Source organism: Rosa rugosa, chromosome 7 (genome assembly GCF_958449725.1).
Source record: "Rosa rugosa chromosome 7, drRosRugo1.1, whole genome shotgun sequence".
Lineage (NCBI taxonomy): Eukaryota > Viridiplantae > Streptophyta > Magnoliopsida > Rosales > Rosaceae > Rosa > Rosa rugosa.
Genome location: NC_084826.1, coordinates 25,975,346 through 26,118,004, shown reverse-complemented (window position 1 = coordinate 26,118,004; position 142,659 = coordinate 25,975,346). Strand labels below are relative to the sequence as shown.

General features: G+C 38.3%; 11 protein-coding genes and 1 long non-coding RNA gene across 39 annotated transcripts in view; 6 read left to right on the top strand and 6 right to left on the bottom strand.

Moving 5' to 3' along the window:
- LOC133719858 (pentatricopeptide repeat-containing protein At2g20540-like) overlaps positions 1-2,728 on the top strand; it is a 4,610-nt gene extending 1,882 nt beyond the window's left edge. For both annotated transcript variants that reach the window (XM_062146047.1, XM_062146048.1), the window contains exons 3-5: positions 1-1,317; positions 1,444-1,905; positions 1,997-2,728. The exon at positions 1-1,317 is cut by the window's left edge and continues 701 nt beyond it. In XM_062146047.1, the coding sequence (XP_062002031.1) occupies positions 1-1,223 (1,223 nt within the window). In that variant the 3' untranslated portion in view covers positions 1,224-1,317; positions 1,444-1,905; positions 1,997-2,728. The remainder of the gene's footprint in view (positions 1,318-1,443; positions 1,906-1,996) is intronic.
- Positions 2,729-9,618: 6,890 nt separating this feature from the next.
- Positions 9,619-18,494, top strand: LOC133721289 (probable LRR receptor-like serine/threonine-protein kinase At5g63710). Of its 3 annotated transcripts, none has more exons than XM_062147861.1 (12): positions 9,619-9,762; positions 11,096-11,272; positions 11,538-11,670; positions 11,803-11,874; positions 13,302-13,445; positions 13,695-13,766; positions 13,890-13,955; positions 15,215-15,282; positions 15,373-15,516; positions 15,840-16,181; positions 16,849-17,243; positions 17,967-18,494. In XM_062147861.1, the coding sequence occupies exons 2-12, from the start codon at positions 11,164-11,166 to the stop codon at positions 18,276-18,278; spliced, it is 1,857 nt and encodes a 618-aa protein (XP_062003845.1). In that variant the 5' UTR covers positions 9,619-9,762; positions 11,096-11,163; the 3' UTR covers positions 18,279-18,494. The 3 variants fall into 3 exon arrangements, with proteins under 3 accessions (XP_062003845.1, XP_062003844.1, XP_062003846.1); XM_062147860.1 differs by having other exon boundaries at positions 15,215-15,285; XM_062147862.1 differs by lacking the exon at positions 17,967-18,494 and adding an exon at positions 17,658-17,897 and having other exon boundaries at positions 15,215-15,285.
- An 8,957-nt stretch (positions 18,495-27,451) lies between these two features.
- On the bottom strand, positions 27,452-31,406 carry LOC133723764 (ammonium transporter 3 member 1-like). The gene is made up of 3 exons (XM_062150631.1): positions 30,355-31,406; positions 28,919-29,204; positions 27,452-28,083 (listed from the first exon to the last, which is right to left on the bottom strand). The coding sequence occupies exons 1-3, from the start codon at positions 30,985-30,987 to the stop codon at positions 27,575-27,577; spliced, it is 1,428 nt and encodes a 475-aa protein (XP_062006615.1). The 5' UTR covers positions 30,988-31,406; the 3' UTR covers positions 27,452-27,574.
- Positions 31,407-49,154: 17,748 nt separating this feature from the next.
- On the bottom strand, positions 49,155-53,613 carry LOC133723549 (ammonium transporter 3 member 1-like). The gene is made up of 3 exons (XM_062150396.1): positions 52,829-53,613; positions 51,386-51,671; positions 49,155-49,930 (listed from the first exon to the last, which is right to left on the bottom strand). The coding sequence occupies exons 1-3, from the start codon at positions 53,459-53,461 to the stop codon at positions 49,440-49,442; spliced, it is 1,410 nt and encodes a 469-aa protein (XP_062006380.1). The 5' UTR covers positions 53,462-53,613; the 3' UTR covers positions 49,155-49,439.
- A 3,221-nt stretch (positions 53,614-56,834) lies between these two features.
- LOC133719829 (ammonium transporter 3 member 1-like) lies at positions 56,835-65,370 on the bottom strand. The gene is made up of 3 exons (XM_062146010.1): positions 64,451-65,370; positions 62,805-63,090; positions 56,835-57,590 (listed from the first exon to the last, which is right to left on the bottom strand). Exons 1-3 carry the CDS (start codon positions 65,087-65,089, stop codon positions 57,073-57,075), a joined length of 1,443 nt encoding a protein of 480 aa, XP_062001994.1. The 5' UTR covers positions 65,090-65,370; the 3' UTR covers positions 56,835-57,072.
- Positions 65,371-73,523: 8,153 nt separating this feature from the next.
- LOC133723116 (uncharacterized) lies at positions 73,524-74,480 on the top strand. The gene has a single exon (XM_062149945.1). The coding sequence runs from the start codon at positions 73,524-73,526 to the stop codon at positions 74,478-74,480; it is 957 nt and encodes a 318-aa protein (XP_062005929.1).
- Positions 74,481-74,699: 219 nt separating this feature from the next.
- Positions 74,700-80,072, bottom strand: LOC133721559 (GTP-binding protein BRASSINAZOLE INSENSITIVE PALE GREEN 2, chloroplastic). The gene is made up of 4 exons (XM_062148207.1): positions 79,902-80,072; positions 78,513-79,820; positions 77,666-77,829; positions 74,700-75,596 (listed from the first exon to the last, which is right to left on the bottom strand). Exons 1-4 carry the CDS (start codon positions 80,002-80,004, stop codon positions 75,246-75,248), a joined length of 1,926 nt encoding a protein of 641 aa, XP_062004191.1. The 5' UTR covers positions 80,005-80,072; the 3' UTR covers positions 74,700-75,245.
- A 6,093-nt stretch (positions 80,073-86,165) lies between these two features.
- On the bottom strand, positions 86,166-89,856 carry LOC133723965 (uncharacterized). Of its 10 annotated transcripts, none has more exons than XR_009853381.1 (7): positions 89,340-89,856; positions 89,138-89,205; positions 88,129-88,273; positions 87,628-87,897; positions 87,199-87,374; positions 86,980-87,068; positions 86,166-86,401 (listed from the first exon to the last, which is right to left on the bottom strand). It is a non-coding gene; the product is annotated as an uncharacterized LOC133723965 (long non-coding RNA). The 10 variants fall into 10 exon arrangements; XR_009853380.1 differs by having other exon boundaries at positions 88,129-88,263; XR_009853379.1 differs by having other exon boundaries at positions 87,628-87,905; positions 88,129-88,220.
- Positions 89,857-93,828: 3,972 nt separating this feature from the next.
- On the top strand, positions 93,829-94,685 carry LOC133721749 (probable F-box protein At5g04010). Its single transcript, XM_062148454.1, has one exon. It carries the CDS (start codon positions 93,829-93,831, stop codon positions 94,543-94,545), a length of 717 nt encoding a protein of 238 aa, XP_062004438.1. The 3' UTR covers positions 94,546-94,685.
- A 49-nt stretch (positions 94,686-94,734) lies between these two features.
- On the bottom strand, positions 94,735-100,299 carry LOC133721748 (pentatricopeptide repeat-containing protein At5g41170, mitochondrial-like). Of its 12 annotated transcripts, none has more exons than XM_062148451.1 (7): positions 100,089-100,299; positions 97,356-99,514; positions 96,243-96,364; positions 95,599-96,136; positions 95,408-95,507; positions 95,237-95,354; positions 94,735-95,120 (listed from the first exon to the last, which is right to left on the bottom strand). In XM_062148451.1, exon 2 carries the CDS (start codon positions 99,413-99,415, stop codon positions 97,385-97,387), a length of 2,031 nt encoding a protein of 676 aa, XP_062004435.1. In that variant the 5' UTR covers positions 99,416-99,514; positions 100,089-100,299; the 3' UTR covers positions 94,735-95,120; positions 95,237-95,354; positions 95,408-95,507; positions 95,599-96,136; positions 96,243-96,364; positions 97,356-97,384. The 12 variants fall into 12 exon arrangements, with proteins under 12 accessions (XP_062004435.1, XP_062004428.1, XP_062004429.1 ...); XM_062148444.1 differs by having other exon boundaries at positions 94,735-95,102; positions 95,237-95,330; XM_062148445.1 differs by having other exon boundaries at positions 94,735-95,102; positions 95,237-95,330; positions 95,408-95,754; positions 95,983-96,136.
- A 10,876-nt stretch (positions 100,300-111,175) lies between these two features.
- On the top strand, positions 111,176-118,090 carry LOC133722161 (uncharacterized). Its single transcript, XM_062148983.1, has 13 exons — positions 111,176-111,346; positions 111,429-111,530; positions 111,634-111,684; positions 111,755-111,822; positions 111,931-112,028; positions 112,178-112,229; positions 112,413-112,505; positions 112,926-113,036; positions 113,395-114,033; positions 115,227-115,336; positions 115,464-115,522; positions 116,534-116,721; positions 117,710-118,090. The coding sequence occupies exons 1-13, from the start codon at positions 111,304-111,306 to the stop codon at positions 117,893-117,895; spliced, it is 1,800 nt and encodes a 599-aa protein (XP_062004967.1). The 5' UTR covers positions 111,176-111,303; the 3' UTR covers positions 117,896-118,090.
- Positions 118,091-120,474: 2,384 nt separating this feature from the next.
- LOC133722066 (folylpolyglutamate synthase) lies at positions 120,475-130,337 on the top strand. 5 transcript variants are annotated; one of them, XM_062148875.1, is made up of 17 exons: positions 120,478-120,680; positions 120,955-121,003; positions 121,121-121,286; positions 121,613-121,824; positions 121,927-121,992; positions 122,416-122,525; positions 123,037-123,097; positions 123,957-124,040; positions 126,303-126,359; positions 126,551-126,611; positions 126,826-126,872; positions 127,021-127,098; positions 127,712-128,206; positions 128,378-128,456; positions 128,861-129,016; positions 129,453-129,649; positions 130,112-130,337. In XM_062148875.1, exons 3-17 carry the CDS (start codon positions 121,136-121,138, stop codon positions 130,169-130,171), a joined length of 1,914 nt encoding a protein of 637 aa, XP_062004859.1. In that variant the 5' UTR covers positions 120,478-120,680; positions 120,955-121,003; positions 121,121-121,135; the 3' UTR covers positions 130,172-130,337. The 5 variants fall into 5 exon arrangements, 4 of the variants coding, with proteins under 4 accessions (XP_062004862.1, XP_062004861.1, XP_062004859.1 ...); XR_009852451.1 differs by lacking the exon at positions 120,955-121,003 and having other exon boundaries at positions 120,477-120,680; positions 129,433-129,649; XM_062148876.1 differs by lacking the exon at positions 120,955-121,003 and having other exon boundaries at positions 120,478-120,678.
- Positions 130,338-142,659: the final 12,322 nt, after the last annotated feature.

Sequence of the window (142,659 nt, the reverse complement as noted above, 5' to 3'; positions counted from 1 at the left end):
TGCCTTTGCTTGATCAGATATATGGTCAGATAATGAAGTTTGGACATGAGTGTGATGTTTATGTTACTAGCTCAGTTATTAGTGTTTACTGTAAATTGAGAGCTGTGGAATTTGCTCGGAGAGTGTTTGATGAAAGTTTGGATAGGAATGTGGTGTGTTGGACTAGTCTTGTTAGTGGGTATTGTGGCAATGGGTTGGTTGATGATGCCCGTGACCTGTTCGATAAAATGCCTGAGAGAAATGATGTGTCTTACAGTGCAATGGTTTCGGGTTATGTTCAGAATGCTTGTTTCAACAAAGCTATTGATTTGTTTCGTGATTTCAAGCGTCGTCGTGCGAATGTGAGGTTGAAAGAGTCTCTTTTGGTTAGTGTTCTTAATGCCTGTGCTTCTGTGGGTGCATTCGAGGAAGGGAAGTGGATTCAGATGTATTTGGACGACCATGGTTTTGAGTATGGACTTGAGCTCGGTACGGCAGGAATAGATTTTTATGCAAAATGTGGATTCATTAAAGATGCTAAAGAGATATTTGATAAGATGCTGCGTAAAGATGTAACTACTTGGAGTGCTATGATCATGGGATATGCTACTAATGGTGAGAATGATACAGGGCTTGAACTTTTTGCTGAAATGGAAAAGAAGGGACCTAAACCAAATGCTGTGACATTTGTTGGAGTTCTCACTGCATGTAATCACAAAACTCTGGTAAATGAAGCATGGCGAGCATTGGGACGTATGAGTAAAATTTATAGCATTGCTCCAGAGATTGAACACTATGGGTGCATGGTTGATCTCTTGGCCCGTGCTGGGCGAGTGAAAGAGGCAGAGATATTGATAAGAAGTATGGCAATGGAACCAGACGGAGCTATATGGGGGTCTTTACTTAACGGGTGTCTGATTCATGGCCATTTTGAGTTAGCCGGTAAGGTTGGGAAGCTTCTCATTCAATTAGAGCCTCAACATAGTGGAAGGTATGTTCTTTTAGCGAACATGTATGCCAAAATGGAAAACTGGGAGGATGTGTTGAGGCTAAGGAAAATGATGAAGGATAGAGAGGTAGTTTCAATTTCTGCTTGGAGTTTCATCGAGATTGATGGTGTTGTGCATAAATTCTTAGCCAATGATAAGTCTCATTCTTATTCAAGAAGTATATACCAAACATTAAGTCAACTGAGGAAGGAACTCGAAAGTTTTTCCAATGCCAATGATTCTTTGCTATTGTAAACCAAGTGGAATCGGAAAGGTCAATCCAAAGCAAGCATGTCATTGCGGATTGCTTGTTATTCAATCACTATGTCCGTGGATTCTTCTGCTGATGGTAAACCTTTGTGTTTCTTTCTCTTCTATTTTCTTTTGTAATATCTGTACCTAGCACTAACATAGACGTTACTTTTTCCTCCTGTATAACAATCTGATTGGGGTTTGTATTCTTACATGTATCTAGATCCTGGCGGAAGTTAGTTATTGCAAAGGAAACAGACAAGTGGACATCCTGTGCTATTGTGTGTCCTCGAGTCATAAGCTTCTCCAAGGGACTGAGAATTATATAAAGCTTCATCAGATTGTGGATGAAACCGTCAAGAAGCTTCAAGCTGAAGTATTTGGCTTACCTGTTAATATGCGCAGGGTTATATTTTGGCACTGTGAGGCTCAAAAAATGAATTATCCTCCTGCACACCAACTTGCATAGTCCTACCAGTGAAGATAAAAGTTTCTTGTCAAAATATCCACCAATTTTATATGATTTTCCAATATCCATGATTTCATGAAAAGCCAATTGTATAGGTGAGTCATGTGTTCTCATATTTAATTCAAATGGTTTCTCTGATGTCTGCAAAAATGGCTAGCAGAAGTTGCTGCCTAATGGCACCATGAATTGGTGGGTAGGTGAGTGGGCGAGTACTGGGTAAGTAACAATGTACTGTTTCTTTTCACTGTCCTCTACCATGTTTTCTTTTCATGTTTGGGTTTCTTAGGCTACCATTCCTTTTATGTAGTTCTGAGACAAACCGTAAACCAGCTCCACAGACTGAGGTGATTCGGATTGAGACATTCCATCATGCAAATAGGGAAAAAACAGAAGCCTGTGTACTCAAACTAGTATTGTGGCTTCATTATTTGGTCTCTCAAAGTAAGCCTGCATCCACTAGTGTGGGTATGCGGTCACCTGTTAAGTCCATAGCTACCAAAACCCTCCCAAAGACAAATGAGCAGCTCAAGGACATTCCCCCCTCAACCATGCTAACAACTGACGACCAGGAGATGCTGCAGGATGTCAGTAAGAGAAGACGGGTTCCCGGAATTAGTAAAAGTCAGGACTATGACAACGCAAACTCTAGTTTGGGAAACCGGAGCAGATTGAACAAGAGTAACAGCTATACATCTGGGGAAGAAACCAAGAAATTGTTACCTTTCAGTAGGCTCTCTTCTGGGGTTCCTGTCATTGATTTTGGTATAGATAAGGAAAAAGCCTTGGATGTTATAGATAGAGTGGACACACAGAGAGATCATCATCATCCAAGGGAGTAAAGTATCTAGGGATGCTTTGACATTGACTGGTGTGATGTATGAGTGTAATTACTACTCCCACGAGAAATTTACTGTGCATATTTTCACTATGGGTAGAGCCACTTTTAGTTGCAACTGTCCTGAACGGGTATATTCAGAGGGGGTAAGTTTGCGGACAGTACAACTCATTTGTTTATTGCAAGTTTTTGTGTTTTGGTTTATTATTTTCTCATGAACCTCATTTTAAGTTCCACTAATTCCACGTAACTGATGAACATGAATGGCCTTCTCAATGCCAAAGAGCTTTATGTTATGCTTCCTTTTTCTTTTTTTATTTGGTCTGAGAGCATTTTGTTATGCTGATAGGTTCAATGTTAAAGTAGCTTTGTTTGGGAAAAGTGTAGAATTATTGAATGGCTTTTGTGGATTATATTTTCTTGTATGACATAATACGCCACTTTGAAAATCACAACACATAATTATGGGAAGACGACTATGTATATATATTGGGGTCCTCCATTGAGGGACTTACTTATTTTTAGCCATTTTTAGAAATCGCTTGTCAAACAAATTTTTTAATCATATATTGACATCTCGACCGTTTAGTTTTGAAGACCATATAAGTATCTCACTTCTGTAAATTTTCAGCTAAATTGATAATCGTTAAGAGCATGTTTAGCAGACTCTTTATCTTGACTTCTTATCTATTTTGGAGAGTATTGTTTAGCTTTTTATCAATTTTAGCAGCTGCACCAAATTCTTAAGTGACTTTCCATTTTGACTTTTAGCTATCTCGTTCCTAAATATAGAGAGCGAGATGAGACTCTCTATTATTTTTCTTAATTTAAAACATTCATTTTAAGTCATTCTATGTAATTTACAAATACATTTAATCTATTTATTCTTCATTTAATAAATAATATAAATTCAAGTCTAGCCAAAATAGAGAGAACTTGTGCAGACGTATTTCTAAAAAAAGTGGCTAGCCAAAATGACGTTTTAGCCACTTTGGTTAAAATTTAACTGAAAAATGGCTAGCATTGCTAAAGATGCTCTAAGACATCCATAACTGTGATTTATAATTATAAATAGGGGCTGTGACCACTTACCCAATTTTAGCCCAAAAATTGCCCATTTACTCCACCAAGAGTTTTTTAACCCCATTTAACAGTGTTTGATAGTATTACCCTCATTTTAATTAACAAATTACACTCATATCTCTCTCTCTCCTCCCCCTCATCGATTTCTCTCTCTCTCTCTCTCTCTCTCTCTCTCTCTCTCTCTCTCTCACTCATATCTCTCTCTCTCTCCTCCCCCTCATCGATTTCTCTCTCTCTCTCTCTCTAAGCCACCACGCCCACCACTCCACTGTCGATGTCGGCCTCCACCGCCGCCGCTCTGTCCCACCGTCGAACCACCAGAGGATGACACCATCCAACTCCACGATCCCAAACCCATGCAGCCTGGATCCAGATCGTGAATCCAGACCCGAGAGGAAGACTGCGGTGGCTCCGCCGCCTTGACCCAACGCAGAACCATGGGTCTGCCCAACGACCAACATGGTGGTTCCCAGCAACCGAGGTAGGAATACGAAGCTCAACGAGCAACTCCCTCTCTTCCTCGGCGTACAAATCTCCGAGCCAAATCGAAGACGAGCCATTCACCGTGGGCCGTCCGTTGCAGGAATAAATGGCGTCCTCAGCCTGCTCCTGGCAGTAGCCGGCGTTCTGCCCGAACCCGAAAGCATGAACCGGAATCTCAATGTGGGCGAACGGGTGGACGACACGTCGTTTGAGCCTGATGTTGATTGGTTGAACCGGAGTTGTTGACCCTCTCGTCCGGAGTTGTTGATTGGCTTGGTGTTGGGCTGATGTCATGAAGCCGCCATTACTGACTCCTAAAAATCACATTACTGGGGGGCAATAATATGTCTATTACCCCCCAATAGACCAACATAGTACACTACATTTCCACTCTATAAACACAAATAAACGTATCAGCTATCAAAAACATAATTCCCACAAATAATAACATAGAGTCAACAGATTATTGGGGGGGCAATAATCTGTCTATTGCCCCCCAGTATACCAACCAACAGCCCTCAATTTTACCTCTATTCACACACTACTACTATTTAATAAACAGAAATTTTTTTAGGAGGCAATAATATGATTATTGGGAGGCAATAATATGATTACTGGGGGAAATAATATGGTTACTGAGTATTATTGGGGGGCAATAAATTCAGACGCCGGAATCCCGACACCAGTCCGGTAGCCGGATTCCGGTCACCGGTCGGCGGCCGGCCACTGGACACCGGAGTCGGGCAAGGTGGAGGATGACTTCTCCCTCTAAGTGAGAAAGAAGGAGAGGGCAAAAAAGTCCCAAAAATAAATAAAAAGACTAAAAAAAGAATTAATTGGGTAAAAGGGTAATAATCCCTTAGAGTGTTTTGGGTAAATGAGGTTAAAAAACTGTTAGTGGAGCAAGTGGGCAAATTTTAAGCTAAAATTGGGTAAATGAGCATTTCCCCTTATAAATATGAACAGTTCAAGTTGGATAAATTTAGTTTGTCCATTGATTTAATTTAGTTTGAGACTTTAACGGTCATCAATTTAGTTGAAAATTTGCAAAGTGATCTAGTCATAGAGCTCTAAGAACTGAACAGTCGAGATGTTGATAGATGATCAAAAAGTGGGTTCCACAAAGAATCCATTAAAATGACAAAAAATATATCCCTTATTTTAATATATATATATATATATATATATACACGGAGGCGTTCCAAAGAGGACGTCCACACTTTCGTTAAAGTGCGGACGGCGCTGCTGTAGCTCGGCTCGGGGCGCGACGGAGCGGCGGAGGTTGCCGGAAGGACGCCAGGGGTCGGGCGGAGAGGTCTGCAGTCGGTGGAGTCGCCGGCGACGTCGTTGCAGTGCCGCCCAGAAAACCTGCAGTTGCAGGTCGGGTTGCTGCCCAGAACCTGCAACTCGGACCTCCTCCGACCTCGAACGCTGCCCAGACCCGTCCGCCAAGCCTCCGGCCTCCGTCCGCCAAGCCCCGAGCCGCCATCGCCTCCTGGAACGCCGCTGCTGCGTCGCCGTCCGCACTTTAGCAAAGTGCGGACGTCCGCTTCAGAACCGGCCTCTATATATATATATACACACAGATCCTATCCAGAGCGAGGTCTCGCTCTGAAATTAAATTGTGTTTTTAGAGTTTAGGGTCACTTTTTGGTCACATATTCACATCTCGACCGTTCAGTTTTTAAGTACTAATGTATAGATCATGTCTGTAAAATTTCAGCCAAATTGATGATCGTTAAGGTATTGATAACTGTCTTAAAGCTAGTACGGTTCAAGTTGGACAGATTCAGTTCGTCCATTGGTTTAAGCGACTTAGATACCTTAAAGATCATCAATTTGGCTGAAATTTTGCAGAGATGATCTATACATTAGTACCTAAAAATTAAACGGTCGAGATGTGGATATGAGACCAAAAAGTGACTTTAAACTTTAACATCGCACTTTAATTTCAGAGCGAGGCTTCGCTCTGGATAAATATTATATATATATATATACACACACACACACACACACCCCCTCATTTTGGATTGTTCGCGGTATCTCAAAGACTCTTAAGCTCAGAGATTAGTCCACTATATATATATATATATATACACACACACACACACACACCCCCTCATTTTGGATTGTTCGCGGTATCTCAAAGACTCTTAAGCTCAGAGATTAGTCCACTTAGCTGTTAGCCAAATAGCCACCCTCAAGTATAAGGGCCAAGTTATAGTGTAGGGATTTTGAGTAGGGGATATCGTACCCAAGGGATTGGAAAATCCACTCTAGCTAAGGAAAACCTAGAGGATGCTAGATAAATATGCAAATGTACAAGTCATAAACAAGAGCTCACAAGTGAACCAAAGTTCATGGTGAATATATGCAATATGGTGTAGTGGTTTGATTTTTGGCTTTGAAAATGGTTTCGAATCAAATTAACACAAAATGAAACTTGAAATGTAAACTAGGCTATGTTAAACTAGATGTGATAAAATGGATGGAAGTTAGAGCTTTAGGTTGTTCACCATAGCCTCCCTTGACATGCATTGATGTTCAAACTATAAGTAATGCAATCCCAAATATCCAATTACCCTCTTAGCATCCGGATAAGACTACTAAGGCCTAAACTTCTTTTATTTTATCAATTTCCACCGGATAAGTGCGAAACTAACTACCCAAGAACAAGTTATATTACCGGATAAGTATCAATTCCTTGCTCCTAGATGCATAAAGATTTGAGTTTAGATAATCAAGCAAGCAAACCAATCCTAGATCTAGGTGATTTTAACTCACTACCCTCACATGCACACCTAGTGTGCTATCATGCTTTCAATGTCTAAAGCTAGCTATTCTCTAAACATTGTTCATGTAATGACAAATGCAAAGTATTCAAATTAGCTAGATTCAAATACAAGCATTCACTTCTTGAATTAGCATGTGAAGATGATCATGGTAAATGCATCAAATAAGACTCAAACATCAATTCATTACAAGTTTGGCTAGGGCTTTCAACCCTAGCCCCAACAAACTAACTACTCACTCATAATCAAATACATAAGCTTCAACATGTTTATGAACATCAAACTAAAAAGTATGGATAGAGAAAAGACTAGTGATAATCAAGTTGAGGATGGTGTAGATGAACTCATGAAGGCATTGACATGGTGAAAATGGTGATGGTGATGATGATTCCTCAAGTGATGCTAGACTCCTCTTCTTCTTCTTCAAAGGTTGATGATGGAATATGAGATGTAGAGATGATCAAGTGGTGAAATGGTGGAGTAGTGAAGCTTTTTGTCTATGAAATGGAATGAGTAGATGAAAAAGATGATGAAGGTTGTGGTGGTGGAAATGGAGATTTTATGAAGGAGATGAAGAGAGAAAGAAGATGTTATGGGGTGGAATGGTTGATGTTGAGAGTGAGAAGAGAAGGTGTTTATATAGGGAAGAAAAAGAAGAGTGAAATAAAAAATAATGAAAGTGGTTTGTAAAATATGGAAAAGATGGAGTAATGATGAAATGAAAGCAAGGCATGAAGGTGCAGAAATATGGAAGTGATGATGATATATTAAAGATGATGGAGTAGAAAAATATATCCAAGGAAAAAGAGAAAAGCATCTAGCTTTCTTCATGTGGGTAGGAATATGTTGAACTGTTTTTTTTTAGGTCACTTTCTGCCCCTTTATTCCTTCAATTATTTCTCCATCAAGACTTCAGAATGGGCCTCCGATTTCTTCATATCAAATGTTCCTCTATGAGTGTAGATCATTGTGTCAAATTTTCAGAATTTATTTCCATGCCATTGGGCTGAAATCGCTGCTGGACTCCCTACAGGTCCAGTTTTCCAGTTTTGCTTCTGCATAAAATTGGGCTGACTGTTTGAAGGCCTTCCACTTCTATTTGGCTCTTGCACTCTTCATAAGAAATGTTTCTTAGGATGTCTAGAATGTATCTGGAAGGTTTCAGCTCATTTGAAGTTCAGTTGGTCAGGTGGTCGCTCCTTCTTCCTTGCTTGGCTTGGTTTCTCCTAGCCGAAGTAGGAAAATGTGTAAAGTTGACATTTTTAGTGCATTTCCATTTTTCTCCATCATTTTCTAGCATGATAAGGAAAACATAATAAATATATATAAATAAACACAAAGGTTAAGCAAAAGTACAAGATTAGGGAAGTCAACATTAAATTTGGACTTTAGAACAAGTAATTTCCATGTTTTAGGGGACAAATATGTATATGAATTATGATCCAACATTAGCCAACAGGGTATTGCATCCCCTCCCCTCACCACATTTATAATTCAGTAAATAACACTAAATCAACCTAACATTTGAATGCAGCACATAGGGTTTCCACATCTTGAACGTTTCGGTGGAGTGATTTAGTGCATCCACTAAACCACTTGCCGTGGTTGATGACAATATATATTAAGATCAAGATGATGTCTTATTTTTTTTTTGGGTATGATAATAGGTGACAATAACTAAGTAACTTCAGCTGTTCTTTAATAAACCTAATACAGATAATACGAAACATTTAAAATTTTGCACTAAAAAAATTTAACTCAATGCCCTAATACTATTAACGAACCGAAGAGCTGCTGCTATCATTCTTCAGAAAAATTATTATCATTCTCTTGAAAAAAAAATAATTATCATATTTCGAAAATCTACTATCCTAAACTGAAAAACTATTGTCGATGTGAAAATGTTAGTGTCAGTCTTCAAAAAAGTTAATGTCATTCACAAGAACAATTAATTAGTGTAATATTTTGAAAAGTTATTGGCATATTTTGAAAAGCTATTGTCGAAAGTTACCATTTAAGTACCAAAGAGCTATAATTGGAGAACCGAAAAACTATTGTCGATGAACCTAAAAGTTACTATCGATGAACTAAAAAGTTATTGTTGAGTAACAGAAAAGCCATTGTCTCGACTCAGAAACTCATACCTATTTTTACGCAAAACTCAAACCGGCCAGATATTTGCCGTCGACGACCCTTCGAAGGTGGACAGCTACATATGTGTTTCTCTCGCCGACACGAACTCATGCCCATGAATCGGTCATATCTTTGATTTCATCTTTAATCTATACATGGAGAAAACATCTCTCTCTCACTCCTATGCGTCTTTGTATCTCTACCGTTTATATATTAATTTTTTTACGTAGGTGGCTTAATTGATAATATAACTCTTAATAATGCACCTATTACTAATTTTCTTAAGAAAAGAAATAGAAATTGGATTTTCCAATACGACCAAATTCCACCCTCACTGATCCATAAAAACAGTTGACATTCCCATATATGTTCTCATGGTGCACATCCATGATCCATGAACAAGAACTTAAAAAGATAAATGTAAAATAATTATACTATTTAGAATAATGATTGTGTCATCAACCTAGTGTCCCAACAATTAGTGGGATTCTCATTCTTTATTCCACACACTCAACACAAGTATCTCATCTCATATTCCCTCCCATTGGCCTTCCAAAAATTGCTTTTTCTTCCTCTTTTTTGTTTCCCTTTCTAATTTTCAGTGCTCTGTGGACCCTTGCACTAACCCATCACTCAATTCAAATATCTTCACCACTCATGATGCAAATCACATTATTTAACTTCTCTTCCTTCTTCAGCTGTTGTATCTTGTTTCCTGATGGGTTGCAACATCCATGGCTGAAAATAGTGAGCTCTTGTCCTCTTCCAACTTTCTATATATATGTTCCATTTCTTTTTATATTGTAATAATTTCTTTTTCATTTTTCTTCTTGTTATTCTGTTTTCTTTTTGTTCTTTCAATGATCTGGGTTATATGTTGGCACTATATCTCCAATATATGTTGTATTAGATGAAATAGATATCTTCTGTGTCTAGAGTTACTCTGTTGAGTTGCTGTAAAAGGTTTTCTCAGGCAAGACAATTTTCATTCATCCCAGTAGGAGCTAATCCCAGGGTTTAAAGAGTTATAGCTACTGTCAAGTGTCTCCAGTGCAACTCTTTTGTGTACTGATAATTTGACTATATCTTGCAGAAGTATTTGAGTTTCTAATTGATTATTACTTACTGTCATGGGTAGTGAATGGTTAATTTCTGTTTAATCAACTCTGTGATAAGATATTTTCATGTGAACACTTGATAGTACTTGTAACTCTTCTGACTTGAATACACACCAATGGTTTGCTTAGCTATGGCTACTGAACTGATTGGCCTAGTAGGAACCAAATTTAATCACTCGGCTAAATGAAATTGAATAGTTAAACATTGATGGGATTCAATGAAGAAACTAGTAGGAACCAAATTTAATCACTCGGCTAAATGAAATTGAATAGTTAAACATTGATGGGATTCAATGAAGAAACTATTCTGACGAGATTCTATAGTATGTAGCATGATCAGTTGTGGTAAAGTGCTATAAATAGGTTAAATAGGCAAGCGAAGTTGTTGATACCTTGGTAACCCCAATAACTTGTGGAACAGCTAGCCGACTTGGCTAACTACTAATACAGGATTCAACAGAGCAAGACAACCTGCTAAAGAGGACTCTATGTAAAATACATGGTATATAATACAAAGCCTAAGTATACCATTGGGTGTTTTGCAGTGGCAGTGTTTGATTAATATTGAGCCAAGTGCATAAAGCATTCAATTCAATAGTTTGTCTATGTTGACCTCATTGAGAAACATAAGTGTTGGAGATCATTTTGATGTGATAGGTAACACAATATACTGAACCACTATGAGACCATTGCCATGGATTATGCTGTATACTAGTTGCTACTATGTATGTTGACAGCACAAGCAAAGCAAGATGCACAGGAAGATGTATTACATGAATGAACCCTTTTATTATATCTAGTTCTTCCGAAGTGGATGGTGTAACTTTACCCTGAAACATAACCATGCTCTTTTTATTTTCTATCCATTCTGTAGCTGAGTAACCTAAAGAAATGTGTATTTTCTTTCTCTATGCTGGGATCTCTTCTGCTACTAAATGTGTGATTTTCTTTTTCAAATGTAGTCTTGCCAAAAAGAGGCTAGAGGTGCCTGGGTTTTATATATTTATTCCTCGGTATAGAAGAGCCTGACATGTCTGAAGCATCTTCTAGATGGCATCCTTTAAAGCCAATCATAAGTTGGCTGATGGCACTCATTTTGCTCAAAATCAGTTTTGCATCTACAGAGCCTGATGTTGAAGGTACGGGAACATATTAACTATTACATTTGTTAAGCAATAATTATTGCTGGTTCGCAAGATGAGGTTGGTCATGACATTATCACTGTATTAATATATATACATGAAGAAGTGCTAAGCATATATAAAAAAATTAGTGATTATACAGATGGCATCTAAGTTGATAAATGCCATGAAAGCCCACTCATAATATAGAATGCATTTCAAATCTTATGAATGTTGTAGCATATGCTTAACAGTTGCGTTCTTCACTTACGGTACTGTTCAGGTGAAGCATTAATCGATTTGCTTAATGCACTGAATGATTCCAATGGCCGAATAACTGATTGGAATAATCATCTTGTGAGCCCATGTTTTAGCTGGTCTCATGTCACTTGTAGAAATGGAAATGTCATATCCCTGTAAGTGATTAAGTGAATCTAATTGCTATGATCATATACAAATGTTATCTCTATCCCCTTCCATTACTACTGCTTTCTTTTAAATCCGTCATCTCTCCACTGCATTTAGTTTGTGAATATACTAATTTGCAGGAGCCTGGCATCAAATGGATTTTCTGGAACACTTTCTCCTTCCATTATCAAACTCAAATTTTTGTCCAGCCTGTAAGTCATATTCTTAATGCATTAGTGTGCACATTTTGTGTGTTTGGATCAACTTGAAGTAATATTGATCAAATAAAGCAAGAGTAGGATTTTTTGTCTTTTAATTCTGGAAATGAAATAATCTGACTTGAATAGTGGAGCCTTAAATATTTTATATGCTGAATTTAGCTTGTGCTTAGATTCTTAGGAACATGTAATATCTGGGAATTGTTTTTCATATATTATATACATAGCCTTCAGTTTTTGAAAGTTTGAGATATCTGCACTACAATCGGTATCAAATTCTAATAGTAACCAGTCCTTTCCAAATAGGCTGTTGTATAATATAGTGTCTAGTATGATGCTATGAGTAATCACATTGCATTGTTGCACGAGTTCATTTTCTTCAGCTCATGCATCTGAGCCACGTTTCTCAACAGAGAATATATCTGTGCAGCGACTTCCTAGATTTCCTTTTGTTGCTCCTAAATAGAAACACCTATTAACAATTTCTGCTTGCATTGATTCTAAGACAATAACACAGTCATTGAATTTTCAGCACCTAGTTCACAAAGAATCATAATCATTAGGGAGGTTCCTTGATTTTTCAATAGAAACCAATCTTTACTTCAAATTTGGTTTATAGAAAGGTAGACTTAGACCATACTAGATACATGCTACACTAATTTTAATGTGGTGCATTGGTTCCATTTGAGCCAGAATCTACCCTACATCGCTACCGTTGACTTCTGATGTCTGATTCTTTTGTAAGGTTCTTTGGTATGATATTATTGAATTCACTCAGAAGCTCTGCTGAACAATCAAGCTTTTGGAATAACTATCAGAAATACACTGAGAGAGTGAAATCAGTTCAACCTTTAATAAATTTACCTTAAGAATAATTAAGAGAACACCTATGAATGGCTTCCTTCAATAGTAACTGACAGTTGAGACAGCAACCTAGAAATAATCACCAGAAACAGGATTGTTTTTTTGTTCTCCTGGTTTGAACACTAATGGAAAGGCACAGAGATGCACCTTACAACCTCTGGTGAACGCATTCTGGAACCTTTGCACAGGCTAGATGGTACCATAGCCCAAACAGTCAGTCCCTTTTAAGGCAACAAAGATTGCCTAACTATCCTCCAAAACAAACTCTATTTGTTGAAGTCTAACCACCAAATGGCCAAGGAGGAGTTGGCCCTGATTTGGTTCACTCATATTATACCCTTATTGGTCTATCTCTTGATTTATACTTGTAACTTTTTATATATTAAACCAAGTTATAGTCATGTATAAAGTAGAATAATACCTTAACTATAAAACTCCTTGTACTAACACCATCATTGATGAATAATAACATCATTCCTGTAATTTTTATTTTCCAAGAAAATTTTTTGCACCCATAGCCATGAAGTTTGATAAACAATTTTTTTTTGTTTTGGCAGGGACTTCCAGGATAATAGTCTAATGGGTCTGTTACCCGTTTATCTTGCCAACTTGACACATCTCCAGAATCTAAACCTTGCAAATAATAACTTCAGAGGTCCTATACCCAATACATGGGGTCAACTTTCCAATCTAAAGCACTTGTAAGATTGCATTTTCCATTCTTAAAAGAATTAATTTATTCTTCTGTTATGTAAAACATATTTGTATTACTACTTCTTTTAAATAATTGTGGTGTTCAACAGTAATCAATTATGCTATTTTCTTATGTGTCTGAGAGATCCACCCATTTGAGTATCCACAACTGTTTTTAATAGAAATTCTTAAAAACAAAATTTGTTCACTGTCCTTGTTCTACAGAAATGACAAATTGATTATCTCCTGTGGTTCAGGGTTTTGAGGGGTAATGACATCTCTGGTGATATTCCGGATTCACTTTCTAATATCACAGGGTTGACTGAATTGTGAGCAATTCTTATTCATGCTGTTCTTTGTTTTATTGCTTTAATTTAAGCACATGCCCATTCAGTTTGCATGCTATGCAAAATAACTCCATTTTATAAATGTATTTGTGTATCACTTGACAGGGATCTTTCATCTAATGATTTAGCGGGAAAAATTCCAATGCAACTCTTCACGGTTCCGACTTTCAAGTAAATTCCGTAACTTTGATACTCACTTCCTTTCTCTTCCCTTGTAACCATGTATTGGAAACTGTGATGATAATGGTGAATGTTCACTGTATCTACTGGGTTAAATGGAGACCAGTTACATATAACATGCGTTACATTTAGGTTCTTATAGCGGGTTGTGTACGCATGTTGAAGGTAGTGTTGTAGAAGGCTGTCTTTCTGTAATCTTCTTTGGATAAAACTATATGGAAGGTTATACAATAGGGATCTTCCCAAAAGGGGGACCTTTAGTATTCAAACTACTCATGCCAGTTTCTCCGGTATTTTTGATACTGCAGCTTTAGTATAAATGGAAGGAGTAGTTTCACCTTGAATCTCTTAGTGTGTAGTTCTCACCTGTTTCAAGCTATCAGATATTGATATGCTCTAACATTGAAGATTAAAAGTTTCCCTTTATGAAGATGTCATGTGAGGGCCAAATTGCCAAAGTGCTATGAGTAACATCAAAGTGCCAAATTGCCAAAAGTTTCCCTTTATGAAGATATTGATATGCTCTGGTATATAGAAAGCCCAGGTGCTAATTTCTCTTAGGGCCTCAATGATTTTCACCTTAGTCCCTCTTCTTAACTATAAAGAACTGAGGTTAGGTGTGACCTTGTAGGGGAGAGGTGGCTGGATCAGAGGCAACTTACCTATTACCTCAACAATGAAAGTTGATACACTAACAAACCAATAGGCGGGATGCACACACACAAACTGACTGATCCACTTGAAACTTTGTATTTCATCTGGCTAATTCGTTGTTTTGTTTATATGAGTATATTTCTGCTTCCAATAGGCATATAAAGCAGTATAGAAGCAATTTCTATTTCTAGGTGAACATATTCCCAGAGTTTCTTTCACCCTTGAAAGAGTTTATCGTGAAAGATAAGTTTTAAAGATAAAGAAGTATTTATCATAAAATGATGTTTTGGTCTTTCAAAGACAAATGTTAGTTCTTCTATAAGAGTGAGTTGGAGGTATATGATTTAACTTCATGTCTACTACTTATAACAGTTCCTCAATCATGTCGCTCATTTTTGGATGTATAAAGAGCATGTTTTGAGATACTTGTATTCCTGTTATCATAAAATAATAATTCCTATAGTTCCTATTTTGCTTGACTTGAATTTGGACTGTCTCTTATTTTAAACTGTTTTCTTGAGCATATTTCAACATTCTATAATTTGCAACTTTTCAATACGCCTAATGGCTTGTTAATAACAGTGCTGTCCTTTCAGTTTTACAGGAACTCATCTTACTTGTGGTTCTAGCTTGAACCAGCCTTGTGCTTCTGGCTCTTCACTTGGTGGTTTATTCTTTGTTCAAAAATACTGTGTCAGTTTACCGATTATGTTTATGTTAGTAAACAAAACCTGAATATTTTAAATTTTGGCAGTTTCAACCAAGAAATCAAAACTTGGAAGAGTTATAACTTTGGCAAGTTGTGGTGTGACAATACTTCTTTTTATCGGGGCTATTTTTGGATATCGATATTATCACATGCACAGTCTGAAGCATGAGGTGTTTGTTGATGTTTTGGGTAAGTTTTCCATACATTTTACTTTCAGGATCATCTCTTTATGTATTGAGAATTGTCATGAATATGTATAGTTTAAACCATCTCAACCTATTTAATTTCTTATGATCAAACTCCTCCATTTCACAAGGAAATAAATCAATTCTTATGTGCAGGATTATAAATAAAATATGCATGCAATGGTTCACAAGGATGAAATTATTATGTATTTCTATTCATAACATTAAGATGCAGCACAATTTCAAATTTTTGATGCTCTGCAACTAATTACAAATCTTGTGAATCTAACATCTGTTGTCTCTCCTTTTTTCTTTAAACAATTTTAGGTGAAGATGACTGTAAAATTTCCTTTGGTCAATTGAGAAGATTTTCTTGGCGTGAAATTCAAATTGCCACAGATAATTTCGATGAGAGTAACATAATTGGACAGGGAGGCTTTGGAAGAGTTTACAGAGGTGTTCTCTCAGACAATGTAAAAATTGCAGTGAAACGCCTTACCGACTATAACAGTCCTGGTGGAGAGGCTGCATTCCTGAGAGAAGTACAACTCATTAGTGTTGCAGTTCATAGGAATCTTTTACGGTTGATTGGCTTTTGTACAACTTCATCTGAGAGGGTCCTTGTTTATCCGTTCATGAAAAACCTGAGTGTTGCGTATCGCTTGAGAGGTATGTTCCCAAAAGCATGGATCATTTTCACTGGTGTCCAACTCAAGCTTGTTCATCAACAATGGTTTAATGTTGTAGTTTGTACTTGATTTTAACGTATTATTATTTTTTTATTTTTTTATTTTTTAGAATTAGACGTGTTGTCAGAGGTTGAACTAGCTTGCTTTCTTTAAGAAAAAGGAAGAATTGGAATGTGCTTGCACATATTTATAACTGTGCTTTTGGGAATTTTTTTAGTGCTGTCTAGTGAAGGTGCTTCACTTAAAAAATCATTCAGGTTAAGGGTTCTTGTATCTACTTAAAGTGAATTTTCAGTTTCTAGATCTATTTTGTCTTCTATTTTCAGTTTTTAATGAGGAATCACAAAATCTGCAGAAATATTTTAAACCATTTGGATAACCTTTATCAAAAACAAAATAGTTTAATTTTCATGTCGATTAAATTTGCTACTGAATATTATGACATGAACTAGCAGCTTTATTTTTTTTTGTTTATGAAATGTCCATGCAAAGGACATCATGTAATTAATATTAGATTATATCATTGGTATATTATAGTTGTTCATTCGAAGACTAATATCACATTGAATATTTGGAATGGCAGATAATGAATCTCATATTTCTCTGGTTAATATCAATTATTAACATTTTCTCCTTGCATGTGTTAGATCTGAAACCAGGAGAGAAAGGCTTGGACTGGCCAACAAGGAAGCGCATTGCTTTTGGTGCAGCCCATGGCTTGGAGTATCTACATGAGTATTGCAATCCTAAGATTATACACCGTGACTTGAAGGCTGCAAACATTCTTCTAGATGATTATTTTGAGCCTGTTCTTGGAGATTTTGGGCTAGCACAGCTGGTCGATACAAAAGCAACTCATGTTACTACTCAAGTGCGTGGTACCATGGGTCATATTGCCCCTGAATATTTGTCCACTGGAAAATCTTCAGAAAAGACTGATGTTTTTGGATATGGTATCACACTTCTCGAACTTGTCACTGGTCAGCGAGCTATAGATTTTGCTCGGCTTGAAGAAGAGGAGGATGTTCTTCTGCTTGACCATGTAAGATTTCTAAATTCCTTTATGCCTTCCTGGACCATTGAGAACTTATCTACACTTGATGCGTTAAGTGATTAAATGTTAAATGGCTTCCAAGTGTTTCAGCCAGCTTTTGTAAATCCATTTAATTATCTGATAGTTAATTACTCAAGTGCTTTCTTCTTTTGTTTCCTTGATAAATGATATACATAATTGATGAACTACCAAATAATTAATTATAGAAATACATGCTTTTGATATCATTGTTAGAAGACATGCGCTCCCTTGTATGGTGATAAATATCTGTATTACATATATATATATATATATATATATATATATATATATATATATATATATATATATATTTCACGGAGCTTTTCTTGATTTTATAACTAGTATTAGTAATCATGGGGTGAACGAAACTTTCTTCTTTAGGCCAAGGGTGAGAGGAGGGTGAAGTCACAACTCACAAGACCACTGATTGCCATGTTTGAACACAGATGTAGAATAGTGCTCCTGGACTATCCCTTTTCTATTTGGTATTTTCAGCCCCTTCATAAATTTGTCTCCTGTGATTTCAATCCAATTTGGGGTTCCAATGTTTCTCTTGATAGTTTGGACCCTGGAAAAAAATTTCACTCCCATAGAACTTTCTCATGATTTATTTTCTAATCCGCAATGTAATTTTCTGCTATCTATTCGATGTGTTAAAAACTTAAAATGATGAGATTATGATGTTGACAGATCAAGAAGCTGCTGAGAGAAAATAGACTTGATGACATTGTGGATGGAAATATGAAGACCTATGATGAAAAAGAAGTTGGTACTGTCATTCAGGTTGCATTGCTCTGCACCCAGAGCTCACCTGAGGACCGTCCAACAATGGCAGAAGTGGTTAGATTGCTGCAGGGAGTGGATCTAGCAGAGAGATGGGCTGAGTGGGAGCAACTTGAAGATGTAAGGAGTCGTGAATTCTCACTCTTGTCGCACCAGTTTGCTTGGGCTGAGGAGACTACACATGATCAAGTAGCTATACAGCTGTCCAAGGCAAGATAGTTAAGTAGCTGTACAGTGTCCAAGCAAAGATAGCTTTGTTCCTACATGCATCAATTGAAAATTAACCCAAACCTCTACTGCATGTCTCGAATAATTGTAATTATAGTATCATAAGTAGATATGTGTGTATCTATACCTATGAGAAAGATCAAAGACGATAGAGGAAGAAATTTGTAATGTTTATATAGCCGAAGATTAGTTTTACATCTTGTATTACCTTTTGGTTTGCATCTTGTCACATTTTTGTGGGTGGATATGTATGTGGTCTTCGAGATACTGTATGTTTTTCATCCAGTTTTGAGTTGGAAATTTAAGGTGCTTCATCTTCTTCTTGCGTGTCAGTCATTTTGTATTGAATGTGTAATTGTGACCTTTGAAGCCTATACTGAAACTATGTGCTTCAGTTTATATCTAGTTTTGGTCACAGAAATGGCTCTTTTATAGATTGTTCTATTCCTGCCGCTATCTAAACTCTGCCACCTCAAAAGATGACTCGGCCATTTCCTTTCCGTCGAACCTTCTTTCTCCTGAACCTGAAGGATGGAAGTCGGGAAAATGGCGACTGAGAATGTCCAGTATCCAATGCTGAGATGTGGCAAAAATATCGAATGCTGATCGAGGTGTGGCATTTTGCGACAGCAGCAAGTCAGCAACACCAATTTGCTTGCTTTCATTTGAGCTGGGTACTGTCATGGACATTGAATCCATCAGCAAATCTGTTGCATTGTCGTACTGTTGCAATGTACGACAAGAAAAATTTAAATTAGCATGGAAGCGCAAAAACAGAGCTCGTACGGATTTAAATCAGTTTTTTTTTTTTTTTTTGGTTACAACAGAGAATACAAAGGGGAAAGAAACCCAGAAAAACAGAAAAAAAAAACTGAAAGCAAAGAACATAAATTAAAAAAGCTCCGAGAAGACTCAAGGAGGAGGTCCACTTGCATCGAAAAGTAAGATGCGCATAAGGGAGGGAGGGGGATTGGTTACCCAGTCCGCCGGGCACACCCTGCGCGATGCCATCCCTGCGACAAAATCTGCAGCAGCGTTGGCATGTCTACTGGTCCAAAGCCAGTTAACTCGATCGAAACGACTAGCCGATGCTCGAATATCCGCAACAACATGCATGGCAGTCCAATCAATCGACGAAAGGGGGTTTAAAAAAGTTGAAATCGAGACCAAGGAGTCAGATTCCAACTGAAAAGAAGAAAGGGATAAAGAGGATGCAAGAGAAAGACCGAGTCTGATCGCCATGGCTTCAGCTGCAATAGCTGAGGAGGCATGAGTTGACTTGGAAGATCCTCCGAGAATGTTTCCATTGGAATCCCGTAGCAAGGTTCCCAGCCCACAAGCCAAAGAGATGGGATCCCAAGCGGCATCGGTATTTATTTTCAGTGTGCCTGGGGCGGGAGCTTTCCAATTTGCAGGTTGTGCCAGATCAAGAGTTGGCCTCATGAAGTTGGGGGAGAGAACCCTTTGAGGGATCATGAGAAATTCCGTTGAAGCAGAAAAGGCTCTTGAGGCAACAGAGATAGAGGACGGAGCTCCACAATTGAAGATACAATGGCATCTGTGTTTCCAAATGAACCAAAGTAAGAACAGAGCATGGGTTTGGAAAACCGTATCAGCAGGGGAAGAAATCCCATTCAGATTAAACACAGTAAAGATCCACCGATCAAGGGATGTGATGGATTGGGGATCTATCCTATACGAAAGAGGGTGACAAAACCATGTCTTCATTGCCCAAGGGCATAGGAACAGAACATGTTCAATAGATTCAGGGTGCGACTCACAGAGTGTGCAGATTGGAGACAAAGCCAGGTGTCTGTGATGTCTATTGTTGTTAGTTGCCAAAGCATTTGAGAGAGCTCGCCACATGAAATGTTTGATGCGTGGAGTTATCTTTACCTTCCAGAGCCACTTCCAAATATTTTTGTGAATGGTATGCGATTGGTGCGGGTGAGCTGCGAGATGGGGGACTGAGGCATTCAACCTGGTATCATATCCCGATCTCACAGAGTACATGCCTGAAGTGGTTGCCGACCAAATTAGTGAATCCAATCCATCAGGGCCACCAAAAGGGGTAGCTCTTATAGCATTGATAGCCTCGGAGGGGAGGTGAGGTGTGATTGAGTCCAAATTCCATTCATGAGTATTGAAGTCAATGAAGTCAGTGACTGGAACATCCGGAGCATTATGGGGCATAAAGGCTTGGAGGTTGAGGGAAGGGAATCTGGGGATCCAGTTATCTCGCCAAAAGTTAATGGAGGAGCCAGAGCCAACCTGCCAAATGCACCCAGAAGTGAGAATAGACCGGCCTTCCAACAGACTAGACCATGCCCATGAGGGGGAAGATCCTCTAGTTGCTTCAAAGAAAGAGCAGTAGGGAAAATAACGGTGCTTCAGGACACGGACCCAAAGCGCATTGAGATTAGACAGGATTCTCCAACCCTGTTTTGCTAGAAGGGCCAGATTGAAAGTCTCAATGCTTCTAAAACCTAAACCACCATCAGATTTTGGGAGACCAAGGGAGGACCAATTCTTCCAGTGGATGCCCGAAGAAGTATCATTACCCCACCAAAAGTTTGCAAAAGCGGAATTGATTTGGTTGCAAAGAGTAGTAGGGAATTTGAAAACTGACATTGGGTAGGCAGGGATTGCCATGGCCACTGATTTGATCATGATTTCTTTTCCAGCTTGGGAGAGAGTTGAAGCATTCCATCCAGAGATCTTCTTTTCAATGTTTTCCTTGACATAGGCAAGAGCTGACACCTTTGAGCGGCCCCAAATTGTAGGCAGCCCAAGGTATAAACCCGGATTAAGAACGGGTTTCATACCCAAAACCATACTGATGAGATTAACAATTTCAGGGGGAGTGTTGGGGCTGAAAAATAAAGAGGACTTCTGTGTATTGATGGATTGACCTGAGGCTGAACAGTAGTGATGTAAAGTATCTGATAGAACCTCACAATTATACAAAGTGGCCTTGAGGAAAAAGATCGAATCATCCGCAAAGAAAAGGTGAGTAACCAACGGTCCATCGGAATTCAATTTGACCGCATCCAGGAGATTAGCCTCACAAATCTTCCTTATCATAGTGGACAACACATCATTAATAAATAAGAACAGGAACGGGGACAGAGGGTCTCCCTGTCTTAGTCCACGAGATGGTTTGAATTTTCGACCCGGAGCACCATTAACAAGGATAGCCAATGAAACAGATGTAACACAGGACATAACTAACCTGACCCAGTTTCGATGGAAGCCCATTTTGAGGAGAACCGCTTCCAGAAAATGCCAGTCCACACGGTCATAAGCCTTGTTCATGTCAAGTAAACTTGGGAAAATTTAGCAAATGCAAACTTGGGATTTAAATCAGTTTGAAATTAGCAAATGCAAATAAACTTGGGAAAATTTCACAAACAGTACACCAAATAAATGCCACTAATAATTTTTATACATAAACTTCTAAACCGATCATTTTGGTATACGAAATATGAAACCCGACCAACTATCCATACACGACGTTAATGACGCCGTTAACTTTATGTAATTTTTCATTTATCAAGGGGTAATTTAGTATTCTCTCACTCTAACTCTTCATTTTGGTCAAAAAAAAAAAAGAAAAAAAAAGAAAAAGGATCTTCTCTCTCTGACTCTCTCTCTCTCTCTCTCTCCACACTCCCAAACCCAGAAAACTCTCCGGCGACCACCGCATCTCCTCCACCTTCCAAATCCACACCCATCAAACTCAATCCCACTTCTAATTCCACCACAACCCATTCCACTTCATTCGAACAAGACTCATCAATCTCTCTCCTTTCCCCAATCTCATCTCTTCTAATCCACTTCAAATTTGGGGGTTTAATTAGGGTTTCCACCTTTCAAATCCTGCTTCCAATTCATGGCTCCTAGAAAGAAACCCAATTCTTCTTCTTCCACCGCTTCGTCTCGAAAATCGAACTCGAAAGCTCAGCCTCAGCCTTCCAAGTTCAGTACACCCAGAACTCTCAAAACCCCTAAACCACCGCCTCTTCCGCTCCTCACAACCCTAAGCCCCCAATCCCCGACTCTTCCACCACTCTTCTTCAACTCCTCCACATATTTCCTCCCCACTCCATTCAAATGGTCTTTTTCCGCCACCAAACACCAACACCTTCTCACACCTGAACCGGCCTCCTATCTTGCAACCCTCCATTCTCCTTGTTTATGTAAAGCCACATCTCATTGTCGGTCCCTCCCGTGCTGTCGCCGCTGACGAAGACGCGGTTCAAGTCGGCATACTCGTTTAGCCATTGATCCGGCCTGGTTCCGTTCGCATGCTTGGCGACCCATTGGAGAGAGGCCCAGGAGTCCTCGTAGCAAGTGGGTATGGGCCGGGTCGGGAAGAGGCCGCACTCGACGGAGACCGCGATGACGTTGACGGTAGAGCAGATGGTGGAGATGTAGTCGTGGTAGGTGGAGGAGAAGGCGGACAGCGTAAGATATGGGTGAGTGAGAGAGCGAGAGAGAGAGAGAGAGAGAGAGAGAGAGAGAGATGGGTGGCCAGAGCAAGAGAGAGGGAGAGACCAATTTACCCCTCAAATTATGCCAGGTGGCAGAGGTTCTCACGACGTCATTAACGTCGTGTATGGATAGTGGGTCGGGTTTCAGATTTCGTGTACCAAAATGATCGGTTTAGAAGTTTATGTATAAAAATTATTAGTGGTCTTTATTTGGTGTACTGTTTGTGAAATTTTCCCAATAAACTTTGGTTCCGAGCACTTCTTTTGCTTTTTCCCCCGCATATAAGTGTGGAGCTCTTGCAATGCTAGGTTAAACAACTATATGGAATTGCTAGACCTTGCAATAAGTATCATCAATCTCTCAAGCATGGTAGAAATGTAGCATTGGAGGTGTCAACATCTTCTATCCTTACAGTTTGACATCCTCGATCATCAAGTAACATTTATAACAAGAGCAATTAAACAGTAAGGTAACACAGTGTTACATTACCAAAAATTACAGCCTAACTACCTAACTATTCTCTAGTGCAAAACCCAAAGATCCTATTCCCTAAGATCCTATTCCCTTGCGATGGAGAAAGTCTTCAATACGGAAACTGTGCCACGTGGATGGTGCGGCTGCCAATTAAAACCCACCAATTTTTGTGTTTTCAAAATTGCCCTACTTATCCTCTACAAAATACCAAAACCGCCCCCACTGACTGCTAATGTTCTTATTTGGTCTGTGCTACTATTCAAGTGACATGACAAATGTACTGAAGACTTTCTTCTTGTGATGCACTTTGACAATTCATGTGGATAAGTGAAACCTACCGAGAAATGTTTTTTTATTTTTATATTGATGAAAATGTCTCATATACAATAGAGAAAAATATATGACAACCAAATATGGAGTCAGAAAGAGGAAGAGATGTAGGGAATGAAGAGGTCCATATTCAGATTGAGATCCATATCTAGATCGAAATTAGCTAAGGTTGACGAATTTGGAATTTTCACTTAGATATGAAGTTTGGTTTATAAATTTAATTATATGAGGTATGTTTTTTGAAATTTCATTTCATTTCTATCGACTTGATAATGGATTGTGTTGCATGTTATCCGAATTTGCCTTATTTTGTTCATGGTATTATCATCAAGTGCTAGCCAATATGTTTCATAGGATCTGCTTAGTCATTGCAAAAGATTTTGTTTTGGTGTTTGGGATTTATGTGAATTTGTTTTGGTGGTGGTAATTTTTTTTTGATCTGATCAAAGATTTAGTACTAATTTGTAAATTTCCACCAGTAATTTACCAACAAGGTTGTGATTTTAGCTTACAGTAATTCAGTAATTTACCAAGATTGCCCCAGCCGAATATTCATGCGCAAAGTAAGGGGACTTAAAGACCATGCGGTCTATTTAGGTTCATGCCCACATCAAATTAATATTAAAATTTACATTTATAAGCTTGCCACTGCCACATGTTTTTTTTTTTTTTGAATAAAGGGCTGATGCGGCTGCCCTCAAGCCTTGATTAATAAAACTGTTGAATACAAGGGGGGACATTGAGCCTAAACCCTGATTACAATAAGCATCTAGAGTATTTTCCAAAATAATATCAGAAATCTCTACAGGAGACTTGTATTCTAACAAGCACCAACTAGCAAAGAGTGCACAATTAGCTACTCCATTTGCTTTAACATAGCAGTGACATAGCAGAAAGTACATGTTTGGATAACCGTAAGGAAATATGCCCTTTCAGTTTTGGGCAAAGGACTGTTATGCTAGTTTTGTAGTTTTTGGTAATTTGCTATTATAACTGTGGATTATGTTCATTTGTTAATAGACTGCAGTTGCTTAATTATCTTGATAATTTGGTTGAATCAACTGTAATATTCTATTGGGATTCAATTCTTCATGATCCCCTAGTCCCTATGATTGAGGTTGCAGCATCAGTTCATATGGGCTGTTAGATTGGAAATCAATAGTATCAATTATCGAACATAACAATCTTTTTTTCTATTTTTTATTTTATTTTTTTTAGGTAGGGCTAAAACGGCTGCCCTTAAGCCTTAACCATTCATGAAACCATAGAATTCAAGGAGGGACATAGTGCCTAAACGCCATTTGATAATAAGTTAGGAGAGAATATCTTGAAATAATATCAAGAGTCTCCACTAATCCTGTGTATTCTAATACGCACCACTGAGCAAAGAGTGCACGATTGGCTACTCCATTTGCTTTACAATTTTGGCGACATATCAGAAAGATGATGCTCACGTGGAGCCATAATACACTAATAAAATCAGCTTTCCCACTATGCTGCCACTGAAAACTAACGTCAGTGACACTTAGTTTCATCTTGCTACTAGGAGGTTGCGACCATTTGACGATGCAAGAAACTTGCTCCCATCCTAGGCCAAACACGACACTCAAGGTGCGCAGACCAGGATAAACCTCACCTCATTCTAGTGTTCTATCCAAAAAAGATAGCAACTACTTAATGGCCCACAGACACCTAAAATTAAAATACAAAAATAAAAGCAATTAAGCTTAAAACAAAAAGAGCCTAGGGTAAAGGCCCAGGCCCAATCACCAAGCCCAGGAAGAAAGCTGCAAGGAGCCTAACACCACTCTCTGTTACGATCCCCGAGATCGTAACCGGAAAATGACATCGTAAAAGAAGGAAGCTAAAGGAAACTAAAGAAAATAAGTAAATGAAAACTTCAATATTCTTCAATGATAGTCTTGCAGTACGTACATCTCAGTAGCTATATAAGATGGTCATAAAGTGTAATAAGCCCACAACACAATAATGACCCATAAAACATGTAAGAGTCTAGCCCATAAGACAAACGGATCCTAGCTAACACTCTCCCGCCTGAATCATTGCCGCTACCACACCACCTCTATCACACCTGCTGTCACACCCTTGAAGGTGCAAGGGGTGAAAGCATTGAGGTTAAGGCATGTCTTGCACCTACCTCGATTGTCGAAGGGCAGCAAGGGTTGTCCAAGGAAGACAAGGCAATGAAGTCCAGTGTTCGAGTGTGCAAGCCTCGCTAGCCAAGCATGCAGGCAGTGGGCAAAGCCAACATTGGCCTGTCAGCAGGCAAGGAGGGAGACTCGAGGGTTAACCTCGCTAAGCACTAATGGCAAGCCCATGCATTGAGAGTAGGCAATGCATGGCCTGTGTGAGGGACTGCCAAGGGCAGCGCACAGCGAGGGGCGAGGATGGCATGCTAACAAGCACACAAGCAAGCTGCAAGTGCGCGACCAAGCAAGCTGATGCAAGGGCGATGCAAGCGGCGGTTAGCATAGGTTATTAGCTCCTATCCAAAGGAAGTTTGAGGAGGTTGCCTTGAGTAACTCCCCTTTGGATAAACCTAGGTGGTTGGGGTTGTCAACCACAAGATCGACTAGTTAAGCGATCTTATCCCTAGGCGGTTGGGGGTTGTCAACCGTAAGAGAAAAACGTGGGGTGCTCGACACACGTACCTAGGGAAGTTGGGGTTGTACGTCAACTTCCGAGGGTTGGCTGCCCTCTATAAATAGCCAAGTGTGTTGAGACTCTAAACACATCCAATAGGGAGTGTATTGTGGAGATCCAACACGAGTTCCTTTTGTTAAGTGTGAGTTAATAAAGGGTTGGGGTTTCCCCGTATTTCGTGTGTCTTGTTCATTGAAACATTCATACAAACATTGGTGTCCACTTTGAGTGTTGGGTGGCAGCGAAACACTTGAGTGTTAAGCACATTTTACTTTGAGGTGTGCTAGGCTGGTCTTGTTGTCATATAGGGGGCAGCAAGGCGCCATCACGGATTTGAGGGAAGCGAAAAAAATTCCGGCCCTACTCGAGAACGTGTCCGTGACACCTGCTACTGTCCGCTGTCACCTGAACGCCATCCAACATGTGGTGCTTAGATCCAACAAGGTAAGAAGAATCTCTAATCTGTCACCTCCAAATCCCGTCTGCCAAGACCCCTCACTCCGATCAGCACACAAATCAGAGAAAGACCCCCATCTTATTCAATCCGGCGGCTAGAAAAGGAATCCGCGAATCCAACCAAGGACGCGTAGCCCCATCCACCATCCTCTGACTCTCCACCGTGACTCCCCGCAAAACCCTATGACCTCATATGAAAGAAAACTGGTGCCGACAACCTCTCGGACTCCTCCACTTTGACTTGATTTATTTCGGGAAATCCCGTCGTTGTCCATCAAGGACCCATTGCAACTAAGGTGAAGATGTCCCGTCCGGCTGCACCCACTGTGCGCCGACAAGGCCAGAGGCCCGCGCTAACTCGAAGGGCCGCCGGACAAGGAACAAATGACGACTGAAGAGAAGATTTGGCTTTCAGAACGGGTTTCTCTCTCTAGGGTTTCAGAAAGGATTTAACATAACAATCTTTTAGAACAAGCCAATATGAAATTAGAAGTAGAGTTATGTTCTGCATCATATATAATCTAAAACATCTATACATTTGAGGAAGAGCCAAGATATATCTCCAGTTTCATATGAGCATTGGCTGTATGGTAAATTAGGGGTCCTGTAAATTAGACGCGAATTTAGGATTTAAGGCTCTTGGAGTTTGGGCATGCAGTATGGTTTATATGTCAACCAATCGATCGTTCATGAAATATGCCATTGAGCATTTCCATGTGATAGGAAATAATCATTCGCATCATCGATAAGCCAAATGCAAACCCAAATAGCAATATACATACAAATGAGGACATGTAATTGTTTTGGTGACAATACACGTACAACTGTAACCGATAAAATTCACAATGATATTTTGGTAGGAGGGTAGCTTAGACAGCCTGAGTGGCGCCACTGGATGCAAACTTACCATTTTCCGAGTAATGTTTATCATGCTTAGTTTCATCATACAGCTCCCCATCACCCCACAAAGCGTAGGCCTCTTCCCCATGCACTGCGTCATCTCCAATCAACAACTGCTCCTCCGGCATGCGTAGAGGAACCACAAACCGAATTGCCACACAAATGATTGAGGTCACCACGATGTTCCATCCGATGATGAACAGGGCGGCTACGATTTGTTTGAACACTTGGATGCCCCCGTAGGCTACCCCGCGAGAGTTCGTGGCTGGCAAGAAGAGCGCACAAAGTTGGGGCTCGGCAAAGATGCCGGTCAATATGCCGCCTAGGAATCCGGCCACTGCGTGGGTATGGACGACGCCGAGGGTGTCGTCAACTGCGGTTAAGAGTCTCCACCTTTTGTCTACGATCATCATGGTGAACCATGGCACGCTACCAGCCAATACTCCCATCACGATTGCTGCCCATCCTTGTACAAGACCTAATTCATTCACGAAATTACACAATACACGTACCATCAGTCTATGCAATTACATAGTTAGATATTATAAAATGGATTGTGCGACAGGCCACTAGCTTCTTGCATTACTAGCTTTATCGTTTAAGTTTATAGTGTTTTTCACTTTACACTTTCTTTTAATTAAAATAGAATATTAGTCGATATACATTACACTTTAATATTGAAAAATGTTGATGAGTTTCATAGTCAAAGTACATCGATTCTCATATCACATGGACGAACATGTACGTTAACTCTAATAACGTACAGAAATTTTTTCTAATGGACACCCACATCCTATCAATTATATATTAAGAGCAAAAATAAGAGAAGTGTAGACAAATTAATTAATGGAAAGGGACCCAAAAATATTTTTCCTTTTCTTCTTTTCTACATAATAACAACATTTGACCCATCTAATACAGCAAAGGGACGCGTTTTTCTGACAATTAAATTATAAAATTTGTTAGTCTCAATGATTGACATTGCTCAACAGCCTCAACTTAAGGTTTGTGTTCACAACTTCACGTATCTTTCAGTGACTCAATGTCAGGGTCTAAGATTCTCAAGGAGATGAAAAAATGCAACTTGAGAAGGAGTACTTCCACATGACGTGATATATAAACCAAACAACCCAGCCGGTAAATAATAATGTAGAAATATTTAGTATATTTGATGAACTGTTATTTGATACGAACCGATTGTTTATGTTGCTCATAAACTTCGAGTTAACTCCTGAATTCACATTATAACGAGTCTCTACGCTAAAGCCAACCCTAAATTCATAATGGAGGATAAAAGTAAAAGAGCTAAGTACCTGCAGCGGGAGTAATGACGACGAGGCCGGTAATCATTCCCTGGACTGCTCCGATGACGGAGGGCTTGTTGAAGAAGAGGACATCCAGCGCCGTCCACACCACGAGACTCGTGGCGGCGCAGATGTTAGTGTTGAGGACAGCCATGGAGGCGGTTATGTTGGCCGCATACGGATCTCCGCCGTTGAAACCGGCCCATCCCATCCACAGCAACCCTGCTCCCGCCAAAGTCAGCAGCACGTTGTTTGGTGGGAATCTCTCCCTGTCCTTCTTCACCCTAGGTCCTACCTGAAACTCGATCAACGTCAGCATATCATTAAATTATATTCAGATTTCGTTTTATTTATTTGTTTAATTTTGAGTTCAAATTCATACTAAAATATATGAGTCATTTTCAGCTGATAATAAAAATTGGACTTGTAGCCATGAGACTGACTGAACGAACTAAAGACATCGAGGCTTTGTCCAACACAATATCATATTTAAAGTTTGTCAAATTTTATAGATTGATAAGTAAATATTAAGTATTATTTGTTGTAGCTGTCGTTTAAACCAACTGGGGTATATATCTTGGTTCCGTACCAGTTAGCATATGTACCAACCAATTAAAATCCAAGAGAAGAATACTCCAGATTAACTGGAAATTAAACAATTGGAAGAAGAATTCTCCTAAACCTAATATATGCATGAATATTCTCTTAGCTAAACAGTTTGGCATGTATGTGTTAAATTACCAATCATTATTATTGAGATTAATGAAAAGCTTTATACCAAGAGATTGAATCTAGAAAAACAAGAGATTAACTTTCCTAGGTTGACGATGGGGAAATGTAATTATTTTGGGTTTCGATCGTTCAGTGCATGAATGGACACGTTTCTTCTTAGAAAAATGTATAAGTCAAATTCTATATTATTGAGATAAAACGATCTCGAAAAGATAATATGGCTAAAATTCAAATATTTTGAAAGAGAGTATATGACCTAACTGGCATTATGTGTTTTAGTCTTTACAATGAAAGACACTAGAGGTAAAGACATGTCTTGTCTTACATAACAAGAAATTATAAAAGTCACCGGCCCAATGCCAAAATCAAATGCAATGGACCCATAGGTATTGTTGTAAACAGAATCTTATAAAACGATCTCGAAAAGATAATATGGCTAAAATTCAAATATTTTGAAAGAGAGTGTATGACCTAACTGGCATTATGTGTTTTAGTCTTTACAATGAAAGACGCTAGAGGTAAAAGACATGTCTGTCTTTACATAACAAGAAATTATAAAGTCACCCAATGTCAAAATCAAATTAATGCAATGGACCCATAGGTCTTGTTGTAAACAGAATCTTATAAAATCGTTTTGATGCCAAATTACTCCATTTAATATCTTCAGAGAGGAGGAAAAAAAAAAACAACAACTAGCATGAATGTTAACGTACCCAGTAAGCAGTGATGAAACCAGCGGTCCCTGAAGAAAGATGAATGACGTACCCGCCGGCGTAGTCCATAACTCCCCAATGAAATAAAAACCCTCCGCCCCACATGCTAAACGCACCGACAGTGTACGAGAAGGTCAGCCACAGAGGCACGAACATCATCCACGCCTTGAAGTTCATTCTCCCCAGCACCGACCCTGCCAACAGTATCGGTGTTATGGCCGCAAACATGCAGTGAAAGTACACCATGCTAGCCATAGGGTACCACGGCGTGGCCATGGCAGTCTCGAGATCGCCGTTGGCGTGGTAGTGTGCGGAGGCGGGGATGGCAGCCTGCTTGAGCAGAAACTTCTGCCCTAAGGCAGGCCCGGCCTTGCCCCAAAACGGCAGCAGCTTCTCCCCGAACGACATCTTGTAGGCCCACGTCACCCAGCAGATCACGACGGCGGCGAAGGCGTAGAGGGCCATGAAAGCGGAGTTTACCGCCCACTTCTTCTTCACTATGCTCCCGTAGAGGATGACGAGCCCCGGCACGCTCTGGAGACCCACCAGCGTGGCGGAGGTCATCTGCCATGCGTTGTCACCTTTGTTCAGCCAGACCGGGTTCGCTCCGCCAGTTGCGTCGTACGCCGCCATCTGATATATTCTCTAGTTTCAAATCCTGATTCTGCTACTGAACGCGAAAACTAACGGTAGAAGTAAAGGGAAGATAAGAGGTATATATGTGAAAATGGTAGGTGGAGGACTGGAGATGAGGGTCAATGGAGAAGATTGATTAGTATTTGGACTTTTGGAGCTAGGATGTGTGATCATAGGGATTAAAACGCTGGCAATTAAGACATGGAGAGCGGCTTTTGTCGACGTATTAACGGGTGTGATTGACTAAATGGAATATGACGAGGAAAAATGGAGTTTGAGTTAGCGGAGATGCAAAATGGCTATATATATTAATTAATTAATATTCCGTATTCCTGATTCCAGGCCGTGAATCTTTCCTCAGGTTTAGTTGTACTTTTGTAGAAGAAGAGGGAGAAGATTAGAAGAATGTGATCGTGGTTGAGGGATTCATAAGCTGACAGCTGAGAATATTCATTATTAATTTTCTATTACTGGTCTGAAAGAGAGATGTCGGCGGAGGTCTGACCTCCACGCGCAGAAGGAACCAAACTTGCCTGCCACGTTCTTGTGTCATGCAGAACGTATAAATCAAGCATCATGTTAGACCACTGTACAATGTTCAAGAACTTTTCATTATCAACTATCTGACGACATCTAAAACAGTTTCCTGTAATTGAGTTTTTCTTTTCTTGGTGGTCATTGTTAGAGTTGGTCCATTCAGTAATTCCTTTGCTACTGTATGTGGTAATCACTTGTTGATTATGCTGGTTTAGTTGTTAGCTATGCCACGTGTAATCATCTGCAGCTCCTTAGCTAACTATAAGTACCTGTACGAACTCATCTCTATCGATGATGAAGCCCCATTTTCTTCTTTGAATTTTCTGCATGCTTTCTTTCATTTTCTCTCTATTTCCTTCAGTTCTTTCATGGCATCAAGAGCCAGGTTTTGATTGGGACCAGAATTCATCATCGAAGCACCAGAATCTTCATCGGAATTCATCACCGGAAGCTTCGATCTGTTACTCAAGCAGTGCTTATTTCTTCGAGTGGATTCAGTTCTTGATCACCTTTTCAGAAAGTTCTCATATCAGATAACCTCAATTTTGTAGATCTTTATTTTGATTTTGTCAAGATTTATTGAAATATATCGATGATTTGTTGAAGAATTTAGCTCAAGAAGCATAGCATTAGTGATTCCACTACTACTAAAATTATGTTAATAGACATCACATAATTTAAATCGGTCAGACTTGCATGCGATGTGAAAAATCAAGCTAACATCGTTTTCGAAATAAACCAATTTAAATGTGTATCATTAACATCGATTCCTAAAATGACCGGTACGTGTTAAAAGTTTCGTTTGAAAATCTGCAGGAACCTAATTTTCGTGAAAGCGCTAAGTGTTTTAAGTGAATTGAGGAAGCAGGTACTAAAACTTAAAACTTTAATTCCCACTTAGACAAAAATAGCGCCCGACCCCAAAACTGAAACAGATCGAAACCTTATGCTCACTAGCTTAGTCTCAAGCTCCTCCTCCTCCTCCTCCTCACTCGAAGTCGCCGCCATTGTTACCCTCATTGCCTCCTTCATCTACCTCCTCGGCTTCTTCGGCATCGACTTCGTCCAGTCTTTTATCTCACGCGCCTCCCACTACGATGGCGCCGTTGCGTCTCACTTTCTTGAATTGAAGCTCGACGACTGTAAGAGAGCGGCGGAGATTCGGCACTAGTGGCTTCTCATCGCAGCTTCTCATCTCCGATCGGTGTATGAATTTCTAAACCCAGCGCCTCTTACTTGATGCGTTAAGTGATTAAATGTTAAATGGCTTCCAAGTCTTTCAGCCAGCTTTTCTCATATTTGTACAACTACAGATTGATTGAAATAATATCCATTTAATTATCTAATAGTTAATTACTCAAGTGCTTTCTTCTTTTGTTTCCTTTATAGATGATATACATAATTGATGAACTACCAAATAATTAATTATAGAAATACTTGCTTTTGATTTCATTGTTAGAAGATATGCGCTCCCTTGTATGGTGATAAATATCTGTATTATATATATATATATATATATATATATATATATATATATATATATATATATTGTTCAAGGAAAACCTAATTTGTGTTTAGCCCAAACTCTAGGTTAGTTGATCTAGTGGTAATTATAGTATTTAATTAGAAGGATCTAGAATCCTAATCAATGTAGAATTACTTTCCTTTTATGATTGAGATTCTATGCATTGTAATCCTCTATATAAAGAAGCCCTTATTATCAATGAGAATACACAGCAAATTCCTCTCAATTCTCGTTTCCCTAAAACACGGTATCAGCACGAGCCCTAACCCTAGTTTCAAGAAGCCAAAAACCCAAAAATCTTTTTTCCATTCGCTGCCATTCGCCTTGCAACTCTCCTGCGCGCCCATGCGCATGTTCCTGCTGCAAGCCTCTGCGACTACTACTCTACGTACAAGTTCAATCGCTTGCCTTTGCAGCATCGCATCCACCTAGCACCTGCTTCGCCATCTGCCTCGACCAGGATTGCAAACCAATTTCAATCCTAGCTTAAGATCGAAGTTCGACTGCAATCCTACGTCGAAAAAGCACCTGCAAAATCAAAAATCCCTCACTAGCCCGCGCTAGCCTTGCCTGCTCCTAGCTCGCATTAGCCTCGCCGTCGCTGCAGCCTTGCCTCGCGCGCGCCCCTGCGCCACGCGCCCCTTGCGTTCGTCATAGACCCTCTAGCGAGTAGCCCACAGCGCCTGCCCCGCGCGCACCTACCCATAGCAGCCCATCACGCAGTTAACCTCGCCATCGACAGAGCCCTCGCCCTCGTCTGCCAGTGCCTGCAACTAGGATTAATTGCAGTTTGTAATCCTATAACAAGGATCGAAACCACGCTGCAATCCTACAAATAAGTTCGCCTACACTAGGACTGAAGTTCGTCTGCAATCCTACAACGAGGATCGAATACGCTCTGCAATCCTAAGAGGTATGGTTTACTAAAAGTTCCCGTTTTTGAAGTTTTCCTCTTTTTCTCTTCTTTTTCTCAGGGACTTGCAACCTCTGTTCTTCTACCCCCCCCCCCCCCCCCCCCCTTTCTTCATTATAGGGGAGACCAAATTAAGCCGAACTGTGGGGGTTCGTGCTCACTCCATGCTTAGAGCTTGTTGAGATCTCCAAACTTAGAGTTTGTAGAGAATTTATGATCGACCACTTACATCATTGTTTCGATCTAATCCAATATCTCTTGGAATCGAATTTCTTCGAAGCGACTACGCTCGGAAATTCCTAATTTCTTGGAAGCGATTACGCTAAGAAATTTCATATGTTTTCGTGGTAGCCTATTTCGCTCCGAAACTAACCCTAATTTCTTGTTCTCTTTCAGGATGAGTAGTGTGATGCCCCGGAAATTAGTAATTATTTTCCGAGGAATTTCCGGAATCTAATTTATGGTTGTTGGACGGTTTCGTGGCTCGTGGACGGAGCGGAAGTGTTTCGGACGAATTAATTATTCGAAAAGTATGACTTTAGGGGGGGATTCAAGGTTGACTTTTGATACGTTGGGATTCTCCAAAAACTTCCTTCACGAAAGTTGTAGAGCGCGTCAATACGAGTTCGTGGACATGTGGAACGCGGAAATCGGAGTTTGTATGAGAAAGTTATGAGCGTTTGAAGTTTTGGGAAAGTTCTATAAATAGGAGTTTCCATTTTCGGAAACTTACCATTTTCCATTTTTGCATTTCCTTTTCCGGAAACCAGAAATGCTCCGTTCTCTCTCATCACCCGCGCTCGACCCGACCCGAACCCGGCCGGTGATCCAACCCGGCTTTTCCGGCGAGCTCCGGCCATCTCCGGCGACGAGACTTTCCAGATCAGCTCTACTCCTCCGTGCGCTCCTCCCTTTGGTGTCCTCTAGTGCCGATTCTCGGTGGTGCAGCGGTAGAAGGCGGTGCAGGTTGGTGTTTTCGGACCCGGCCGGAAAACACAACTCCGGCGACTTCGTGGCTTCATGTTTCCTTGGTTGAGTTCAGAATAGGTATGCTGATGGATCTATGGTGTTTGTTTTGATCGGTTTACGTGGAAATCGGTTCAACTCAGTTGGGATTACTGTTCACGGCTTGTGAGGTAGTTTTCGATCCCTTAAGCTTGTTTTCTGACTTCGATCCAGTTATGAAAGTTCACAAGCATGCTTAGATGAAGCTTTTTGATGTTGGGAGTTTTGTGAAATAATGAGTTTTGGCCGGCGGCGGTGCGCCTCCGCCTGTGGCGGCGTTCCGGCCATGTATGGGACTGTTTTTGGTATTATATGTCTTCTACTCGTCGATACGAGCGTTTCGATATATAATATGCAAATTTTGGATTTCGAATGGATTTGTTATGATTTTTGCCGTTTCATATCGGTGAATTTATTCGATCCGTGAGGATTTGAGCGTCTGATCGACTTGTGGATTGGTCACATTGATCGTGGACGTATTCCGGAGACATTCGGTGGTCTCGGATGTGGTTTCGCCTCGATTGGCGTCACTTTGGGGATTTTAGTTCAAAACAGGGGTTTCGGACTTAAATCATTTGTGGATTGTTGCTAAGTTGAACCGTATGTGATTAGGTACTTGACGAAGTATTTGGACGAGTTGTTGGTGATAGCTTTGGTTCGGTTCTGTATTGAAGACGCAGCAGGAGTTCGAGGTGAGTAATCTCACGAAGTTCATTCACGAACGGGTTAACCCTATTGTTTTGAGAGTTATTTAGTTAACTGCAAACTATAGTTGGTATTAGTAGGCATTCCTGAGCGAATGACTATATATATATATATATATATATATATATATATCCTTGTGGATGATTGTGATGAATAATAATATGCATGATGGTGTTCATATTATTGTTGAATGCGACTTTTCAGGAAACAATATTGTAGAAAAAGATGTTTTTCTATTGGTTGAAAGGTATTGAGCTTGATGTTACATTGTTGAGTCAAGCGTGACTCATTTTAGATGTATCGGTTTTTGTATCAAGGGTCACAGACGGTGAGCAGGGATTAGGAAAACCGAAGCTAGATGTTGTAACGTTTTTAAGTCGGATGTGACTTACTTAACGTTGACCTTAAGACCAGATAGGGTCTAAGAAGATCTTATGTCACAGATGGTGATAGATCACAGATAGTGACAGGTTGCAGACGGTAACCTTGATGTTTGATTTCGTGACCAGATGGGGTCTGAAGATCATGCGTCACAGATGGTGAGCAGAGGTAAGGAAAACCGAAATTAGATGGTTGTAACGTTTTAGGTCAGGTGTGACTTACTTAACGTTGACTTGAGACCAGATAGGGTCTGAAAAGTATGGGTCGCAGATGGTGACCAACGGTTGGTTCTAAGACCAGACGGGGTATGAAAACCAAGAGTCACAGGCGGTGATAGGTTGCAGATGGTGACCAAAGATTTATATGTGTTATGAGCCTAGTTACCATATTGTCTTTGAGTTATGGAATTAACTGTGACTATAGATGGTATTATTGACATTCTGATTGAATGATTATGTGTGTACATAGATATATTATGGGATATATATATATATATACATACATATTCATATATTGGTGGCATTTCTGATTGAATGATTATGTGTGTACATATATATTATGGGATATATATATATATATATATATATATATATATATATATATATATATTCATGTATTCATGTATTGGTGGCATTTCTGAGTGATTGGCTATGTGTGTACATATATATATTATGGGATACATACATATACATACGTATTCATGTATTACTGGCTTCGTGGTGAATCTGTGTTGATGTGTTGTGTGTCTAGGTTAGACTGATTTGTTGTTGGTACATCATGGGGGGTAGCTGGGAGCTATCTGATGCTCATGAGTACGTGTTTTAAAAGGGAGTTTCGGGGATTCTTTCTTTTAAATGTCCTGGGAGGACTTGTTAATCATATTTAATTGTCAGAGTTTCAATTATTATGATTTTGTCACGGGGTGACTTGTGTTGATTTGGAAATGTGTTTTTAAAAGGGAGTTTCGGGGATTCTTTCTTTTAATTGTCCTGGGAGGACTTGTGTATCATATTTAATTGTCAGATTTGGTCACGGTGTGACCTTTATTGTCTGTTTTGGGAAAACAGGGAGTGTGTTTCATTTACGAGTTGATGGGTTTCCTCGTTAGGCGAGTTGTACCTGTGTGGTTTTGAGTTACTCATACGGGCTTGCAAAAGCTTACCGGGTTTGTTGTGTGGCAATCCGGTACACCATTCCAACGGTGTAGGGGTTATTTCTGCAGGTCAGGTGTATCGTGGCTGATGCTGAGGTAGCGTGCTTGCAGCTTAATGGTAGTAAGTCAATTTTGTGACCTTACCGTTATAGAGACTTCCGTTTGTAGTGAGCTCTGAGGAGTACTTACGTTTTATTTTGTTGCACATAATTTAATTCGTAAACTCATGTGTTGTGTGACTCTGTTGGGCGAGTCAATATTGAATTTGTGGGTTCAGGGCATCAATATGTACTTGGGTTAAAAGGGAGTAAGTTTCTAAGTATTTTGTATTGATGGCTGAACATTTCACGCATATATAATTATGGGGTTATATATCGATTTATTGTGTATAAAATCAGGGGCGTGACAAGTAGCCTGAACACATTGGACTTTGCTCCATTGGGTACAACTAGCTCTGAATATCACAGGTGGGTTCGTGATATCTGTCAACATCTCAAGGCTGTAGGAATCTTGGATATGATTCTCGAGCCTAGCCAGGACGTGATAACTGTTGAGCAAGCTCAAGCTTTGGAAGCAAATAGAGCAGCCTTAGAAGCAAATAAGGCGAAAGCCATCATCCTAATGACTCGTCATATATATGGATGATTCACTCCAGTACGAATGTATGAATGAAGAAGACCCCAAAAGGCTGTGGGTCTCACTCGAAGAAAGATTTGGCAACGTCCGTGACTCCCTGCTTCCTGACCTAAAAGTGAGATGGCATAGCCTCCGCTTCTGTGATTTCAAGTCAGTTCTTGACTACAACTCGGAAGCACTTCGCATTAAATCCTTAATGGAATTCTGTGGTAAAGAGATCACAGATGCGATGTTGATTGAGAAGACTCTCTCTATCTTCCCCATCTCTGCATTGATGGTTGCTAAGAACTATCGAATCGATGTAAATGCAAGACGGATCACAAGGTTTCATGAGCTCATTGGAGCTATGAATGTCGCATGACAATATCCTTGTGAAGAACTATAATTCGAGATCCGTGGAAACAGAGCATATTCCGGAATCCAATTATAGTCGCACCTCTAAGAGAGGGCGCCAAGAGCAAAACCCTAATCTTAGGTATACTTCTGGACATTCTGATCCATATAATCGCTCTACTTGGGAAGGTAACTGCCAAAATAGGCGAACACGGAACCGAAGAGGTAAACGTGGAAAGAGAGAGGGAGGCAACCCCTCTGGCCATGTTGGTGGCGCCACCAACATTAAGAGCCATCTAAATGACGCTTTCAAAGCGCCTCAATCAATGGAGTTCGAGCAAAGAGATGTATGTTCTCGATGTGGAGTGTCTGAGCATTGGGCACACATTTGTAGAGCTCGTGAAGAACTTGTCACCGCCTACAAAGCATATTGTGAAGCAAGAGAAGCTCACTATGTGGAACAAGAAGATCAAGAAGATGATCTAAAGTGAAGGGTTGAAGACTACAAATCTGGCTGGGATCAATAGATCGCCAATTCTGTTTAAGTCTTTATTTTTCCAAGAGATGTAATAGGCAATTGCCATATACTTTGGATTAGATTCTTCTAATGGTTAAGAGACAATGATGTACTTTGTTGGCTTATGAATAAAATTTCGAGTTTCTTTTCATTATGACTCAATTTTGATTCTAAGCATATTACTTTGTGACTACGATGGCTAGGCCATCAATATTAATTCAAGGACATGGAATAGCCCAAGTTCCACTTGCCAAATGGCACCTTGATTACAGTTGTCACAGAAACTCTCTACGCTCTTAGGGCAAATCGTACCCTATGAATAGCCAACAAATTCCATGCGAAAATGCATGTAGAGAACGGAAATGAGTTCCTTTGCATTACCTCTAATGATTGCGAACAAAGACGCATCTTAGAGAAGTTTATGTGTCTCTGTAGTGGATTCTATGTCACTATTCGAGCTATTAATCCAATAAAGCTATGAGAGAAGATCTCTTGGATTTAGACACATATTGGCTTTGTCACGACAGGATAGATCATCCTGGTCCTGATATGATGATTCGTCTACAAAGACTTCACATGGACATCCTTTCTCTCGAGCGAAACGAAGCGTGAATCAAAAGTTGATTTCCGGACTAAGTGTGACCGACGCAGCTGCCTAGGGCACTGCCTCCGTCCACCACTAGCCTATGGCTGGCGCAGTCCCTATCCATGACGTCATGGATAGCGTCCATCATGGTGATGGCGCCCCAGGTGATATTGGAATCACCAACTTGCTTCACATAGCGTTTTAGACGCTCAGGCCTAACCAAAATACTTAACGGTTGCTTCTAAGGCCTCTCGCTCGTTTTACTAAGCCCGTTCCTTAGCGAAATTAGGATGAGACCGTCTTATGCAAAGGATATGACAATACTCATTCTGTTCTTACAAAGAATCCGTAGGGATTTTGTGGATTGATTCAACCAACTTGCGGACGCTTAAATATTTCATGATGTTGGTTGACACGTAAACACGCCGATCACATGTTGTGCCATTGTCCACCTATAAACGCTGCTTATGCTACACTCCTAGCACATATCATATGACAACGGGCTCACTCCCCAGATCATCCTATTCAGTCAATTGGATTTGACTATGCTAGAGAGTTTACATCGAAAGACTTTCAATGGATATTCCAATGGGCTTGATGTTGGACATCACATTCCCATGTACACACCCAATTGGTCTCACGGAAACGACTACGATGTTAGTCCGAACATTGGTAATGCGCACCAATCTTCTTACATCTGCTTGGGGTGATGCAATATCGCATGCAGCTATACTAATTTGTCTACGACCAACCGCCACTCAATGTACCTTTGCGTTACAGCTAGTGACTGGGTACACGTATTTTGTACTTACGCATATTTGAGTGAGCCATTTATGTGTCAATTGCGCTGCCACAGCGCTCTATGATGGGTCCTTACAGAAAAATGGGCAACTACGTTGGATTTGAGACTCCAACAATCGTCCGCCCCTTAATGCCCTTGCAAAGCGATCTCTTTACCGCTAGATTTGCGGGTTGTCACTTTGATGAGACAGTCTTCCCATCGTTCGGGGGAGATAAGAACACATATGTTCAACAAGAACGACAGGAATTGTCGTGGCCTGTTCCCACTATGTCTCATCTCGATCCCTATTAAAGTGACGAGATCACACAAATATGCTGCAAACATGCCTGCAAGGAAGGACGTCCCTACGAGAGGACGTAGCGTCACCCTACACGGAAGTAGGCATGACGCCAACGCCAAAGAAAGTGGCACTCTGGCGTTATAGTCCATGGCCCCAGCTAGGATGCGTGGGAGGCCCGTGGGTTCGAAGGATACTTTGGCACATTCCAATCCTTTGATCATCAAGACTCAAAATTCGCCTCATGAGTATCTTCCGGGTTATGGTCATCGTTGGGGGACGCCTCAACGTCAGAACCTATTCCTGAGAATATAGAGCTCTATGAAACTTACACCAGTGTACATGAGACGTGGGATAGAAACTCCATCATAATTGATGATGTTGTTGCGCATTTCGTTGTGCATGAGTTTGTTGAGTCAGATGATATCGAACCACGCTCCGTTGATGAATGAATACCAACGTAGAGAGATTTGGCCTAAATGGAAAGATGCGATCCAGGTTAAGATGGATTCTCTAACGAAGAGGAAGGTTTTCGAGCTAGAGATGCCAACACCTCCTAACATAAAACCTGTTGACTAATGGGTATTCGTTAGAAAGCGTGATGAGAAAAAGAGATGGCAATCTCGCCTTATGGCGCAAGGCTTCTCACAAAACGCCCTGGAATCGACTACGATGAGACATATTCTCTCGTAATGGATGTCATTGCACTCCACTACCTTGTCAGTTTGGTAGTTTTTGAATAACTGAACATGCAGCTTACAAATGTGGTCACTACGTATCTCTATAGGGATCGAGATACGGAATATACATGAAGATTCGTGGTGAACTTCATTTACCCAAGTCAAGTGGCTCTAGACCATGGAGCGCATTTACAATAAGGTTGAAACGCTCACTAAAGTGACTACTTGATTGGGAAGGGATATGCCCACGCGTTTCTATAACAAGTTTCGGATTCTATCGCGGTTCATGTTGGACATGATCTTCATTAGAAGTCCTTAAAGAGTTAAGGGAAACCGCTGAACACTTGAAATCCGTAGTTTGAGATGAAGGATTTTGGGAGAACACGATTAGGTCTCGGTTTGGAACTTGAGCATCGTGTCGATAGATGCTTAGGCATTTTGACGAGGTCAAGCCTTCAAGCACCCCCATGATCGTCCATAGTCTTGATCCTGAAAAGCATCCTCTTCGTTCGAAGGATGATGACGAAGATGTGCTAGGGGCAGAAATGCCTTAGTTAAGTACAATAGGCGCATTATTGTACCTAGCTCAATGCACAAGACCGGACATCTCATTTATAATGAACTTGTTAGCTAGATATAGCTCTGTGCCAACGCGACACCATTGGATTGGTGTAAAATATATTTGTCGGTACTTGAGATATACGATTGATATGGGCTTGTTCTATCACTACAGAGAGATGATGGATTCAGACCCATCACACACCAGGATCGCCGCCCACATTGGCCTGCGTCCACTATCCCCATCCCAAAATGATATAAGTGTTTTGGAAGGTTTTGCTGATATTGGGTACCTCTTTGACCCACACAAAGGTCGCTCCCAAACTAGTTAAGTGTTCATCATGGGAAAAGACCATGATATCTTGGAAGTCTACAGAACAGACCCTAGTCGCTATATCTTCGAACAATGCAGATATTATTGCTCTTCACGAAGTGGTTCATGAATGAATATGGATTGGATTCATAATTACGCATGTTCGAACAATTGTGGTTTGAAGTCTACCACAGATGAGCCTACGAGCATTTAGGATAATGCTGCTTGTTTTGAACAAATGAGGCAAGGCTACATCAAAAGCGACAACACCAAGCATAATCAGCAACAACAGACTCTCCTCTAGATCAAAGTGAACTAGGTTCGATCTGAGGACAGTGAGGCAGACTTGTTCACTAAGTCATTGCCCAAATCCACGTTCGAGAAACATGTGGCAAGAATTGGCTTGCGGAAATTATCTGAACTCCCATGATCATTGTCATCAGGGGGAGGCGCAGACATCAAGGGAAGATGTCTACATGTTCACCTCGAAACGTGAAGGGTGTGTTGTGCTCTTTTTCCCCTTCGACCGAGGTTATTTTTGTCCCACTGGGTTTTTGTTACTCGGCGGTTTTTAACGAGGCAACGAGAGAAGCACCGCGTTTGGGCAACACAAGGGGGAGTGTTCAAGGAAAACCTAATTTGTGTTTAGCCCAAACTCTAGGTTACTTGACCTAGTGGTAATATGATTTAATTAGAAGGATCTAGAATCCTAATCAATGTAGAATTACTTTCCTTGTATGATTATCCTCTATATAAAGAAGCCCCTATTATCAATGAGAATACACAACAAATCCTCTCAATTCTCGTTTCCCTAAAATATATATATATATATATATATATATTTCACGAAGCTTTTCTAGATTTTATAACTAGTATTAGTAATCACGGGGTGCAAAACTTTCTTCTTTAGGCCAAGGGTGAGAGGAGGGTGAAGTAGTCACAAGACCACAGGTTGCCATGTTTGAACACAGATGTAGAATAGTGCTCCAGGACTATCTCTTTTCTATTTGGTATTTTCAGCCCCTTACATAAATTTGTCTCCTGTGATTTCAATCCAATTTGGGGTTCCAATGTTTCTCTTGATAGTTTGGACCCTGGAAAAAAATTTCACTCCCATAGAACTTTCTCATGATTTATTTTCTAATCCGTAATGTAATTTTCTGCTATCTCTATTCGATGTGTTGAAAATTTAAAATGATGAGATTATGATGTTGACAGATCAAGAAGCTGCTTAGAGAAAATAGACTTGATGACATTGTGGATGGAAATATGAAGACCTATGATGAAAAAGAAGTTGGTACTGTCATTCAGGTTGCATTGCTCTTCACCCAGAGCTCACCTGAGGACCGTCCAACAAAGGCAGAAGTAGTTAGATTGCTGCAGGGAGTGGATCTAGCAGAGAGATGGGCTGAGTGGGAGCAACTTGAAGATGTAAGGAGTCGTGAATTCTCACTCCTGTCGCACCAGTTTGCATGGGCTGAGGAGACTACACATGATCAAGTAGCTATACAGTTGTCCAAGCAAAGATAGCTTTTTTCCTACATGCATCAATTGAAAATTAACACAAACCTCTACTGCCTATCTCGAATAATAGTAATTATAGTATTATTAGTAGATATGTGTGTATCTATACCTATGAGAAAGATCAAAGACGATAGAGGAAGAAATTTTTGATGTTTAATTGTTTATATAGCCGAAGATTAGTTTTACATCTTGTATTACCTTTTGGTTTGCATCTTGTCACATTTTTGTGGGTGGATATGTACGTGGCCTTCGAGATACTGTATGTTAATTTTTCATCCAGTTTTGAGTTGGAAATTTAAGGTGCTTCATCTTCTTCTTGCGTGTCAGTCATTTTGTATTGAATGTGTAATTGTGACCTTTGAAGCCTATACTGAAACTATGTGCTTCAGTTTATATCTAGTTTTGGTCACAGAAATGGCTCTTTTATAGATTGTTCTATTCCTGCAGCTATCTAAACTCTGCCAGCTCAAAAGATGACTCGGCCATTTTTTTTTTCCGTCGAACCATGTTTCTCCTGAAGGATGAGGTCGGGAAAATGGCAACTGAGAATGTCCAGTATCCAATGCTGAGATGTGGCAAAAATATCGAATGCTGGTCGAGGTGTGGCATTTTGCGACAGCAGCAAATCTGTTGCATTGTCGTACTGTTGCAATGTACGACAAGAATTTTTTTTAATTAGCATGGAAGCGCAAAAAACAGAGCTCGTAGGGATTTAAATCAGTTTGAAATTAGCAAATTAATGCAAATAAACTTTGGTTCCGAGCACTTCTTTTACTCTTTCCCCCACAAATAAGTGTGGAGCTCTTGCAATGCTAGGTTAAACAACTATGGAATTGCTAGACCTTGCAATAAGTGTCATCAATCTCTCAAGCATGGTAGAAATGTAGCATTGGAGGTGTCAACATCTTCTATCCTTACAGTTTGATATCCTCGATCATCAAGTAACATTTATAACAAGACTACAAGAGCAATTAAACAGTAAGGTAACACAGTGTTACATTACCAAAAATTACAGCCTAACTACCTAACTATTCTCTAGTGCAAAACCCAAAGATCCTATTCCCTTGCGATGGAGAAAGTCTTCAATACGGAAACTGTGCCATGTGGATGGTGCGGCTGCCAATTAAAACCCACCAATTTTTGTGTTTTCAAAATTGCCCTACTTATCCTCTACAAAATACCAAAACCGCCCCCACTGACTGCTAATGTTCTTATTTGGTCTGTGCTAGCATTCACGTGACACGACAGATGTACTGAAGACTTTCTTCTTGTGATGCACTCAGACAATTTATGTGGATAAGTGAAAGTGAAACCTATCGGGAAATGTTTTTTTATTTTTATATTGATGAAAATGTCTCATATACAATAGAGAAAAATATATGACAACCAAATATGGAGTCAGAAAGAGGAAGAGACGTAGGGAATGAAGAGGTCCATATTCAGATTGAGATCCATATCTAGATCGAAATTAGCCAAGGTTGATGAATTTGGAATTTTCACTTAGATATGAAGTTTGTTTGTAAATTTAATTATATGAGGTATGTTTTTTGAAATTTCATTTCATTTCTATCGACTTGACAATGGATTGTGCTGCATGTAAATTTTTTTATTTTTTTTTATCCGAATCTGTTTTATTTTGTTCATGGTATTGTCATCAAGTGCTAGCCAATATGTTTCATAGGATCTGCTTAGTCATCGCAAAAGATTTTGTTTTGGTGTTTGGGATTTATGTGAATTTGTTTTGGTGGTGGTAATTTTTTTTTATCTGATCAAAGATTTAGTAGTAATTTGTAAATTTCCACCAGTAATTTACCAACAAGGTTGTGATTTTAGCTTATAGTAATTCAGTAATTTACCAACAAGGTAGATTGCCCCAGCCGAATATTCATGCATAAAGTAAGGGGACTTAAAGACCATGCGGTCTATTTATGTTCATGCCCACATGCATCAAATTAATATTAAAATTTACATTTATAAGCTTGCCACCGCCACATGTTTTTTTTTTTTTTTTTTTTGAATAAAGGGCTGGTGCGGCTGCCCTCAAGTCTTGATTAATAAAATTGTTGAATATAAGGGAGGGGGGGGGGGACATTGAGCCTAAACCCTGATTACAATAAGCATCTAGGGTATTTTCCGAAATAATATCAGAAATCTCTACAGGAGACTTGTATTCTAACAAGCACCATGCTAGCAAAGAGTGCACAATTAGCTACTCCATTTACTTTAACATAGCAGTGGCATAGTGGAAAGATAACTCGATATGTAATGCGATTACAACATAACATAATTACTAGCTTTAGCACAGCTTTCCTCCTATATATGTTGCCGCCGAAAAGTAAATCCAACGACACTTAGTCTCACCCTGCCACCACCGCATGTTTATATTGATAAAAAAAACCCAAACACCAAACATAAGCATTTTAGCGACTAAGCAAATCAGATGCATCATACATATTAGCCAACACTTAATGACAACACTAAAAAGTAAAAAACAAAAGGCAAATTATAATAAAATAAAATAAAGCAGATGCAACACAATCTATTGTCAAGTCGATAGAAATGGAATTGAAAATTCAAAAGACAAAAAGCATAGCTTAAAATTGTTAAATTTACAAATTAAATTTCAGGTATGAGTTAGAATTTAACATTCATCAACCTTGACTAATCTAGATCTCTTTAGTGGAAAAAGAAAGAATATGTTGACCATTTTCCTCTACCGTATAGTGAGGGACATTTTCCTTAATTAGTAGAAAAATAAAGTACATGTTCGGATAACCGTAAGGAAATATGCCCTTTCAGTTTTGCGCAAAGGACTATTATGCTAGTTTTGTAGTTTTTGGTAATTTGCTATTATAACTGTGGATTATGTTCATTTGTTGATAGACTGCAGTTGCTTATCTTGATAATTTGGTTGAATCAACTGTAATATTCTACTGGGATTCAATTCTTCATGATCCCCTAGTCCCTATGATTGAGGTTGCAGCATCATTTCATATGGGCTGTTAGATTGGAAATAAATATTATCGATTATCGAACATAACAATCTTTTTTTTCTATTTTTTATTTTATTTTTTTTTCAGGTAGGGCTAAAACGGCTGCCCTTAAGCCTTAACCATTCACAAAACCATAGAATTCAAGGAGGGACATAGTGCCAAAACACCATTTGATAATAAGTTAGGAGAGAATATCTTGAAATAATATCAGGAGTCTCCACTAATCATGTGTATTCTAATACGCACCACTGAGCAAAGAGTGCACGATTGGCTACTCCATTTGCTTCACAATTTTTGCGACATATCAGAAAGATGATGCTCACGCGGAGCCATAATACACTTATAAAATCAGCTTTTCCACTATGCTACCACTGAAAACTAACGTCTGTGACACTTAGTTTCATCCTGCTACCAGGAGGCTGCGACCATTTGACGATGCAAGAAACTCGCTCCCATCCTAGGCCAAACACAACACTCAAGGTGCGCAGACCAGGATAAACCTCACCTCATTCTAGTGTTCTATCCAAAAAAGATAGCAACTAATTAATGGCCCGCAGACACCTAAAATTAAAATACAAAAATAAAAGCAATTAAGCTTAAAACAAAAAGAGCCTAGGGTAAAGGCCCAAGTCCAATCACCAAGCCCAGGAAGAAAGTTGCAAGGAGCCTAACACCAATCTCTGTTACAATCCCCGAGATCGTAACCGGAAAATGACATCGTAAAAGAAGGAAGCTAAAGGAAACTAAAGAAAATAAGTAAATGAAAACTTCAATATTCTTCAATGATAGTCTTGGAGTACGTACATCTCAGTAGCTATATAAGATAGTCATAAAGTGTAACAAGCCCACAATACAATAATGACCCATAAAACATGTAAGAGTCTAGCCCATAAGACAAACGGATCCTAACACTCTCCCGCTTGAATCACTGCCGCTACCACACCACCTTTATCACACCTGCTGTCACACCCTTGAAGGTGCAAGGGGTGAAAGCACCGAGGTTAAGGCATGTCTTGCGCCTACCTCGAGTGTCGAAGGGCAACAAGGGTTGTCCAAGGAAGACAAGGCAAGGAAGTCCAGTGTTCGAGTGTGCAAGCCTCGCTAGCCAAGCATGCAGGCAGTGGGCAAAGCCAACATTAGCCAGTCAGCAGGCAAGGAGGGAGACTCAAGGGTTAACATCACTAAGCACTAATGGCAAGCCCATGCATTGAGAGTAGGAAATGCATGGCCTATGTGAGGGACTGCCAAGGTCAGCACACAGCGAGGGGGGAGGATGGCATGCTGACAAGCACGCAAGCAAGCTGCAAGTGAGCAACCAAGCAAGCTGATGCAAGGGCGATGCAAGCGGCGGTTAGCATAGTTTATTAGCTCTTATCCCAAGGGAGTTGGAGGAGGTTGCCTTGAGTAACTCCCCTTTGGATAAACCTAGGTGGTTGGGGTTGTCAACCACAAGATCGACTAGTTAAGCGATCTTATCCCTAGGCGGTTGGGGGTTGTCAACCGTAAGAGAAAAGCATGGGGTGCTCGACACACGTACCTAGGGAAGTTGGGGTTGTCAACTTTCGAGGGTTAGCTGCCCTCTATAAATAGCCAAGTGTGTTGAGACTCTAAACACATCCAATAGGGAGTGTATTGTGGAGATCCAAAACGAGTTCCTTTTGTTAAGTGTGAGTTAATAAAGGGTTGGGGTTTCCCCATATTTCGTGTGCCTTGTTGATTGAAACATTCATCCAAACACTGGTGTCCATTTTGAGTGTTGGGTGGCAGCGAAACACTTGAGTGATAAGCACATTTTACTTTGAGGTGTGCTAGGATGGTCTTGTTGTCATATGAGGGGGCAGCAAGGCACCATCACGGACTTGAGGGAAGCAAAAAAAATTTCGGCCCTACTCGAGAACGTGTTCGTGACACCTGCCACTGTCCACTGTCACCTGAACGCCATCCAACAGGTGGTTCTCAGATCCAACAAGGTAAGAAGAATCTCTGATCTGTCACCTCTAAATCCCGTCCGCCAAGACCCCTCACTCCGATCATGCAGCACACAAATCAGAGAAAGACCCCCATCTTATTCAATCCGGCGGCTAGAAAAGGAATCCGCGAATCCAACCAAGGACGCGTAGCCCCATCCACCATCCTTTGACTCTCCACCGTGACTTCCCGCAAAACCCTATGACCTCAGATGAAAGAAAACTGGTGCCGACAACCTCTCGACCTTCTCCACTTTGACTTGATTTATTTCGGGAAATCCCATCGTTGTCCATCAAGGACCCATTGCAACTAAGGTGAAGATGTCCTGTCCGGCTGCATCCACTGTGAGCCGACAAGGCCAGAGGCCCGAGCTGACTCGAAGGGCTGCCAGACAAGGAACGAATGACAACTGAAGAGAAGATTTGGGTTTCAGAACGAGTTTCTCTCTCTAGAGTTTCAGAACAGATTTAACATAACAATCTTTTAGAACAAGCCAATATGAAATTAGAAGTAGAGTTATGTTCTGCATCATATATAATCTAAAACATCTATACATTTGAGGAAGAGCCAAGATATATCCAGTTTCATATGAGCATTGGCTGTATGGTAAATTAGGTGTCCTGTAAATTAGACACGAATTTAGGATTTAAGGCTTTTGGAGTTTGGGCATGCAGTATGGTTTATATGTCAACCAATCATTCATGAAATATGCCATTGAGCATTTCCATGTGATAGGAAATAATCATTTGCATCATCGATAAGCCAAATGCAAACCCAAATAGCAATATACATACAAATGAGGACATGTAATTGTTTCAGTGACAATACCCGTACAACTGTAACCGATATAATTCACAATATACATGCAAATGAGGACATGTAATTGTTTCAGTGACAATACACGTACAACTGTAACCGATAAAATTCACAATGATATTTTGGTAGGAGGGTAGCTTAGACAGCCTGAGTGGCGCCACTGGATGCAAACTTACCATTTTCCAAATAATGTTTTTGTTTTTTTGAAAATGAGTTTGGAACCCAGCCTAATTGGGAGGCTCAGCCACACGTCCGTTATTATTTATAATAATAGAAGGATGATCGTACAGCTCCCCATCACCCCACAAAGCGTAGGCCTCTTCCCCATGCACTGCGTTATCTCCAATCAACAACTGCTCCTCCGGCATGCGTAGAGGAACCACAAACCGAATTGCCACACAAATGATTGAGGTCACCACGATGTTCCATCCGATGATGAACAGGGCGGCTACGATTTGTTTGAACACTTGGATGCCCCCGTAGGCTACCCCGCGAGAGTTCGTGACTGGCAAGAAGAGCTTACATAGTTGGGGCTCGGCAAAGATGCCGGTCAATATGCCACCTAGGAATCCGGCCACTGCGTGGGTATGGACGACGCCGAGGGTGTCGTCAACTGCGGTTAAGAGTCTCCACCTTTTGTCTACGATCATCATGGTGAACCATGGCACGCTGCCAGCCAATACTCCCATCACTATTGCTGCCCATCCTTGTACAAGACCTAATTCATTCACGAAATTACACAATACACGTACCATCAGTCTATGCAATTACATAGTTAGATATTATAAAATGGATTGTGCTACAGGCCACTAGCTTCTTGCATTACTAGCTTTATCGTTTAATTTTATAGTGTTTTTCACTTTACACTTTCTTTTAATTAAAATAGAATATTAGTCGATATACATTACACTTTAATATTGAAAAATCTTTATGAGTTTCATAGTCAAAGTACATCCTCATATCACATGGACGAACATGTATGTTAACTCTAATAACGTACAAACATAGATTGATCAGAAATTTTTTCTAATGGACACCCAGATCCTATCAATTATATATTAAGAGCAAAAATAAGAGAAGTGTAGACAAATTGATTAATGGAAAGAGACCCAAAAATATTTTTCCTTTTCTTCTTTTGTACATAATATAATATTTGACCCATCTAATACAGCAAAGGGACGCGTTTTGCCGTCGTCGGACGGGTGTATGTCGGCCCGTGTGGGTCTGGAGTGAGTGTCGGGTTCCTCGATCGGCATCTTGTTTGAATCGGGGAGATTGCGGTGACATTTTGTGAGGCGAGGAAGGGGGAGATCGAGGTGGCGGCCGGAGTGTGGTTTGTCCTTTGCTGGCTTGGTCGGCAGTTTGGCTTGACGACGCGAGGTTGGAGACTGCTAGGTGGTACTGTGTTTGGATCAAATCAATCCGATTTGGATAGGGTCTATTCGATCGGATCTGGGGGCAGAGTTGTGGTGCAGGGGCGGCGCGTTTCCAGGGTGTGGCAGGGATGGCAACATAATGGTGGGTGGTGCTGTGGTAATGACAGCACGGTTCCGATCTGCTCGAATCTATCAGATCCGGATTGGCTCTGTTTGATCTGTCCTGGTGTTCGATCCGGGATGGCGACATGATGGTGGGTGGTGCTTGTTGGCCCAAAAGGGACGTTGGAGGGCAGGAGAAATGGCCGGTGATCGGAGTAGGGGAGACAGAGATGCAGTTGGGCAGGGTTTTGTTGTTGGGCCCTTGTTGGTGGGCCGGTGTTCCTAGAGTTTTAGAGTTTGGTTTTTTGTTTGGTTTTGTCGGTAATAAGTTCCTACCTGTTAGGACGCACTACAGGTTGTGACAGAGACAATCTTTCTTTTGGCCGTCTAGTGGGTTGTTCCTGTTCTGGAGTTGGGTCAGCAACGGTGGCAAAAATCTCTGGCTGTGGCATAGACAATCATCCTTGGCCTTCTAGTGGGTCGTTCCTGTCTGGTTTCGTGTCAGTAGGCAATGGCGATTTGGAGCAGTAGAAATATTTAGTATATTCGATGAACTGTTATTTGATACGAACCGATTGTTTATGTTGCTCATAAACTTCGAGTTAACTCCTGAATTCACATTATAACGAGTCTCTACGCTAAAGCCAACCCTAAATTCATAATGGAGGATAAAAGTAAAAGAGCTAATTAAGTACCTGCAGCGGGAGTAATGACGACGAGGCCGGTAATCATTCCCTGGACTGCTCCGATGACGGAGGGCTTGTTGAAGAGGATGACATCGAGCGCCGTCCACACCAAGAGACTCGTGGCGGCGCAGATGTTAGTGTTGAGGACAGCCATGGAGGCGGTTATGTTGGCCGCATACGGATCTCCGCCGTTGAAACCGGCCCATCCCATCCACAGCAACCCTGCTCCCGCCAAAGTCAGCAGCACGTTGTTTGGTGGGAATCTCTCCCTGTCCATCTGCACCCTAGGTCCTACCTGAAACTCGACCAACGTCAGCATATCATTAAATTATATTCAGATTTCGTTTTATTTATTTGTTTAATTTTGAGTTCAAATTGATTTTAGTATCATTTTCAGCTGATAAAAAAAAAAATAGACTTGTAGCCATGAGACTGACCTCAACGAACTACAGACAACGAGGCTTTGTCCGACATAATATCATAGTTAAAGTTTGTCCAATTTTATTAGATTGATAAATAAATATTAAGATTTATTTGTAAGCATGTCGCTGTTGTTTAAATCAACTGGGCATATATCTTGCTTCCTTAGCAGTTAGCAACTTAGCATATGTACCAACTAATTAAAATCCAAGAGAAGAATACTCCAGATTTACTGGAAATTAAACAATTGGAAGAAGAATTCTCCTAAACCTAATATATGCATGAATATTCTCTCTTAGCTAAACAGTTTGGCTTGTATGTGTTAAATTACCAATCTTTATTATTGAGATTAATGAAAAGCTTTATACCAAGAGATTGAATTTAGAAAAACAAGAGATTAATTTTCCTAGGTTGACGATGGGGAAATGTAATTATTTGGATTTGGTTCAGTGCAAGAATGGACACATTTCTTCTTAGAAAAATGTACATGTCAAATTCTATATTATTGAGATAAAACGATTTGAAAAAGATAATATGGCTAAAATTCAAATATTTTGAAAGATTATATGACCTAACTGGCATTATGTGTTTTAGTCTTTACAATAAAAGACACTAGAGGTAAAAGACATGTCATGTCTGTCTTCACATTACAAGAAATTAAATGCAATGGACCCATTGGTATTGTTGTAAACAGAATCTCATAAAACACGATCTCGATCGAAAAGATAATATAGCTAAAATTCAAATATTTTGAAAGAGAGGTCATGGCATTATGTGTTTTAGTTTTTAGAATGAAAGACGCTAGAGGTAAAAGACATGTTTTGTCTTTACATAACAAGAAATTATAAAAGTCACCCAATGTCAAAATCAAATTAATGCAATGGACCATAGGTCTTGTTGTAAACAGAATCTTATAAAATCGTTTCGATGCCAAATTACTCCTTTTTTTTTTTTTTTTGACAATGCAAATTACTCCATTTAATATCTTCAGAGAGGAGGGAAAAAAAAAAAGTAGCATGAATGTTAACGTACCCAGTAAGCAGTGATGAAACCAGCGGTCCCTGAAGAAAGATGAATGACGTACCCGCCGGCGTAGTCCATAACTCCCCAATGAAATAAAAACCCTCCGCCCCACATGCTAAACGCACCGACAGTGTACGAGAAGGTCAGCCACAGAGGCACGAACATCATCCACGCCTTGAAGTTCATTCTCCCCAGCACCGACCCTGCCAACAGTATCGGTGTTATGGCCGCAAACATGCAGTGAAAGTACACCATGCTAGCCATAGGGTACCACGGCGTGGCCATGGCAGTCTCGAGATCGCCGTTGGCGTGGTAGTGTGCGGAGGCGGGGATGGCAGCCTGCTTGAGCAGAAACTTCTGCCCTAAGGCAGGCCCGGCCTTGCCCCAAAACGGCAGCAGCTTCTCCCCGAACGACATCTTGTAGGCCCACGTCACCCAGCAGATCACGACGGCGGCGAAGGCGTAGAGGGCCATGAAAGCGGAGTTTACCGCCCACTTCTTCTTCACTATGCTCCCGTAGAGGATGACGAGCCCCGGCACGCTCTGGAGACCCACCAGCGTGGCGGAGGTCATCTGCCATGCGTTGTCACCTTTGTTCAGCCAGACCGGGTTCGCTCCGCCAGTTGCGTCGTACGCCGCCATCTGATATATTCTCGAGTTTCAAATCCTGATTCTGCTACTGAACGCAAAAACTAACGGTAGAAGTAAAGGGAAGATAAGAGGTGTTCGTTATATATGTGAAAATGGGAGGTGGAGGACGGGAAATGAGGGTCCATGGAGGATTGATTAGTATTTGGAGGATGTGTGATCATAGGGATTAAAACGTGGCAATTGGAATAAAATTAAGACATGGAGAGCGGCTTTTGTCTTCGTATTAACGGGTGTGATTGACTAAATGGAATATGACGAGGACAAATGGAGTTTGAGTTAGCGGAGATGCAAAATGGCTATATTATATTAATTAATATTCCGTACTCCTGATTCCAGGCCGTGAATCTTTCCTCAGGTTTAGTTGTACTTTTGTAGAAGAAGAGGAAGAAGAATGTGATCGTGGTTGAGGGATTCATAAGCTGACAGCTGAATATTCATTATTAATTTTCTATTACTATTGGCTGAAAGAGAGATGTCGGCGGAGGTCTGACCTACACGCGCAGAAGGAACCAAACTTGCCTGCCGCGTTCTTGTGTCATACATTACGTTTAGATCAAGCATCATGTTAGACCACTGTATAATGTTCAAGAGCTTTTCATTATCAACTATCTGATCGATGACATCTAAAACAGTTTCCTGTAATTGAGTTTTTTTTTTCTTGGTGGTCATTAATTGTTAGAGTTAGCCCATTCAGTAATTTCTTTGTTATTGTATGTGGTAATCACTTGTTGATTATGTTGGTTTAGTTGTTAGCTATCCCAAGTGGGAAAACGTCCACAAGGGTATTATCGAAATTTAGCCCTTCTGTCTCCTACCACGACATCAATTGACGGAAATTTTGGATGGAGTTTGAAGAATTGGACGCGGCTGATAAAAATTGTGTGTTCAGGGGCGTTGTTGATGAAATTGAAAGTTTAGGGACTAACACTAAGAATGACCAAAAGTTCAGGTAAACAAGAATTAATCCTTTCATTTATTACAAGTAATTATTTTCATCCACTCACGCTAACGTTTTTCAATTACTTTCCCCTAGGCCTTTCGGTTTCAAATGCCTAGCCTGCAGATTAGCTGGTTCGACATAGTAGGATTCGAGGCATAACATCAGCTGCTGTTGTAATTTATATTGTAGGTTAATTACTTAATTATTTAACCTACTTGTATCTTGATTTCACTTTCCTCTTTTAGATTGCTCTAATAACCTGTGGGACAAATATTTTAAAGCTTGGGAGTTATATTTGTGTAATTGAGAATATGATAAATTTCGGATTTCAATTGACTATTGCGGAAGTGTAGGACTTGTTTTTACTTGGTTGTGGAGTTATTGTAATTTGGGGAGCAAGGTGGCTCCAGAAGAGCAATGGTGGTTTGCTTAGAAGTGTAAATGTGTTTTCTACAGATTTTGGATAGTCAATCTTTACGGGTGGCTTTACCCTAAACCCTAGAGTTATTCTTGAGGTGCCCGCAAGGCAACCTCAGATTTCATGGTGAAATCCGAGACGGGTCTGCTCATGTGATTTTACCTCAGAGTAATTTACCAACAAGGTAAATTGTAAATTGCCCTAGCTGAATACTCGTGGGTAAATAAAGGGGACTTAAAGACCATGCATTCTATTTAGGTTCATGCCCACACCAAACTAATATTAAAATTTATATTTAAAAAATTGTCACTGCCACATCTTTAAATGGATCAGAAAACGCAAACACCAAATCATAAACTTTAGCCAACACTTGATGACAACACTAAGAACACAGTGAGGCAAATTCTAATAACATAAAATAAAGCATATGCAGCACAATCCACTGTCAATTCGATAGAATGGAATTGAAAATTCAAAAGACAAAAAACATACCTTAAATGGTTAAATTTACCAATCAAACTTCATCTCTAAGTGAGAATTTAACATTGGTCAAACTTGACTAATCTCGATCTCTTTGTTGCGGTGTTTTTGGCACTTGAGAAACAAGGAAAAATATAATGGAATTAATGTTCAACTGACCAAGGCATATCAATTGATTAATGGGCAGATCTTATATTCCAGTAAGCTTGGTTCATGTTCTATGTTTAATAATACGCAAAAGCTAATTGTTTTGAAAAGGTTTGGGGTTACATGCAGGCCATGTAGAGCTCATTCGATCAATATTGAGGTTAATTGGATCCCTCCTATAATGTGTTAGGTGAAAATTAATACAAATGGCTCTTAGAGGAGTGCCTCAGGTCAAGCCAGTTGTGGTGGTGTGTTTCAGGATTTTGAAGGTGCATTTTTTGGTGCTTTTAGTTCTAATCTTGACATTCCAAGTTCAATAGCAGCTAAGATAATGGTGGTTATTAAGGTAATTGAACTTGGGTTCGAAATTGGAAACATATGTGGTTGGAGGTTGATTCAATTCTAGTTCATCATTTCCTTAAATCATCTAATTTGGTGCCTTGGCAACTTCGAGTTGAATGCGGTACTTGTTTGTAACGCATCTATCAAATGCAATTCTGATGCTCTCACATATTTTGTGAAGGGAACCAAGTTGCAAATGCTCTTGTAAACTTTGGTCTCACTTCAACTACTATGGTTTGGTGAGACTCGCCCTACGATTTGTTGCTATTCTTTGCAATGGAAATTTTATGGGATTCCGTAACTTTCGCTTTCGGTAGATAACTTTTGCTTGGTTGTTTGGTTAGCTATTTTTTTTTCGACTTTCTTTTTGAGGAGTTAAGTTTATGTCCTCCTTTCTCTCTTTAGTTAGTCATTTTTCTTTTTTCTTTTTCCATAAATTTTGGGGGATGAATTTATTCTCTCTCATTCAAAAAACTAATCTCGATCTCTTTAGCAGAAAAAGAAAATAATATGTCTTCAATTTTCCGCTACTGTATAGTGAGGGACATTTTCCATGCATGGTAGAAAAATAAAAAAACATGTTCGCGTGGGCTTTACTTATCTACATGGACTGTTTGAGTAATTGCAAAGAAATATGCCCTTTGGCAAAGGACTGTCATGCTAGTTTTGTAGTTTTAAACAATGGATTATGTTGATTTGCTGATAGATTGCAGTTGCTTATCTTGATATATAATTTGGTTGAATCAACCCTAATATTCTACTCTACTCGAAATTCAATTTTTCTATGATCCCCTAGTGGCCTAGTCCCTATGATCAAGGTTGCAGCATCAGTTCATATGAGCTAGCTGTTAGATTGGGTATCGGACATAACAATCTTTGAGAGCAACCCAATATGAAACTAATAAGTAGAGTTATGTTCTGCATCATAATCTAAATCACCTATAGATTTGAGGAAGAGCCAAGATATATCTCCAGTCTCATCTGAGCATTGGCTGTATGGTAAATTAGAGCGCGAATTTTCGATTTAGGGCTCTAGGTAGGAGTTTGGCTACTATGGATTATATGCAACCAATCTTTCATGAAATTTACATTGTGCATTTCCATGTGATTTATCTTCTATCCTCAATAATCACTCACATAATCGATAGCGAATACAAAGCAGCCAAATAGCTAGCAATATATACATACAGATGAGGACAAGTAACTGTTTCAGTGACAGTACATGTACGACTGTAACCGATAAATTTCACAATGACATTTTGGTAGAAGGATAGCTTAGACAACCTGAGTGGCACCACTGGATGCAAACTTACCCTGTGAGCCATCATCCGAGTAATGTTTATCATGCTTAGTTTCATCATACAACTCCCCATCACCCCACAAGGCATAGGCCTCTTCCCCATGCACTGCATCATCTCCAATCAACAACTGCTCCTCTGGCATCCGTAGAGGAATCACAAACCTAATTGCCACACAAATGATCGAGGTCACCACGATGTTCCATCCGATGATGAACAGGCCGCCTACGATTTGTTTGAACACTTGCATGCCCCCGTAGACTACCCCGCGAGAGTTCGTGACAGGTAAGAAGAGTGCGCATAGTTGGGGCTCGGCAAAGATGCCGGTCAATATGCCGCCTAGGTATCCGGCCACTGCGTGGGTGTGGACAACGCCAAGGGTGTCGTCAACGACGGTTAAGAGTCTCCACCTTTTGTCTACGATCATCATGGTGAACCATGGCACGCTGCCAGACAATACTCCCATCACTACTGCTGCCCATCCTTGTACAAGACCTAATTCATTCACAAAATTACAAAATACACTTATCATCAGTCTGTGCAATTACATAAGGAAAAAAAAATAGATATTATAAAATGGATTGTGCTACAGGCCACTAGCTTCTTGCATTACTTCAATGTTTAAGTTTGTAGTGTTTTTCACATTACACTAATATTGAAAAATCTTGATGTGTTTCATTGTCAAAGTACATGCTCATCTCACATAGACTAATAAGTTTATTAGGGTTAATTACGTATAAACATAAATTGTTAAGAAAATTTTTCTACAGTAAACATAAACATAATGGTAGAGGAATGATATATAATAGTCATTCTGGCTTTACCTTTATTATTAATGAATAGTCCTAGAGACGCTTTAGTTTTAAAAAATAAAAAATAAAAAATCTACTGGAAACTAATTGATATGCTCTATGTGTGTGTGCGCACACATTAATATATATTAAAGACCGGTGAGTTGTGACCTGTTGGTAAATTATAATTTCAACATTGTAAAAAATCATGATTTTGATTCTCACCAGCAAATGTAAAGGTGGGGTGGGCTAAGGGTTCCTAATATTATACACACACACACACACACATGTATATGTATGTATGTATATATATATATATATATATATATATATATATATATATATATATATATATATTAAGAGCAAAAATAAGAGACGTAGACAAATTAATGGAAAGGGACCCAAAAATAAAACCTATATTTTTTTTCTTTTCCTTTTCTACATAAGAATAATATTTAGAAAATTACATAGTAGCACCTGACCAAATATATAAACACAGAAAACCCACCTTCAATTTGTTTTATACAAATAAGGACACAAGCCTAGGCCCAAAACCAAATGAAGCAAGCCTGGCTTCGAATTTTGATAGAAAAAGACTACAATGCTTAATTTTTATTACAATTTACACTCATGCCACTGCCATAATCCTCACCAACCAAAACAGGAAATCCTAAAATGCAAAACGCCCAAACCTAAACGCATTGTAAAATCTTCGTAGTAGCAGCATTCAGCTTGAAATATCAAAGTTTCGCAGCTGTAAATATAACCGCTGCCGCCTCCGTCTAGAAGGACGCGTGCCATGGTCGCGAGGCAGGTAGCTGAGGCTATGGTGAGGCCGAGGACGAGGTTGGCTGTGAAAGAGCTAAAGGAGGAGGAGGTGTTGTCGGAGCTGGAGAAGGAGAAGGAGAAGGACCGCGTGATTGTGATTTCGGAGAAGGAAGACTCCGATTCGGAGGGTGAAAGGGAGGAAGAAGAAGAAGAGAACAAAGCTATGATGGCTGACGATAGTAGTGGCTTGAGTGCTAACAAGGCTACTGGGCAAGAAGAAGAGGGCAGTACGGCACCGTTTCCTGAAAAGGTATACGAAAATTTGCGCCTTTGTTTCAGTTGGGTCGATGCTGGTTCTGATGAATTGTGTTCCTTATTTGTTTAATTCTTATATTGATGCATGAAGCATTTATTTTGTTTAATTTATGGATTTTCTATATTATTTATCTATGAATACAGGTTTTGATTGCAATAGTTACTTATAGAATGCTTTGGGTTACTGGAAGTGATGATCAATTTATCATAATAAAGCGAAAGAGATTGTCTTTCAGGCTTCTGATGTGATTACTTAACTGATATATGCACTAGGTGCTGGAAACCCGCATATATTTGGTGATGTGATGGGAATGCTTAACCATGTTTCCATGTATATTGATTATCTAGACATCTTCTATTGCAGTTTTGGAACTTACCCCATTTTGGGTTATGGCTTTTTGTTGTTCTGGCTTCTGGTTTTGTTATATCAATGTTCTTATCTTGCTATGTGTGAAGTACATATTATTGTTGTGTGCTACTGTGTGCAGTTTATTATTGTTATGTGCTACTGTGTGCAGTTTATTTGAAGTTTATTTGTGCAGTTTATTATTGTTATGTGCTACTGTGTGCAGTATATTTAAAGTTTATTTGTGCAGTTTATTATTATTATGTGCTACTGTGTGCAGTTTATTATTGTTATGTGCTATTGTGTGCAGTTTCTTGTATTTGTGAAGTTTATTTGAAGGTTTTGGTCTTTTGTTAATCTAAGGTTCTGTAGTTTACTTTGATATGCATGAGGAGCAGATTCATGAATTTAGTATCACTAAGTTTCTCCGGTTTCTACAGATTTCTTTTGGTCTACTTCACTTTGGATCTTTACCTTATTTTGATATAATTTGATTGGTAACAATGTGATACTGCATTATTTTCTAATTTTTTTGAATTATCATTTTCTTTTGGTTAAGGATGTTGCAGATGGTATTGGAGATGACTTTAGCTTTGACACTAGAGTGGGGGGCAGGAAAATGAAACAAACTTTGTCGATCAGGATCGGGTAGTAGGATTGGACGAGTGTAGTAGCAGAACATGAGTACAAGTGCAGTAGCAGAACTGGACGAGTATGAGTGCAGCGAGTACATTAGCAGGATTGAACGAGTGCAGTAGCAGGATTAGGCGATGACAAATGTAGTAGCAGAACTAGACACAAGTACAAGTGCAGTAGTAGAACTAGATGAGTATGAGTGCAGCAAGTGCAATAGTAGGATTAGGAGATGAGATGAGAGTAGTAGAAGAGTGAGGTCTGAGATTCTTTCTCTTAGCAAAGTGTTAAAGAAAGATATATATATATATATATATTTGAGAAGTAATATAAACATATTATTCTTAGAAAAAAAAAAAGTAACATAAAGGGATTATTCTCAGAAAAAAAAAAGTAATATAAAGGGATTAAAAGTCAAAATGAGTAGATAAGAAGAAAAAAAGTAACATAAACGGATTATTCTAAAATAATAATAATAATAATATAAAGGGACTAAAAGTCAAAAAAAGTAGTTAAAGGTAAAAAAATAAATTAACTCATGACATGTGGCAAGTGGAGATCAGATTGTACTTATTTGTAAAATTTAATCCTTATAGAGAGTTTCTATTAGGATCTCCAAATCTGCTCACTTGACCTCACTCTATTATGAATTATTAAATGACATATATAACCTACTATAAAATGACAATTAAGGACAATAATTATACAAAAAAAATAATATATTTATTTTATGTGGACTTTCCAATTCAATAATATTATATTGTATTTCTTATTAGTTTCCTTATCAATTTTCATTTTCCAATTTCACTACATACTCATTAAAGCATTCATATATATTTAACAAGAACTAAAAATATGATTAAGATCATGTGACATAAAAATATATGTTATATATGTTGAACGCATATTGGTGAGGGAAAATAAAATAAATCCTCTTATGATTTATGACCAAAATCTAAGTCAATCCATTATATTAGTAAAAAAAAAAAAACTATCAGTTTAAAAAAAAACTAAAAATATTTAAATAATTAATCATGTGGTACAAAAAAAATATTCAGACCAAAAAAATGTGGTACAAAAAATACAGCAAAAAAAAAATAAACATTAAAAAACAAATGATTTTTTTTTTAGGATAAAAAAATGATTTCTTCTTCTTCTTTTTTTGCACAGCTAAAATAGAAAAAAATAATACAGAATAGTTCATGGCATTTTTTTATTGATTAGACAGTAATTTTTGAAACTCAAGTTTGATTAAGAAATATATATTTAGTTAAGATTTATAGAGTGATTAAATCATTTAAATGTTTCATGACATGTGTCAAATGGAGAACATATTGTCCTTAAGTGTAAACTTTTGTCCTTAAATGTTCAAAACCAAATGTTGTGGAGTTTTTGTGTTTTGAAATCCTATTAAAGGGGTATATGAAGTTTGCTAAATAATATATATTTGACCCATCTGTAATGGATCTAACAATAAAACTTTAAAGTACAACAAGGGGACACGTTTTTCTGACAATTAAACTATAGAATTTGTTAATCTTAATGATTCAATGACTTTGCATAATTTGTTTATGAGTTTTTCTATTGGAACCTCCAAATTTATTCACTTGACCTATATGTTTTTTACACCTTTTATCAAATTTTCAAATACTAAATTTACTCACTAAACCTCACTAAATTTTCTCAAATAATCTCACTCATATAATTTGCAAACAAATTATTAATTATCTTTAAAATAAAAAATTTAGTAATTTCAATGATTTAATCACTCTATAAATCTTAACTAAATATACATTTCTTAATCAAACTTGAGTTTCAAAAATTAATGTCTAATCAATAAGACCATGAACTATAATGTTTTTAAATTTTTTTGTCTATTTTAGCTGTGCAAAAAAAAATGAAGAAATCATTTTGTTTATATTCCCAAAAAAAAAATCATTTGTTTTTTAATGTTTTTTTTTTCTGTATTTTTTGTACCACATGATTAATTATTTAAATATTTATTATTATTATTATTTTTTTTTTTCTAAATATAATAGATTGAGTTAGATTTAGGTCATAAATCATAAGAGGATTTATTTTGTTTTCCCTCACCAATATGCATTCAACATATATGTCATACATTTTTATGTCACATGATCTTAATCATATTTTAATTCTTATTAAATATATATGAATGCTTTAATGAGTATATAGTGAAATTGGAAAATAAAAATAGATAAGGAAAATAATAAGGAATACAATCTAATATTATTGAATTGGAAAATCTACATAAAATAAATATAAATTTTTGGGTATAATTTATAGTAGGTTATATATGTTATTTAATAATTTATAATAGAGTGAGGTCAAATGAGTAAATTTGGAGGTCCCAATAGAAACTCTCTGTTTATAAGGGTCTCCTTGAGCAATAAGTCAACTTCACGTAGCTTTCAGTGAATCAATGCTAGGGTCCAAGATTCTCAAGGAGATGAAAATTGCAACTTTTTTTTGGTCTGAATAAATGAAAATTGCAACTTGGGAATGAGTAGTTCCACATAACGTGATAAATAAATCTAGAAATCCTCCTGTAAATGATGTGTAGGACTGTCTAGTAATATATACGAAAAACTATTGTTTGATATGCGACCGGTGCTTTTATATTATTATCTTATTTTATATTTTTAACTCATAAACTCCGATTTTCTTAAAAAAGCAAAAAAAAACTCATAAACTCCGACTTAACTCCTTAATTCACGCTCTAACGAGTCTCTACGCGACTACGCTAAAACCAACCCTAAATTAATAATGGTAGGGAAAATGGATGATCAAGAGTCTTGAGTCTCATATATACGAGGATAAAAGTTAAAGAGCAACCTGCAGCAGGAGTAATACATACGAGGCCAGTAATCATTCCCTGGACAGCTCCGATGACGGAGGGCTTGTTGAAGAAGATGACATCGAGCCATGTCCACACCAAGAGACTCGTGGCGGCGCAGATGTTAGTGTTGAGGACAGCCATGGAGGAGTCTGTGTTGGCCGCGTACGGATCTCCGCCGTTGAAACCGGCCCATCCCATCCACAGCAACCCTGCTCCGGCCAACGTCAGCAGTACGTTGTTTGGTGGGAATCTCTCCCTGTCCTTCTTCACCCTAGGTCCTACCTGAAACTCGATCAACGTCAGCATATCATTAAATTATATTCATTATTTTTTCAGACTTCGCTTTATTTATTTGTTTTAATTTAGACTTGAAATTGATGCTAAAATATATGAGTCATTTTCAGCTGACAATAGGAAGGAAATTACTTGACGGTTAGCCTGGGCTGACCCACAGCCACTAAAGGACAGACATCTGTCTGTTTAAAATATTATATAAATATATCAAATAATAATAGCCCCTGTTATGTCCCCTGAGCTGCATAAGCTAACCAGACCTGGTTAGCAAAGTAATGTCCTAATAGAAATTAGACTTGTAGCCGTGAGAGTGACCTCAACGAACTAAAGACAACGACGCTTTGTCCAACATAATAATATTTAAAGTTTGTCCAATTTTATTAGATTGATAAATAAATATTTAATATTATTTGTAGGCATGTGGCTGTTGGGAAAACCAACAGGGACATCTTGCTTCCTTTAGCGGTTGGCATATGCACTATCGAATTAAAATCCAAGAAGAAGAATATTCCAGGTTAATTGGAAAGTAAACAATTGGAAGAAGAATTCTCCTAAACCTAATATATGCATGAATATTGTCTTAGCTAAACAGTTTCGCATGTATGTGTCAAATTACCAATCTAAATTATTGAGAGTAATGAATAGCATTATACCAAGAGATTGAATCTAGCTAGAAAAACTAGAGAACTATCATAGGTTGACGATGGGGAAATGTAATTATTTTAGATTTGGTTCAGTGAGAATGGATACATTTCTTCTTAAAAAAAAATTGTGTATGTCAAGTTCTAAACTATTATTTTTTAGGGGAATGAATAAAATTCATAAATGATCAAGAATCATTACAATCAAATTGAAGAGCTTCCCACAGACGGATGTGCTTTCAATAAATATAGGGACTGCCTACTCAAATTATTAGCAACCTGTGCTAACAAATGTGCAACTTGGTTTGCTGATCTTCTAAATTAATTATTGAGATAAAAAGATCTCGATTTTTTTTTTCTTCTGAAAGGAAGATCTCGAAAAATTAAAATGGGTGTAATTTTAATATTTTGGAAGAGAGTGTATGACCTAATTGGCATTATGTGTTCAAGTCTTTACAATGAAAGACACTAGGTAGAGATTGATAATAAACAGAAAAAGAAATATATAAACAACATACGTCTGTCTCTACATAACAGCCCTGTATAAAAGTCACCCAATGTCAAAATCAAATTGACATGGAACCACATACATCTTGTTATTGAGGTAAACAGAATCTTAGAAAATCGTTTCGATGCCAAATTACTCAATCATTTAATATCATGAGAAAGAAAGAAAAAAAAAAAGCCTAGCATGAACGTTAACGTACCCAGTAAGCAGTGGTGAAACCAGCAATCCCTGAAGAAAGATGAATGACGTACCCGCCGGAGTAATCCATAACACCCCAGTGGAACAAGAACCCTCCGCCCCACAAGCTAAAAGCGCCGACGGTGTACGAGAACGTCAGCCACAGAGGCACGAACATCATCCACGCCTTGAAGTTCATTCTCCCCAGCACCGACCCTGCCAACAGTATCAGTGTTATGGCCGCGAACACGCACTGGAACCACACCATGGTCGCCATCGGGTATAACGGCATGGCCATGGGTGTCTCAATACTGCCGTCGGCGTGGTGCTGTGTGGATTCGGGGAGGGCAGCGTGCTTGAGCAGAAACTTCTGCCCTAAGGCAGGCCCGGCCTTCCCCCAAAACGGCAGCAGCTTGTCCCCGAACGACATCTTGTAGGCCCACGACACCCAGCAAAGCACGACGGCGGCGAAGGCATAGAGGGCCATGAAGGCGGAGTTGACGGCCCACTTCTTCTTCACTATGCTCCCGTAGAGGATGACCAGCCCTGGCACGCTCTGGAGACCCACCAGCGTGGCGGAGATCATCTGCCATGCGTTGTCACCTTTGTTCAGCCAGTCCGGCACAGCTCCGCCAGTCGCCTCGTACGCCGACGCCGCCATGTGAAATATTCTCGAGTTTCAACTTTCAAGTCCTGGTTCAGCCACTGAACGCGAAAGAGGTGTTATATAAGTAAATTGGTAGGTGGAGGACTGGAGATGAGGGTCAATGGATCGGAGAAGATTGATTTTTTTGTTTTTTTTGAAATAGGGTTTGGGAACCCAGCTTAGCTGGAGAGGATTGATTAGTATTTGGAGGATGTGTGATCATAGGGATTAAAAGGCTGGCAATTGGAATATAATTAAGATATGAAGGGCGGCTTTTGTCGTATTAACTGGTGTGATCAACTAAATGGAATATGAGAAGGACAAATGGAGTGTGAGTTAGTAGAGATGCAAAATGGCAATATTAATATACCCTATTCCTGATTCCAGGCCGTGAATCTTTCCTCAGATTTAGTTGTAGAAGAAGAGGAAGAATAATCTGATCGTACGTGGTTGAGGGATTCATAAGCTGACAGTAGCTGAATATTCATTATTAGTTTTCTATTATTATTATCTGAGAGAGAGAGAGAGATATCGGCGGAGGTCTGACCTCCACGCGCAGCGGAAACAAAGCTTAATTGCCTGCCACGTTCTTGTGTCATGCATTATGTTATTATTAATGTTCAAGAGCTTTTCATTATCAAGTATCTGATGGCATCTGGTCCCCATGTGGGCCTGTGGCTTGGTGGCTTTGATTAGCTCTCAAAAGTCATCTGGTCACTAGTTCGACTGGCATAGAGAAAGAAAAAGAGAGAGTTCCAAGCAGAGAATCAAAGTATCTGATGACATCTAAAACAGTTTCCTGTAATAGAGTTTTCCTTTTCTTGGTGGTCATAGTGAGACTTGGTACTACCTAGCTAGTACCCACTACGTTTCATTCAGGATTTCATGGCATTAATTTGAGAAATGTAAACAAAGATTTTTACATGATGATGGGATATAGAGGGAGGTCTATAGAGAGGACCTTTTTAAACTCACTTTATTAAAAGTAACAATTCGCACATATTATTTAAAAGTCACATATATCTGTACGTAAAACAAATACTAATCACTTCAAAAAAAAAACAAATACTAATAAATAACCGTGTGAAATAAGTATAATTGGGCCCACAATAATTTATACAATAACAATATCAATGCAAATTCGTATGAATGAACAATACTAACAGATATCTGTGTAAAACCAAAATATTTTCACACGGTTATCTGTGTGGATATTCACACAGATTTTTGTATGTATTATAAATTAGTTTAATTAGTTTATGGAGGGACGGATTTCGGAGGGACGGATTTCGGTGACAATAAGTTTTTGGTACTGATTTCTGTGTGAAATGAATAAAACACAAATATCTGTATGAAATGTAAACACTGATATCCGTGTGAAAAGAAAAACTAGCTAATGAATTCCGTGTGAAAAGGGAAACTGGAGACAAAATTCCGTGTAAACAATCAAGAGACAATTGACATGATAGTCATTGGGTTACCGAGGTAAATACACATGAATATCAGTAGCAAATGTAAATGTATTTCACACGGATTTTTCTTTGGCAATTCTCCTTATAACCAGCATATTGATCAAAGTTTGCCATTGTCCTTCTGTTATTCTTTTCACAGCTTAAGCCAGCTGATGATGCTTTACGTATAATGGATGTTGATTCTCTTTTCAGGTTTGTATTTCACTTCTCTTAATCTCATCATGTATATTGCAAGTAGGTTTGATGGTTTATTCATTTTTATAATGATAATGAAATTCTATAATATTTATTGTTTAGATCCTTAATTTGAGATTTGTGTTTTGTATATAAACTAAAATGATCATATACAAACTGAAATTTTATAATAGATGATCTGATTTGTATGTGTTTCAATTTCTTTTAGTTACCATTTTAATCCCAAATGGAACCCCTCCCTGCTAGAATTGGTTTAGAACTCGAAAATCTCTTGTGAGCTTGCAGTGTTTGCTTTCTCTATTTGTTCCCGTTTTCATTTAGAGAGTGGTTTCCATTCTGTTGTGTTCTTGATCTAACAAAAGTTAAAATTATGCTTTGCTTTCTGTATGTTCTCTTTAAAGGTTGGAACTTGGAACATGTTGTTGATTAGTGAGAGACAGATTTGATGATGTTGATTTGGGATTTCATCGCAAAAAGTCAAACTTTCTCCTAATACTATTCCATTTACATCATGGATTAAAGAACCAAATAAATCTTATCTTCTTAATCGTTCTTATGGTCATGACTACTCCAGGTTTTATTAGAGATTTTGTTTATTCTAGGCTCTTCTTGGGTTCAAACTTACTAGGTTGTGAGGTGTGGTGTTGTCATTTCAGTTGTCACTCAAAAGAAAAGAAAAGAAAAAACATGTTGCTTTCATCTGAGTTAGCTATGGCTCCAGCCCCTCCCTTTAGTAATCTACAATATGGACGTATTCTTTCTTCTGTAATTTTGTGATGAATGAAATGTCCCCATGACTTTGGATTGAATTAATGGTGTGATTGCTAATCAAATTTAAGGGCCGGTTGGCAGTTTGGCATTCACCTACTTGCATTACTGCATATTGTCGATCTCCTAGGATATAATTTCTTCTTCTTCATCTGAGAGGCCACTAAGACTTGATCAAGAGTTGTCTTTTTTTTTAGGACTTTGATTAATATCCTATATTACAACAAAAGAGTTGCAGGAATTAGATAATTTGTTATAGCATAAATTCACAAAACACATATTTAATATGTTATAACATATCTAATTTGGTATAGGGATGAAAGGATTGAGGCTGAAAAGGAGAGACATGAAGCTGCATTGTTTTTGTAATCCAAGAATTTACTTTGGTATGAAATGTATTTTGCTAGGAATGTAAAGTTTAATATTTTTGATTGAGTTGTGGATTTGTTCACTTTATTGTAATTATTTGAAATATATCTCATATATTTATTGTAGAGAAATAAAAGTATTATTATATTCAGGTTTCAAATTAATTAGCTAGCAGAAATAAATTTTTTTTTTAAAGTTGTCACCGTTACACACAAAAATCAGTGATAGTTAGGGTACAGGGATCATCTGTTAGGACCATAATTACCTAGTAATTATTCTCCTAATCTTGCACTTTTGCTTAACCTTTGTGTATATTTATATATATTTATTATGTTTTCCTTATCATTCTAGGAAATGATGGAGAAGCTTGGAAATGCACTAAAAAGTCAATCTTAGGACCTTTTCCTACTCCGACTAGGAGAAACCGAGCTAGGCAAGGAAGGAGGAGCAGCAGCCAAACCAAAAGAACTCCAAATGAGCTGAAATTTTACATAAACATTATAGACATTCTGAGGATCATTTATTATGACGAGTGAAAGAGCTATTTCTGAGTGGAAGAACTTCAAAAGATCGGTGCAAGTTTCTTCACTAGAAGACGAAAACTGCAAAACTGGACCTGTACGGATTCCGGCAGAATTTACGGCCAACAGTGAACTAAGCTCTGAAATTTTACTCTAATAATCTACACTCATGGAGAAATATTTTTTATGCAGAAGTCAAAGGCTAAATCCAAAGTCTTGGTGGAGCTTCAATTGAAGGAAGAAAGGAGAAGAAAGTGCTCAAACAAACAAAAAATGGGTCAACGGAGGTCAACACCGGATTCCGACCATTTCTGACAAAGTTGGCCCTCCAAGAACATGTGTGGAGGACAAGGAAGAGCTGACTAGGGTTAGAGACTTTAGGTCTAGGTTATTTTGAAATTCAAAATTTGAAAGATGACAAGTGGTCTCATTCTTACATCTTACACCTTTGTCTCCCATTTATTGCCTTATTTTCTTACACAATGACCCTTCTACCATTACTTTAACTCCTCCATCAAAATATCTATGGGTTTTCTAAGTCATTTATATGTGGAGTCAAAGACTAGATCCACATTTTGTGCTTACACATTTGTCAATTAGATCTCACCAGTGATTCCTTTTGATGTCCACCCTTGATTTGAATTGCCTTGGCCTTTAAATAACCTCTTCTCTCTTTCAAAACCGGGCATCCCCTTTACTCCCCCATTTTGGAGCATTGAAATCTCTCTTTTCTCTAGTTTTAGGTTAGTTTTTCATACATTGTACATAGTTTCTTTGAGTTTGTGTAAGAGAGAGGTGTGTAGCCACTTGGGTTTCACCAAAACCGAAGCTTCTACACACTTTGATCAATCATTTCTCTTATTTCACACACATTCAAGCCTTGTTCTTACTTTGTTCTTGAGATTTTGTGGATTTGTATAGTGATTTGGGTTCTAGAAACTGAAATCCCTATACTTTGAAGCATTTCTCTTCTCATATAGCATCTAGGAGGCAAGGGAGACATCTTGTGTTTTTGGTTTGGCTGCAAAAAGAGCCAAACCTGTGGGTATATCACTTGTTCTCCACTCTTTGCTCTCTTTTGTTTGTTATTTATGATGTTTATGGCTTGTAGTTGTGAGTAGTTGAATTTGAGGCTATGGCTTAGCCCTAGCCGAATTTGTGCACAAAACAATGTAAATTCCTACGTTCTTTGATGTTTATGCATGTTTTGAATCTTTTGGCTACTATACTTTCATGTATCCTAAGTGTGTTTATAGATTTATCACCTAGAAGCATGCTTTAGGAAATTAATGAATCGAAAACATGAACTTGATAAACTCTTGATTCCGTGAGCATGTGTAGCTAAATATATAGGTGGTGGCTTAGCTTATTCATACGGAAAGAACTAAGTTGCTTGAATTTCTAACCTTGAAATTAAAGCACGATGTTGTGAGTTTAGATTCCAGAAGAATTTAGGCTCACGACACCATAGGCCATGTAGGATCCGGAAGATTTCAATGGTATAAAGATTGTGTAATTTAGCTTTGCTTTGGAAGAGATTGTTAAATTGCATGACTATTTGGTTTCTTGGCAGCTTCATCAAAGCACTAAGGGGAAATTTATCAAAACATATTGTTACATTAAACTTGGGTTATATTGTGTGCATGAGTAAGGCTAGGTGTGATGCCTAAGCCTCTATTTCTCTCTTATATCAAAATCTCTATTTTTATTTGCTTACTTTATTTTTGTGTACTTTAATTTGTTTGTATAAAAATTAAAATCAACCAAGCTGTTCACTACCACAATTGTTAATACCATCCTCTTGACTTTAGCTTCCAAAGGGCTATGGGTGTGAACTTGTAAAAATGTAGACTTACATGTGTTTTTTAGGTTTTATTTTCGTGGTAATCTAGCTAGGGTAGAGTTACTCAATCCCTTGGGTACGATACTCTCACTCTCACTTTCCCTTTACTAAAACTTGACCTCCTATACTTGGGAGTAGGAGATATCATATTTGCACATATTTTTCTACTCAATGATGTCCCCAACAATCTCACACAGAATTCTATGTCAATAAGGTTTTAGGTTTTGACACAGAAATCAATATGAGTTGTATTCCACACAGAAATTGGTGTGAGATAGAGTTTACGTATTTGATATAGAAATCCGTGTGAAGGAAGAAGTTGTTCACATGGACTGCATTTCATTACGGTCGATCATTTATATTTCTGGAAAAATAGTGGGGCCCGCGTATAAATATTTAACCGATAAGTTTTGGGACTTCAAGTTTTAGTGCTAGCAGCTAGCTTCACCTTAAACATTCTTCATTGAAAAATAGTGTTTTTTTTTTATTTTTTATTTTTTTATGGGTGCAACACGAGAACTTCCCAGGAGGTCACCCATCCTAGTACTGCTCTCACTCAGACAAGCTTAAATTCGGAGTTCTGATGAGATCCAGTGCCAAAATCATTTGGTGCCTAACCTTTTTTTTTTTAAATAGGATTAGGCGATATCAGCCCCTCGTTAGTGGTCATTGCGCAAGGCGCCAATCCTCCTCATAAGAGGAGAGGACCACTACACCCGGGAACCCACCGCCCGTCCCTCCACTTAATATTATTAAAAAAGAAAAGAAAAAGAAAATACAATAAAGGGAGAGGGGGACTAGACCAAAACCTCTCCTGAAAAGGAAGAAGACAAAGACCTAAGATTTGAGGTACAATCCCGTTAACCGCGTTGATAGGGATAACCCAATGAATCATAATGCAAAGGTAGCCAGATCACAGGAGGTGGGGAAGCAAACCACTGCAATGAGGAATAATTCAAACGCAAATTTGCCATAGAATCTGCAACCATGTTACCCTCATGATAAATATGAGAACATCTAATCTCCATACCACGCATTTGGGTCAAGCAATTAAGCCAACGAGTCCACAAAGACCAAGGAGGTTCAAAAACCGGAGAATAAATACATTGAAGAACACCCATTGAATCACTTTCTAGCCATAGATGATACCATCCACTTCTAAAAGATTTGGTGCCTAACCTTAATCTTAAAATAATTTTTTTTACATAAAAAAACTTGAACTTTAGACCTTGTCCATCATTGTGTCAAGAAGGAGATGATTGTTGGCCTGAAATCTTAGGTGTCATGCCATGTCACCTACACATATCACCTATTTACCAAATTTTTTTTGAAGAAAAGACTATCTTATCCTTCCAAAATCTAATGGCTCAAAATTATTTTGGTTTTCTTCTAAAAAAACAAATTATTTTACTTATTTTTTTTTTCTTTTCATTACACTCATAATTAGATTTAAACAAAAAAAATTTCTTCTTCAATCCAGAATAGAAAAAATTTCATGTAATTTGATCAATAGATTTACATAACACATGTATATGAATTCAAAGTTTTTTTTTTTTTTGGAGTAGAATTAGGTCAGCCATTTTATTCAATAAGAAAAAGCAATATTACATAGTGACCCGCCGTTGTGGGGCCATCAAAAAGAGACACCGCTAAACGCAATACCACTCCATCTATTGAGTGAAGCTCAAGGGGGAGTAAACTAAACCACCACAGGTGATCGAGTTGGTAAGAGCCTCCAAGTGTGGAACCCCCACACCCGGGTTCGAATCCTGCCGACGCTTATTGGAGTTAAATCCCAATATATTCTTGATGGCCAGGGGGGAGGAAGCGTTCTGACAAGATCCCCCGAGCACGGATTAGTCTCTGGGCCTAGGAAGTCTTTGAGGACACTGTGTGATTGACAAATCAAAAAAAAAAGGGGAGTAAACTAATAAAAGACTGACAATAAATTTTTTCCGCATAATCCATCAATAGACTCGATGACAACCTCAGACCAATGATCCCTGCAATTCCTCGCGGGTATTTGATCCCAATAAAAATAGAAATTTAGGTACCAAAACGGAAGTCGTCCTAGATCCCAAATTTGTATAGAGAAGTTTGTTGAGTTCCTGTAAATTATGAAAATATAATGTGAAAAATACACATGCATATGAATATATATATATATATAGACACACACACAGAGCCGTTCAGAAGAGGACGTCCACACAGATGCAAAAGTGCGGACGTCCCTCCTCAGGCAGCGATGGCAGCGTTGTGGTTGCCAGTGCCGAACTAGGCCTCGATGTCGAGCTTCTGCTTGCCGCTGGAGTTGTCGATGAAGAGTTCGAAGTCAACCTTGATCGGCTTCCATGGTTTCAGGTGAGCTCGCAGCGCACACCTTCGATTCCGATCAGCTGAGCCTTCGCCTTGATGGTGAAGTTGTTCGGGCTATTCAGAGTGTTCGTCCGACAACTGCAGTGCTTGAAACCGCCGCCTGATCAAGGCCTAAGGAGGGATGTGCGGACGTCCGCTTCTGATCCGGCCTGTATATATATGCTTTTTTTATATAATTCGTCCAAAATATATATACATGGCCGCTTAATGTTGTGGTATGAACTCTAAAGTAATAAAGCATCAAGGAGATTGTGACCACCAGTATATTATCAGGCAGCCATTATAGGCATTATTGATGAGATTGATTCCGAAGCTGCAACTGGATTCATCGCTTAAAATACGGAATTCAGGTAACCATTACCACCGCTAGGATAACTGAATGACTTTGTGGACTCCAAAGTCCAAACAAGTCTATCCATGTGAAATTACGCTTAAACTAATGCTCAAAATCTGATACTGAATGTCGGGTTCAAAAAGAGAAGCAATAAACAGCAACATTCCATTTGCTCCTACATGTTTACTAACCGATTATTTTGCGTCTAAAACTATAAAGTAGTTGTTTTAAAAATACCGTGAGAGAAAAGGAATCGAATTACATCTCCTTGCCAGGTCATAATTAAAGTCCTTGTTCCATAAGGAGAACGCTGATCGTCTCTTGGATTTGCAACCAGGAACCGGAAATAAAATTCCAATCCCAGCTAGGTATAACTTCCAGCTGGACAACAGCTAGCTAGCTAGACCACTCTAACGTACTTGTATAAAACACACTCCATCTTGTTTCTCAGACCTGAAAAATCGATATTGATATCAAATCTAATTTCCTTTATTGTTCTCCATCTTCTCTCCCAAACCCCGAACGGAATTCGGGTGTTTGCTGAGATTTGAGACTGTGGAGAGATACGCTGATGTGGGGGTGGGGGTGGGGGTGGGGAAAAGCTTCAAGGTGCAAGAAACTACTCAAACAAGTCCGGTCCCGGCTTGAGTGCTTGAAAGAGGAAAGGTCTACTATTTCTACAGAGTTAGGGAAAGATGTTGAGGAGCTAGACTACAAGGCACTGAACCTCAGGGTCGAACAAGAACAGCATATCAGAGACGAATCTTCGGTGTACACTTTGCTCGACCATTTCTGCAAGCTCATCCTCATGCACTTCTTTTATATACGAACGCACAGGCAATGTCGTCAAAGAGACCTAGCTGTAGCAGTTTCAAGTCTTGTCTTTGCTTCTTCAAGCTTAGGACGTGGGGTGATTCCTGAGCTTGAGGAGATCAGGGACTTACTCGGAGAGCGTTACGGGGAGAGTTTTGTTGAAACTGCTGTGAAGTTGTTGCCTGGGAATCTTGTAAACCCTAACTTCCAGAAGAATATTCTCGCTCTCTCCCCAGAAACAGTGGTGCCTAATGATATAGTAAAACATGAACTGGTTAAACCCTCTTTTACTACTTCTTCTCCTGATGAGGCACCAGAAAGATCATCAGCAGAGAAAAAGGACGACGAGAATCGGAACAATGAATTACAACTTATCAGCTTACAATCTCCTATGCATGTCCACCCCAAATTGCCTGATTGGGATGATATATTTACTAAGTTCAGTGCTCTCAAGAAGCCTAAGTATTTGCACCCTAAGTTGCCGGAATATGATGATATTACAGCGAAGTTTAATGCTCTCAAGATCCCCATGAATGAGAACCCTCCTAATAACTACCAGTTGCAATTAGAGTACCATGATGATCATGACAATATTGATGATAGAGCCATATTCGACTATTCCAGGCTCTCGATTGAGAGCAGCTGCAATTTGATAAGCCCGTCCCCAATGTTGTTATTAACGCAATCACCCCATATTGAACACCTAGCTTATTAGTTAGATTATTTTGTATATGTATCTTGCATGTGTTCAGATAATTATTCATTAAAATTTAAAAGCGGCTCAATATGTAGTTCCTGATTAACTTCACTTGTTCTCCTCCCAATCTTTGTTCTTCCACATATTGAACCAGCATCCTTCCTTGGAGATAGTCCTCCTAAAGTTAAAATATAATTTTGAAACTAATTCGACACAAATTTGTCTAGAGAAACGCAGTAACATGCAAAAGTGATCTTTCACATTGCCGTTGCAATCAAATGGAAAACCTTACACATTTAGTTTGTTTAGAGATGCCGTTCTTACAAGGATCTAACAGGTCAGATCTTTTGGCTCACAAGACGACTTTAAGCCATCACATATGGTAGCCGCGATCACTTGCTATCTGAACTTCTTTAGGTAGATAGTAGCCACGATCATTTCAGATCTCAGCCTACGAATGAGTTCAATGTACGCATTGCATATATGTAATTCAATACAGAAGTGAGTTCACATTATATCTAAGAGTAATACAACTACCCTGCACAACTTTGCACTACTTTCAATCGCCAATCATCTCGGAAGGAGCCATCATCAAAATCCTCCTCTCAACAGGGAAAGCATTGTAATCATGACAGAAAGTAAACCCACCAACATCAAAATTCTGTATTTCTAACAGAGAAGTCACATCCAATCCTTTTGCAACACAACAGCTGACTTCTCAGAACTACAAGATCTATCTTGTGCCAGTTAAAAAGAAGCAAACCAATTGTGTTCATCTTCTTTTCAATAAACTGCCTCAGAAAGGGAATCTGCATTTTCCATTTCTAGCTTTTTCCTTTGAGCTTCAAGTTTACTCTGAGCACCAAGGGCCTCAGATATTGCTTTTGGAAGCCAGAACCCAGGTCTCTCAAGCGATGGTGCCCTATCAAGAACCAATGGTTCTCTCAGAGTAATTTCAATACCATCATATGTCCATAATGCCAAAGTTGCTTCCCCTTTGAGACCTAAAGAAAACCAGCCTAAACCAGCTATAGCAATGTCGATGCTATTTACATCCCAACTGGCTCCAGACACTTTGACTTCCCTCTCTTCCCATTTGCCTATGTCAGCAGCGCGATCGATGCCAATAGGTGGCTGAAAAAGGCACAAGTACAGTACTTAAAGTTTGTAAAAGCATGAAAACAAAGGATTTCATCCTATTCCTTATATCATTCCAAGGGCAAAAGATTACAAATAATGTACATTTGAAGTAAAAAAGCATAGTAGTAAAACTGTACTTCAGTTAATAATCATCTGCCTAATGGGTGGGTTTCAAAAGATGCTACCTCAGTACCTCCCAATTGACATTCCCATGATACTAGAAAACTGAAAACTTTCTTTGCAGACATAAATCTTATAAAGCTAATCAGATATTACCAAAGTGTCTTCGAGTGCAAAGCAAGTAGGTGTTAATACTCGTGCACTCACATAACCTTTGAAGATGCATTTGCCATGGTAGATCATAGAAACAATACTATTTTCCAAGAAAATCCATTCCAATAAAAACTGACCGCAAAGACGCATCATAAGGTTTCCCTTCTCCAAATTATGCTGTGTTGTAATGGTAATCTACAACAGTCAGACTGACAACTCAAACCATCCTTTCCACATTATGTTCAATCATTAAGCACTACGCCAATACTTATAGTCCTGGACACAGTGCTCGTGGCAGTGAACTCGGTATTGGCAGACACATCAACCCGTTTCTCCTCTAATGTTGTTGAAATTATTGAAATGCATTTAATGATTGGAAGAGCTATTTTTCTTTTGTTTTTGGTCATATTTCCTTTTAAAAGTCTAAGAAAAATGATTACTAAATAAATAATTGGATTAAACGACGCCAAAAATAAAATAAAGAACACACCTCTAAAAGCAAAATGGATGCAACTGAACAACAGACATTTCTTTGGCATACATATATATAGATTGCATGCATATAACGGCATATACACTTTTCAACCTAAGTGTATTATGAGGAAAATATTTCGCAGTCCTCACTTTTCAGAAAACAAAATGAATGGAACTAGCAACCCTAACATCCTAAATATATAGATACCAAACATAGAAACTAAAGAGCCAAATTCATTTATCAACTAAAGTGAAGAATTAAGAGGTCTTCTGCCTTGATGAGACAAGAAACCAATATTATAAGAACCACAGATACAGCCTAATTACCTGTTGGAACGGCGAGAAAACAACTAACACACTCATGGTCTAATGATTTCAACAGATAAGATGGCACTCCTCTAAAACTGTACAGTTGATAAAAAGCGAACATATAATGTGCATTTAGCTCAGTTTGGCACAACACAACCACCAAGCAACCTAATCTGGGATCACTTGCCAATTCCTCATGAAAGAATTTAGGTACAAAACTCCTAAAAACAGATAAAGAACTGTTTTTGTTGCTGAACAATAATCTACGTTTAGGAGATTAACGTTCATCCATTTTCAGATTTATGTTACTTATTGATTATCATTGTTTGACACTTTGACGTCTTTTCTGCTGCTGTTTATTTTTAGATTTAATAACAACTAATAATTGATTCTTGTGGCTTCTATAAATAGGGGTAACTACATGATGATTCAGTCAGACTGTAACATTTAGTTTAATTCTCCTTTTGATTTATTTCTTCATATATTCTTCCTTTTCTGTATCACCCATATTGTATTCTCTTTGGTGTTAAATTCAGCACGTTTGAGAAGACTGCTTCCTCTTAAATTGCAAAGACCAAGTAAAATTCTAACAGAACCAGATTACTTTTCACCAATACATACTAGGAAATAGAAGAGGTTTCTCCTTGATAATTCTACTACCACACATATGAGGGCTACATAATCAGTGCTGCGAATTTTTATATCCAAAGATACCATCCAAACCTTTGCAGGGCCTTTTTTTTTTTTTGCAGTAATAATTACTTTTTAACCACTGCTTACCTAGTTTACTTGATGCATCCCACTCAATTTTGGTCATACTTAAACATAAAATATGCAATATTAACAATTTTTCCTAGACAGAATTTCGCTTGGAGGTCATTTAATTTACCTCCAGATGTCAGAGGATATCCTTATGTGTTTAAGATCCAAAGTTAAATTGCACTGAGTAGGTGTGCTATGAAAGAGTAAGATTGGTAACGATGCATTCAAACTGGATAGAGAAATACCTGCAACCTAACGCCAACATGTTTCCTCCAAGTCTCTTCAGCATTTTCTGTCTTCCCCATATGTAAAGAAATATTTGGTGAGGCCCATATTGTGAAATAAATTGTTTCAATAGAGGCTTGAATAAGGTCTACTCTCACTAAACCACCAATATGAATGGTCTGCCCTGCCTACAGATATCAAACATATGAATTATTAGATCAAACAGAACTTGGGTTTAATCACACCTTCACCATCAGAATTTAAAAGTCAATGCTCCTGCATCAACATATTGCATATACATGGAAAGACTATTGGGACTTGTTTTTTCCACTGCTTAAGAAGTTAAACTAGATACTGAAAGATTGATGAACAGATAACTTCGAGAAACAAATCATTTATTATATGACATCATGTTCTTCCCACATCAACTGGAATTAGAAGGCAGAATACTTTGCACAAGCAAACAACAGAAACCAACTTATCCAAAATTAAGAATAAAATAAAACATACACACACAGAGACAAACAAACAGATATTACATTTAAAGATAATAAAAAGTCATTCCTAATCAGCAACTTTAAATACAAAAACCAGAAGAATGATGGTTACGAGTAAGAGTTCAAGCTCTTCAAATATTGCAGGAAAGTGGCGACCAGAACTCAATAGGTTGTTTAACATTCATATGCTAATGATAATTAGACTTTCAACAAGATGTGGCAATTCATTGTTAAGACTTATCGAGTCTTAACAATTACTCCTATACTAGCTTTGGTCAAGACATATGTATGACACAAATAAGCACACGATATGTACATACACTTTTACAGTAAAATTGGTCCAGAATTACGACAAAATGGTATAAATTACTTGCCTTTATCCTATAAGTCCGAGGGCGAAGCTCCTTCCGTATTTCAACCATTTTCTGTTCATCCCTATTCAATCTCATGGAGACCAAATATGGATGTAAAAGTCCTGGAGTGTCAAACAACTTTGCCTTGGCTGACAAAATCCCTCCAACTCTCAGGATCCCTAATGTTGTGCCAGGAACTGGAGCTTCAGTTAGCTTTGTAACCTTTGCCCCTTCTTTCTTTGCCAGCGCATTTATTAGAGTAGACTTGCCTGCATTTTGAGCTCCAACAACCCACACATTCCCTCGAGGACCTGCCAATTCTTTGAGAAAGGACAACAAATTTCTGACACCCACATCCTTATGAGCACTAACCAAATACACTCCACTCAGTTTAGGTCCCCCTCCAGCCTTAGCACGATGGCGTACCCATCTATCTAATCTAGAAGGTGAAACTTGTGATGGGAGGAGATCAACCTTTGTGGCCACAAGAACAAGCTTTGGCATTTTTTTCCGAAACTTGGGATCATTCTCGGTTCCTCTCAATGCCTGAAACAATGACTTTGCTGCCCGTTTGGGGAATGAGCCATCAAAATCAACACAATCAACAACCATAACCACAACAGGATTGGCATTAGTAGCAGGTTTAATCAACCGGGTTGCAATCAACCTATCGAAATCAAAATCGGGCATCAAGTTTTCGGCTGCTTGGTTTTTCACCTGCCCATAATTTCTCAATGAATGGCATCTGGCGCACACAGTGACCTCATCTTTCTCTTTCTGAGCCTCTCTAGCCATTCTCTTCTTTTCGGCTTTTGGAATCTTCTTCCTCTTCATTTTCTCTATAGTCTCCTCCTTAATGTTACCATACCCAACCCCTGCAGGGGCAAAACCATCCAAATCCAAATCATTCTCTTCTTCCTCCCCCAACAACTTAGATTCCAAGTCATCTGAATCCCAGTCAAACTCATCATCCCCCATTTCCAATTCACTTTCTTCCCCATCACTTTCTTCATAGCTACCCTCAATGTCCTCCTCTTCCTCATCAAACTCTTCAACATCTGGCAACTCTGATACAGTTAACTTCCTTTGCTTATAATACCCAGGAAGGTCTGGGTTGTTATCTTGCATAAAGATTCCACAGCCAGGGCAAACTGGACCATAGCTCTCATCCTCATCTCTTCCCTCACTCAAAAATGGGGTTCCACTTCCACCACCTTTTCTCCTCCTAGTGATCTTCCCATCAACTTTCTGGATTGTTTCAATGCTTTGTTGCTTCTTTACAGCAAGACTTACGAATGAAACCTTTTGGGTATGTTTGTACTTGTCTAAAACCCAAAACACGAGTGTTATTTAAGTCGTGGATTTCAGTTGGAACTGGAAAATTGAAGAAAGTGGAGAGGGTTTACCTGTGGCGAGGTGGGATTTCGGAGCTGGGTTGTCATTGTTGATAAGCTTCAGGCTCAGCTTTGTTGTCGAAGAGAGAGTTGAAGTAGATAACAAAGTTGTCATTTTGTTCGCCCAAGGAGACACAAGATCGACTTGTTCTTTACACTCACTACAGACTAGAGAGAGGGGCGGCCTATTTAAATGGCGTCCTTCCTTTCGCATTTTTTTTATGTCACACTTTGTTTCCAATTTCAATTTTAAAGTTTTTCTCAAGAAAAAAAAAATCAATTTTAAAATAGGGAGAATATCACACATAGTCACTCAATTATAACTCATTCGATACTTTGATCACTGAACTATTACTCTATCACATACTTTACTTACTTTGCCAAATCAGCCATCAAAATCTCGGTTAAATAGACAATATTTTACTTTTATATATATGCATTTTTTAGGGGGTAATTTCGTCAAATTTTCATTTTAGTCTCTTCTTCCAATCAATTCAATTCAGAGTTCTCAATTTTATATAAGACTAGATTAAAAAGAGAGAAAGGGTACAACCAATTAAAAAGCCAAAAATTAATCTCCTGGCATTTTCCAACAATCTAGTGTATCCCTTGTTGTTTGGGACAAGAACGGTGGTTCCAGCGTGGATGATGGAGAGCCTCTCATATATATATATGAGTTTCCTATCCACTGAATTTCAACAACAGTTAGGCGAAGACAACAACTTCAGCTTTGTATCCAGTGATCAGTTCTTGGACTGCAACGACTTAACATGGTAGACTACTGATCGTGGGTGTTAGTATGGGCTAAATCTGCAGTGAATGAGAGATTCATGAGAGTTTAATTTGTAAATGTACTGCTTTGTGCAGGGTTGTATGTAAATTTTATGTTAACTCAATGAAAATTCAAAGGACTTTTGTTGTTATATCAATCAAATCTCAATTTCTTACCCTTCAAGTTGTAAAGGGGAGTTATAACATAGGGTTGCAGGATTGTTCTGGTATTTCATTTTCTTCTTTTTCTTGTGATAACTGACTTGTTTTGAAAAGCCTTATATTGAGTATACGGTTGCAGAGCCATACCAAAAAAGAAAAGAACATAGGGATTGGCAATCAGTTCCACTCGAATGAGATCTCCGAGTATTCGGAGTTTTACGGCCAAGAAGAACCCTGGGTTGTTCGGGACAAGAACGGTGGTTCCAGCGCGGATGATGGAGAGCCTCTCCTTTTCTTCACCAAACGCAAGAAATTGAACCCCCCCCCCCAATAGCAAGCGGTTTGATCGCAAAGTAGGCTCGGGAACGTGGAGCGGACAGTTTTTGAAAGAGGTTGTGGTCGAGGATAGAGACACCGGATGTCGTATTAATGGGATGAGGAGGGAATTTAGGTACGAGGGTGGTTGTGATCCTGATCAAAACAACTCTTGGTTGATGCAAGAGTACGAGTTGTGTGCCACTGATCTCTTGGTGTTGTGCACCTTGAAGAAGAACCCAAGAAAAGCACGACCATCAACATCAACAGCTACTACTAGTAGTGCTCAGACCAATGGTAAGAAGAGGAAGAGGATTGTTGATAATCAACCGAGAAAAACCGAGGCAGTGAGATCAGAAAAGGCTGAGACTTGTGAGGAACAACAATCCACCATCTGTGTCGATCTTACAAATCTGGAAGAGACCAATTCCGAGAGTCGAGATCATCAGCTGCTGCAAGTTGTTGATGAAGATTATCATCCTGAGCTCTATCCTGAGTTACATCCTGATCTCGTTCAAAGCAACGAGCCTCTGTTTTTTATGGAGGAACTTCTTGCACCAAGTCCTCTGGATGTTCAGGATCCTCTTCCACACTTGGAGTCGAATGAGTCTCAGTCTCATGATCAATCATACGTCAGCGCTAATGATCAATTTCAGGATCATTCGTATGAAGACAATAGCTTCATGAGTTTCCTATCCACTGAATTTCAACAACAGTTAGGCGAAGACAACAACTTCAGCTTTGTATCCAGTGATCAGTTCTTGGACTGCAACGACTTAACATGGTAGACTACTGATCGTGGGTGTTAGTATGGGCTAAATCTGCAGTGAATGAGAGATTCATGAGAGTTTAATTTGTAAATGTACTGCTTTGTGCAGGGTTGTATGTAAATTTTATGTTAACTCAATGAAAATTCAAAGGACTTTTGTTGTTATATCAATCAAATCTCAATTTCTTACCCTTCAAGTTGTAAAGGGGAGTTATAACATAGGGTTGCAGGATTGTTCTGGTATTTCATTTTCTTCTTTTTCTTGTGATAACTGACTTGTTTTGAAAAGCCTTATATTGAGTATACGGTTGCAGAGCCATACCAAAAAAGAAAAGAACATAGGGATTGGCAATCAGTTCCACTCGAATGAGATCTCCGAGTATTCGGAGTTTTACGGCCAAGAAGAACCCTGGGTTGTTCGGGACAAGAACGGTGGTTCCAGCGCGGATGATGGAGAGCGTATCTTTTTCTTCACCAAACGCAAGAAATTGAACCCCCTCCCCCAATAGCAAGCGGTTTGATCGCAAAGTAGGCTCGGGAACGTGGAGCGGACAGTTTTTGAAAGAGGTTGTGGTCGAGGATAGAGACACCGGATGTCGTATTAATGGGATGAGGAGGGAATTTAGGTACGAGGGTGGTTGTGATCCTGATCAAAACAACTCTTGGTTGATGCAAGAGTACGAGTTGTGTGCCACTGATCTCTTGGTGTTGTGCACCTTGAAGAAGAACCCAAGAAAAGCACGACCATCAACATCAACAGCTACTACTAGTAGTGCTCAGACCAATGGTAAGAAGAGGAAGAGGATTGTTGATAATCAACCGAGAAAAACCGAGGCAGTGAGATCAGAAAAGGCTGAGACTTGTGAGGAACAACAATCCACCATCTGTGTCGATCTTACAAATCTGGAAGAGACCAATTCCGAGAGTCGAGATCATCAGCTGCTGCAAGTTGTTGATGAAGATTATCATCCTGAGCTCTATCCTGAGTTACATCCTGATCTCGTTCAAAGCAACGAGCCTCTGTTTTTTATGGAGGAACTTCTTGCACCAAGTCCTCTGGATGTTCAGGATCCTCTTCCACACTTGGAGTCGAATGAGTCTCAGTCTCATGATCAATCATACGTCAGCGCTAATGATCAATTTCAGGATCATTCGTATGAAGACAATAGCTTCATGAGTTTCCTATCCACTGAATTTCAACAACAGTTAGGCGAAGACAACAACTTCAGCTTTGTATCCAGTGATCAGTTCTTGGACTGCAACGACTTAACATGGTAGACTACTGATCGTGGGTGTTAGTATGGGCTAAATCTGCAGTGAATGAGAGATTCATGAGAGTTTAATTTGTAAATGTACTGCTTTGTGCAGGGTTGTATGTAAATTTTATGTTAACTCAATGAAAATTCAAAGGACTTTTGTTGTTATATCAATCAAATCTCAATTTCTTACCCTTCAAGTTGTAAAGGGGAGTTATAACATAGGGTTGCAGGATTGTTCTGGTATTTCATTTTCTTCTTTTTCTTGTGATAACTGACTTGTTTTGAAAAGCCTTATATTGAGTATACGGTTGCAGAGCCATACCAAAAAAGAAAAGAACATAGGGATTGGCAATCAGTTCCACTCGAATGAGATCTCCGAGTATTCGGAGTTTTACGGCCAAGAAGAACCCTGGGTTGTTCGGGACAAGAACGGTGGTTCCAGCGCGGATGATGGAGAGCGTATCTTTTTCTTCACCAAACGCAAGAAATTGAACCCCCCCCCAATAGCAAGCGGTTTGATCGCAAAGTAGGCTCGGGAACGTGGAGCGGACAGTTTTTGAAAGTGGTTGTGGTCGAGGATAGAGACACCGGATGTCGTATTAATGGGATGAGGAGGGAATTTAGGTACGAGGGTGGTTGTGATCCTGATCAAAACAACTCTTGGTTGATGCAAGAGTACGAGTTGTGTGCCACTGATCTCTTGGTGTTGTGCACCTTGAAGAAGAACCCAAGAAAAGCACGACCATCAACATCAACAGCTACTACTAGTAGTGCTCAGACCAATGGTAAGAAGAGGAAGAGGATTGTTGATAATCAACCGAGAAAAACCGAGGCAGTGAGATCAGAAAAGGCTGAGACTTGTGAGGAACAACAATCCACCATCTGTGTCGATCTTACAAATCTGGAAGAGACCAATTCCGAGAGTCGAGATCATCAGCTGCTGCAAGTTGTTGATGAAGATTATCATCCTGAGCTCTATCCTGAGTTACATCCTGATCTCGTTCAAAGCAATGAGCCTCTGTTTTTTATGGAGGAACTTCTTGCACCAAGTCCTCTGGATGTTCAGGATCCTCTTCCACACTTGGAGTCGAATGAGTCTCAGTCTCATGATCAATCATACGTCAGCGCTAATGATCAATTTCAGGATCATTCGTATGAAGACAATAGCTTCATGAGTTTCCTATCCACTGAATTTCAACAACAGTTAGGCGAAGACAACAACTTCAGCTTTGTATCCAGTGATCAGTTCTTGGACTGCAACGACTTAACATGGTAGACTACTGATCGTGGGTGTTAGTATGGGCTAAATCTGCAGTGAATGAGAGATTCATGAGAGTTTAATTTGTAAATGTACTGCTTTGTGCAGGGTTGTATGTAAATTTTATGTTAACTCAATGAAAATTCAAAGGACTTTTGTTGTTATATCAATCAAATCTCAATTTCTTACCCTTCAAGTTGTAAAGGGGAGTTATAACATAGGGTTGCAGGATTGTTCTGGTATTTCATTTTCTTCTTTTTCTTGTGATAACTGACTTGTTTTGAAAAGCCTTATATTGAGTATACGGTTGCAGAGCCATACCAAAAAAGAAAAGAACATAGGGATTGGCAATCAGTTCCACTCGAATGAGATCTCCGAGTATTCGGAGTTTTACGGCCAAGAAGAACCCTGGGTTGTTCGGGACAAGAACGGTGGTTCCAGCGCGGATGATGGAGAGCGTATCTTTTTCTTCACCAAACGCAAGAAATTGAACCCCCCCCCAATAGCAAGCGGTTTGATCGCAAAGTAGGCTCGGGAACGTGGAGCGGACAGTTTTTGAAAGTGGTTGTGGTCGAGGATAGAGACACCGGATGTCGTATTAATGGGATGAGGAGGGAATTTAGGTACGAGGGTGGTTGTGATCCTGATCAAAACAACTCTTGGTTGATGCAAGAGTACGAGTTGTGTGCCACTGATCTCTTGGTGTTGTGCACCTTGAAGAAGAACCCAAGAAAAGCACGACCATCAACATCAACAGCTACTACTAGTAGTGCTCAGACCAATGGTAAGAAGAGGAAGAGGATTGTTGATAATCAACCGAGAAAAACCGAGGCAGTGAGATCAGAAAAGGCTGAGACTTGTGAGGAACAACAATCCACCATCTGTGTCGATCTTACAAATCTGGAAGAGACCAATTCCGAGAGTCGAGATCATCAGCTGCTGCAAGTTGTTGATGAAGATTATCATCCTGAGCTCTATCCTGAGTTACATCCTGATCTCGTTCAAAGCAATGAGCCTCTGTTTTTTATGGAGGAACTTCTTGCACCAAGTCCTCTGGATGTTCAGGATCCTCTTCCACACTTGGAGTCGAATGAGTCTCAGTCTCATGATCAATCATACGTCAGCGCTAATGATCAATTTCAGGATCATTCGTATGAAGACAATAGCTTCATGAGTTTCCTATCCACTGAATTTCAACAACAGTTAGGCGAAGACAACAACTTCAGCTTTGTATCCAGTGATCAGTTCTTGGACTGCAACGACTTAACATGGTAGACTACTGATCGTGGGTGTTAGTATGGGCTAAATCTGCAGTGAATGAGAGATTCATGAGAGTTTAATTTGTAAATGTACTGCTTTGTGCAGGGTTGTATGTAAATTTTATGTTAATTCAATGAAAATTCAAAAGACTTTTGTTGTTATATCAATCAAATCTCAATTTCCTACCCTTCAAGTTGTAAAGGGGAGTTATAACATAGGGTTGCAGGATTGTTCTGGTATTTCATTTTCTTCTTTTTCTTGTGATAACTGACTTGTTTTGAAAAGCCTTATATTGAGTATACGGTTGCAGAGCCATACCAAAAAAGAAAAGAACATAGGGATTGGCAATCAGTTCCAACTTTCTGCTTGGATGGTCTCAAATTACTATTTGTAACATAGACTGCAATTAAAGAAGAAGCCTTACGTGATATCTAAGCTCTTTAAAGTAGATAGGAATCTGGTAAGACTTGACAATTCTAGGCAACCGGAAAACCCATGTCTTTTATAACACTAGTTAATCACTCCCGCGCGATGCCGCGGGTTTTTGTGCTTGATAAGTTTATTCATTATACATTTACATATTTCAAAAGTTGGTGTTTTCACCAGGTTTGCATAGTTATATATTACAAAATTGGAAATCCTAGGTAGAAGCTGGTATCATATATATCCCTGCAGCAGCCCAACATCGTGGTTCAAATGCACCGTCTCGTATGTATCCCTGGCAAAGGTGAAATAAATTCATTCATGATCCCAAGTGATCAGTTAAGTATTAAAAGAACAATATTCATGTCTCATGTCTAAGTTACAGACTCTAATGCAAGCTCAATGATTGTAGGATCTTCCAACAACTTGACATATTTGTGGACCAACACTAACATTTATGCAAAGCAATGAAAAAAAAATCATCTCAAGAAGAATTGAGCATGTAGATCTGGGAAATGAGATTCTAAACTACTCTCTATTCTAAACCAAAACAAAAATCCAGCCAAATAAATTCACACACAAAAAAAACAGAAAACCTAGGAAGGGAAAGGGAACTGGATTTTTGTCATCCCTCATTAAAAATAACCAGAATATGAATTACACATCTGCCTTGACAAATATCATATAACACCGCTTGTGCTTAGTTGGTCTCCTGATTTGATTGATCAGTTTGATAGTTCTTCTAATTCCATACCTTTCTTAAAGTTGAAATTTTTTATAACCTGCCTTAAGCTTTTTGCTAATGAATTTGTATGCATTTTAAGATGCATACAAAAATACAGCAAAACATCATGGCATTTGATAGTGAAGTACCTGAGAGGTGAGCTTTTTGTGCCAGCCTGTACTATAGTTGCAGCTGATTGAGCTGCAGATGCAGCAACCAAAGATAGCCTACCAATTCTCTGTAGAAAACAGAAATGAATGTGTGCATGCATTTATCAATATCAGCCATTTACATCTAAATCCACACATTAAAGTAAACATAGATTGAGATAAAATACAAATAATGCAACTTGAGAAACAACAGATTACCCCAAGTGAGTAGCTCCGTGAGAAGCGACTTGTACTTGCATGGCAGAGTGAAGGTGGGCAAAGCCGGTGGTATCCGTGTCAGGTCGTAAATAACAAAATTAATAGCATATACCTCTAGAAACGATAACAATTTCTTTCTGGAGATTATGGTTTGTGAGGGTGGTGTGTATCTGTATCTGCAGAAGAACTTTGTCAATGTCAGTCCCTATATGAAACTTTAACACTAATGGACAAACATTCTAAATTACCAATTTACCATATATCTATTCCCCTTTCATATACAACGATACAGAGACTATGAGCGAAGTGGACAAAGAAGAAGATGAATCACTATATGAACAATAATTCATAGTGTATGTTATATTAATGCATTTAAAGATGCAAGTAAAGTAGTTCCATATTATGTAGAATATAGATACTTTTGAGTACCATATATTTGTTTTTTGTCTTTGATTCTTCTCCTGTACCTGCGCTTATATTCCTTCCAATTGCAAAAAATTTATCTCCTCTCCACCCCTGCCAAACACCTAAAAGACAAACAATATGCTTCACTTTAAACGTTATAAATTCCACATATAAGGAACTGCCATAACATTTTGAAGATAAAATCTAAGAACTCATCGGTGGATCCCCTCCTTTTTAGTCCTACAACAGTAGCTCAGCTTCAACAAAACTCAGTAGCTATTCATGTATCTCCTCCTGAAATGCTAACCAAAGGATCCAATTACTTAGCAGTTCCACAAAATCCCAATTCATAACTTTACAATCATTATCACAAAATAAGATATTTAAATTAGAAGTTTAGAACCCCAACATAATTCATAAGACTTGACACTCATTACCACAAACACAGAATCAAACTAACACAAATCCAAATGCCTAATTCACCCAGATACACAAAGATTTAAGATTTACAGTTGGGGAACGCACCGAAATTCAGAACCAATCAACCAAATAAAGCTTCAACATCAGACAGTCCTGCATATCCCTTAGAATCAATAGAACCTCCGAACCTCTGTTGCCTATGAATCATTTCCTCAGCTTTGAAGATTCAAACACTTATGTCTACGTTTCACTACTACGTGTTAGGTGAAATGCATAACAGAATCAAAACAGTACAGGAGTAATAGCCAATTATCACTGGAAGAATGTGATCTAAAAGTATCAAAGTGATCTCAGAAGACAAAGGATATTCCAAGATATGATGCTAATGTCAAAACTAAGAGGATACTGTAGAAAGTTCTGAGGCTGAAATATTAGGCAGAAACTTTTGAATATGCAGGGTAAATGAGAAAGTTACCTTTTTAGATTTTTATTTGGCATGGTGGGAAAAGGGAGCTGGTTCAAAATCTTGGTCTACTTTGAATGAAGTGTTGGAATGCTTTGTATGCATATACAGACCAGTACACAATCATTCACTCCACATGTCAAAAAATGGCATAAGTTCTTTCATTCTCTCTTTCTTTTTTATGTATTTCACCACAAATTCTCTAGAATTTTCCTAAATCTCTCTACCCTATACTTGTTAAGAAATGCTTAACGATCCATAAAGCTGGCAAAAAAAAAAAAAAAAAAAAAACTACTCGTACAAAGCTATTAGCTCTCAGTTTTCCTTTCCAAAGACAAAGTCATTATGCATATAAATTGAACCTTCATAGAAATCCTATTATATCCAAAATCATGTTCGATAAGATTTGACGCCGCTACAAACCAGATTCTTTTATTTTGAAAGGACCTACACTTGATAAAGTTAACCAATTATGCAAGTAGTTTTGATGTGGGGATTTGAATCTAATACTGTTTACAACCACTTGTTTTTCTTTTTGCATGTACAGTTATGGGTTTAGGAGTTTTTAAGCTTTTTCTAATGAATTCGTATGGATTCTAAGATGGATATAGAAATACAACAAAACAATCAAGGCATTTGATAGTGAAGTACCTTAGAGGTAAGCTTTTTGTGCCAGCCTGTACTACAGTTGCAGCAACCAAAGATAGCCTACCAATTCCCTGTAGAAAACAGAAATGAATGTGTGCATGCATGTATCAATATCAACCATTTCCATCTAAACTCACACACTAATTAAAGTAAACACAGATAGAGATAAAATACAAATAATGTAACATGAGAAACAAAAGATAACCTCAAGTAAGTAGCTTCGCGCCCGAAGCGACTTGTACTTGCATGGCGGAGATGAAGGCGGGCAAAGCCGGTGGTATCCGTGTCGGGTCGTGGGTTTTCAGAGGAAGAACCATCGGGTGACCCGGCAAAGTCGTTTTCCGAGCTTGAAACCTCTGATCTTTCTCATACTCGGCAGAAGAAATGAAATTGAGCATTTGGGTTGTTACAATTTTGGGTGAGAGATAATGGGATTTGCTCAGGGTTGAACAAAAGGGCCACGGCCGGGTCTGCTTCGGACATGGTAAGTCGGGAAAGAGTTGAGCAGATTTCAGAGTGAGAAGTGGCTCATGATCAAAACTTGTACTACTGTTTTGGGTTAGAAGAGGATATCCACGTTTGTTAGAGCCGCGTACAACTGAGAGTGAGAGGGAGTGTGGCAAGCGCAGCGAGAGGGGGGAAAAGGATGGAGCCGCGGCTGAGTTTAATTGAGTCACAACAATATGCTATTTGAGAAAATTGGAGAATGAGAGTTCTAAGACCACAATTTGATATACTTCGTGTTGTTAAATATTTTCGAGTTGTGGCGTTTTCTTATTGTAAGATCGATCTTTTCTCTAAATCATCTTCTAGTATTTGATTTTCTTTTTCATGGTATATAATACCTACATTTTTTTTTTTTTTTTTTTTTGAGGCAGGGCCATAACAGCTGCCCTTAAGCCTTAACCATTAATGAAACCATAGAATACACTGGGGAGGACATAGTACCGAAACCCCAAAATACAATAAGCCGTAAGAAAACGTTCCGAAATAATATCAGAAGTCTCAATTAGTCGTGTGTATTCTAACACGCACCAATTAGCAAAGAGTGCACAACTTGCTACTTTATTTGCTTTACAATTTTATAATACCTACATTCTTAATTTCATGGATTTATCTGATGCGTGAGAAGTCAATTTATTGAAATTTAAGAATTTAGTAGTTATATAACTCATATGTGCAATTCATATTTTCTACTTCTTTTTCTTATTATTTCTTTTGAGCTAACATATATATATATATATACATACACAGATTTTATCCAGAGCGGAGTTCCACTTTAAAATTAAAGTGCGAATTTTGAGTTTCTGGTCACTTTTCGGTCGCATATCCACATCTCGACCGTTCAGTTTTTAGGTACTAGTGTATAGATCATCTCTGCAAATTTTCAGCCAAATTGATGATCGTTAAGGTATCTAACTCGCTTAAACCAATCGACGGACTGAATCTGTCCAACCTGAACCGTACTAGCTTTAAGGCAGTTATCAATGCCTTAACGACCATCAATTTAGCTGAAATTTTGCAAACATGATCTATACATTAGTACCTAAAAACTAAACGGTCGAGATGTGGATATGAGACCGAAAAGTGACCATAAACTCCAACCTCGCACTTTAATTTCAGAGCGAGGCCTCGCTCTGGATATGATCTGTGTGTGTGTATATATATAAAATTATTCCCTAAAATTTTAGGGATTGTTGTAAATTTAGGAAATTTTGTATTCTCTCTCATCAATATCCCTAAAATGGAGATAGGTATAGATAACTTGTTGGAGCAAAAAAAATATAATTCTTCTCTAAAATAGAGGTAAATTTAAATATGGAGAACTTGTTGAAGTTGCTCTAACATGTCTTAAAAAGTAAAAGTTTGTATTGGGATCTTACAATTAGCGACACATGGCAGTAAAGTGTGTCGACCCTATAGTCAAGTGACGCGTGTCAGTAAACCTTACCAGACTTGCAGTCTAATTTTGATCAACACCGCGGTGACACATCACCATCGAGTTTTGGCATATTATCTTTCATCCTTCAGATGATTCTCCCATTATGGGGTTAGGGCTTCATTGTTAACAAATTAGTATGATTAGAGTAAATTGTTAGACTACTAATTAATTTTTTTGTCTTCTACAAATACATTTATCTCTCATTGCTTCTAAGGTGTATTACACTTAGTGTAAGCTCTTATTTATTTTTATTTTTTTTACTCGTATATAGCTTTTTTTTTTAGAAATGGTAATTCGATACGAATAACATTAAAAGACCTAATCGAGATTTGATTTTTTAAAGAATGTCGAATCAACAAAAGTTTTTGCACTAGCTTCAATTATTTTTTTTCTCTATTACCATTGGTAAACAACTAAGAAAGTCGAACTCAGAACTTTTTACTTATGAATGATAAACTTATGTCACTAGACAAAATTCGTTCATTTACAAGTCTATTGGATCTAACTGCCAACACGTACCTAGGTTTTTCTCCTCTAGAGTTGATGGAGCTGTTCGAATTCGAGACCAAGAAGATGCGGAAGCTTCCGGAGCCCCACAATTTGGTGGAGCGAGATTGGGTTTTCAAGCTGATGAGGTAGAGCAATTTGTTTAATCTGAAAGAGGTTGGCGACCGAGTGTTGAAATGGCAGGCGATAGCCACGAAACGAGTCAGGGCAACAGAGAGAGAGAGAGAGAGATCAAATGTAAATTTGATGAAGTTTGTTGAGAATATGACTATTTTATTCTATGTGACCTTATGAGGGAAAAAAAAATATATGGTGGCTTGTTGGGCAATGTAACACCTAAAATGATCCTATATTTAATTGGCCCTAGCTTTTTATTTTTATTTTTTTAAAGATGTAAACCTATACTTTTAATATCGTGCGTAAGAATTTTTGAAAAGTGTCATAGACGTCTGTCACATATGGAGTGTAGAAAATAATTTTAGATCATTGAGATACTAAAATTCTAATATATGTATTTGTAAAAATTCGCGTTATTACAAGTACTTAACATCTCTTGAATTTCACTAAGTCTAAAACAACATATGATTTAAGAGAGTAATCCGAGAGATAGAGAGTTGATCCTAAACTCACCCGCTTGATTGTGTATTTATAAATTTATCCGTAAATAATTTTATATAATCATAAGAATTTTTTCCGTCTTATTTTGTGCAGATTTTGATTTTGATCTGTGTCGATAGACAGCCTCAACACTAGTGACATTACTTATGTTCGGGCTCAGACTAAGAGGGGCACGTTCTGTCGGTTTTGTTTGCTTTTCTCTGCCTTGGAGCGAGCTTAATGAGAATTTTCATGACCAAACAAAAAGAAACATGCATGCTCATAAAGTACGTAGGAAAAAAAAGACTAGAGCACCAAGAAAACAGGAGAGAAAACCTAGGCTCTAGAAAGAGCGAAGGAGAGTTTGCTACTCGTCTGGCAGTACCTCCTCATCGACCGTGGCTTCCCGCCTCAGTGACGAGTGGTAGGTGTTGCAGGACGGGAGATGAGGGTCTCGGGACTCTCGTTTTTGTCTTCTTTTCGTTGGTCTGGGCTATGCACGTTTCTTCTCTACTTTCAGGTAGAGGCGTAGGCGTGGATGGGGAAATCGGCGACGATGCAGGCTTGGAGCAAGGGGCCAGAGGCCAGATCATGGCGGTGGCATGTCATGGATCGTATCGTATGGCGCTGGTCTCTGTTCAGAGGTGGGTCGCTCGGCGATGGTTGTAGAGGTGGATTCGGGCTCTCAGGCGGATGGACACAGATGGGTGGAGCTATTTCGTTCCGAGGTGGAAGGGCACGGTGATTCCCTTCTTGCTTCTCAGTGGTTTGGATTGGAATGGATCTGTTACCAAGTCTGGATCGTGCCGACATCAAGCAGGTGAATCAGTGTGGCTTGCGGTATTGGTTGGGTATCTCTGGGGAGGTGAGCTCGAAGGGAAAGGTTTGCGGGGTGGTCTGCCAGCGGGGAAATTGGAGAGAGGGAAGATGACTATAATAGCTTTGTTCTGGCCTTGTTTAGAGTTTTATTTTTTGTTAGGCTTTTGGTTAGTTTTTCTGGTCATTAGTATGTCCCTTCTCTTTTGAGCTAGGGTTGGGTCAAATTGAGGTGCCATGGATTTGGTGTCATTCTTGGGGACGAGTTGGTTTAGTTTCGGTTTTATCTTATCGTCAATGTGTTGACAAACGATCCTTGCACGTGGTCTGGTATTATTGGGACACGGTGTGGAAGAGGGCGTTGGTTTTTATGGCGGTTGTCTATGAGGTGGTATCGAGATTCTCGGGATTCTCTGTAACCCGAGAGGTTGGGCGATATAAGTGGTTAAGGGTTGAGCCCTTTCGATTCAAGGAGGTCATTCTGGATGACGGACCCATAACTGGTTTAGGCTTTAGGGAGGAGAGTGGGGAGTTCTTGTCCACCACCGGTCATTCTCATGTTATGTAATTTTGGTTATCATCAATAAAGGTTTCTTATTCTCAAAAAAAAAAAAAAAAAAAAAAAAACATAACATGCATGCATGCGCATTCAGAACCGCAAGTGACACGTTATTCCGATCAGAGTCGTCACCCAGACTTGTGCATCTAACGTGGCAACTCATGCCTGTGCATGCATTTACAAAACTTCCCTCCGCGTGTCCTCCCCAAAAGTAACCACCGCCACTCTTAAAACCACCACCATTTCCATCTACGTCAACTCTGGAACTCGATCATGGCTCCATGGCAAGTCTTTGACCTTGTTTCTCACCATCTTGACCCCAAGACCCTAGCCATAGCCTGTTGCGTCTGCAAGTCCTGGTTGAGTTGCATTTCCTCCGACCACATTTGGAAGCCCATTTGCACCACCCATTTCCCTTCTCTCTCTAATCTCATGCTCACAAACCCCGCCATTCCCTACTACCGCCTCTACGCCATGGCCTCTGCCGCCGCCAAACGCCGCTTCCAGACCCCCTCCAAACCCTGCCTTGCCCTCGACAACCTCATCTTCACCGTCAACGTCTTCAACCACAAGAATGTTCTCTGTCTTGAAAAACCCGGGAACGAGCTAGTCGTGGATTCCAACGGGGTGTTCAAGTTCGATATTGCCGTCGATAACTACGAGTTTGAAGCTGTGGCGCTGGAGTCGGTGAGAGTTACGTGGAATGTGGTGTTGAAAGGGTGGAAAGGGGTTTTTAATATGTTGGAATGTCAAGGGAAGAAAGGGGTCGACTGGTGGTACTGGGAGGAGCTGCCTTTGCCGGGGTGTTGCTCGGGCCTCGTCGATAGCGGTGTCGTGGCGGATTTGAGGTTGGAGTTTACTGATAGCAAAAACAATGTTGATGTTGGGCGGATCAACAAAGTGAGCGTGGGGATGTTGAGTACGGTAAAGTTGAGATATGTCAGTGTGGATGCTGCTCTAAGATACTTGCAACACTTTCTTGGATATTGAGACAACCTGTGTCGATGTTCAAGGGTTTAGTTTCTCCAATATTATGTATATTTGCATCACTATGTATTTGCCAGTCTTTTCATTTGTGCAAAATTAATTTGGTATTCTACGATTGATTAACCAAAAGAAGCTGTTGCCAACTTGCAGGTGAGTTGTATCATATTGATTAGTTGATTATTTGAAAACCGATAATGTGGAGACCATATTGGGTCATATGTTGAAATGAGAGAGGAAAATTTGTCGTTTTTACAAGAAAAGAACTTGCATTACCCTTGCAAACAATAATACCAAACTGCTAAGACGTGCATGTGGAAAGGTTTGGATCTCTGTTCCAAGCAAAGAAATGCAATGTGTGGTCTCATAAAGCTAATGATGTCTTGGAGTTGTGGCACAAGCGACTCAATAGACTGCCTGGTTCTCTTGATGACTATTCTGATCTTCTTGCACCAACATAAGTCGACTTCCTGTCAAAATATTCAACTTCAAAGGAGCTCACATCCTGGACAGATTCCAGCTTGGAACTGATATAACTCATTTCTTGGAGCAGCGACCACAACCTGGTAATCAACACGAAACTGATGATATTGCATCCCATCAGCAAAAGTAATAGGCTTTACGCAATAAGTCTACGATTCTACTCCAACATTAGCTATTAAAGTATTTAGCATACCACATAAGTAATTTAAATTACCATCAATGCATGCCAGAGTGTTGGATGGTATAGCATCAAACTCTGCATCCATATGGGTAGCGGAAACAACCTTCACGCACAACAATTGCTGGCCCTGATAAAGCAAGAAATGGGACTTCTGATTAAGAACTGAAACTTTGATATGACGAGGCATTGAAACTCATGCCTTACCGAGATTACAAGGATTGATCTTTGGAACCCTGGCCTTAACAAGATTACTTATGCATGACTGAGCATTCTCCGACTGGTTTCTTAAAATTAAACCCTTGCACTGCACATACAATGATAACAAAAAGTTATGAAGTAATGTAGTCATGGGGTACAATGGCCAGCAGCACAAGATATCTATATAAAAGACTGACATTCATCTCCTCTGTATTCCTTCTCATATTTCCTGTAGCTTGGCACTTCTTTTTTTTTTTTTTTCTTGTAGTCTCAATCACCCCATTACCGTGTATTCCATCAAAATATGGAGTTCACTCTGTTGGCAATCTCCACCTCAACAGTTTCAATTAAAGCTAAACAATTCAGTTCTTATTGGAAACGCAAATATATATATATATTGCCCTAACAAATAAGAAAGTCTTCATGTTTACAAATTAGTAATTGAAATTATTCCCTACATTTCCTTGCATCATGCGTTCATCATATCAAGTGGAAAATAATAAAAGCTTGACCTAGTCATTTAAAACAGATACCACTAAGTGGGTTCTGTGAGTACTGTTGGCATCAAAGAAGACACTTACCAAGTCTGCAACTGCACATGAAGCTAGTATTTTAGGAGTTACAGGGGTCAGCACCAAGTAAAACATGAAATAACTTCCACATCTTCCAAAATTCAATGTGTACCTCCTGTAGTTGCAATTTCATTGAAAATCCAATAATGAGAGGACATGAAACCTGTACAGAAGAAGAGAAAACCCTATCACGTTGTAGAAAGGTAAATGAAACGAGTTGCCCATAAGTTACACCATTAAGTTATGAACATGCTTTAGATTTCACCAACCTTTCTCGTCGAGAACCTACCACCAGTCCATAGATCTCTGTAAGCGAATATTCACATGCCTCAGCAATAGCACTTTGATTTGTCTCAGTGATGATTTAAGAAGTCTGTGTTCGGAAACACACCTGCAGAAGTACAAAGTCAAACACCACCCACCAATAGAAGTGTTCCCACTAAAAATTGGTAAAGAAAAAAAAAACAGAAAAACAAGAGGGGGAAGAGAGAGAGAGACAGAGCTAAATTATTAGCAACAGGTTGACAACATCTTGATTTGAAATTACACTTACTCCTACTTTTAGAGATATTATTTACACCAGTAGTCAGATCACCCACCACTACTCAAAAAGAGTGAAAATATTCTTGACTTGCATAGACATTTGAAGCCATAATCTACTTTATATTGGACAACAGATCATTTGGAGCAACACTCATTTTTCATCCTCAAAAACCTACAAACCTCTATACTAAGTTTTGGGCTTTTCTGTGCTTGTATTGACAGACGGTAACTTGCATATTCTTGCAATTCCAATAAGGAAGAACATACTCCTCCACATCTAAACTACAACATCTGAAATATTTCAAAATACAGATGTCAATAAAACTAAAACTAAATGCTGTAGTAAGCCGAGTAATGGACTTCCTCAACCTCTTTATAGATATAGCAATATGCATTCCATCCAATGGAAGAGAGTTTATATATATATTTCCACCAATCAGTCATTTAATCAGAAGTGATTATGTACCGGCATGTTTACAATCAAAATAAGATGCATATATATATATATATATATATATATATATATATATATATATATATATATATATATATATATATATATATATTTCCACCAATCAGTCATTTAATCAGAAGTGATTATGTACCAGCATGTTTACAACCAAAATAGATGCGGCATAAGTTTCATAAATTTCAAAAAGAAAAAAGAAGATAAAACCCATATGTTTCCTATCCTTGGTTCATATAAAGCCATATTCATCTAAAAAATATTAGTTTCAGCCAAAAAGTATGTTCTACAGCTAAAATTTCAGTTGTACAAAGCTAGTAATACACCAAGGATATACAAAATTGTAAAGGGAAAAGAAATCCGAGTTATATACCATCTGGTCGTCATAGAAACATTGTTTCCTCAGCTTTCTAATCTTTTGTAAACAAACCAGTCTTTGGTGTAAAGCCCCAAAGCTTCATTGGCAAAACCATCCCCTGAGATACCACTGTGCTTCATTTCATCAAATAACTGAATTGCTCTATCAATATTCCGGAGCCTACAGTACCCAATGATGAGAACAGTGTAAGTCACCAGATCAGGAGTAACATTTTTATTCTTCATTTCCTCAAACAAGAAACTGGCATAATCCATGCGAGAAGACTTGCAAAAACCATCTATTAAACACGTATACGTGATAGCATTGGGCAAATGGTTTTTGCTCAACATTTCTTTGAACAGTACCCAAGCCTTCTTCATGTCTCCCATCCTACAAAACCCAGCAATTAGAGATGTATAAGAAATCACATCTGCAGCCAAACCCCTTTCACTCATTTCCTTGAACATGTTACAAGCTTCATATAGTTTGCCTCTATGGCAGAGTATATTGATGAGGATTGTATATGTGACTGTATTGGGCATGACACCAGCTTTGAGCATTCCTCCATACACCATGCAGGCCTTCTTTGAATTCAACTGTTTTCCAAAGCCATTTATAAGAGTATTATAATTTGCAACTTCTGGGAGTATATTCCTTTTAAGCATTTGAGGGATTAGTTCCCATGCTTTTTCTGGCTTTCCTTGCTTGCACAAACTGTTGAGGACTGCATTATAAGTATACGAGTTAGGGCTTATGCCTTGATGATACATCTCGTAAATAAATCTCAAGGCTTCCTCCAAGCGCCCTTCCCTGCAATACCCATCAACAATGAGAGTGCAAGTGATAGCATCAGGGCACACACCGGCAGACTCCAGATTACGATATATATCTAACATATGATCTATCAATCCAAGTTTGCAAAGACCATATATAAGTGAGCTATAGCTAACCAAAGAAGGTTTTATTTTACAAAGCTCCATTTCCTCAAACAAAGCAAGAGCTTTCTCTATATCCCCTTCCTTGCAAAATCCATCTATCAATATGGTGTAGCAATAAACATCTGGCACCATCCCGTAGCTCTTCATTTCCTCCAACAATTTTAGAGCTTGACAAGTTTCGCCTTTTTGGCAAAACCCACGAAGTATAGCATTATAACAATAACTATTGAGAGGTTGGTCTCTGTGTTGCATGTTTCGGATGAAGTCCAAAGCAAACTCAACATATCCAGCTTTACAGAGTCCATGAATATATTCAGCATATATCACTGCAGTTGGGTGTTTCCCACTCTTCTCCATTTCTTGAAGAATGTCAGTGGCTTGACTGATATCCACATCCTGCAGTGGATATCCTGTACAGAAAAAGCTCACCATAACTGTGTAAGTGTAAACATTAGGAGATGGCCCAGAGTTTTTCAAACATTCGAATAAGCTTCTAACACATTCCAGTTTGTTTGCTTCTGCCAAACACTTGAGCAAGATATTACAAGACCAAATGTGTGGCTCAAGACCCATTCTTTTAATCTTCAAAAACACATCCACAGCATTCTCAGGCATCGAGTTGTCAGCAAAAGCCGTTATTAGTGCATCAAATACAACAAGCGATCTCACCCCACTGTGAGGTGAATCCAATAAATATGGGAACAGCCCAAATGCATCATACTTAGCTTCTTGATAATAGCATACAACATCTCTAAGCAAAGCTTGCACTTCCATTTGCATTCCCACCAATGCAAATTCATGAACAATAATTCTAAAGGCATTTAAAGAATGAGAAAAGCCATGCTCTTTCACAGACTTAGAGAACCTTGCATCCCATGCGACCTCCCAATTCAAAGTTTTAAACAATCTGACAACAAAGGGATACAAATTTTCCTTTCTCTGAGTACAAAACCTTTTCCCCAGAGCTTTAATTTCCTGAACTGCAAAGGCCTCAAAGGGTAATGGAGCTTTCACAAACACATGATCCTCCAGTAACAATGCAGAAGCAGCAGCAGAATACACTCTAAAACTCACCCTATTGACAAAAAACGCACAGTTTCGGAGAAAAGCCGAATCAACCAAACATGATTTGAACATGGGCAGCTACCCATTACTACCCGGTCAAAGTTCTTTCAAGCGCCTTATCCCCACTCTCTGGGTGTTGAAAGACATGGGTGTCTCAAGGATATAGAAAACCTGTGAGAAATTAAAAATGAGCCCGCGTTTAACATCTTTGAGAAAGAAATAATAAACCACATGGCAAAAACAGTTGCAAAATCTAAAAGAAACCAGTCCCTAAAATTGTGTTATCTAAGCCATCTACAAAATAGGTTGTTGATTATATTCAGGGTTCCTACTTATCTACAAGAAGCCTAAAGGATAAACGAAATCTCTTGGAATGCTTATAGTAACTTGATTCGACTACCCGAGAACAGTTTTTGTTTTTTTTTTCTGAGAAGATAGTTTTCTCCGGTTTCTGGGGGAAGATAGTACTATGGTTACAGCATATGGCATGAAGATTCCCATATAAGAACATACAAACAAGACAAACATACTAGCAGAAATACATGTATAGATGTCTGGCGAGGCAAAACAAAGAAGCTAAAAGACCATTAGAGAACAATTGCAACAATAAGTTGGAGTGCAAACTACATTTTTCTCAAACTCATCAAACACCAACATATCTCACTCAAATTCAAGTACCCAAAACATCCAAAATATCAAATACCCGGCCAGAAATCATCAAACATGAACCCTCTTTCATAATTACCTGAAGAAGAAGAAGAGACAAGCGGGCGCTGTAGACGATTGGGAAGCCTTCCTTTTACCCTAAAGTAGGAGAGTCTTCAGGTCTCTAAAGTAGACCAAGTAGCTTAGCCTAATAGTTATAAGCAGCTGTTGGAGTTTGTCTGGGTTTTCAGGGGGTTTACAGAAGAGACGGAGGAACACGAGAGGTGGCTGCTCATTCCTATTGCAACTTCTTTTTTGGTGGAAAATAAGGGCCCAACCGGCAAGGCCCAAACATAAAATCATAGTTAACATTTTTTTCTTTCCTTTTTAAAAAAAAAATGATCATATTAATAATCAATTTTTATTCATATATACTTAAGCTAAAATGACACATTACATACGCTTCCTCAATGTATGTAAGATAGTATAAGATAGTGTCAGTCATTCGATATCAAATCTCATTTATTTAAGCCAAACCTACAAACTATGAAAACAGCAAGTGGACAAAGTTTTTGAACAAAAACTTATTAAATTTTATCCTTGCCCTTAGTGTTAGGACGAGGAGACTTAGCCGGATAGGTTATCCTCAAGGGAACGTTCCATAGCTGCCATCTTGTTCTTGGGTGGGTTCTTGTTCTTTGCTTCCAAAGGCTTACTGCACTTCTGCTTTGTGTCCTTCTTATTCAAAGGGTTCAACGTTATTTGGCACCATTATGCCTTCTAGTTCTCAACCAAGGAACTTTGCAGTGAATTTGGAGGTAAAGTACTATTGGACCTTTACCTTCCTAGGATGAAAAAACATACATTTTGTCTCATCAAGTAGCTCCATCATTAGGGGTTTCAGTTTTTTTTTTGGGATGCATTTGGGGAAGACACCTTACCCCTCTAGACTGCTGCTCCACAATTATCACCAAAGCAAGAAAGTCATCAGAGCTAGCAACAGACCAAGCATTTGGACTCTTGATTAGAACGGTCTGCTTATCCCTGCTAGGCAAACCTCGTTGTGCATTGGAGAACAAAGGCCGTGCAATTGACCACAGTACATGGATCTGCACACCCTGATAGCAAAAAGTTTCACCTTGAAAACAACCTTCAACAAAACCAATACTTGATTGGTATTGTTCTACACAGACCTTAATCCAGGGAAAAAAAAACAGCCTTTGCTGGTGCAGGCAATGCTTCATCAAACACATACCATTTTCATGGTAAATAAAATTACAAGTCCTACAATATTTGCCAACCAGATTTTCAAAGAAGAAAGAAATCTCTTCCGCAATTCCGGCAGAAGCTTCAATTTCTTTTTTCTGAAAAAGGGCTTTGAGATTTTATGGGAAACCCTAATCCTAACTTTACAAATACAGTTGAAAGTTTTGTCATCCATTTCCATATATTTACCAGCTATGTTGGCAATATAGATGATGTTTTCTTTAACCTTAAACACCAGAGGGATATTTGTGATTTTGAACCCAGAAGAAAAGGGAGTCCAGCGCAACCCCATCTGGTTGCGCAACAATCACTACTAGAAAAACAGGTCATTTCACATGGATAGTGTTGTCACAGAGGTTCACACGGACAAAGTGCTATAGTACACACAGGAAATCCGTGTGTGTATATATTTTCCACACAGACTATTGTGGCCACATAAGGTTCAAACTTGGACCCAATATTTTTCAATCCAATTTACACACGGAGTCCATGTGAAATAAATTACAATTCAGAGAATCCTGTAAATTTGTCAGAGGATAAATTAAAAATTCACACTGTTTTCCGTGTGACATATCGCTTCACACAGATATCTGTGTAAAAATATGAATAATAAGATTCCAGCACCAACTTTTAGTCATGTCAAATAAGTGTAAATTTAATTTACCCACTGTATTCCGTGTGAATATGTAAAAACATAATATTCTAATATCAGCGTTTAGTCTTATCAAAATTTTCTTTTCAGTTTACACACAGACTACCGTGTATAGGTTACAACAATTTTTCTTCAGCCTCCTCTATAAATTCAGCATCACCTTTCCTTCTTCTCCAAAAAATATCATCATCTTTTGTTAACTTTGCCTTCGAACTGAGTTCTGAAGTTCAGTCTTTGCATTTTTAGTCTTTCAGTTAATTTTGTCAATGTCTTCTAAGTGTCCAAATAGGAGTCGTAATCATGGATGAAGTCGTATTCGCTCTACATCTCCTCCAAATGATAATTATCTTTGTAACTCCAGTATAGATGTTGGTGCACAAATGCCTCCAGTTAACTCATCACTTGGTTTGAGTTATATCAATGGTGTTGATCAACCTGCTGCACCTCAATTGCCTGCTATACATGTTAACACTTTACATTTAGGCATTGTTAATTGTCCGAGAGGCTGAGTTTTACCAGCTTGGTTTTATCCCGGGACAGACCCTCGTTACCCTATTAATCTCAGTAATGACGATCTTGAAGTAAAGCCTCGTGTTTCCCATACTCGGGTAAAGATTCAAAAACCAGAAGCTAGTCCATCTCGTCCAATCTCTACCATTGTGATTGATGTCTCATCTGACGAAAATTGAGAATGTATAAGTTGTACGCATCTTATAATAAGAGCACATTCGATTTTATTTTCCTGCCTTTTAGTAATTGTTTGTAAAATTAGGTAGTGTTTGTACTACATTTGCTTGCATGCTAGTGATGCACAAATGTTTTATTTCTTTATCTATGTTATGTGAATGTTATAAGTTTTTATGTGTTATGTATTCATATTCATCTAATAATATAACATTATTATATTTTCATTGGGAATGTTTGTAATTTTAATTTTTTTATTTTTATTTTTATTTTTTTATAAGTATATAACCTTCTGTCTAACTTTTGTTTAACAATTCCCCACTAATATTTCTTTTAATTAAATGATGTATATTCCCACGGATTTCCGTGTGAATATTGGTTTATATCTCTTTAATCGTCTGCAACCACAACAAAGACATAATTAGTGTTTTTATCATTTGCAAAAACACGAAAATCTCTTAAGAGTAGTTTTGCACTTCAAAGAGTGTTTGTTTCCCTTCCAAGAGATTTGATCCATTCAGCTTATTTTTCCATGCATAGGAGTTCTTCATGTCTCAAAGATCTAATGATCTGTAAGTTAGGAATCAACAGATTCCCTTTCTTCATCCACCAATTTCATGGAGGTAATTGGACTCTTCATCTCTCTAATCTGATCATGACTATTACATAGTGTATAAATGTATATGCTTGGGTTTTTAATGGATTTCGTTATTTTAGTAGAGATATGAGTTATAGGAAGTTGTTTGTCTAACTCTGTAGCTGAGATGAAATTATTCAGTCAAGAACATTGTTTAGTCAGACATATGATCTAGATAGACAATTGAGATATCATGACCTTGTTTTCTTGTGCTTTTTCTTCTAGTTTCTATTTCTGGGCACCAATATGTAGCTCAAGTTGTAAATTTTGAGTTGTTAGTTGCTGCGGTATTGCTATTTGTTTTACATGTTTGAACTTTCCACGGATTTTTATTTTGTTAACCTTTGAATCTTTGATTGATTCTTTTTGTGTTACTCACTTGTTAATGTGTAATTGCTGAGTTTCATTAATTTTGTCAAGCCCTCATAGTTGAATATTGTTGGTATTTCAATACTCAATACTATACGCTATTGATGGAAATGCGTTGATATACTTATGCTTTTATTATTCTTCAGATTGAATGGGCAATTATGTTGTTTGTTAGATATGCAGCATGGCAATAGATGTCGTTGAGTTCATTTCCTCATATATGTAAATAACATGGACAAAGAATGGGTTTTTCTTGATCGTGATTGTGATGAATATGAACAAGGACGGGACGCATTCATCAATTATTCATTACAGTATTCTTCATTGCCAGAAAAAATCAAATGCCCTTGTCGAAAGTGCCGCAACAGATGGGCGATGCTCGTGGAAATTGTTAAAGACCATATTTATGTTGACGGCTTTGATCCGGTCTATATTAATTTGCCATGGGTAGAGCATGGTGAGCAGTTACCGCAATTAGAAGCAATCAATATTGCAGCACCATTTGAGCCACAACATCCCACCATAGTTGGTAATATACCAAACATGTTACAAGATGCTTTTGGCATTCATGATAATGACTATGTCCCAGATGTAGAAGGTGATGATTTTGCCAATCAAGATCCTTGTCTAACACCTGATGCAGCCAAATTTTACAAGCTAATGAGTGAAGATGATATGGATTTGTTCCCTGGTGCTCGTAAAAAAATGATTGACTTCTTGGTCAGGTACTATCAACTCAAGTCTTTGCATGGATGGAGCGATGTTTCATTCACAGAGGCATTGAAGTTGTTGAAGGCTTCTTTCCCTGAAAGTGAGAACCTCCCTGCTAGTTTTTATAAAACTAAGAAGTTGGTGAAAGACCTTGGCTTGTCATATGAAAAGATAGATGCATGTCCAAATGACTGCATGTTGTTTTGGAAAGAACATTTTGCTGAGACAATTTGTAGTATTTGTGGGGCAAGTCGGTACAACCCTAGGCCTACTGAAGATGGAGCAACTGGTAAACTAAGATCAGCAAAGGTACTTCGTTATTTTCCATTGGGACCTAGATTGCAACGGTTGTATATGTCTCGGCACACATTAGAGTCAATGACATGGCATTCTACTAAACGTACTAAAGACGGGAAACTTCGTCATCCAGCGGATTCTCCTGCTTGGTCCAAGTTAGATGACATGTATCCAAACTTTGGAAATGAGAGTCGTAATGTACATTTGGGTTTGGCAAGTGATGGGTTCAATCCATTTGGAAATATGAGTACTTCACATAGCACTTGGCCGGTTGTAATGATGACAGTTTATAATCTTCCTCCTTGGTTGTGCATGAAGTAACCTTACATCATGCTATCTTTGCTTATTCCCTGACCTAAAGGGCCCGGTAATGATATTGATATTTATTTGCAACCGCTAGGGCAAGAGCTGAAGAATTTGTGGAATGAAGGTATTAAAACATATGATGCTTTCACAAATAGTACATTTAAAATGAGTGCAGCCGTATTATGGACTATAAGTGATTTTCCAGCGTATGTCATGTTGTCTGGTTATAGTACGAAGGGTTAGTACTATCAAAACACGAAGTGTATCATACTCACCTGATAAATCTCGTTCTTTCTCCCCAAACCCCGACTCTTTCTCCCCAAACCCTAAGTCTATAGCTTTTACCAATCCACATCTGATCTATAGCCCAAGTCTGTGATGGTCTAGGCTACAGTGAATATCTGCACTAGTCTTATTACCGTTCGAAATCACTCAATCTTGTGGGCAAATGCTGAGGCAGCTGATGAAGTCCAAAATTGAAGCTTTCACTACTGGGTACTCACTACTTGAAAGGATCTACGATCAATTTTAGGTCTATTTCATTTGTATTTGTTATGGATTGTTGATTATTATATTGAGATAAAAAGGATTGAAGGAGTTTTGGTTTGTTTCACACACACACACACAGTGGATAGGCGTTTTGTTATTCTATTATATGAGATTGCTTACTAATAATTTTATTGAAGATAGATCTAATCTTTTTAATTTTGTTTATATAAACAAGTGCCCTGACCTTATTTGCCTGAATGTTAATTGGCTTCAGTAATAGCCATCTTTAGTTTATTTTGTTTCGATTATGAGTACAGTTAGTAAAAGTGCTACAATAAAGTAATTGGATTAGTGTTACAAATAGGATTCCATTTATAGACCATAACATATATTGTTTTAGATATGGAGGGCTTTAATAGTGATGAAGATAATGTCCTTGAGCACTTAGGCTTGGACAATTTGACAGAAGATGTTAGGAATATTGTTGAGAACCGAAAACGACAGCGTAATGATAACGAAGATGATGAGTTAAACGGAGACAATGAGGATGATAATGGAAGAAGAAAGAACATAATAAAATGGGGTAGGAACGGAGTGAGGGAAAATGTTTTGTGGGATGACGAGGGTGCTCCAATATGGCCAACACAGAAGTGTGGGGAGTTTTCTCGTTACCTTGGATATTTGGCAAGGTAATGGTGGACTGTATCCTATCGATGTGGCATCCTTCACTGAATTTAAAAAGGGAGATAACAATGATAGGATGTGGGAACAGGTTCAGGTATATATGAAGTTTACCTTATATATATATAAAAGTTGAAAGGTTTAAATGTACGCATTGATTTAATATTATATTGAATAATTATGACTTGTAGGGAACTATTGATTGATCCAATCCAGAGATAGCAAAAAGAAAATTCACAATTAGGAAGTATGTAATAGACATTATCAATGACCGTTGGAGACATCATAAGCATATATTGAAGAAGACATTTTGGGAACCTTATCAGAATTCTCCTTCAAGGTTCGTGTGCAGCGACAATACTGTTGACAGCGGTCAATGGGTAAGGTTTGTGACCAGGTTGGAAAAGGCAGAGACAAAGGTTTGGGAAACAAACAAAAACTTATATCTGTGATAATAAATTAATTATTAATGAAATTTGTTCAACAACCGTTGATGTCATTGATTTATTCTTAATTGTGCTTGCGTATAGGAAAAAGCTGCAATTAATGTCAGAAATAGGAAACAAAAGAAGATAAGCCATACTACTAGAACAATGACTTATGCAACAAAAATTTATAAATGGGTGAGTTTCCTTGTTTATTTCACTTTTAATCCATCAGTATATCATGTGTATTGCGGGTGAAGACTTACTTCAAGTATGGTATTATTTGTTAGGAGGTTAGATTGATCAATGTTACTTCAACTGCATATGAGAATTGCAACCATCTATAGAGGATTAAAATGGTTCAGTTATGCATTCTGATCATATTTGCTTGGTCCATATATAGGGTATATCTGACTGATTTCATACTTCTAAATTTTTCAGTTGTAAAACAAGTTTATTATATATCTCTATATATATGTGTGTGGTTCTATAATAAACTATCTGCATTAATTGCACCAACACCCTATTTTTAACTAGTACTGATTTTGGCAGCAAGTAGAAAACAAAAAGGATGCACCGCCGAACCGTAAGAGATCGAGATTCAAGATAACCCACCTAAAGAAGGGATCTAAAACAGAGTACATTGATGAAGCATCAACACAAGCTGTGGTTAATACTATAAATTTGACTACAATTATTTGCATTATAATTGAAATTGCTGTTTAATATGATTGTTTGTGTTCAATGGTTGTAGCTTATCTTTGAACAAAAAGAAGCAGAGAAAGCTAACCAAAACGTAGAAATAACCCCTAAGGTTGTAGAAGATATATATGCTGACGTGTTTGGTGTTGAGAGGAGGAACCGAGTTAGAGGAATGGGAACGGGATATAAATGGGCTGATGTTCCTTTTATCCATACATAAAACAAAGGGATTTCAAAAGAGGTGGAGGAACTAAGGGCTGCTATGGAGGAACAAAAAAGTGTGTCTGCAAGAGCATTGATGGAGGTTGAAAGATTGAGAATTGAATCTACAAGGGAAAGGAATGAAGTCGCTGAGAGAGAAAAATAACGTGAGGCAGAGTTGGATAAGATAAGAGCTGATCAACTACAGATGATGGAGAACATGAAAAAAATGCAAGACTTGATGGAAATGCCAAGGACATGATTTGCTCAGCCATGTTTGCTGCTCTTAACTTCATCATGATGTTTGTTGCTCTTAACTTAATCATGTTTTTGTTGTTTTGATCCTGGTTTAATGACTTCTAGATTATGTATGTTTTTGTCCAAAATTTCTAGGAGTTATTAATCTAGTGTGGCATTTGCCATTGTATATATTGAAGAATATAATTAAGCTTTTATATTTGGGTTATATCTTTAAACTTTCTTGTATAATTTTATTTAATAGATTTTTTTTTTAATTTTTTTTTTGGAAAGACAGCCACAGTTATATCATCTGTGTGTAGGATGCTGTCTGTGTTAAACATTGATGCTACAGTGCAATTAAATGTTTGTAAATTTGAAAGTTAATATAATTGGGATTCATACGGGACCCACCTAATATAGCTCACATGGACAAGCTTTCTGTGTGAAAATGATTTAGCAATGCTCGCAACACGTACAAATTGTGAATCCGTGGCTGTACTGTGTGAAACTGCCCATACACACAGATTTCCGTGTGTATTTCAATGTATTCACAGAAGAATCCATCCGTGTGAAATGACCTGTTTTTCTAGTAGTGATATGCCTAAAAGTAAGCGCGCAATTTAACCCTGCAAAATGTAGTTGTCAGTATAGAATAAGTAGGGATCGTTCTAACCGGGGATTAAGGGTATACCTGTAATTGTAAAAACAAATAAAGAATTAAAATAAATACAAAGTATAATATTTACAAAAGTATATACAAATAACGAAATAAAAGGGGTTTAAGAGATAAGTTTTCGAAAATTAAAATAAACAAAAGAAAGAAAATACAAAAACACATATACAAAGGGGAAACGTAAGAAACAAAGATCAAAACCAATTCCATGTAATCAAATTCGATTCAAACCCTATAATTGATCATCTAAGTCATGAGAAAGAAGTTGATCATGTGAAACATTTGAAGCAAATGATTTCCCATATTTTACTTTCCTTTACTAATTAATATAAGTGAAAGCACCTAGATCAATCCTATTAAACATGCAATCAAAGTCTAGAAAGCTAGCTAATCAACACATGTTCAACGCAAGAAGCATAGAGAAAGGTTATCAACTTAAGTGCACAACCTAGTATGAATAAGTTCACCTACTTGCAATCCCCTTCAATTGAATTCGACTTTTGTCTAAAGCCTTTACTACTTTTGATCTAGGTTCACAAAACAATTAGGTGAATTGTTTACCTAAATCTAGCACCAATTATATGCAATTAATCCTATAAGCAGTGTCGACCCAAATAAGATAAACATATAAAAGTTTTCTATCAAGCAAATTCAATCGAACAAACTCACATAAGCAACTTAGAATCACAATTATAAGAATGCAAAAACTTTATTTAAACATAGAAATTGGGCTTAAACTTTGGCCTAAACGTTATTGTTAACTAGAAACGAATTCATACGAAATCAAACGAGGAAACCAAAAAGGTTACAAGGAAAAAGAACGAATTACACCGTGAGTGGAGATGGAGATGGAGAGCTTGAACGTTGGAATCTTGAATCTTGGAAGCAAGTCTTCAAGGTGGATGATGGAGGTAGATCTTCACGGCTCCTTCTTCTTCTTCCTCTCCTTGCTTGAAAACACAGAACTTGAAACTAGAGAGTGGAGAGAGAGGGAGAGCTTATGACGTTATGGAGAATTTCTGAATGAGAATGTGTGTTGAAAACTTCTAGCATAGGGGGGGTTTATATAGGGGAAGGCCAAGCACTCCCAAAGCTTCATGAATCTTCTTTTTAATTCCTCAAATAATTATCTGATCATGCCACACAGCTTCGACCAATCACGTAGTGCCATGTCAGCCCTGTTGTGTCAACAAACCAATCACAAGCCTCCAGAATAAGTCCCTAATATATTGTTGCCGAATTTTCAAGGATTATTTCTGATTTTATTCATAAATTGCGGCCAAAATATCTTGAGGGAATTGAGGGATGAATCTGGACTTGTTTTGAGCCTTTTTTTGTTGCACAATCCCTTGAAACTCTCCCAAGATTTTCTCAACGTAATTTCCTTGATTCTTTTCTTGATTTTCACATTATCTCCATCATTTCCCACGGCAAAAATCAGATTTAACCTCCCAAAATATCTCCAACGTCATCTTCTTTGATCCTCTCTTTATTTTCACGGCAATAAAAGATTTATTCTTCCAAAAATCCCTCTTTGACGTTCACAAAACCCTAAATCCAATGGGCTTTTACCATTTGCCAAAATCCATAATTAATCTAGAAGATTCTTGGGCCTCCATGTGTCATCTTCAAGCCATGTGGTCTCCTAGTGCCTCCAGGAATCTTCTCCCAACGTTCCCTAGCTTTTCTTTCTCTTTCTGAGCTCATTTCAGCTTGTTTGCTCTAGGAGACCTGAAAATAGAAACTATTACTAAAAATAGAAACTTCCTAAAAATAGTAACTTTCCTAAACAAGAAGGATTCATTTAAGGAAATAACTGAGTAAATATGAGGAAATAACAATTAAAACGTCGCATTAAAATACTTCTATCAAGTAGTGAATACTCTTGCAACACTTCAGGAGCTCGATTGAAAATCCATGGTCCCCCTTTAAGAACCTATTTGCTATCACCACGATCATCAAAAGAGAAAACAAACTTAGCCTTTGTCATCTCCTGAAGCTTAAATCTAGGATCAAGAACCCAGACAATTTACGAAATTGTCGTCTCATCTTGTTGATCTCCACCAGTTTGGGGGACAAACTCTTAGCTAGGAGGAAAGCCTAAGAAGCATACTTGACCACTCCTCCAGACATTCAAGTGATATCCACCAAATCACCTCCACCTGCCATAGCAAGTGAAGCTGCAAAACAAGCCATCACGTCATCACAGGAGAATGAGACGCAAGAACAACGTCAATAGGGCTAGGGTTGTTGGCACGAAACTTAGGAAAAAAAAATACAAACAGTACCTGAACTGACCCGTTTTAAATTTTCATACCCGACTTTTCAAAACTAGCACATTGGTACTTAAGAGTTTCCAACCCGACCCAACATCCATACACGCCGTCCAGCCATGACGACGTTAACTAGCCAACCACCTGGCATATTTTGAGGGGTAATTCTGTCCCAACTTCTATACCTCTTAACTTTCATTTCCCTTTCTTGTCTTTCTTGCTTTTTGTCCTAATGCAGAGCAATCCAGACGACTTTATCCATGGTTTGCCAGAAAACGAAAGCTCTTGCAAAGTTTGTTATGAGAGTCATAAAATGACACCCCAATCTTCCTTCAAATGAAAGCAAAGTGAGAGAGAGTGGTTAAAGATAACTCAAGCTTCAAAGCAAGCAACATAAGCTTGTGTTATCCTTAATTGACCCAAATACCCATCCAAATTTGGCATGTGGCATGATACTTAACTCCATCACGGACGGCATGTACGAAAGTTGGGTCGGGCTCGATATCTTGGGTACGAATGTGATAATTTCGATATATAACTTGATAAAAAAAGTTAGAATGGGCCTTTGTTTGGATTTTTTTCTTCCACCAAAACCAAAGTTTTCAAAAGCACAAAGGCGGGCGCGGGGGAACAAAAAAGCGGGAAATTGATTCCTGCTCTCTTTCCGCTTATTTAAGCAGTGCTTCTGAGTTCTGAAGCCTCGTTTGGTATGGCGCCAAGGAAGACCGCATCGTCCTCTCCGATCTCAATCGGTAAATTTCTTCACACCCAGCCCACCCAGGGTTTAGGATTGAAATTGAAAACCCTAATCGTAATCGTGTTTGTAATTCACAGGCAATTGCGAGGTGACAGTGGAAGCTACCGGCTTCAGTTGCCGATCAGAGCCGGACTCCCTCCAAATCTCCCTCTCCAAAACATCCAAAATCACTATCTCATGTACCAACCTTTCCCACATTTCACAATTCTTTCATTTCCATATTTGAATTCCAATCTAACTTTTCATGCTCTGCCTTGATTGGGCTGTTGTTATTGCATGCAGTGAAAAAACAAACCGAAACAAATAGCATTTCTGGGCATTTCAAATCTCAAGGTAGATGTGAATTACACTAACGTGTTTTGCATTGAAAATTTGATAATTAATCTCTGCCCAATGTGTTTAGGAGGTGATCTTTCGTTCGTGCTTGTTAATCCTAAAGATGCCAGTAGCTGTAGCAAATCCTATCTCCAGGTAATTCTCTCCGATTCTTTGTCTGCGCGCTTGTTATAGTTGCCCACTTTTGACCCAACAATTTTATATTTCTGCCAAGGAATAACTTGAGTGGATTTGTTCGTGTAGGAAGTACTAAAGATGTACATTAGGGAACTTCCTGCAATGAATTTCGCTGCCAATACTGGAAAACAATCAATGTTCCTTGAAAGATGCGTTACAAATGGGTATAGAATGATAACTTGTGATCCTTTCCTTGGCTTGACTTTATTGTTTGTATGTCTCATCTCCACATCCCAAGACATGAACTGCATTGATGCTTTGTATACATGTAGTAATCCGGTTTGCTTTTCATTATCTATGGCTATTTTTGCAGGAAATACTGCACTTTGCTTTTGCAGTCTCATTCTTTGCGTCATTCGCAAAAGGTACGGTTTCTGTGATCCTTTTGTTCTGGTATTTACTTTATATCGCCACACAATTATGTGCAACTTGAACTCTGCTTATATATTAGATTTATCTTGTGGTTTTAATACAATTAACGTATGGTAATGAAACATTAATGAGTTTATTTTTTATTTTTTCCTTTCTTCTGCTCTTCTCTTTTGCAGGTTATAGCTGCTATCACTTATCAAATAGTTCCCGCTGACACACAGTACGCTGAGATACCTATTGCTGCTGTCAGTTCAATGTACCAACACAAGGTCTTTCCTCTATGCGTTTGTCATCTCTTATTTGGTTGCTTGTGATTATAGTCTTGTTTCATGTAGGGCTGTTGTATCTCTGACAATGTGCTTGCATTTGTAAAAATGGCAACACAGTTACACCCAATGACCACTTCTAGTTTTGAATACTACCACTTAATGAAAATTTTCCTTAACAGTTCATGCAATCTGAGATCAAACTGAACTTCGAAATCAGCAAGAAATTTCCTTCTCCATTTTAATTGCACTATGCTGAACTTTTTGAGTTCTGTGTTATAGGTTTTGCGTATTACCTTTAGGACTTGTGTTCTCCCCAGGCCCCTATTGTTTTAATTACTCTTCCTTGGAATGCTATGAATTTTTATTTAGAAATCTCATTTAGTTTTTTACTAGTTAACTCATGTACAGAAGTAATTTCAGGGATTTGGTAGCTCTTTGTTCCTGGAATTGAAAAAGAGACTTCAAAGTGTTGGTATATGCACAATATTTTGTTGGGGAGACAAGGAATCTGAAGGGTTTTGGCTCAAACAGGTAGTTCACGTTTTTTGTTCTCAGGATCAGAGTCGGATGTTGTAGTTGTATTTTCTTGTTGATTTTGCCGAGCGTTATTTGGTATATCTTCTCTCCAACGGTTTGGACATTGATTTTACTTTTTTGCTCTTTTAGATGAAGATGCAAAGTAACTGTTTCTCTCCCACACAGACAAAAAAAAAAAAAACTCATAAATTCAAAAATTGTAGAAAGAAGGAAACTTCCTAACCTGAAACACCTGACAGTTCACACATTTTTGGGGCAATTTAGTACCCTATTGTTCTTCTTTTCTTTTTGCTTACTCTTACATAATTGTTAAAATGTCTTGTTCATTTGTGGAAATTGATTTCAAATGTAGGGTTTCGTATCAATAGCAGAGGTAGATACTAAGGGTAGACGCTGCAGGCCACCTATTAAAGCTGATATTCGTAGAGCATTATGCTTTCCAGGTGGTTCAACCCTCATGGTTTTACATCTTAAGCAGCAGGCTTCAGCAAATACTCTAGACTCTTTGGAGTTGGGCGCTTCTTTTAAGCCTACAGGGAATTTGTCATCTGATGCTCTCACCAGAGAGGACTCCAGCAAGTTGGTCAGCAGTGCAAAATTATCCAATATTGAAGACAATGGTGATATAAACCACTGTTCTTCCAAACAAGGCAAAGTTGCAAAGAGAAAGGTCTGGAAATCTTCAATATCATCACTGAAGTCAAAAAAAGTAAAAGGAAGTCATTGCTGTCAGTTTGAGTCTAACTCCACTGATGGAAGTGAGTTTTGTTTACAACGATGCTCCTTTGTTTCTTCCAAAGATAAATCTTTACTGGCAGATCCCCCTAGAGAGTGCGCTATTAGTTGCAAGGAAAAGATTGCTGAAGAATGTGGACCAGCTAATATAACACTAGAAACTTCAGTCCAGAAGGAGTTTCAGTCACAGAGAGAATCCTTCAAAATCATGTTGATGAATATTGCAGATGATGCAAAGAAAGCAAATATTACAAAGGTATACAACATTTTATTATTTATATTTGTCAGAGATCACAGGTTGATATCAATTGTCATTATTCCTTATTTTAGCAGTTTCCATTGCTAGATTAAAGATCACAATTTCTAAAGATATTATGCTGTTTGGTACCACCGCAACATGATCCTTATCATATGTGTGTTTGTGTTTGACTGTTTGTTCATTCATGCTTGTCTCCTTAAATACAACCTACCGGAAGCTTGGTGTGACTAATCTGACTATCTGAGGCTTTTAAATGGAAATGTTTTCTTTATTTTGACATTGGGGCATTTAATAGATGATAAAGTAATGTTTTCTTCCTTAGTCAGTGGATCCTGTTGAATTTAGAAAAGAACAGGACCGTCATCATATGGCATTACAAATGAATAGAGTACATAGGTGCGGGTATAGAATACTCATGCATCCACTTTCCTGGTATTATATTCTAGAAAATAGCACTAAATCATGTCAACAGAAAAAACTTAAGCTAACAAAATTAGCCTTGAATTGTGCATGACCTGATCACGGGCTGAGCTTGAACGTAGTGATGTTACAATTTTCAATGAACCCTGATAAAAGCCTGACGTAAAATGAACTAGCTCAAATCCTGGAACACGAGCAAGTTAGCAAGTGCAGTTAATTTGGAGTTACAAAATTGCAAAAGAAAAATAGTGCGATTTGTTGTGCATGCTTGTACATGTGTCTGTTTGTGTGCCTTCACGACTCATCTGAACATGTATGTTTCTTTCAAAACTGAATTGTAGTGTTCTGCTTGTTTCTCATGATAACATTCATGGGTCAGATGACGAAAATGCGTATGACAGTTTTGTCTATAATACTGTATCAGTTTAAACCTTTATATACAGCGTTCTTTTAATATGATCTATACCAATAACTTGAATTCATCTTGCTTAGGTTATAGACAGACACTGATTGTTATAGACAGACCCAGATGGCTCGAATTCAATGTAGTTCAGTTCGAAATTCTTTTAGGGTCTCCTATTATCCAAATTAATATCAGGAAAGAGGAGTTTTATGGTCATTTCCAAAGGAGGCTGTACTATTACTTTTTTTTTTTTGATAAGGACTTCATGGGTTCAGGTCCAATAGTTAGGGACTATATATGGTTATTTTCTGCTCAACAACATTTAATTATATGATTTTGTTTATTTTTATACTTGGTGAATGTGTAGGTAATTGAGGACCTTGGTGGGGCTATTACATGTAATGGGAGTACAAGTACACATGTTGTTACCGGGAAAGTGAGAACAACTCTGAATTTCTGTACTGCTCTTTGTTCAGGGTCAGTAGTCAAATTCAGTTGTGCTGTTTAAATGTGTTTTTTTTTTTCTCCTTGTCATTGCTAGTGCAACATGATGGTCAGTTTCTTTGCTATTTAAATGTGATTTCCTTATTTTTTTGCTGTTCAGAGCTTGGATCGTTTCTCCCTTTTGGTTGAAAGAAAGCTTTCGTCAAGGAACATACGTTGGTGAGTCTAATTTCTTTATTTGGGAATTCATAAACAAAACGTATTGAACATTCTTTGGTATCTGAAATTCATTAAAAAGGAATGAAGAGCAGTAGTGGACAAGAAATCCACTGAGATATAAAATGCACCTGAAAAACAAATTAAGCTAACAAAACTAACATAACAGCACCTGCAACAAAACCAAACCCTATGAAATTGAACTACAGCTTAAGTTCTGAAATAACTGAAGCCCACAATCAGACCCCATCCATGCAAGAAGTCCGGCTTCTCCCCTTTCTTTAAAACTTCTTTTGTTCCTCTCCATCCAAATGACCCAGAAGACAGCATTCGCAGCACATATTTCAACACCATAAAGCTACAGTATCAGAAGAGCAGTCAGTGGTCAAGTTAGACTCCCTAACCTTCTTTAAAGATATAAGCAACCAGGCAAAGTCCTTAGAACAGATAATAAAACCCAAGTTTGCATATTAGACACCATTGACCAGGAGAGTCGAGAGACTAAGTATAGGTTTTTCCATATTACATAAAAGGAGTGAAGTGAGGAAGAGAAGGAATTCTCCATCAACAGCCTTGAAAAAGATGCAAGAAAATTTCCCCGATTCCTCCATCCACCTTCTCTTGTCTGGTCTAGATGAGACCAGTACAATCTCCTCTAACTGAGACTTAGGGCATACAATTTCCAACTTCCAGGTCTCACAGATTCCTCTTATACTTGAATTTCTACTCATTACTTAGTCCATCCTAGCAGGGGAGAAGATTCATATTGTTATAATATATGTAAATACTTGTTTCCCCAGTCCACCACCTCTCTTCCAAAAAACTCTTGCCTTCCCCATTTCCCACCACAAATTGGCAGAGACAGAACAAATGATGCTGTTTAATAGCTCTTTCCATGGACTTCAGCTTCAATCATGAATCACAGTACTGGAATTCCGGTCCGTGTTTACTTCTGTTGATGGCATACCATGAAATGTGCTTACATATATTTTTATACAATGTTCTCATTTGCAGACGAATCATCTTACATATTACATGATGAAGAATATGTTCTTAAATATGGAGCTGAGCTGAAAGCTGCAGTTCTCAGAGCAAAAGCAAGTCCTCAAGGCTTGCTTAAAGGCTATAATGTATACATAGCAGCTCATGTTCAACCCCCTGCAAAGATGTTATCTACCATTGTCAGGTCTGCTGGTGGAAATGTAAGTTCCTTGCTGAATCTGAATGTTGGTTAAGCATGCCTTGGTTGCAGTGTGAAGATTAATGGTCTGGTGTAATCACTCTGTATTTTGAATGTTATCCCTAGAAAATGATTTTTCAGAAAATGAAATCTACTCAAACTGAAAAATCAAATCTACTCGAACCAAAATAAAAAAATAAAACAAGAGAATGAAATCTACCAAATTGAATGGACTTGTTTCAGAAACTTCACTAAATTCCAATCATAGAATGACTCTTTCATGGAATTTCTGCCAACTACTTCCTGTCCTGTGCTTCAATTTTGATATCTACCTTGTTCAATTTCTAGAAATAGTAAGCAACAAAATTATGAAAATCCAAGTTATACAGTATGTCAAGATGCAATATAATCTCCCAGGTGTGTAGGTGCACTAACTTGACCATGATGTAGTATTGCAACTCTACGGGTTGCATATTTTTGCATCTCCATTGTACTTAGGTTCACTGTGCTTGAACCTTACTGGTTATCATGGTTGTGGATTCCGGAGATTATAACATCTGGTATTGCTCTTCTTTGTCCTCTCTCTTTATCTGTAATGGGCATACGATCAGAAACAGGGGAGAATCAATATTTGAATGTCTGTTTGCCCCATTTTGGGAGAGACAAATTTTTACTACATAATTCACTTGGTACGATCATGGTTCTCCCATGTATCAGGATTTAGTTTCTGTTGAATGAAATGGGACCTCTATGGTAATGGTTTTAATCAGGAATATTTTGTTGTTAATCTCAAACTTCCTTTAACTTTTTCGTGAGGAATATATTGCCTTTGGGATGTTACTGCCTCTTTACAATATTCTCTCTCTCAATTGTGATGAAGCACTTTATATAGCCATTTCTTGCATAATTCCATGCTCAAGTGTTGTTGTGTCAATGTCTTATTTCTGATTGATGTCTTTATTTTATTTATTTATTTATTTTGTTTCAAAGTTTGGTTGGATCAATTGCAGATAATTGGTGGACTGGAAAAAGTAAATGAAGCTTCACGAACAATATTTGTGGCATGCGAAGAAGACATGGAAGTAGTGTTGGCTGTAAAGAAGGGGATAGGCACTTTTAGCAGTGATTGGCTTATGAACTGTATCATGAGACAGGAGCTAGACTTAGAGGCCCCCCAGTTTGTAGAGTCCCTTTGAACGGAATTGATAGCTCGGTGCAGATGGTAAATGGTGAATTATATAATTGTGAAGTTCCTTTGAAGTCTTCTGTTGTTTTAGTTCTTTTACATAGAGGTCTTATTTTTTGGAAAAAATTTACAGAAGAGGGGACGATGTGCCAAAACCCCCGGGTACTATCCGTTACACATAAATCATCTCGAAAATATTATAGCCGAGGCCCTTTTTCTAATCAAATAAATAAGCCTCATCCATGAAAGCTAAAACAAGCAATCTTATGAGTAACAATATTATACTCGCATGATCAGATAATCTGTATACAATTTTGTGCTAAATTTTATGATGAAGAAGTCAAAAGATGAATTTATATTTTTGTAGGATAGGGACAAAATGGATTGTGCAGTATATATAGAATTTCAATTTCTTGTCCATTATTTTTTTTTGGTGAATTCTTTTTATGGTACTTGAGGTATGACCAATTGGACAATTTGGTACCTAGTCTTCAAAAGGGGACAATTTGATACTTGAACCTAGACTCCGTTTAACATTTTGGTACTTCTATTAATTTTTCTGTAAATGTAAGAATAAAATTGACATTTAGGATCGTCTTCTTCATACATGATCTGCATGTGTAATGGTTTTTTATTTAAAAAATAAAAATAAAACAAAACAGTTATTGTAGAGAGAAAATAGTGAGATACTAGGATAGAGAAAAGTGGGGATTGTGGGATAATTTCTTTTTAATTTTCTTAGTAAAAATCTACTTTATAATTGTCATATTTACCATTATGACTTAATTTATTCTCAAAGTTTTTTAATCTTTCAGGGCTAAATCTGTCAAAAATTTCAGTTTTGGCTAACAAAGTCTCTTCTTTTAATAATAGTATAGATGAAATGAAAAACATGAGTTTTGTCGGTTGATGGCCATTAGCCCTGGGTCTTCATCATTTTCAAGGTCATTTGGGAGCAAATTAACATGAATTAGTGCTTTTGGTTTATGTTTTAGATGACATGATTGAATTTTATGTTTTAAAAATTAAGTCGTTCTAATTTGAACACTCACGAGACTACTTCAAGTGGATTAGACATAGCTTGATTATTAAAAAAGTGTATCACTCCTCCTACATCAAGTTTGATTATCAACAACTAAAATGTCTTGTCTGATATTTTTGTGTATTATTATAATTGGTGAACTTTTGGAGCTTCAATTTTAGTTTAGCATACTATATGCTTTTATTTTATTTTCTTCAAAAGGACCTAGTTTACTTTACAATAACCATTTCCTTATTTGAAAATCATTGAATTCAAATTAAATTTATGGACTAAATTCAGTTAATTACCTTGAACTTTACAACAAAAATATGTCAGTCATTTATGTAACTTATAATATTTTGATCTCATGTTTCTTTACCCAATGGCTCCGCTAGGGTTTCTCTGCAGCGGTGTGAAAATTCTGGCCGGGGTAGTTTGCTTAATCTCTCTCTCCGGTCAGCGTGGGAAGGATGGAGACGGAGGTCCTCTCTGTTATCATGCTTCTGAACCGTTCGGAATCTAGTTCCGATATCTTCCCGTGGTCATGCTGATGTGCATATCTGTTATGGCTATGGTCTCTGGTCCTGTGGTGGTCGCTTCTGGTGGTTGTGATGGCCAATTTTGGGTTCTTGATCGTCAGAGTGATGCGGCGTTGTCGTCCTTTTTGGTTGGCGGTGTCTCCATGGGGAATGATGCGCACGGCAGTGGTTTTATTAGGGCTGAGGACTGGCGGCCTGGAATTACAAGGATTACTGAGGTGCTACCAAAATGGACTTCCGGCGAGGGGTGGAGCCCTGACGGTGGTGGATGCGTGTTGGCAGATACCAGTGGTTCTGGCTTCTCTGAAGTCGATACCTTGGTGGCTGGAGGTTTCATTTGTGAGGGCGGCGTCCCTGGTGGTGGTTTTGACAGCGATCGGCATGGCAGGGGAGGACGACGATGCCGGGCTCGTTTTGGGCAATAGAAACTTCGGCGGCGGCTGCGAGGGGTTCCAGTTGACTGCTAGGGTTTCTGGAAGGTTGAACTGTTGGGCTCCACTGTGGACTTTGGGCTGGACTGGGCTATTTTGGGCTTTTATTATTTTATTTTGTGTTTTAATTCTAGTCATTCTTCCTTCTGTTTTGAAAGAAGTTATGACTACTTTTTTCCTTCTTTGAGTGGGGAGAGATCACAAAAACCAGAAGTTCGGTTGAAACTTTTATTTACCTGCTTCTGAGCATCTAGGTTTTTGTTAGAATAAAGGTGCGTAGACTTCTTAAAAGGTGGGTGTACCCAGGAATGCGGGGTTTCTATTTGTTTAGAATAGGTTCTTTGTATGTCCTAAAGGAGGACGACTCTTTCTGACGGCCCCACTGGGGTGTGTCGTTTCTGGTACTGCTTGCTGAATTATAAAATTGACTGACCTCTTTCGATTAAAAAAAAATGTCAGTCATTTATGTTTTAATTTCTTCAGCAACACCCTTATTCTTATCAATTTGATCAGTCTAGTTCAATACGTCAATTTGACGAGGCTCAAAAAGGCCTCTTTTGATGATGTGCGGTGGCTTGGGATTAAATAATGGCAACTGAGTCCCAAAACGAAACCAAAACCCTAGACTGATTAAATCTAATTGATGGACTGGATAGACTAAACTTGGGATTTCATCAACACTTAACGGTCAAAATTGATGGACTGGATAGACTGATTAAAATCAGTAAGCATCACACTCCATGAGATGCGGCTCCTAATCTCCCTCCGTTACAACTCCTCCATGCCCGCGCGCGCTCTCTCTCTGTTAGTCTCTCTCTCTCTCTCTCTCTCTCTCTTATTTGTGGCTTCTGCCCGAATATTTCTAATGATGTTGGGCATCTTTTTCACCTCTGTTTGCTTCTACTTTGTTTTCTGGTCGTGTATCTGCTTTTACTTGATGCTTTGGTTGAGTTGGTGACAAGACTTGGAAACAAGGAAACCCAGTTATCTTGTTCTGTTGCAACTTGAGGTTCCTTTATTTAAATGTGGCTGATGGGTTCAGGACAATATGTAACACTTTTTTAACACATTGAAACAGGGGCATGAGTTTGAGGTCATAGTCAAAGAGAAATTCATATTTGCTTTCAGTAATGTTCTTGCTTTGAGCTCATCCAGTTGGGCTTTTACATCATGGCTGATTCTCAGTTGTTAATTGGCATTCCACATTGTGTCTCGTAATTTTAAAGTCATTGTTTGTTTTGTAGGGTTGATCATCCCTGATGCTTGCTCATGCAACTACTCACCTCAAGTGTGAGATACTTAGAGTTTCAAGGTTCCATCATTTCCCAACTGCCCATTTGTTTACTGATAGGACATTGAGCTCAAGTCGTGTGCCAGCTTTTACAAGCACAAGTCATCTTAACAGACCTAGTAAGTTTCTTATCTTCTATGTATTCTCTTATTGATGCTTTTCATAAGTTAGTCATATAGACTCCTTAATTTGGAGACTACTTCTCAATAAATTCTGATTGTCTGAGTTATACCCAACTATGGGTTAAACCCTGGAGGTTGAAGAAGTCATCATTGTGTAGGATGGAAGGGTTTAACCTTGACTTTCTGAACGTCTTTCCTATACTCTAGCAAATTCCGTGGACATCTAGTCCTCTGTGTTATACTTCGTTTGAGTCTTTAAATAAAAAGTACCCGTGTCTTATCTGAACAAAGTTTGAGAACTTCTTGAGTGGCTTAATGTGTAGGTTATAGATTCAGAACGATGTCATCTCAAGTTATGGAACAAATGCAAAGCAATGTGGTTGTCAAAGAGCACTCAGAGGACATACATCTTACATCGTCATATGAATCTGCCATGGAAGCACTTTCCTCTCTCATTATAAGTAAAAAACGTGGAGACGGATCATCTGTTGGTGGTAAATATGAAAAATTGGAGAGGATGACTATGTATCTCAAGGTATGATGCTGACAAATCGATTAGCACAGCATGCTCTGAGTAGTTAGTTAACAATTTGATTTACTGTTCTGAGGTTGAAATGCTGGATGATTGTTCTTACAGATACTAGACTTGGAGAAAGACATAGGAGGACTCAGAATTATTCATGTAGCTGGAACCAAGGGAAAGGTGTTTCTTCTTACCATAAACTATATACGCTTGATAAATCAGACTTAGACTTTCAGACACTTATCACTATTCTTTGAAATATATTATGATATCAAACCATCATAATGCCATTTACTAATAAGGTCCTCAAACAAGGACATGTTTCTTACCTGTTAGATCAGATATGAACAGCCAACACACAGAGTCAGCAATGCATCTCTATATCTAATGCTATAATTTGAAAACGTCCTTATTAGATCCGTGCATATGTGTTTGTATTTTTAATGCAATTGAATTATGCAATTCTGTACATGTATAGTTGCTTTAAAAGGATTCAAGGTGTCTGACATGATTAAAATGGAAAATGTTTTTCTAGTTTAGTACCTGCTTCTCTCTCTCTCTCTCTCTCACATTCTGTTTTGGTTTTGCGGATTTGCATACAAGGGTTCAACATGCACATTCTGTGAAGCTATTTTACGGCAGTGTGGTTTTCGGACAGGACTGTTCACTTCTCCTCACCTGATTGATGTGAGAGAAAGATTTCGTATAAATGGGTTAGTATTTTAACACACAACTCAGCTATATGGATTATCTTTTGCTTGTAAACATTTGATACACACACACACACACACACACAAATCTCAGTCTCTCTCTCTCTCTCTCTCTCTCTCTCTCTCTCTCTCTCTATCACTATCTCTTTCTCTCAATAAGAATTGGTGTTCTAAACTAATTGGTGGTAGCAAGCCTCCAGTCCTTAGAGTTTCCCAAATTTGAAGAGCAAGAGCACCTAAATTTTCCATGAGTAGATAGTCTATTTGTACCTCATTTGTTTTGGCATAACCCCTTGTGGAAAAGAGTCTCATTAATTATTATACTGGAATGCATTTTCTTATTGAATCTTTGAAATAGGGGCAACATCAGGAATTAGTCTTAAATTATACCTATTTGGAAGGTTCAAATATAATGTTTGTGAAACAAAACCAATTGGACGTTTATCATAATTCGCTAATAACATGTCAATCTCTAATTTTTAGGTCTGAGTCTCACTTTATACTGCATGTGTAGGTTGGAGATAAGTGAAGATAAGTTTCTGCAGTACTTTTGGAATTGTTGGTATCAACTAGAGGTATCTCTTTTGCTTCTCTATGTTACCATTCAGAAATTTCAGACCAAAAAAGAAAAAAAAATGAAAAAGAGAAATAATACTATTCTAATTTACCTTTAAGATATAGTTGTTCGAAATTGTATAGAGGTTTTTAACTTTTTGTTCAAGGCTCTACCCCAGCATGGTTCCTGAGTACCTTCATTAGTGTTTGGTATGGTTGTTCCATATTTCATGTAGCTTATAGTAAGAATTATTGTTCCATACTGTAAATGAGTTTCTATTCGAGTGTAATACTTCGGTGAGGTTCATTCAAATTTTGTTTTTTTGTTTGTTTTTGGTGGATTCAGTTTTATTATTACCATTTGAAAAGATTAAAAACTGTTCCTGGTAGTCATCATATAGGCATCACTTTGGGTAGAACTGTTCATATTCATTGAATCTCAAGATGTGAATCTCTGGTGATATTCTTTTGGGTAGTTTCTTTCATCTCAAAAAGAAAATATCACCATTATTTGGATGTTGCTGGTTCCTTACGGGGTCTGGCATCGCATGTGAAGTTTGTTCACTACACTGAGAGCTTTGGTGTGCATTTCAACTTGATGGAGAAAATGTCCCAAGAAAATGCTGTGCTGTTTCAATTGCAGCATTAGTATAAATAATAAAGTTTTATAATTTATACAGGTCAGGGTTATTGTATTTCAAATTGGGAGGATTTAGAATCATCAAACTGATGTGTCAGCTTGGTTTTTAATAGGTTGAATATGCATTACATGGTCTTTTACTTTTTTTACCGCTTCACATCATACTACATAGAAACTCATGCAGTGATCGTTTATCTACTTGTAGATGTCAATTTGTGATTTGAAGCTTGAATTTGCAGGAAAAGATTACGGAAGACTTGCCAATGCCTCCATTTTTTCAGTTCCTCATTTTGTTGGCTTTCAAAGTTTTTATTTGTGAACAGGTAAGTCATGCTGCAACGATTTTGTCCGCATTGTGTTTTGGTTAATTATCTGTTTTCTTTCCTAACAAATCAATTCACACTTCCATGGATCCGCACATAGAATAGTCCTTAGGTCTATTCCTCCTCTCCCTTAATTTTTTATTCCATAATAGTCATCCAATGGTATAATGAATTTCTTTCTCTTGGATTTTTTCCTTTTTATTTCCTAAGAAAAGATTACAAAATCTCCAGAGTCTGATAATCAGGTCGTCTGTGCCTGCTAGATGGTGCTTGGCTTTTGATGTAGGACAACAGTAAGACAAAAGCACATAGTGATACTTGGAATCACTATGGCCACTGTTGACATCTAAAGAGGTGTATTCAAATCAATCTGAAGAAAATTGAAAATTCCAGCAGCACACTATAGTGGTCTTGGAATCACTCTAACTGAACTGATAGCCTCCTTTATAGAGTTATTGGTACCTGAATCATTTTCAGATGACCAAAGTAATACACTAGAAACTTTTAAAAGACAGTACTGGTGACACCTTAAATATTGACTAGATGAGAAACAAAGGAACCTGAAATACATGTGCAATTTGATATTAAAACATAAATTAGTAGAAAAACTCTTTAAGTATATAGTGCTTGGTACTTGGATGATTATATTTATTACAATTTAAACTTGGTTCCTGCATCAGCTCTTCGTAGAATTTTCTGTTTTACTGTCAATGTTATTACTGTCCTAGATATTCTGTTAGAAGAGTCAGTGGTGTTCTTCTGGTCAGGGAAACTGATGCAGGGCAGAGCAACAGTTGGTGAGAATCTGATTATGGTGCATTGGGGAATGACGAGAGATTAAGAAAGCAGAGAGGGTTTTAGCTGTAGAAGGGGAAAATAGAACAAGGGAGGTTAGGGAAGAGAACTCAGGCACCAAGCCTTTCAATAAAATTTGAGTTTATATCATTCCAAATCTGATTTGGGATTCACAATAGGTAACCATATTTATAGGCTTAAAATACATAATCCATAGACTCTTAGAAAACCAAACGACTCAATTAAAGACTTATTAATAACAAGACCCTTGAATACTCACCCTAACACTTAAATGGACTCCTAAAAGCACTAGACTCATAAATACTCTTCATAAAATTGAAAAATGACTCTTGCAAGACCCTTAAACTACCAAGTAGACTTTATTTGGACCAAAATAGGCTGGGCTTAGTCTTAGGCTTCCAAAGAGGATATTTCTTTTTAACCAAGTTGCGGCTGCTGCATTAGAAACCTTGTTCAATAACTGTTGGATCTCGATCCAAGGGTGGAAGGGAAATTAAAATTAACTCAAACTAAAACATATTTCTTTCTACCCCTGAATCTGCACTAAATGGATATGTTGACAATATTGACCAGGGTTTCTTTTGGTCAGTAACTGATCAAGAGAACATTATTGATGTCAGGAAATGTTCTGCTGCCTGCTTATGAGCTAGTTTTCCTAATCTCCCAATCGTCCTACATTTCTCCCTTCCCTGTGGTCTTCAAGCAGTTTAACTATATGTCTGTAGTAGCCCAATTCATATTCTTTGTCAAATATCTGTTTTAGTGTGTGGTAAGGTCAGTTTGATACACACTGTTCCATTAATTCTTGTTAGCAAAAGATTTTGAGATCAATAATTACATGACCTAGGGACTGTTTGGGATTGCTTCTGAAAATGCCTAAAAGTGGTTTTCAAATTGGGGAAAAACACTTGTATGGAGGAAGCACTCTCACCCAAGACAAACTCTTTATATATATATATATATATATATATATATATATATATATATATATTTTTTTTTTTTGCAATTTTTTATTATTATTTTTAATTAAAGTTTGTTATTAATCCAAAGTTGGTTTTGGGTATCCGAAAAGCAATTCCAAACAGGCCCATAGTATTAAAGGGTGCTGTTTTTGAAACGCGGTAACAATACATCTGATAATTGACTAATTTCTCTACTCCTGCTTGTGTGATTCTCATCTCATTCGTAATTATTAGGCATACATAAACGAGAGGAAGTGTATGCATTCTCTTCAGCTTGATATTTTTTTTTTTTTTTGTTGGTCACATGCTTGATATAACTTGTTGGATCTATTTTTTCCCTGTTAAGCTTATGGAATTGGTGGTAAATTAACAATCTATTGCAATTTGTATTTGGTGCTCCTTGACCTTCATTATTTATTTTTATTTCTTCCTCCAATCTCTGATATATTCATATATTAAGACTAATAATATTATCATTTTATAGGTTGACGTTGTGATTGTTGAAGTTGGTCTTGGGGGAAAAAGAGATTCAACAAATGTGGTATGCTTTATGAAATTATATAAATTATTTTAAGTGAATTCAAATGTCAAAACTGTTTTATGCTGCTTTAGAAACCCAAGATCATATTAACAAAGAGTAGAACTTCAGCATTCTCTTAATTTTTGCTAAAGGGGATGTAAATATTAAGAGGAAAGATTGTAGTAGTTACGAAGTTACTGGTAATCATGCAGATCAAAGAACCTATTGTTTGTGGCATTACTTCTTTGGGAATGGACCACATGGAGGCATTGGGTGCGTCCATTTGACTCACCAACTAGTTTCTTTTTGGCTTTGTTTTCTTGTAGATATTTGTAATTTTATACTGAAGTATTGCAAGTTATATTATTGTCATCCGTTTCCCATGTAGTTATCAGCTCCAGCTTTTACTTTTCTGTTCCCTCTATTTTAGCACTAAAATGGTGATCAGATATATGGATGCTAAATTCTAGTGTTATGATTCATGCAGGAAATACTCTTGGGCAGATAGCTTTCCACAAAGCTGGAATATTGAAGGTGTAAACATAAGCAACTCGAAGTAAATGGATATGATTTACTTTGATTATTAGTTATTTATTGCAAGTTTGCAACACTTCTGTTTCGGATTCAAATTGGCAGTTTTGATATTTTCTGAATTGGGTTGATGTCTTCCCTGCTCCTGAAGCCTCATGTTCCTGCGTTCGTGGCACCCCAACTTTCTGAAGCAATGGATGTTATCCAGGAGGTGGCTCGTAGACTTATGGTAAACCATCTTTCATCCATTATGCAGAGGTCATATTTGCTGTACTAACCTTTTTCATGGGTAAAACAAAACAAAAATGGCCATTTTATGATTGAGGCTTAATCCACTATGTTCGTCTGATCAGAGATTATATAAAAGCCTTTCTGGTGGCCAGTTCTTATGGACAAGGGCCCCATTTTTGCATTGAAGTTTATAAGTTTTTCTGTTGGTTATTATTATTATTATTTTTCATTTTATACTTCAATTGGATTAAGTTCAGCAACAAATCTGGTATCAGAATGTTTTCTCACTGCAGTTTTCATGTGAATCAAATTTGATTTAACTGATGGGACAGCTTTCATGTGATCTCATTCACAATATAAGAGTGTTTTAACATGGAAATCAAAAATTCATAGCAGCAAAAATGCAGTTCTTAGTGGATATTTCCGTCCTTATCATGAATTTGAAATGAATCTCCGGTAACCAGAAGTTTGCTTGTCGTCTTTGAGAGTTCTAATAGGGGTGATCATTTATAAATTAATAACTATAGTCCAATGCATACCCATGCTCCCACAAAGAAGAACATTTCGTTTGTTAGCTGCATCATGATTTCATCTGTCTTCACCGATCATAGGTTCCATTGGAGGTAGTGGCACCACTTGACTGTAAACAGATGGATGGGAAACTCAGCTTGGCTGGTGACCACCAGTTCATTAATGCTGGTCTTGCTGTTTCCCTTTCTAAATGTTGGCTTCAAAGAACAGGAAATTGGGAAAAACTATTTGGAAGGCAAGATATATTGGAAGATAAATTACCAGAGGCATTTTGTAGAGGCCTTTCAACAGCGTATCTTTCTGGGAGAGCTGAAATTGTTTATGATACTTCCTCGAAGTCTTTCAGTTCATCAAAAGTGTCTGAATGTTCTAGTGGAGATCTGGTTTTCTATTTGGATGGAGCTCATAGTCCTGAGAGCATGGAGGTTTGTGGTAGATGGTTTTCTACTGCCATCAAGGCAAACGAGAAAACATCGTCTTGTTCTAGAGTTAAAGATAGGGAGCAGGTTTGGAGTAATGGTCACGTCCAGCATGGAACAGAGGAAATGGTGGAGTCTACAACAATATCAAAGCAGGTAAGATCAATACAAACAGCAATTTGTACTTCTAGCGGTAAATATCTGGAATTTGACAACATGGATAGCTATATCAATCAATAATCCACTTATGGATTCTCATCTACAGTTAGATTATGATTGATCTAATAATTGGTCCCTTACTCCCTTTATAATGATTATACCTTGTAGATTCTTTTATTCAATTGCATGGAGGTTAGAGACCCTCAAGTATTGCTTCCACGGCTTGTAAGTACATGTGCTTCTTCAGGTACTGCTGATTCAAACGTAATTAATTAGACAACCCTCTTCCTCTTCATATTTCTTTACTCAATGTTTATTAACTAGTTATTTTCTTTAAGAAGTTCTGATATATTGGTGTTTAACTGCTACTCTTCCTAATATTGTGCCGACTAGTGAACATTGATGGGGTTTTGGGTTAGGGCAGTGGTAGCTGGCAATTGGTTATCTGTCAAAAAGAAAGAAGCAATTGCTGGTCTACTTTCGGATCTTGCATATGATACCATTATCCTAAACCCTATTAAACTATAACAACATAATACAACAAAGACTTGATGCTGGTGTCTGGTGTTTTAGAGTTGGCTAGTTCATATGTGTATATGATTTTGAGACTTTGATACTGATGCTTTCAGGATTGGTTATAATCTTTCTCAGGTAGTCATTTCTCGAAGGCCCTTTTTGTCCCAGGTATGTCAACTCATAACAAAGTTACTTCTGCTGCCTCAGCCATTCCTGCAGATTCCTTTAGTAGGGACCTGGCTTGGCAATTCGACCTCCAGAGACTTTGGGAGAAGTTGATCCATGGGAAGGGTATATACATTTCCTTAAAAGTTTGAATTTCATGTTAATTGGTTATTTACCTTGTTGTTTGTTTATTAAGATGCCGGGAATTAATTAACAAAGCATATTACTACACATGTTTATACTTTTTTTTTTTTTTTATATTATACACTTGCAGACACAGAGTCTTGAGTCATGACCATTAAAGATGGCTGTTTCTCCTTTGATACTTTACAATGAAATAAATGATGCCATCATGAGTAACTTTTTGCCTGGTCTTATAATTTGGTAAAATAAGTGCCATAAAACTGTCTTATGTGGTCCTGTTGTTATTAACTCAGAGGTTACTGAACCATCCTGAGTCCTGACCAAGTTTCTCTTTCTGTATGCATGCATTGGAGAATAATACCTTGGTCATCTGTTGATTACCAATCTATTGAATGCAGTGTTTCTTGTTCACATGCAGAAGTGGATGATGTTATTGACAAGGAATCAAAGATGGATGCTGCAGCAATTCTACCTCATGAGTTCCTTTATGAGGATGCTTCTAATTGCAGTCCTGTAGGCAATCATTTTACTTGCAGTGCAGTAATCCCTTCACTGCCTTTAGCAATAAATTGGCTCAGAGATTGTGTGAAAGCAAATCCTGCTGTTAGAATCCAGGTAAAATTACTTCAATAGAATTTGTTTCTTTCATTAAGTTCCTCAAGCTTTACTATCTTACATGATATATATCAGCATACGATTCATTGGATTTAGAATTAGAAGAATTTGAACACTGAATGATGCATAATCTAAGTGCGTTAGTTTCTTCCTTCACCGTTATTTGGTCTTCCCACTCTTACGTCCTAATATGAATTTCCAAGAAATGAATATAAGCATGTTTTCTACCCATATTCCTTTCTGATTTGTTAATTTTTTGTCAAGACTTTAGTAAATGGTATATACTGGAGAAGTTTTCTGGATGTGATATTCATGCTTTTGACAAATTTCTTATTTATATCATGATATCCTATGATTAATTTTCCGCCTAAAATTATGTTTAGCTGGAGTGGTCCTAATCCTTTGTATACATTCACAAATCACAATAAGAATAACATCTAAATGCTTACCATGGATCTACAGGTTCTTGTAACTGGGTCACTGCATTTGGTCGGGGATGTACTGAAGCTGTTGAGGAAGTGATACATACATACAACTACACTGTCCTTGTCCAAAAAAAAAAAAAAAAAAAAAATACAACTACACTGTCAATATGTCTTTATCAAAACATTCTTGAACTTTGTTTGACTTGATTCGTTTACGGTTTTACCCACGTTGTTGAAGGAGCAAGGCTCATCATTCACTTCAACCCAGTATGCCTATGTGTCATATTTCTTTTCTTGTAATATTAGAAAAAGGAAGAAAGAAAAAAAAGAAAAAGATTTGTTCAGTATTGCCGGCTTCCATCCTCAATACCTTCATGAATTTGCCGGATTGTGTTATTATTATAATACGGTTATTGTGCGGTCTTCTCAGTATTTGTCATGCATTTGGTTTATAGGAAAAAAAAAAAAAAAAAAGATGGAAAGAGCCTATAATCTTGTGAATTGGACAGCCATTTAATGTTTAGTTTTCTCGGGTAACATGAAGGGGATTGAACATTGCGAGTGTTTCTATTGGGACCGCTAAATCTGCTCACTTGACCTCACTCTATTATGAATTATTAAATGACATATATAGCTTACTATATTATATTGCATTTTTTATTATTTTCCTTATCTATTTTCATTTTCCAATTTCACTATACTCATTAAAGCATTCATATATATTTAGTTTTAATTACTATGATTAAGAATTTATGATCATGAGACATAAGGATGTATGATATACATGTTGAACGCATATTGGTGAAAGAGAACAAAATAAATCCTATTATGACCTAAATCTAAGTCTATTCATTATATTTGTAAAAAATAAAAAATAAAAAAGGTAGCAGTTAAATTAAACTAAAAAAATATGTAATTTTTTTTTTTTTTTTTTTTGAGGTAGAAGAGGTCAGCCTTATTGAAAAATTGGAAAGTTACATATGATAACAGTCAGCTGCAATAGCAGCTAATAAGAATGTACATACCTCCAATAATATGGAGTATTTACTACGTCACCAAGCATAAGTAACACCCACTTTGGGACATCCACAAGACATGGCAAGGCCCAACCGAGACATACATCGTGTAGCCCTATGTTCAGGCTACGCGGCGGTATCCAGAAGTCGCAAATCCGCCACCGGGAAGCCACCTTCCCGCCCTTGCCAACATGCCTCCATAACATAGCTTTCTGCATGTTAAATAGACTAGAATAGTAACTTTACTTGTCCCACATCGAAGAACAAGTAAAAGAGAAGCATTCCTTCATCTATAAAAGGAATGCCTCCTCCCACAACTCAACACATTTTTCCACATTCATCCATCTCATTACATACTTTGTAATCTTGTTAGGCCGCAAGGCTCGACACACTAGTATAAGCTTTCAAGTGGACGTAGTCTCCCGCTCATGCGGAGGCGAACCACTATACATCTTGTGTCAAATCTCTCTCTCTCTGTCTCTTTATTTATTTATAGCTAACTAGAGATCCCCACGGATCACTAACGTTAACATTGGCGCCGTCTGTGGGAAGCCGGCACACAAAGGCTTCACCTACCACGAGCTTTGGCCCGTCAGCGTCCGGTCAACGCCCAACATGGCTGGTCAACGCCGGTCAACACGTGGTCAACGCCCACAGAGTGGTCAAAACTTGCAGAAACACCAACATATGGGGCGGTCAACGCCCGGCGGAGTCAGTCAACGCCCATCAGGGCCAGTCAACATCTGGTCAACGTTGGTGATCAGCGGTCAACGCTGAACCTTCAAAAAAAAAAAAAAAAAAAAAACGAGTCCCTTCTTTTTCGCATTCCATTAATACGAACGGTAACCAATACAACAAGCATTCTACATATGCGTGTTTTTTTTGTCTCATTGTGCAGGATTAAACGAGTCCCTTCTTGCTTACGGAGTTCGGGGACTTGTAGGGGCTCTGTGCCGCCCGGTTACTTATGCTTGATGACTTCATGATTTGAACTCCCCAACCAAGAAGCTACTCTTACTCGGGGACTTCGGGGACTTGTACATACCTCCAATAATATGGAGTATTTACTACGTCACCAAGCATAAGTAACACCCACTTTGGGACATCCACAAGACATGGCAAGGCCCAACCGAGACATACATCGTGTAGCCCTATGTTCAGGCTACGCGGCGGTATCCGGAAGTCGCAAATCCGCCACCGGGAAGCCACCTTCCCGCCCTTGCCAACATGCCTCCATAACATAGCTTTCTGCATGTTAAATAGACTAGAATAGTAACTTTGCTTGTCCCACATCGAAGAACAAGTAAAAGAGAAGCATTCCTTCATCTATAAAAGGAATGCCTCCTCCCACAACTCAACACATTTTTCCACATTCATCCATCCCATTACATACTTTGTAATCTTGTTAGGCCGCAAGGCTCGACACACTAGTATAAGCTTTCAAGTGGACGTAGTCTCCCGCTCATGCGGAGGCGAACCACTATACATCTTGTGTCAAATCTCTCTCTCTCTGTCTCTTTCTTTATTTATAGCTAACTAGAGATCCCCACGGATCACTAACGTTAACAAAGAATGAAGGAGGAGAAAAATAAAAACATTCCTGTACTAGAGAACTAGCGTGCGCAGCCATTAGGTGTGTGACCTTGTTGGCATCTCTTCTAGTGTGAGTGATCTGCAAATTGGGAGTTGAAGCCAATATGGAGGTCAGATCCTCATAGATACGACCCAGAAAGGAAGTGTTAGACCCTTCAGAGCTAGATAGTTGTTGTTGCACCATCTCATAATCAATTTCTAATACAGCAGGTAACAAATTCTGAGCCAAGGCAAACTCAATTGCCATCTTACATGCCAAAACCTCTGCATGTTCTGGCGAAATTAATATGTAAATAATTAATCATGAGGTACATAAAATAGAGAAAAAAATAATAATAAAAACAAACAATTATGGAAGCATTAAAACTCATCTTTAATGTTTGGAACATTCTATTTATAAGCAAGGTTAAGTTAGGTATTTGAAAAAGGTTTAAATAGTAAATTTTACTTTTCAAAAAGCAAATAGAAGGTGTAATTGTGTAAAGAGCATCAGAGGTCAAATGAGAAAATATGGAGGTCCCAATAAAAAAACTCTTGAACCTTTTACCTAGCCTAATTTTAACCTACTGCTCCTGATTGATAGACAGTGATAAACATAGTCCGTGATTTATTGTTATATTGATATGGTCCAAACTTAACTACTTATCAGGTTTTATTCAATTACATTGATATTGTCCCAACTTAACTACTTAACTACCACCCATTAGAAAAATACCTTATTTTTCATTTACCTAACGTGCACTTTCCAATCCTCAACATCTTCATCCTCCTTCACCTGAGCTAACCCCAATGTGAGTGGGACAAGCATAAAATGCTTGTACATGCATTATGTTGCCCAAATGTAGTAATATCAATAATTCAACTTAACTATTTATCAGGTTTTAGGTTTGATTCAAAATAACTCAATATAATTAGTAGTAAACCACCCATTAGAAGGTTGTATTTTTATTTGTCATTTACCTAACGTGGAGTTTCCAATCCTCAACATCTTTATCCTCCTTCACCTGAGCTAACCCCAATGTGAGTGGGACAAGCATAAAATGCATGTACATTATGTTGCCCAAATGTAGTAATATCAATAATTCAACTTAACTACCTATCAGGTTTTAGGTTTTATTCAAAATAACTCAATACAATTAGTGGTAAACCACCCATTAGAAGGTTGTATTTTTATTTGTCATTTACCTAACGTGGACTTTCCAATCCTCAACATCTTCATCCTCCTTCACCTGAGCTAACCCCAATGTGAGTGGGACAAGCATAAAATGTTTGTACGCTATGTTGCCCAAATGTAGTAAAATCAATAATTCAAATCATTAAGAGCATCTCCAACTATAAAAGTCATTTTCTTTAGCTAAATTGTCTAAAAGTTTTATTTAGTTTTTGTTAAGTATAAAACTATATTATTATATTTCAAATAAACTAGATTCAAAAGGCTCATGAACCCTAGATAGGGTTCTTATTCCCTCTCCAGCGCGGCACAACTCTTGGTGTTGTTTCTAGGCTTGATTTCTCTCGAAATCAACAAACCCATTGATGCTCTTTCAGGCTATCCTCCATCATCAGGTCAATCTTGTCTACCTTCTCTACTCTCCCACTTCACTCCCGCAATCTTGTTTTTCCGTTAACAGTTGGACATCAGCGGGGTTTTGAAGATTTTTGGCTATTGGTGCTACTATGCTCAAGGATACACATTGAAGGCTTGGATTGCTTATGCTTTCTCTACAATTAGGCTTGATGTGGTGGCTAGTGCTCTTAGCTGCGGCAGAGACGTGATATATTTACTTGATTGGTATTGATGTTGGTATACTGAGGCTAATTTCTCCTTGCTTAACAGCGACAGTGAGGCTACGACGATAGTTGTCTATGTTCGAGGTGATCCTGGCTATGGTGGTGTCACGCCCCTGATTTTTACACAAATAAAAATCGATATATATAACCCCATAATTATATATGCGTGAACGTTCAGTCATCAATACAAATACCTGGAACATCTTTCCCTTAAAACAAGTACATACTGATGCCCTGAACCAATCCAAGTTAATATACACTCGCTCAACAGAGTTATATATTACATAAGCTTACGAATTAAATTGCCATCACAAAATAAAACGTAAATACTCCTCAGAGTTCACTACAAAGCGGAAGTCATAACAATGGCAAAGCCAATCAAATTTGCTTCCTACCAGTTCTGCTGCCAACAAGATACCTCAGCTTCAGCCACGATTTCCCTGACCTGCAAGATTAACCCCTACACCGTTTGAATAGTGCACCGGGTTGTCACACAACAAACCCGGTAAGCTTTTGCAAGCCCGTATGAGTAACTCAAAACAACTCACACCAAATCACGGGATAAAAGCCCGCACAACTCACGCCAAACACGAGGAACATCTTTCGACTCGAGAATAAGGAAAACATATCATGCTTCCCAAAATAATACTCTTTTCCCAAAAAGGAAATCACAAAAGTCACACCGTGACAAAATCATATAAATCGTTAACCTAACAATTCAAAAATGATTAATCAATCCAACCTGGATAAAACACATCAAATCAGCCCAACCTGGACAAAACACATCAATTCGGTCCAACCTGGACAAAATACATAAGCACATCAATCATACCTATCGTTAACCTAACAAATAGAATATGATTCTTAGTCCAACCTGGACAAAGTACGTACCCAGGAGTCATAAGTAACCTACTTAGATCCATGAAGTACCATGGCAGACAGACTAGCACCCTAGCTGATCGTACCCACTTACCCGGCCAACTGCGTGATTCCCTATTTCATGCCTTGGTCACTATCTGTGACCTGTCACCATCTGTGACCTATAATCATTCAGACCCCGTCTGCTCTCGGAATCAACCTTTGGTCACCATCTGTGACACTTGATCTTCAGACCCCATCTGGTCTCAGACCAACCATTGGTCACCATCTGCAACCCATGCTTTTCAAACCCCATCTGGTCTCAAGCCAACGTTAAGTAAGTCACACCTGACCTAAAACGTTACGACCATCTAGTTCCGGTACAAGGACCAATACATTTAAAATGAGTCACGCTTGACTCCAAAATGTCACATCAAACTCAATACTTTTCAAACAATAGAAAACATCTTTTTCCACAATATTGTTTCTATGAAAAGTCTCATTCAACAATAAAATGAACCCATCATGCATATTATTCATCACACATCATCCACAAGAATATATATATTTCACGTAAATATATATATACGTAGTCATTCGCTCAGGAATGCCTACTAATACCAACTATAGTTTGCAGTTAAATAATTAACGCCAAAACAATAATGGTAATTTCGTTCATAATGAACCTTGTGAGATTACTCACCTCGAATTCCCGCTGCGTCTTCAACAAAGAACAAAGCGGCCAATCCGCCAAATAACCGTCCAAATACTTCGTCAAGTACCTAATCACAAACAGTTTCCACTTAGTAACGATTCACATTTGATTTAAGTCTGAAACCCCTGTTTTGAACTAAAATCCCCAAAGTGACGCCAATCGAGGCGAAACCACATCCGAGACCACCAAATGTCTCCGGAATACTTCTACGATCGATATGCCAAAACCACAAGTCGACCGGAAGCTCGAATCCTCACGGATCGAAACATCGAACGGTTCGAAACCGTAAAAATCACAACATGCTCATACGATCTCCAAAAATTACAAACAATATATCGAAATGCTCGTATCGACGAGTAGATCGAACTCAGGAACAGAAACTATCCCTGAGGTGGGCGGAAACCACCGGAAAACACCACCACAGTGGCGGCACCGCCGCCAAACCAAACTCGGAATTTGACAAAACTTCCAACACCAAAGTTCTTCATCTCAACCCCAATTTCAACTTTCATAACTACAACAAAGTCCAATTATAAACCAATCGATCGAATTTTACCTTAGAACAAACCGGACCGATTGAAACCCTAGAATTTCAATTCCAAAATTCGGCCTCCACGAGTTGAATCGATGCAAGCCACCTTGTGGGAAGCATCAACGTCCTCCAAGCTCCAAAAGCCCTCAAGAACCACCGGCAAAGGTGGCCGGAATCTCCGACTCCGATCAAGGAGATTTCATCCCTGAAGCGGCCACTTCTAGTCGATGTAGCTCCCTCCACAGCTCGAATCTCTCTTCAATCCTTCCACAGACCTCAAGAGGGGATTGAGGCGAGCAAAACCCACTTTTGAATCGAAGCAAACGGTGGCCGGACGAGCGAGAACGACGCCGGCAAAGTGGCTGCCTGCGCGCGGGCTCGGGAAGAGCTGGGTTTCCGTTTTTGGAAATCTGGCATTCTTTGCAATTTTCGGAAAATTTCGTCCTTTTATACCAAAATGGAAAGTTTTTCCGAAGCCCACAACTTCTTCATACGAACTCCGATTCTCGCGTTCCACATGTCCACGAACTCGTATCGATGCGCTCTACAACTTTCGTGAAGGAAGTTTTCGGAGAATCTCAACACTTCAAAAGTCAACCTTTGCAAACCCCCTAAAGTCATACTTTCCGAATAAAAATTCGTCCGAAATACTTCCACTCCATCCACGAGCCACGAAACCGTCCGATAACCACAATTTAATTTCCGGAAAATCCTCGGAAAATAAATACGAAATTCCGGGGCATCACATTGGTGACGGCAGCAGCGATTGGTTTGCTAGTGTGCTAGACTGCTAGGGTATAGGTCTTTTTGGGCATGCGCCTTTGTGAGATCCTGGAATTTGAAGTAAGTCATTTTTTTTTTTAAGGTTAGAAGTGGAATGTAGAGGTCGCCAAGAGTTCGCAGCATTTTTCAATAAATTTTTCAGATTTCTGAGCTATTTTTAAAGAATTTTTAAAATTTGGATACAAAATGAACTATTTAATGACGTGGCGTCGTGCCATTGGTTGGAGGGCCATACTGGTGCGCAAGGGGCAACAGTTGGGGATTCAAATTTGCTCACCACTTTTATTTTGTGGTGATATCACCACCCTATTAAAACTTGCCACGTCATATAGAATTAATTTAATACTTAAAATATAATTTTTTAATAAAAACTATAATTATGTTTTATAACACGTGGCAGTTTTGTATTGAGTGGTGGTATCACCACCAAAGTATTGGTGGTGAGCAAATTTGAATCCAGCAGGTGGAGTGCAGCTAGCATTTGCACTAGTCATAGGACACTTGTCAATTGGTTAGACAAGGTTTGGTAATTAGTTGACAAGTGATGCAAGTACCTTAGTGGAAACTTTAGATGTTGACACATGGTCTTTTTTTATTGGTCAACTTTCCCTATAAATGGGACTTAGCCACCACATTCTTCCGTAGATTTTCTGAGAGATTCTCTCTCTATATTTTCTCTATCTAAAACTTTGGCGGATCATAACATTTTATCCGTAACTCCGATTCAGGATCCGCGAAATGCTACGGATTCGTCTGATGCCCTCTTTATATCCATGAAGGTTTGAGTTAGATCAAACGGTTAATTCTTGAAAACTTATCTTAGGAGGCTCAGTTTACGATCAGTATTTTGGGAAGCGATTCGTATTGTCGATGTGAGTGAGTTGTGTAATATGTTTCAAATATTCTTATTTTTATAAAAGTTGTGAAAAAACATGATTTTATCTATTTACGAAATATCTCTCTATTTTCAAGTGAAGCATGTTTATTTGTGAAATATGTGGGGTTTATACATTATGTGCTGGATCCATTATTTGACTAGTCATGAAACATGAGAACTTCTTGATTGGTTATACTTAGGTAAGGATGTGTCACACGGTGGTATAGGGATAGAGAAGGCCATTAGGGTGCCTGTGGGGGGTCACTAAATTGAAGGATAACTAATAAGAAGGGAAGATGCGATGTAATGAATTGATCTGAATTGTTGTGTATACGATATACTATTTTCTAGCGTGTGAAAAATGACATGGCTTTACTGGCATATTACATGATCTACTTACTTAGCGCGTGGTTTTGCTCACCCACCCATCGCTAATACCTTTTGCAAAGAAGTATAAGAGTTTGTCGAGCCGGAAAGAGATTGGACGAGCCTAGAATGAAGAACTTATTTACATTCTGCTTTGTAACACTCATACCTCGAATTCGGCGTCAGGTGCTTAAATCCACCAGCACGGGGTCCGGGGCGTGATAGCCTCATCTGTCTACTTAATTCTAGTTTCTCTATTTGTACACCAATTGTGGTCTCTCAGTGAATAGTTTTACTGTTATGAGGGTTAAGTTAGTCAGGATTTTAGTCCTTTGATAGGCTCGTTTGTCTTTAAATAAGCGAGATAAATTTGTTTTTTAGTGAGGGTACCTGTCAGTTTGTTTGGTAGCTTGTGTCATTTATGATTTTGGTACAAGACAACAATTGATGTACTTGCCTTCTGGCCATGAATAAGTGATGGTTCATATTTTTTACCCAAATCACCAACGTTGTGCCCGCTAAGTCTCTCCATTGATATTTCTCTATTAGAATAGATAGGCCATGAGACATGTTACGAAGTTTGACTAAACTAGTGACAAAAAGGGTCTAATAAAAATAAAAATCGGTGATTACCTCTACCATGTGACCGGTCAATTATATTGAATACACAATTGTTATAAATTAGCACAACAATTCAAACACCGCCTGGTAGTATCGATATATGGTTTCACACTTATATAGCTTTGTCATTGCCCCTTCAGCCCTATTTTTCCTATCTTGTTACATATTTCTTATTACAAATAGTCAAAAAACAGTAATATTAGGCCGAATTGATCCGCTTCCATCAACAGTGAAATACAGACTTCTTAATGCACATGGCTGATAAAAATGTTCCACAATGTCTTCAGTAAATAAGTTGTCCAATATAGATGTCTACAATACAAAGTCAATACGTATTGATATTAGTCTTACCATTCACAACAGTTCCCTAAAAAACCATAAAGTATCATTGAATTTATAAGAAGAATTTGGTATCATTGATTTTTCTATCGTATATTTAACATACTTACTGCCGCATGTGCCTCACGTACTTATGATATTTTTTTTTTCTTCTGAATTTGGTGTACTATCAAGTATCTCTACATATTTATCATTCACATGAACTACTAACAAAGACCATTTTTTGGCTTGATCATTTTTCCCAAGCACAAGCATTGGAACGAATATATGTCCAATATGATGTTTAACCATGATTAATCATCATATCTCCAAGTTGTCAATTCTGGAGTTCAAAATTCCTCAATTGGTTTGGTGTTAATGGTAGTTAATTCGGGTGACATACACGTTGTTAGGAGGAAAATTGATTAAGAGGTTAAAATAAGGGCTAAATACTAGTTAGTACCCTGTGGTTTAGGTCCAAAATCAATTCAGTCCCTGGACTTCTAATTTAATCAAAAACACCCCTGCACTTTCAATTTTGATCTAATAGGTCCAATTTGTTAATATTATGTTATAGGTTCAAGTTATAGTTGGATTATTTGTTGAAAAACTATTTATTTTTAATAGTAGGACTCACTCCTAAATTGACTATGCATACCACCTCGACACCACATCATAAAACATAGGCCATATATGAGCCACATTAACAAGTTAAACAACTCAATTGTCGGAAAACTAACAAATTGGACCTATTAGATCAAAATTGAAAGTGCAGGGGTGTTTTTGATGAAATTAGAAGTTCAGGGACTGAATTGATTTTGGACCTAAACCACAGGGTAGTAATTTGTATATAGCCCTTAAAATAACAAGTAGCATGAAAAATATTAACAAGTTTGTCAAGTTTGTGTGGAACAAACGACCATAACTAGGTCAAGTCATTATTGTTTCTTCAAAATCATATTCCCCATTAGAAACAGAGTTCGAATTGTGTCCTATTTATACTGTTTGCATGCTTTATAATGGAGATTGCAGACATGTATGACATGATTTTGTAGAAATTGCACTTGTGGGTATACTTGCATGCATGTTATATATAAGGAAAATGTTGTTAGAGTTATAGTGAACACAAATGTTCCAGGTATTGAAAATATACAATAAATGCGGTACATCGTTGCTACTTCCAATAAATGAGGGATGCGTAGATGCCTGACAGAATCTTGAAATCTAAATTGGTTGTTGAAGCAACTGAATGTTTTTTGGGCAATGAAACTGAGAAATTTTAAATACACACCCATAATCACTTAATACACATCCCTATTATTTTATATTTTAAATTAAATTTTGTAGGTAAGTTAAATGACCATAACAGACATCTATGCATTAGAAGACAAAAAAAATAGTCATATTTTCCTTATATTATTCTATTTATGTATAAATAGTTAGATAAACACAATAAATTTCTATACATAGCCTCCTAATTTAATACAAGAATAAAGTTTAAAACTATCTAATTTAATTTTACCTTAAATAAATTGTAATTAAGTGAGGTTAGAAACCATAATATTTAGAATTTCAAAATCAATGGCATTAAATGTTTTTAAAACGGATCGCTTTACTCCCATTTTTTAGTTAATTTCCTTTTTTTTCCCTAAGAGATATGATTAATCCATTTATTTTCTAATATAAAACATCACGGGTGAAAAAACTTTATAATTGTTAATTTGTTTGGCCCCTCTAATGACAACTTTGTAGTTCCGCCATTGTGGAGAAACTACTGATATAGTTTTGGTTAAATGTTCAACTCATAATTTTATACTTGATCAACATGGTGTTTGGTGGATGAGAACTCAAATAATACGATACCTATTTATATGCATCTATTTAAAGGGAATAATAATAAATTTTTATGGATTTCTCAATAACTAACACAAGTAATCAATATGGTTATTTACAAAACATCAATTAATATACTAGAATATACTAATCATATTAAATAGTAGCCTTAATATAGTCAAATAATAGGATATTTCATGGTTTTTGAGATTAAGGATATTTTAGGTACTTTGGGTTGTGTATTTAGTAAAATATTAGAATGAGAAATTAAATGGGTGGTGTATTCAGTATGGAGTGTGTATTAAGTAATTTGGGGTGTGTATTTAAAACTTCTCAATGAAACTGGTGTAAACTACGAAAATAGGTAAAAAAATGTAATTGGTAAATGTTGTCAAATAATAGAAGTAAAAGGGACCTTGTCTAATATATAAGATATATAGTTTGTTTTTCAGTAGTTAATAATCCGACCATGTCAAATTGACATAGCAGCCTCTCCATCCGGTATGTGATAATGTCAATTATTAGAATATTAGTCTCTTAGTTTTCAATGGTCTTATTATGATATATTGTGATATGGTAAGAGAATATGAAAGGGGAGTGAAATTTTTATTAATATTTTGGCTTCAATCTCAATTTACTTTCTAAAGTACACTTGAGTAAAATTTACTCTCTCTCTCTCTCTCTCTCTCTCTCTCTCTCTCTCTATCTTCCAAAACCACGACAAGACCAACACACATCCCTCTCTATTTTTTTGCCAAAATTTTGGTTCCTATTAATACCGGCCTACTCCATTAAAAGTACTTCTAGTAGAATACATTGTCCTTGTCCAAAATAACATGAAGCCCTCGCAACACTCCACTATCAAGTATTGGTACACTTCCACCCTCCACAGCATTGTCACAACAAATGACTCTCTTTATTATGTCTACACCACCGTGTTCAATTGCTTCTCTGCCAAACTCACCGCACAACAAGTCGACGAGCTAACCAAGCGTCTCGTCTCGAAATCCTTGGCATATTTTCCGACGAGCTTCTCTAACTTAATATAATGAGATCCCCAACATTTTTTAGACTCAACATAAATGACACTGCCAATGACGGCATACTACAGCTATAGATTGGGGATCCAACATCATCGTTGGTGTCATTAACACAGGTTTATGACTAGAACAACGCAATTTCGACGACTAAAACCCAAGACATGTTCCTCCTCATTGGAAAGGCAACTGTTTCCCTGTAGCTCTTGAGAATCTCAAATCCTTTTGCAACAGATTATTGTCGG

Excerpts from the sequence above, each read along its gene's own strand:
- LOC133722161 (XM_062148983.1), top strand. The coding sequence starts at position 111,304 with ATGGCGCCAAGGAAGACCGCATCGTCCTCTCCGATCTCAATCG. Across the intron at positions 112,506-112,925 it reads GTTCAATGTACCAACACAAG|GGATTTGGTAGCTCTTTGTT; the intron begins GTCTTTCCTCTA and ends AAGTAATTTCAG. Across the intron at positions 115,337-115,463 it reads TGTACTGCTCTTTGTTCAGG|AGCTTGGATCGTTTCTCCCT; the intron begins GTCAGTAGTCAA and ends TTTGCTGTTCAG.
- LOC133721559 (XM_062148207.1), bottom strand. The coding sequence starts at position 80,004 with ATGACAACTTTGTTATCTACTTCAACTCTCTCTTCGACAACAAAGCTG. Across the intron at positions 77,830-78,512 it reads GACTTATAGGATAAAGGCAA|GGCAGACCATTCATATTGGT; the intron begins GTAATTTATACC and ends ATCTGTAGGCAG. Across the intron at positions 75,597-77,665 it reads ATGTTGGCGTTAGGTTGCAG|CCACCTATTGGCATCGATCG; the intron begins GTATTTCTCTAT and ends TGCCTTTTTCAG.
- LOC133723549 (XM_062150396.1), bottom strand. The coding sequence starts at position 53,461 with ATGGCGGCGTACGACGCAACTGGCGGAGCGAACCCGGTCTGGCTGAAC. Across the intron at positions 51,672-52,828 it reads GTTTCATCACTGCTTACTGG|GTAGGACCTAGGGTGCAGAT; the intron begins GTACGTTAACAT and ends GTCGAGTTTCAG. Across the intron at positions 49,931-51,385 it reads CGTCATTACTCCCGCTGCAG|GTCTTGTACAAGGATGGGCA; the intron begins GTACTTAATTAG and ends TGAATGAATTAG.
- LOC133722066 (XM_062148876.1), top strand. The coding sequence starts at position 121,136 with ATGCTTGCTCATGCAACTACTCACCTCAAGTGTGAGATACTTAGAGTT. Across the intron at positions 126,360-126,550 it reads AAAGAGATTCAACAAATGTG|ATCAAAGAACCTATTGTTTG; the intron begins GTATGCTTTATG and ends GTAATCATGCAG. Across the intron at positions 129,650-130,111 it reads ATCCTGCTGTTAGAATCCAG|GTTCTTGTAACTGGGTCACT; the intron begins GTAAAATTACTT and ends ATGGATCTACAG.
- LOC133721748 (XM_062148453.1), bottom strand. The coding sequence starts at position 99,415 with ATGTTCAAATCATGTTTGGTTGATTCGGCTTTTCTCCGAAACTGTGCG.
- LOC133721749 (XM_062148454.1), top strand. The coding sequence starts at position 93,829 with ATGGCTCCATGGCAAGTCTTTGACCTTGTTTCTCACCATCTTGACCCC.
- LOC133723764 (XM_062150631.1), bottom strand. The coding sequence starts at position 30,987 with ATGGCGGCGTACGACGCAACTGGCGGAGCGAACCCGGTCTGGCTGAAC. Across the intron at positions 29,205-30,354 it reads GTTTCATCACTGCTTACTGG|GTAGGACCTAGGGTGAAGAA; the intron begins GTACGTTAACAT and ends ATCGAGTTTCAG. Across the intron at positions 28,084-28,918 it reads CGTCATTACTCCCGCTGCAG|GTCTTGTACAAGGATGGGCA; the intron begins GTACTTAGCTCT and ends TGAATGAATTAG.
- LOC133721289 (XM_062147860.1), top strand. The coding sequence starts at position 11,164 with ATGTCTGAAGCATCTTCTAGATGGCATCCTTTAAAGCCAATCATAAGT. Across the intron at positions 11,875-13,301 it reads CTCAAATTTTTGTCCAGCCT|GGACTTCCAGGATAATAGTC; the intron begins GTAAGTCATATT and ends TTGTTTTGGCAG. Across the intron at positions 13,956-15,214 it reads TTCACGGTTCCGACTTTCAA|TTTTACAGGAACTCATCTTA; the intron begins GTAAATTCCGTA and ends CTGTCCTTTCAG.
- LOC133723116 (XM_062149945.1), top strand. The coding sequence starts at position 73,524 with ATGTGGGGGTGGGGGTGGGGGTGGGGAAAAGCTTCAAGGTGCAAGAAA.
- LOC133719829 (XM_062146010.1), bottom strand. The coding sequence starts at position 65,089 with ATGGCGGCGTCGGCGTACGAGGCGACTGGCGGAGCTGTGCCGGACTGG. Across the intron at positions 63,091-64,450 it reads GTTTCACCACTGCTTACTGG|GTAGGACCTAGGGTGAAGAA; the intron begins GTACGTTAACGT and ends ATCGAGTTTCAG. Across the intron at positions 57,591-62,804 it reads ATGTATTACTCCTGCTGCAG|GTCTTGTACAAGGATGGGCA; the intron begins GTTGCTCTTTAA and ends TGAATGAATTAG.